This window comes from Sinohyriopsis cumingii, unplaced genomic scaffold (assembly GCF_028554795.1).
Source record: "Sinohyriopsis cumingii isolate HCF-2022 unplaced genomic scaffold, ASM2855479v2 utg001180l, whole genome shotgun sequence".
Lineage (NCBI taxonomy): Eukaryota > Metazoa > Mollusca > Bivalvia > Unionida > Unionidae > Sinohyriopsis > Sinohyriopsis cumingii.
In genome coordinates, this window is record NW_028315969.1 from 557,073 (window position 1) to 701,251 (window position 144,179).

A 144,179-nucleotide genomic window follows, 5' to 3' on the forward strand; every position below is an offset into this window, starting at 1 on the left:
GGTGTCAAGCTTATCTCTAATGGTTTGTACTTTGTCACAGAAGAAATCTGCAAACATGTCCGGAAGGTCGACTGGAGAGAAGGTAGTTGGAAGTGGTGTTGATTTGTTCCTTGACATTAGCTTGTTAGTAATCTTGAAATAGGTTTGGCAAGATATTCAGATGATTATACAAGATCAGCGGGCCCATCAATGATGTTTGCTAAAGATACATCTAATCAACCTGAACACGCAAATGTAAGAATGAATGCAGCTGGGGACGCTGTTGCATCGATAAACAAAAATGTCAACTTAGGCTTTTCTGCACGTCGATCAATATTAAATGATGAAGAAGCTTTTTCATGTGCAATTCAACTATCTCATATCTTTGGATTTTGTAGAAATGTTAGAAAGGTTATTTGTGGAGCTAAACATAGTTGTACTCGTAAGAAAAGCCAATGACAATGATGCAATCTAGCATGGTGCTGCTGCTCACAACTGTATGATAAGATTAAAATAACTTTCATATGGACGCCAGTAATGACCCCATCAATTGCTGAAGAACAAAAATTACTTTCTTTTATGGTTAGGCATTCATTTATAGCCCGAGGGACAGCAAGACTGAGGAGACAGATAACTGAATCAGGAATGATAATGCAAGGTGAGCGTATTTAGAGTTAGGCATCAGGGAAGAAATAATAACATACACCATGACTGTTGCTGCAGGCCACTTTTAGTGACTTCAGTATAGATTATATATACATAAAAGTCAAGTAAAATGATGTACAAATGCATATCAAAGTTACTGCTATAATAGCATAGCTTCTCTATGCACACTTCATACATTCTTTAGCCTTACTTTATATGCATATTGAAGCTCAAGTGCTTGAAAGCTTGGACTCCGACTGCCACAATATAAATATCCCCATGAAATATTAATAATGAAATACACAAAGAGGAAGAACGATTGACTATTAAGCCAGGAGATTACATTAATCAACAGTAACAAAATTCATTATTTTTCATGAAACTTGATGCATACAATATCACCGTCTCTCTCTCTCTCTCTCTCTCTCTCTCTATATATATATCATAAAAACTGAATGCACTACAATCCAATATATATATATATATATATATATATATATATATATATATATATATATATATATATATATATATATATATGGGTGTGTGTGTGTGTGTGTGTGTAGTATTAATATCAATATGCACACAAACATAGAAATACATATAATTATCTTTTTTATATGAAAAAAACAGAAGAAAAAAATAGGAAGGCTGTGTAGGGGCGGAGACTTCAAAATCCCTACAAAATATGTTACTGAAACCGGGATCGAGTCTCTGCTCCTCTGCAGCTCAGTTGAAAGCGACGCTAATTACAATTCAAGTAACTGAGCGCAGTTGCAAGCCCTGCCAAATGATTGGCCAATGAAACCCACGTGGCCACTATGAGGTAATTCAATTGCCCTTCGGGCTTTGCTCACTGTCATTACAGAGTAAGGTTAAAAGGAGACCCAACCTCATCACAACACCCATAAATGTACTTACGCAGGCGTAATAGTTTTATGGATTCAGGTGGTAAATAATTGTTATCATGGTTGACAATGACAACAGATAGCATTCAAAGTAATATTGCTGGGTTATTTACATGGCAAATAGCATCAAAACAAGGAGTTTCTGCGCCGAGGCATATATTTATCGTGTTACAATATATTAATCGACTAGATTCACAAGAACATAGTCACATGATATTTGACATACTTGCGGTTAGTGAAGTTTCTTTACAAATAAATGAACATCAAGAACCATCTAAAGATATATTGTTACATTTTGACCAAAATCATATAGCACGTGCATATTATCGTTTGATGACATTTATGGTACGTGATCAAAATATAGAGACCGGTTTACAATATCGCAGTTAGATTTTAGAAATCTGTATCCGATATATTACTTGTCATTGGAGCATCTTGATTTATCTAGATAATCTGTTGTTGATATTCACTTTCGAGATCTTGTAAACCCCCTTGGTGGTGCTAATTGCAGAGCAATTGGAGTTATTCTTTCAGATAAAGCAATGTTACTTGAAGGTGCTGGTGGAAGAATGCGAGTTATTAACACTCCTATAGAAAACATGAAATTAAATCGCTCATTATATTATAAAATGTCATAGAGTCAAGTTAGAGTTAGTCTGACTTCCATTCAGGTGAAAAAATTACAATTAAAACTCGCGAGTAAATGCGGAACAAAAATATCACTACAAAAGATCAAATTTCTAATGGTGGACCAAACAAAATAATCGTTACCCAAGACTCAATTTAAACATTTTAATAAGGCTTTAGAATCAACTTCATCTTTCTCCGAGCACTATTAAAGACATGATTAAAGTAGGTGGTATATTTCCACTTCTTGCAGCTATACCAGGAATAATAGCCGCTGCAGCTCCAGTCATTGCAAAAACAGCTGCTCTTGGTGTTTTAAGTGGTACTGCCGGAAAGGTTGGTAGTATGCTTGTTGATAAAATAACAGGAAAGGGATATAAAAAAAAAGGGAAGGGGTCTAAGATTACAGGGAACCCCCTATCGATACGGGAAAGGTCTGAGACTTCTAGGAACACTTCGTTAATCCGTCCAATGTCTAACTTTGATTTACCTGATGCTGCTAAAAATTAAATATACAATTGTTTAGAGTTGTTTTTATGCATGATGAATTACCAAACCAACCAAACAATTCTGAAACAGGAATCATAAATCTTGATGATAATTCAGGGCCTGGTACTCATTGGGGGGCATGCGCAATTGATCCATGTGGAATTGTTTATTTTGATTCATACGGGTTGGCTCCACCAACTGAATTTTTAAAATATATAAACACAATAAAAACTTGTCTGGTTTTCAACATTACCAACACAAACACTGACTGATCCACCGATATGTGGTAGTGAAGTAATTAATGTGCTCAAATGCTATAAGAAAATCAACTTTACCACCTCATAAATTTGTGCATAATTATACAAGTAACCGCGTCGATTTAAATAGATCTTAAAGTATAATGGTTGATATTTACGGAAAATCTTCTACCAAGGACAAGAAGAAGAAAAAAAGATGATGCTGATTTGTCAAATTACGCGACTAAAGATGAACTCGCTGATATTATGAAGCTCTGTGGAGTTGACCGAGATGAAGTTGTTATTTTTCAGGACAAATATGGTGTTTTAATGACGAGCAACGTCAAATGGAATGATATAGTTCGTAGAGTTCTTGGTGCTACCACAGATAACATTCCAGTATTTACTGATGGCGGTAGAATCAGAGACTCGAATATATCATTCGCAACTATTAGAAATTAAATTGCAAGAAGCATTGTTAATCGTTTGCGGAACACAGGTGATACAATGACAGGTGAACTCAGCATGAACGGAAATAAAACAGTTGTTTAAGAGATCCAACATCTCATGAAGATGCTGCAAAAAATATGTAGACACAGTAGATACTAAATTATCCACGCTGCGAGCTGAGCATGATGCTCATGTAAACGCATTTAAAAGACTTCGTAGAAAAACTTTCAAAAACTTAATGAAATCACAGATGATTTCTTTGGCACTCCGTTGACTGCCGATGTAAAACTCGTTGATATTAAAACAGCAATATCAGAAATTGAAATGTTTAGAAAAAAACTAGAAGGTGTCATAAGTGGGATACCTGAGATCGTTAAAATAATTACTCTGATTAAAATCCTCCATGGGCAGATTACCAACATAGTATACACAGTATCATCAGGATTCTCAACATGGTCACAGCAAAATAAAACTCTCAAACATACTGCAGAATTCACTGGTGTGTATAGACTGTGTTCACTGCTTCAAAATTTTAGATATTTACTAAGTATCCCTGGCGGCATAATAATAATAATAATAATAATAATAATGAGAACTTTGTATAGCGCCTAATCTTTAGAAGCTCTAAGCGCTTTACAACATTAAACACCTATATGATAAAAAACATATAATGATATGATACAAAAACAAACACCATGAAATTAGAAAACATTAAAAAACATGCTGAGAATATTTAAGGTAGGAAACATTATTAGGTCTTTAAGTTTGTTCTTGCAGTCGAAATAAGTGAGTTTTGAGAGCCCTCTTGAATGTGATCACTGTGTCTTTGTGTCCAAGTTCAGTGGGCAATTCATTCCACGTTGCTGGGCCCTGGTATGCAAAAGAACGCTGTTCATATGACTTTGTTTTCATAGTGGGAATAATGAGTATACAATTGTCAGAAGAGGAGTGTAAGTATCTTGCTGGTGTGTACACATGGGTGAGGTCGGATAGGTATGTTGAACTAGAGTCCGACAGTGAAACGTAGCACAGAGAACAAATTTTGTGTTTGATTCTGGATCGAATGAATAGCCAGTGTACGGTACAGAGCAGCGGGGAACTGTGCTCTGATTGTGGCACTCTAAGTATGATCCGAGCAGCTGTGTTTTGAACTTTTTGAAGTTTCTGGAGTAGATATTGAGATGAACCAGACAGAATTGAGTTACAATAGTCCTGTCTTGAAAGTACTAATGAACACACAAGTGTTTTAGTGGCATCAACTGAAAGATATTTGCGAACTGACACGAAGAAAGAGAGGTAACCACTAAATTACTCTGTCAAGGAGAGGAGAGTTATCTCTTCATACAGAATTATATCTCTTGTAAGCAGTACGAAGATGGGGTTTTCATACTTTCCATCTACAAACCCTCCACGATGATTTTTTTAGTGTCCCATGAACATAAATCAGTTTAAAATGATAAATTGATAATTTATCATAATTAAACTACTGAACGACAAAAACAGAAAAGAAATTAAATAAATATTTAGTAAATATAATCGAGGTAACTACTTATCTACTTGTTCATCAAATATCCTCCTTGGTGTACAGCTTTAGTGCAATGCTTTCATAACATATCCTCCTTGGTCCATGGCTTTAGTGCAATGCTTTCATCACATACCCTCCTTGGTGTACAGCTTTAGTGCAATGCTTTCATCAAATATCCTCCTTGGTGCACAGCTTAATAGTAATGCTTTTATAACATATCCTCCTTGGTCCATGGCTTTTGCAATGCTTTCATCACATACCATCCTTGGTGTACAGCTTTAGTGCAATTTTTTCATTACATATCCTCCTTGGTGTACAGCTTTAGTGCAATGCTTTCATAACAAATCCTCCTTGGTGTACAGGTTTAGTGCTATGCTTTCATCTAATATCCTCTTTGGTGTACAGGTTTAGTGCAATGCTTTCATAACAAATCCTTCTTGGTCCATGGCTTTAGTGCAATGCTTTCATCACATAACCTCCTTGGTGTACAGCTTTAGTGCAATGCTTTCATCACATACCATCCTTGGTGTACAGCTTTAGTGCAATTCTTTATTACATATCCTCCTTGGTGTACAGCTTTAGTGCAATGCTTTCATAACATATCCTTCTTGGTGTACAGCTTTAGTGCAATGCTTTCAAAACATATCCTCTTTGGTCTCTGGCTTTTGCAATGCTTTCATCATATATCCTCCTTGGCGTACAGCTTTAGTCAAATGCTTTCATTACATATCATCATTGGTGTACAGCTTTAGTGCAATGCTTTAATCACATACCCTCCTTGGTCGGCAGCTTTAATGCAATGCTTCCATCACATATCCTCCTTGGTGTACAGCTTTAGTGCAATGCTTTCATCACATATCCTCCTTGGTCCATGACTTTAGTACAATGCTTTCATCACATATCCTCCTTGGTGTACAACTTTAGTACAATGCTTTCATCACATATCCTCCTAGGTGTACAGCTTTAGTGTAATGCTTCCATCACATATCCTCCTTGGTGTACAGCTTTAGTGCAATGCTTTCATCACATATCATTGGTGTACAGCTTTAGTGCAATGCTTTAATCACATACCCTCCTTGGTACAATGATTCTATCACATATCCTCCTTGGTGTACAACTTTAGTACAATGCTTTCAGCACATATCCTCCTTGATGTACAGCTATAGTGCAAATGCTTTCATCACATATCCTCCTTGGTGTGCAGCTTTAGTGCAATGCTTTCATCACATATCCTCCTTGGTGTACAGCTTTAGTACAATGGTTCCATCACATATCCTCCTTGCTGGACAGCTTTAGTGCCATGCTTTCATTACATATCCTCCTTGGACCACAGCTTTAGTGCAGTGCTTTCATAACATATCCTTCTTGCTCCATGCCTTGAGTACAATGCTTTCATAACATATCCTCCTCAGTGTACAGCTTTACTGCAATGCTTTCATAACATATCCTCCTGGTGTACAGCTTTAGTGCAATGCTTGCATCAAATATCCTCCTTGGTGTACAGCTTAATGGCAATGCTTTCATAACATATCCTCCTTGGTCTATGGCTTTAGTGTAATGCTTTCATAACATATCCTCCTCGGTGTACAGCTTTAGTGCTATGCTTTCATCACATACCATCCTTGGTGTACAGCTTTAGTGCAATTCTTTCATTACATATCCTCCTTGGTGTACAGCTTTAGTGCAATGCTTTCATTACATATCCTCCTTGGTGTACAGCTTTAGTGCAATGCTTTTATCCAATATCCTCCTTGGTGTATAGTTTTAGTGCAATGCTTTCATAACATATCCTCCTTGATCCATGGCTTTAGTGCAATGCTTTCATTACATCCTCTTTGATCCATGGCTTTAGAGCAATGCTTTCAATACATATCCTCCTTGGTCCACAGCTTTAGTGCAGTGCTTTCACCACATATCATTCTTGGTCCATAGCTTGAGTACAATGCTTTCATTACATATCCTCCTTGGTCCACGGCTTTAGTGCTTTCATCACAAATCGTCTGTGGTCCATGGCTTCATTGCAGTGCTTTCATCACATATCCTCCTTGGTCTACAGCTTTAGTGCAGTGGTTTCATCACACATCCTCCCTGGTCCATGGCTTTAGTGCAGGGCTTTCATCACATATCCTCCTTGGTCTACAGCTTCAGTGCAGTGCTTTCATCACATATCCTCCTTGCTCCATGGCTTTAGTGCAGGGCTTTCATCACATATCCTCCTAGGTCCACAGCTTTAGTGCAGTGCTTTCATCAGATAACATCCTTTGTCAATAGCTTTAGTGCAGTGCTTTCATCACATATATAAATTTGATATGCAGCAAAACTCCCACTAATAAAGACCACTCAATGGATTTGACAAATGTGGTTTTAATACTGGGGTAGTCTGAATAATGATGTAGAATGAATAATGAAGGAAAAATCTTATTCTCTGAAGCCTGAATATGATAACTGGTTGGCCCTAAAACAATGTAGTGTTTAATGTTTAGTCAGAGTTTAACTGTTTTAATCAGAAGGTTAGAAAGATAGCTTTGGAAAAATAGGAGTTGACTGGACATCATAGCTTTTGAATTTTAAGGATCTATCATTGTAAATGTCATTTCATAGATTAAACATAATTTTTAAGTAACAATTTCATTAAAATAAAACTGACTGCACCAGAAAGGAGTTCTAAAGCACAAGTACACTGTTCATTATGCAAGATTAGTAGAATGGTGCAGTTTATTACCACTCTGTACACTTTTTTGGGGCATGTTACCATGATTACAAACTTAATTGCTTTAAAATCAAGAGCCAAACAAACAATGTAGACCATGATCTACTGTCACACTATATGAAAGCTGATTTGGGTCAATGTAGGTTAGCTTGCTTTTTATAAAAATTACCCAATATTTAGTATTTTGACTTAACTTATACACAATATTAACATTTTTTTTCTCCATCTGAATGAGTAGATGTTCAGTATGCATCCATTCCTTGACAAGGTTATTTAGAATTAATATGGAGGGCAGTATGTTATCATTGTAACCAAATATTTCACCATACACTGTCTTTGACTGGATACAGAACTTTCTAAACCTTCTAAATAGATCAATGGATGATTGCTTTTCAAGTCTTCAAAAGTAGCAGCATATGTTTTAGGGTTCCTACACAGGTTAAATAAAATATGAGTCCCTCAAAAAGACACACTCAGTTTCCAGTATTCCATTCAGAGACTATTTTTGTCTTTATAACTGCTGAATGTTGAAAGCAGCTCTGATATTCTTCAGCGATAACAAGATTTTCAAGATGGTCACCTTCATTTCCACACTGAATGTAAGATCAATAGCATTTTCATCTAGAACCCAATAGACACCATACAAAGTCTTCTTGTGAAAACCACATGTCAATATAGCTTTCAATTTAAGAGTAGCACTATCATGATTTTCCATATGGTTACCATGGTGGCCATATTGGCAGCCAGATGAGTATCATTTTCATTTAAGACCAATTAGACTTTTGTCGAAAACCCCATTCATCCAGGAAGAGTAGCACTAAAAAGATTTTAAAGCTGTGACTATGTCTTGCATAATGTGTTTTAGATTGGCATCATTTCCATTTAGTACCAGCTCAACCTTGGGATAAATGTGTGTGTAAAGTTTCACAGTAATTTCCAAATTAGTATAAGAGTATTAATAACAAGTGTGCTAACAGCCAGCTAGATGAAAGGAGGACCATAGCAGGACAACAAACAACAGGTCACCTCACAACTCTTCTGGCCTTTGACCCAGAGTGCTTTCTGTCAAATTTGGTCTTCTGTTCTGTGCTTTTGGGAATGCAATAAGATAAACAATCTTGATTATTTTGCACCAAACACCATGTCTTGTGTGAACAGCAGATGCCTTCAAGCAATCGGTTGATATTTCCCCCTCATGTTTGCAATTTTGCTGCATCCAGTTTTCAGTCAGAAAACACATTCAAACCTTTGAGTACAACCAAATATAATTTGTTCCTCTATGTTCATGTCAATGAAAAAAGTGTTGTGTGTTATATGACATCAGCAATACACACTACAGTATGGATGCCTATGCTACATATATGGAGTTCACAGATATATTTTTTCCTTTAATACTTTTAATGAAAAATAAAAAAGGGGAATAAATGATAATATAACAAGGTTAGTTTCTTTATTTTTATTATCGAATAAGTGCTTTTTTTAAATCTAATTTATTGCAATTTGCAGTGGGGGGGGGGCACAAATTCAACACAAATTTATTTCGTTTCTTAAGTCTTGGGACATACTGATCTGGGTGAAAAAAGTTTCCCAATATATACAGTAAATATAACAGAAAATATTGTGGGTTTTTTCTCTTTGTTTTAGTAGTTGAGCTATATATAAAGGTAGATTTTGCATGAATTTTAAATGACTACAAATTAGGATTCTTTAAATAAAATGTCTTATCAAGAAGTCATAAAATGGGTTTTCCATTCTTAGGAACAGTTGGGATATGTCATGGGTATTCAGCATTATCTTTAAAGAACAGAAAGTTCTTTACGCCAGGGTGTCTTCAGTCTGACTTGCTAAAATTCTATTAAATTGTTGTTTTTTTTCCATCAGTTATTGTCAATAGATTTTACTTTTCAGTAATGGTAGCCATATTTGATGCCTGATTGACACAATTTGTATGAATGTGAAAGACCTTCATGCTAATATGCTCTTAGCTGTTTAGTTGAAAATGGTCCACTATATACTAAAATATGTTTGCTCCAAGGGACATTAGCTGTTTGGTTGAAAATGGTCCACTATATACTAAAATATGTTTGGTTACAAATGGTCCACTATATACTACAATATGTTTGCTCCAAGAGACATTAGCTGTTTCGTTGAAAATGGTCCACTATATACTAAAATATGTTTGGTTACAAATTGTCCACTATATACTACAATATGTTTGGTTACAAATGGTCCACTATATACTACAATATGTTTGGTTGAAAATGGTCCACTATATACTAAAATATGTTTGCTCCAAGGGACATTAGCTGTTTGGTTGAAAATGGTCCACTATATACTACAATATGTTTGCTCCAAGAGACATTAGCTGTTTGGTTGAAAATGGTCCACTATATACTAAAATATGTTTGCTCCAAGGTACATTAGCTAATTTGATATCACTGTTCTTTATAATGCATGCAGAGTCATTTCTTATTTTCAATATCTCATAATGAAAGTTGTAAGAAATCGGGGTTTTACTGTTACCCTTCTAGGCAGCAGAGTTCACTTCAGTCTCTCATGGTACACCAGCATCTGCATGAATTTCAGAAATGTTAAGAAAGATGCATGATAATGCTTTCATGCAACAATTCTGCCATAGCAACTGTAATCAACAATACTTTTATTGAAAGTGTGCCAATACCAAATATAAACTGAAAATATCCCAGTCAGTCTATTGGAAACACATTGATTCAGTTTACATGTCTGACATTAGTATTCCAGTTTTTCATGTTGTAAATCCTAAAAGAATAAATTTTTGTTTCAAATGTTTTAAGTCAAATTTCATCTTGAATCCTACTCAGTATTGTCACCATTGTCACCAGTGGATAGTGGCTGGATAGTAGCTGTTTACATGCTGCATGTACTTAAATTGGTCTAGATTTATGAAATTCGTTTCGGACCAAAATCTAGGCCAATTTAAGTACATGTAGCATCTAAACAGCTACTATCCAGGTGACATGTTTGTTGACAATGAGATATTGATCAAATGAGGACTACCATTATATATATATATATATATATATATATATATATATATATATATATATATATATATATATATATATATATTTGTTTTTAATTATGTGTTTTCATTAGGGATATGGCTAATACATCAAAAGAACATGTGACATACACTCAAATTCATGAATTTTTCATACATATGTACAATACTTGCTGTAACACAATATGAATTGCATCACATAAAGGTAACACAAATGATGTAAGCTGACAATATACAAGTGTATTTCAAATTAGTTTTGTCTTCATTGAATCAAAATCTCCATTTTATATTTCCTCTCCATGCAATGATCATACATATAACCTTTTTTATGGTGCTAAATAGCCTAACATTGCTGGTGTGCCGTAAAAATAACAAGCAATCAATCAATCAATCAATCAATCCACTCCGTGCAAATCCTACTCTCTGAGGACAGGTCATCTCTTTCAGAGAAATTTCACTTGTTTTGTTTTCACACATACCAAACACTTATCTCAACATCCACTTATCTCAACAATATTACCTTTGGCTTGAGGATATTGAAATAAATACGTGCTACTAGCTTTTGTGGGTGAATCGTATTCATACTGTTCAGATTAACAGAAAAATGAATGGTACAGAATATATTAAGCCCATGAAAAATAAACTCATCCAATTTTTAGGGCTATTTGAATTAATACAACTTTTGATGCAATGCCAGATAACGCTTGCAATCACATCTGAAACTTAATGAGTTGAAATAAAGTATGGAACAAACAACAAAAAATTCAAAATAAATAGAAAACTCTCTCTCTCTCTCTTACAACAAACTACTGATCTGAAATGGCGAAATGGCTCAAAGGATTGCGTGCCGGTCTTGTGACCAAAAGAGTGTAGGTTTGAATCCTACCATTGGACCAGCCTTGGTCAGCTACCATGTTGTGTCCTTGAGCTATACAATGCACTCCAACTGCCTTGGCATTAAATAATCTACATTTGTTGATGTGCCATAAAGCACCAAACTAAACAAAAACAACCACAATACAATCCAATTACCTGCAATTCAGAACAAAAAGTGTAGAGATATATTTGCACTTATCCCTAGATAAACACTTGTAGAAATGATTCACCGTTCATTCTCAGAAAGAATAACTGAACATTTTTCAGCTAATCCATGCCAAACAAATATAAAACATATTGTGCAAAGATGGATATATGCGAGTTTGAAAATCACTTAACAGTGAATACTATATATACTTGCTTATAAGTTGAGTCCAACTGCAAACTGCATAGACCCATAAATGCTGTTGCATAAAGTGCTGGCAGATCTCGGTCTATGCAGTTTGTTAGGAGTAATCTATAAATCAAACAACACAGACTCTGATCTGCTGGTACATTATACGATGGAAGATCAGGGTCTTTATTGTTTGCAGTTGAAGTTGGCTTATATGCAAATATATATGGTACTTCCCTATCAGCTACCTTTCCTTCTGATAAGGCCATTGTGACATTTATCAAATATCCAGAGAAGTGATATAAATAGTATCACAGTCCCATATGAATACAAGATGATGTATCTACTTGGCAACCACAGCACTGAATACTTCAAATGGCCATCAGCTGCTGCAAAGAATTTAAAAAAAAAACATAATAAATTTAAAATATAAGTAACAGATCATATGAAAACAAATGCAAGAGAAATAGGTCCAAAAATTTCCTAACACATCTGTTCTGTTAAATTAAATCTGATAACAAACTAATTTTGTGCCTTAAAAATTTGATTTGAAAATGTAAGCAAAATGTTTGAAGTTAAAACTGACACTAAATAAAAGCAACGATGCAAAACATATGAATAGTTAGTTTCAATATCGTGTTACATGAATAGATTAATAAATTTTCAAACTACTTTATGGATTATGTCATGGGTGCAAGATCCAAATATATTACATAATCCAGAATCAACTAAACAGGCTGCACTGCAAAAGTTTTGTGTCTATTATAAAAGTTTAAATACAAGTGCATAAAGTAAGGACACACAAAATATGTTACCAGACCATATGTTGTGCAATGCTGGATTAAGTTATAAGTTGTTGGTTTCTCCATGGTTCTCTTGGTTCCTCCACATTAAAGACCAGATTAAACTGATATATGCTAGTCTCTTTCTGACTCTGTGCAATTGCCTTGAATCTCAAATGAAGACTTGGGGGCAATTGTTGTAATATTTCCCGAATTGGGAAGATCTGGTGAATGTATATCCAGTTTGATACACCAAAAATAGATATTCATAATGAATGATAGTTTTTGAGTTCATGTTTTGACCATTAATGCACTTTCAATTTTGAATGTTATTACTGCAACTTTTTGAATGAAAAATTCATTTTTAGGAATCATTCGGTTTTATCAGCTCCACCTACTGTCTATGCTGTTTTGAGTAATGTCATATCAATTTCTTGTGACATCAATCATTATGATGATGTAATAACAGTTGCAGGTATAAAGGCAGTCCAAAATGGACACTATTTCCTGTTTTGGAAACTATTAATAATCTTTAAATTTGAATAAAAAATCATTGAATTTTAAAAAAGTTGTTTTGATCCTTGAAATGTCCTATAATTTGTTGAAAAACTGCTTTAAAAGTTTCCACAAATTCCTTGAATTTTTCTGAGAGAGTGCACAACTAGTAAATAAATAAATGGGATAAAATTGGGAAGATAAAATGAATTGCAAGTAGCATCCCTTTGCTGATGGGTGTACTTCTTAATTTTGTGCTTCTTCAACTTTTGTACATTTTTATGCAGTATACTATGATAAACAAAGTATCATGAGAAATTTAATTTCCATGTAACAAATGAAAATACTCCATGAAAACTTTAAAATCAAATCCCTAGGGCTGTATAAACCATGCATTTGCATCCAAGGTGTTTTTCAAGCATGCAGTGGAAAAGGTCAGGGATGTTCCAATGAGACTACCTCATTAACATCTGAGCAATCAAGAGGGTTATTTTTACACTGCACCAGGATTGACATACATGCTTTTGTTTTTCAGTTGTACTGAAAGAAAAATTACACTTGCTACTGGATTGCAGGCTGTATTGTTTTGAAAAATCTTCATTTTTCTGTCATTAGTAATTGATTATGTAATTAGAACAATCATAAAAGATTTACCATGTGCAAGGATTTGTAAAATATTATGGTTACATTATGCAACAGTAAAGAGGTCATGGACACCATTATGGAAAAAGATGCTACTGGTGACGATCAGTGCACAGTATAAGTAAACCTTGCAACCTCATTAATCAAGTCAATTCAACTGAATGGATAACTGCAGCTCACGCGACGAGTGAAAGATCTGACCTAATTATCAGTGGTTTTGAGAAAGCTGGACATGTTTAATTCAGCAATTTGGGGATTATTTATCTGAGAAGAATGTGTGAGTACCATAAGACTTGATTGACATGATGTTGATACAGTGGCTTTGTCCAAAAATAGGTGAAGTGTGAGCTTTAATACTCTGCTGTAATTGTGTATATACATAGTGTTTCATTAATAATAGTGTTTCAAGAAGTAGTTATAGTATTTTACAGGATTTTTATTCTTTTGGATTAAAAATGCATGGATAAAATGAAATGTGTTTTCAGAAGGATTAAATTTTCAACGACAGTTGTACTCTAATGAAGAATTGATTTGAATAAGTATTAAATTTAATTTTCATATACTGTTATTTTGTATTATTTTTTCTTTCATTTTCAGTATTACTATTGTTTGAATGCTTATGCTTTTTCTCTATTCTCTCTCTATCCTTACTTATCTCACAAATCAATTTAAGGCAGTGAATGTAAAATTACAGCTATCAGATACTTTATTGAACGTGTGCATTGAAACAATATAAAATGATTTATAATTCTTGTTTCAAAAGGTTAAAATAAAAAAAATAAAATAAACACATGTAAAAGCTAATATTTAATTACCAGATTACAGTACTGACCTTGATTTATCAAATACTAGTAGTGTGTTACTCTCTAGGAATGAAACACTGTAAGAAAATGGGGAGGGGGGTATCATTCTATGTGGCTCATTTTTCGTTGGGGATTTAAATTTGTGGTTCAGAGCAACAACGAAAACCACCAAAATTTGGTCCCACATGAAAATTGATGATTATATATATATATATATATATATATATATATATATATATATATATATATATATATATATACATACATACACACACACACACAGATACTCACTTATAATAAGTCCAACTACAAACAACATAGCTTCTGATTTGCCATGCAGATCAGGGTCTTTGCTCTAATGATTACTCCTTACAAACAGCGCAGATCCAGATCTGCTGATGCATTATTCACTGGCATATCTAGGTCTATGCAGTTTGCAGTTGGGCAAGTATAAATGGTATATTCGAGTCAAAATTACATGTCACTTACTAACAATGGCAATGCCATAACCCATGTCTGGAACACCCATTCTATAGCTACATGTAGGCACCAAAATTTCTGTCAGGTTATATTTTCCAAGTAAATCAATATCTTCAAACCCAGTAACATGTGCAAGACCATGACGTGCAATATTCCAGCTGTAGAAATCATCTTTCATGCAGTCATCACACAATATTACACCAGGCTGAAGGAGATATAAGCCAAATGTGAGACTTATTCACATAATATTAATGCTTAACTAAAGGAAACATAAATCTAACATGAGACTTAATAGTATATTAATATTGCTGAACTTAAGGAAACAGAAATTTAATGAGACATAATGGTACAGTACATTAACATTGCTAATCTAAAGGAAACAAAGTTAACATGAGACTTAATGGTATACTGACATTGCTAAACTAAAGGAAACAGAAATGTAATGAGAAATACATTGCTACACTTAAGGAAACAGAAGCTTAATGTGAGATTTAATTATATATATATATATATATATATATATATATATATATATATATATATATATATATATATATATATATATATATATATATATATATATATATATATATATTTATATCTAATGAGAAGAAACTCTCACCAATTATGTTCTCTTACCACCAGTAGATGGCTATCCATACAAAATTTGTGTTGTCAATACCAGTGTCAAAATGGACTGGTACAATTCAAGCTGATTTCTGACAGATAATGAGAGGCTGTCAAGTGAAATTGATTATACATAATGAGAGGCTATGTCAAGTGAAATTGATTATACTATATAGAAAGTTTAAACTAGTAAAACATCAAGTATTCAGGCATTTACCTTGTGGATGTAAGAGGAGGTAATTGACAAGTTTCTTCACTTTGTTCATATTGTACATAGATAAGATGGACAGTTTGATCTTTCTAGGAACTTTAAGACTGGATTTGAGAGCTAGCAAAGTTTATTTTTCTAACATTAATCTGACGGGAAATTTTTATTCAAGAGAGAGAAAGGAATTCTGATTAATTTAATAACCACACTGCATTGCTGAAGCAATAGTAATTTAGTGCACAACATTATGGAATATAATATCTTAACCGTTTACCTCATAGAGCATAGTGCCAAAGTGCAGCACGCTATAAAAAGAACACCTGTTACCTAGTCGACTCCATACACATACGGTTGCCTGTGAACTGTTAAGCAATGTAGTGTATGTTACGTTTAACAGCAATTTGAACCATTTTACATTTTTGGTACACATCTATTATATATGGAAAAATTTTGGAGTAAAGTCTGATTGTTATAGCTGTGTAATTATTTTTCACAGAAGAGTTCTTTATGTGCTTTAAAATCTTGAGAGAACTTGTTCACCATCATGTCAGTGAGGCTGCATGACCAACCATAGCTGCCATTTCCCATACTCGAAATTTACAAGTCATCTGAATTTGATAATTTATAAAAACTAATTGCTGCCTATATCAATATCAGAGCCTTTACCTAAGTTACTGAATCTTTCATGGTTGTGATTCTAATCGTGAAAACTTCGTATGTACTGAATGAAATCCGTGACAGCCGTTTTGGAGAGTGGAGATTACGACCCAGTTACTTTAAATAGCAGATATTGACCAGTGCATAAACAGCAACCACGTGATCTGACGTAATTGTCATTCGCAGAAATGAATGTAGTATCTAATAGGGGGGTTTTCCCCAAAGGTGGCGCTACGAAAACCAGCTCAAAATGGCTGATGTTTACAGCAGGCAAAAGGTGCTTATATGCGAATGGAGTAGAGGTGTCCAAAAACGCTTGCATGAGGTAAAGGGTTAAGAATGAAATCTCATTAAACTGAAATCCCCTTTACACAGTATTCTGGTCTCTAGGTCTCCCTCCTTTAAATAAATGAACTTAGTAAACCAAAATCTCATCAAAACCAAAGTTTTCAATGGGTGCAAAAGGCTTTCCATTTTGTGAGGATTCACTGTCTTAGGACTGCTAGAGAGAAAAGATACAGGAACTAAATCAATAACTCAATCAATCAATTCTACACTGAACTACATGGTGACATACCAGACTGAAGGAAACAGGAATAAATACAATGTACAATTACATACTCATTTGCTATGAATTTAAGATAAGACTTAATCATGCTCTGATACTGCTTACCAAAGCAAGCTGGAATTGCATGCAAGATTTTTAATGATAAACTAATAGAAACAGAAAAGGTGAAGCAAGACTTGATCAAATCTTTGTATACTTGACTGAAATAAACAGGAAGTTTATTCATGATAATCAAGCAAGACAGATTCATCTTTTTATGGCCATGCAAAATTACATAAAATGAGATCAATATTATTTTTGTTTATAATTTTAAGATGAAAGTGATTTCAAAAATCTCTTTCCTTAAAACCATTTCAAACAATTAAGAAAGGAAGTGGGAGTCTTTTGGGAATGTCTTATTGCATTAATAGGAAAATGGGAAGAAAATTATAAGGTACCGGTAGTGAGCAAAATGATAAAAAAGATTATCACTGAGAGAAAATTCCAGTCCACTGTATCACTGATATATATTTCCCACATTCAAAACCTACCATATGCCAGTGTCCAGATATTATAAACTTTGGGTGTATTAACTTCAGAACCTGAAAAAATATGAAAAACAGAGTAGTCAAATAATTTTCCAATAAACAATTTGGTCTGTTTCATTTGAATCTAAATGGGAAAAGGAAGGAATGCAATATTTTTAAGGGAAGGTTCTGAGCTATTTTTCTGTTAATTTTTTAAAAAAATGTACAAAACAGAACTGGAGTTCCTCAAAGGGGCAGGTGCTCCAGTGGCCAAAACGAATGCAAGAATGCAAGATAACATCAATTCTTCTTTCAAATTGATGAATGTTGATATTCTTCATCTATAACAAGATTTTTAAATTAGCTGCTGTGGTAGTGACTATACTGGATGTCAAAAATAGGCACCATTATCCTGTCAAACTAACTGGTCTATTCTTAATATCATGTGAGTACTGGATCTCATATGTCCCAGATATGCAAGTTGCAAGATTTGGGTAGTTATGTGACTAACAATGCAAATAGCAGGTCAGATTTCATCAATGCTGCCAGCAGCTAACCTTTGCCAACATCACAGGATGTTGGCGAATCCCAACTTTTCGATAAGCATATAACTCTGACCCTACATCCCAATAAAAATGTCCAAAATATCAAAAATGGTGTGGGATGGGTCAGAGGAAACTTAGATTAAGATGAAATACTATCAAATAGCAAAGAACATCCGAAATTTGAGATGACAGTAGAGTTTATATTAAGTGAACACACCAGCATACAAAATGGACTGGGCTTATGACAGGACAAATGTTCTGACAACTTTAGTTGAATTCTATGCTAAATATGCATGTATGATGCTTATCTAGTGTACCTGATATCATGTACGTAAAGCTTGACAAATCTTTTCTCAAAATTTTTAATTTTGACTTCATTCTGAATGTATCCCTAACAGGGATCAAAGCTTCATAAAACCATGAAGATTCAGAAGGACTGGCATCTCTGGTACTATATTTTTGCAAAGTTGATGAAAAAAGGTGTGTGTGCTAATTAAGCAAGGGTAGATGCTATGTCAAAAACAAATTATAACATCCTTCTTCAGTAAGGTATGTACTATATACTAGGCTGACCCTGACAATTTTGACCATAGTTTCAAGGAATATAAATGTGAATAAAAAGGAAATTATCTACTAAAAGACAAGACTTACTGGCCACGAAAAGTGTTTCTGTGATGACATCACAGTTTCATGATTGATTAGAATTTGGATCTTAGAGGTCAGTCTTCTGCTCAGGAAGCGAGCAGTTTCAACTTTTTCTGCTGGTAGACCATGAGATTTCAAATCCATCTTGAAATCAGAAAACAAATCTATAAATGAGGGAAGATAAGAGATGAAAAGTTATTAACAAATGAGTAGAAACAATAACGTTTTTGATTTTTTTTCAAACAGTGCACATCAATTTTAATAAATATTATTCACTGACACCTGTCTGGTCTCCACCATTATAGATCCTACAACACTGTATTAATCCTGGAGTTACAAGCATTGAATGCTATTAATTCATGCTTGTGTGGTTGCCACTAATTTATATTTAGTTGAATTAAACTTAGCAACACTACACTCAAGAGTGTTATAATGTGACAGAGAGAAGACATCTTGATATCCTTGTTATAAGTCTTCACAGATTATATCAAACACAATTGACAATCCACAAAATGGTAACCACAGACTCTGCCTGTTGATATTAAATGTAAGTGTGCCCAGTGACCATCCTAGTGTCTCTTAATAAGTCACTTTTTCTCCTGACTGAACTAGAAGTAAGCAACCTTTAGTTGACACAATTAATCAATGACTTATGAAAACTAATTTTACTAATAATAATACTGTGTATTGTTCTGTGGTTTGCGCTACTTATTCTGTTTCTACTTGCTGGACATTTTGTTTTAGATTATGATTTTTTTTCAGAATAATTGTTTTTCCTCACCAGGGTAAGATAACAAACAGGCCAATTAACCAGTATATATGTCAGCATTCAGGGGTCATGCTACCAGGCAAGTAATTCGCCTAAAAAATGTAAAATTCACTTTCTTCTGTTAGGAAAGCAAAAATGACTGCGTCCTGTGATTTTATTTCAGAGGTAAATTGACTGACCATACATTTTGAGATGCCCCCTTGCCTTGGCCAATTTGGTTCTAGTGTTGTATTGTAGCAAAATGTATTCATCAAAACATAAAGTAGTTAGTTTTGATATCAATTATGCTGACAAACTCTTGCAAATTCACAGAGGTGTTTTGGTAGCTGATTGACGATTAACCCTTTCCCGAGTAAGTTACCAACCATCATTGCCCAATTTCCGCATGTTATCCCATGATAATAAATATATATAAACTTGTGTTTTGAAATTTGAACAATAGTATGTAAAAGCAATTTGTGCTTTAAGAACAAAAACAGTGATCTGAATATTTTAACTGCCTCTTGTATACTATTTCGTCATAAAGTTTGAAACTTTATGTGAACCAATAATGGGGAAAGCCCTAATGGCGGACATCACTGTCTGGGAAGTAACAGTTAATTAGATTGTCTGTTTTTGTAAATCACTGGGCAAATATATTCAGTAAAATATTCAATTCATTGAAAGCAAAGCCTATGTATTGTGTTATTTAAGATTTAAATTTAAAATGCAATTATGAAGGTCAGAAATGTATGGGACAATGCTATGTTGTGGAATTCGCAAGATGCGCTGCAAGGTGAAAGTTGTTTTCAGACTTGACTCGTATTTATGAAAATACGGAAAAAAGCTGTTAAGCAGATACTGTTTAATCAATGCCCCAAATTACAACAAGTAAGTAGACAAATAAACCATAAACTTGCAATCCTATCAATGAACTGCTGTAATGAAGTGAGTGAGTGATTGCATCATAAAAAACCCTCCTTCGAAAGAAAGATGCCCTCACATGTCTGTGTTGATTCAGTTGGAAAGAAGGGTTTAGTTCATATATTGGCTACAAAGGAGCCAGGTATGTGATTTTATGCATTTTAGTGTGTTAATTACGAATAGTTACGGTAATGTTTTATCTTCAACAAAGAAATTGGGATGAACAGTATGATCTGAAGATGTGTGTGCATTTTTCCTTGTGTACATGGTATAGGGGTTGTTTAAAATGTGTTTATAAATCTTTCAAAGTGCCATTATTGTGAACTTTTAGAAAGTATATTAAAAAAAAATAAAAAAAATAAACAAATTGATTAAGGGTAGCTGATTAAGCATTTTTGCTAACTTGCAATTAAAATAATGTAATCTGGTTACTAAGTTTAAAAAATTCTACTTGAAAATAAAGTATTGCTTAAATCCAATGTTAAATGCAAATATGAATACTTGGAAATATAGGACATAATTCAAATATGAGAAATCACACACACACACACTCTTGTATTTGGTGGATAATGATGACTTGCATATGGAACCGCATACTGAGGACAATTGTTCTGGCGATGTTAGAGCGAAAAGAAATACAGTTTGAGGCAGTAAATTAATAGTAAATGGTGATGTATCAAAGAGGGAACTGTATTATCAATTCCAAGGAATATGAAATTTAGCAATGCAAGCGAGGACACACATGTTTACACAAATAGTCTGTATAATCCATGCAAACTAAGGACACACACTATTTGACAAAATCACGGAAACCGTGGATATTGGTACATTATGACCAACAAGGACATGTTTGCATATCTAGTCCAGTCTTAACAATCAATACGACTGCTCAGGAGGCCTAGTGGTTAGAGTGTCTGCCTTGGATGCAGGAGGTTCAAACAAAGGCTGACATGAAAATGGTACTAACAGCTGCCTTGCTAGGCGCTCAGCATTATGAGGACAGTGTTAGGACTAGTCGGCCTGATGTCAGAATAATGTGACTGAATGGGACATCATGCTACATGTCTGTGGCATAATGCCCCAATCCTCGACATCGCTATAAACTGCCACACTGCAGACATCATAGCGATATGACTGAAAGATTGTTAAAGCTACATTAAAATCAAATCCAAATCACATACTAGTATTAAGTAACTGTAACCTCCATAAGGGTTTCGTCTACAACTGTCCCTTAGGGTAATTACATTATTATTTGAATATATATCTTGTTGTTATTGACTGACTGATGAATTTATGGATTGACTGATTGTCCTTCAATTAGACTTTAGTACAACATAACATGCTTCGGACTAATCCACCACTCTCGAGATCATATTGTAATAAATTTGGAGTATGCACATTTGGATATAGCACCCCGTTTTAAGGAATTCTTAGATTTGTGTGATTACTTGTTTGATTATTGGAACTCAGTGCAATGAAAATATTCCTTAGCCCGAAATAATTAGCCAATTGGTAGGAGCAAATGTCATGGAGTGAAGTGTTAGTGAGTTTCCATGATGCCATGGTTGGCTTTTAGTGAATTCAGGTCAAAACTGCATGAGTGTCACTGGAACAATATAGTCCCTATTAAAACCTAATGGCGTACATTGGTGGTGTGACTGCAGTGGCAGTATTTATGTTAGGAGACCGGTAAATTACACAAAGGAATAAACTAGAAGGAACTCAGCAGATACCGTTTATGTCATCATGGTGGCAAATGTGACGCAGATGTACTGGTGAAATGAGCCTTGAAACCATGAATTGACTGGCCTAAGGTGGTGCAGTATAGTTCCCTGTGTTAGGGGATAGTTGTATAGTTTCTACGACGTGAACTGCTGACGGTACAGAAAGTTGATGAAGAGAAACCATGCAGATGTGCGATTAATAAATATTTGGCAAGTTTTGAGATCTGTGGGTTTGCATTGATTAGCGAAAACTTTATGTACAGTATGGACACTTCGGGCTTTCTAATTTACAACTGAAGTTGTACAGAAGTCTTTGGAAATTTGGGGTATGCTTATGACTTCTAGCATAACTGCGCCAGGGTTTGACACCGATCAGTCAAGCAAATACCCCTGACTTGTAATAATACTAGTTGGCTGGATTTGAGCATTTATGGTAGGAAACTCGCCTTATCAGCAATGACTATTCGCTTTTTGACAAAATAGAGTAATATCTTCAGTGCATAGTACGCGTATGAATCTTCTCTCTCTCTCTCTCTCTGGCATGTGCAGATGTTGAAAATAAGAACAAATGTTTGTGTTACCCACAATGTGTATTTCACGGAGACTTCATATTTTTCAAGTCACTTTGGCTGAATAAATTGATCATGCATACAACATTATTTCAGTTGTGATATGTGTAGTGTTTTATCTCAACCTCAACACACAGAATAATGATAGACTAAAACATCAATAAGAAGAACAACAACTTATCTATGTTAACTGAATTGAAACCTCCTAAAGAGCACATGTATGTACAGAGTTAGTGGATGGGGATAATTTTCTAATACCTTTATACAAACAGTTTTTCCTGTTCTATTGTTTTGGAGCCATGAATGAACAAGAATATACTTTAATGGTACAACACTATCATGGTTCACTTTCCAAATCACTTAGTTTATACATTTGCTAATTCAAGGTACCATGTAAAGGTGTTTTGTATCGCTGATTGGAAGTTTGAAACAGTCTTTTTTCCACGTCACCTTCTGTATAAAACATACTGAAAAAAGACTAAATGAGTAAGAATATTAGTATAATGCAGCTCAAAATAAATGTTTTTTAAAATTATAAATAGAAGTTGGTCCAGTAGAACATCCTGAGCATTTTGGGTATTGTTAAAAACCTCTTTAAATTTGGGAAAACAATATAGATTGATGCCTTATTTTTACATGTTGTTTGTTGTTTTAATAAGACTTCGTTTACAACAGAACTATCGATACAAACATAATTCATGATATGTTAAGCAAAGTCATCAAATCACCAAATGATACATTTAAAAGAACACTGAATGCATTCAACAGTTTATGATTGCTTGCATGTTTAGTTGCCGGTCTTAAGAGCATGATAATGAAAAACATATTGCTGTAATTAAATGTTTCATTTTGGGACTGATCATACTGATGATTAAATGTTTGACCTCTGTATTATATATTTATCTTTCTCTATATTTACTGAAGTTCTGTGCATGTAACTTCCAAATTTGGTTAGCGATAATTTGATCTCACCATAATGGGATTTTTCAATTGATTCACATCTGTTCTCTCCTGTTTGAATAATAAGCAGGCAAATGATGAAATAGGGGTGGATGTAGCTCATTTAATAATCGTACAATAAATTTTGCACATCAAGGATGTCTTTTCAATATCTTTAAATGTGTAAAATCTCACCGCAAACAGGACGTTTTAACTTTACAGATGGGTCAGATAATTAGTAATTTCGGTACAACTCTACAATAACAATAACATTTTGATGGACCTCTTTAGTACATGTCATAGATTTATTTGCCTGTATTGTACGTGTATGGTATGAATGTATCATTAGTTTCCCCAATACTACTGCCTCACTTGCGTGAAATATTAATAAAAAATACCAAGGACTGTTATCTGCACCAGCTTATATTCTTATAGTTTAGCTAAGTAGTTGGTATCTGATCCTTGGATCTAAAGGGAGATAATAAGGTTTTGCAATGTGTACTTTGATAGCGGAGATCTATCTACAAGTTTTCCACCGGCAATCAAGGACATGGTTTCGGGCATGTGTATCACCAGCTTTGGAAGAAAGATACACTCCAAAATCACGAACAAGTACCAAGCGTGTAAATGGGGACCTTCCTACAAATCATGATTGTATGTTATTCAAGGCTAAAATAGTTGGGAGAAGCAAGATTTTACAATTTATCCAACTGAGGACATCCTCAGTTGGAGGTGTGTCATCGGTACTTTGGTGTGTAATCTCATGAATGTCCTTGGTTTACACCAAATACAAATGTGCATGCACACACACATATATATAAATAATGCTATCACACAAGTTTGAGAATAATTAATTTGTATATTAATATATATAAAGAATACAAATCATATGGCGAATAACAGTCCTTTCAAGTGCACTGGATCCAGCAAGGGGTCATGTGTGTCAGGGATTGATTAAGATAAATGGAATAAACTGAAAACAAACAGTGTGCTTTTGTTGTCAGTTTATTGCATATATATATATATATATATATATATATATATATATATATATATATATATATATATATATATATATATATATATAGTGCTTTGCATCCACTTCTTCCTGTTGAGCTCTCACTTCTCCCTGTTCTGTCCAAAAGAAGTCACTTCTTCCTAACATTCAAAACTAGCTTGCCCCCTGAGCATTGATATGACAAATTCAATATAACAAAGTAGTAAATTAAAAAAAAAATTATTTTCTTCAAGAATACTTACCTGATCATATCAATATTAGGAAGATGCTCTTCTACCTCACAAAACCAATGATCATGTAAAGAAGAAAAAAATTATCCTTCCCATTTATATTTCATAGAGAAGAAAAGAAACTCTTTCAAATTTTTCCACTTACCTCCCCTTATCACACTGATGATATTTTTGAATTCTGTAAGAGCCCTTTCAGAAAACACTAAAGCCTGCACTATAAAAATTCCTTTCTGTATTTTTAAAAGAGGTAAAGTTTGTAAGATTTGTGCTATTTCAAGTTTATTTTTGTAAGCTGTCTGCTTCAGGAAGAAAATGGCTTTTTTAACAGCAATGTAAAAAAAACTGTCAACCCAAGTTGGTGAAAAACATACAGATGTATGTTAACTTTTGTTATGTTGTAAAAGCTAAAAAGCAAACAAATGCGCCTCAAGCCTTTCATTATAGCCCCAATATCCTGGAGTGGAAAATTAATTATCAATGGTCAGTTGTAATAAGTAAAATTTCACAGGGTATCTGGTCAATAAAATCATGTCTAACCGCAGATAAATCATTCTGGTCTTTTGAAATCGGTGGATACTGAGCAATTCTTAAAATTATTAATATTCACAGGATTTGATACATATTTGGTCAAAATGAAAATCACTTCTCTGATAATTTGGAGTGAAATCTGGCAACCTAATGAGCCTTTTCCCCCTAACCACCCCTTAGGCAATCCCAGTAAGCCATAAGTTCCCACCTTGAACAATAATGCAGTGCTGCACCAGCAAAGTAACTTACGTTGTGAACAAATGGCCTCAGAATGAGTGTGTGTCATGACTGATACACTCTGTTTGTAAAGTAAATGTGAGTATTCTATCAAGCACTCTGACGGACATCAATTTTAAGCCCCAGATACATCAATGAAATTAAACTTGAACATTATCTGCAATGTTAAATTACCATGTCTGTTATACTGTGTTTCAAACTCAAGCCTGTAAAAGAAAAGCCTTTACAAGACCCTAATTTAACATTTATTGGAGACTCATCTGAACCATAGAATGAATTAGATGACAATCCCCTTTCGGTTTTTCAATTTATTTCAAGAGATATATACAAAGCCTACAATTCCTTACCCTTAACAATCCTGTCCTCTTTTGTTTGTTAATGCAGCAATGTTCATCTTCACATTAGGGAGTCAGAGTCAGAAATACATCTCATATTTTTGACATGAATTCAAGCTTTTAAGCAGAGAGAGGCACAAATTATTTCAAAATTACTATAGTATGATCAATTTTCATGGAGGACCAGTTTTCGTGGGGTTTTTTTGTTGCCTCGAACCATGAATTTAAATACCCAACGAAAAATGAGCCACATAGAATGATGACACCCCCCCCATTTTCTTAGTGTTTCATTCCTAGAGAGTAACACAGTATTTGATAAATCAAGGTCAATACTGTAATCTGGTAATTAAATATTCGCTTTAACATTTGTTTATTTTTTATTTTAACCTTTTGAAACAATAATTATAAATTATTTTATTTTGTTTCAATGCACACATTCGATAAGGGTATCCAATAGCTGTAATTTTACACTCACTGCCTTAACTCGATATGTGAGGTAAGTAAGGCTAGAGAGAAAACAGAAAAAGCATAAAGTATTCAAACAAAAGTAATACTGAAAATGAAAGTAAAAATAATACAAAATAAAAGTATATGAAAATTAAATTTAATACTTAAACATTAAAGTGACCGCCATTTGCATCGGCATAGTTTTATTCTTTTGTATTCTTTATTTTGGGTATTTGTAGACGTTAAACCATGAAATTAAATACCTACTAATATTCAAACTCTGACAGGCAAAACCACGAATTTAAGTACCCAAGAAAATGCCCTTTTTTAAAACAAAACAAAGAAAACAGAGCCCAACAAAAATAAATGATACTACAGTACTTGATAATCTGCAACTGATAAGATATTGCTTAAAGACTGGACAGTTTTAGATTTAGCTACTTATTCAACTGAACTTGAACAAAGTATTCAATTGGTAAATATCCCTCTTTCCTAAAAGAGAATGCTGCTGTGGTTTAAAAACTTCATGACAGCTAATGATAATAACTTTAAATTTGTAAAATTATCAAATATTTAGGAATTTTCCATTTGAGGTCAGGAATAAATAATTAAAACCAGGCCTGGAGTTCAGAAAACTCTCAGTTTGAATTTGGCTTTGAGTAAGCACTCAGCAAAACAAGGCAACTTTTCAAAAGAAAAGTCCTTGGTGAATCACTGACACAAAATTTAAGCCTAATGTTCATGATCAACGGTTTTATGACATCCAGTCCAGAAAACACAGTTTCATTGCTCTTAATCATTAAAGGGGCCAACATGCAAAACTGAAATTCACGCAAATTTCATATATAATTTGCTATATGTATAAGGTTCATTTTCTGAAAATTTTTACCATTTATTCTTACTCGTTACGAAGAAATTTATGAAAAACCGATCATCTCTCCCAATCCATCTTGAATATAACGCGCTTCCCTCCCCGTGTAAAAATAGCGGGAGTGACATCATTTGAGACACTGTGTACACACTGGCATTGTTGATCATGAATTATGGAGAATTCACCCTGGTTGTTAAGGCTTTATTTATTGTTGTTTTTCTTCAACTAAATAACTTATTAAATCTATAAAATTTGCAACTTTTCAACTTTCCCATTTGATCAACTTTGCGTTTGTACTTAACGAAAAAGAAGTGGCATCTATCCCTTTTGCTCTGCTCTTCAAATCATTAAATGTATTTTAATTGGAAAAATAGAGCGGGTGTAAGCATGATGTGACATCTGCAGTTTTATACATGAAAGGGCTCCAACCTAATAACTAAAGTCATCCTGAGATGACTTTACGGCATGGACCTCTATAACCCGAAATCGACTGAATTCTTGCCATCAATAACCCAAAGGGTTATAGTATCATCTCTCTAACTGAACAATTTAATCTGATTTTTCATTGAGATTTGCTAACCACTGACGAATGATACTTGAACTCGATAAAAACCATCATTGACACCTACTCAGGAAATCTGGTCGCTATTGAGTTCAACATCATGGCTAATGCACAGAATTCGGACGGTTTCTGAAAGCTATCATGTACTACTCTCATCATTTAGTTTATTTCTTCTTTTTTGTCAGTGTTCGTAATTTTATTATTTCTCAATAAAACAAACTATTTAAAGTTGAACAAGAAGTTTAAAAAATATTTCACTACTAAACTGCCAATGCACAATAAACATGATTACATTATTTTATTATATATAATAATACCATGATCATGCGTACTAACGGGATTTTGTTACTTTAAATGCCTATCTGAACGCTCAACATACATGGGACATAATGAGAAGATTATCTTTAAAAACAAATTTAAATGTCACATTTAAATCCTGGACTACACTGAATAATATTTCACATGGTCCGAATCAGCTTGGAAGTTTGGAGAATCAGCCAGACATTAGGGCTGAATCAGTCAGCAATTTGTACCGAATCAGCCTGGTCCGAGTTTGAGAGTAATTACCATATTAATGAATAGTGTTACTATAATAGATTTATCAATAAAGAAACTTAACAGTAACATTTGTTTAAAAAATTGTATCATGGTATTCCGGTGTGTGCAGTTATAAGAAATCTAACAAGTTTATATGAACACACAGACTTTCAATTATAAGTGATTTATTTTTCTATTATCAACACTACACAAAAAAGATGAATGCAGAATGGGAAGGAGGGGTTTATTATATAACGAGTGGAAAACAGTCTTGAACATAAGTGTGGAAGAAAAAATGCATATTCTTCTGATGCAGTTACATACAAAATCAAATGTGCATAATAAATTGATGTTGGAAACATTGAATGAAAAAGTGTAAACATTTCTTTAATGTTATTTCATTTGGTAGATAATTTCTTACTTTTCAAAGATGGAAAAAAAAAAAGAGTAAAATAATTAAAGATTGTTCCAGAACTGTTATTATTCACACAATTTAGAGCTGCGCATTGAACCATCTTGTTTCTACTTGACACTTTGCTGCACAAACTGAATACAACTCTTATACGTTAATCGTCTCAAATGACGTCAAATCCTGCTTGTATGGAAGGGAGCTAACAAATTCGGGACAGGTTCTTTCCGTTTGATCTCGGAATACAGGACAATATTTTGTATGAAATGTTTGTGCAAATATAATAGATGCAAAGAAAAAAATAGTCAGGATAGATTATTTACACAAACTACTATATATCCTTCTATTTACAATAAAATTGTGCAAGTCTGGGTTTTCATCCCCTTTAAATACAATATTTACCTTTATATGATCTATAAAGCCAAACAGTTCACATTTCACTGCCCTTAATCATCAAATACAAACTTTACCTGTACATGATCTATAAAGCCAAACAGTTCACATTTCACTGCCCTTAATCATCAAATACAATTTTTTCCTGTACAGATCTATAAAGCCAAACAGTTCACATTTCACTGCCCTTAATCATCAAATACAATCTTTACCTTTACATGATCTATAAAGCCAAACAGTTCACATTTCACTGCCCTTAATCATCAAATATAATCTTTACCTGTACATGATCTATAAAGCCAAACAGTTCACATTTCACTGCCCTTAATCATCAAATACAATCTTTACCTGTACAGATCTATAAAGCCAAACAGTTCACATTTCACTGCCCTTAATCATCAAATACAATCTTTACCTTTACATGATCTATAAAGCCAAACAGTTCATATTTCACTGCCACTGATCATGAAATACAATCTTTACCTGTACACGATCTATAAAGCCAAACAGTTTACATTTCACTGCCCTTAATCATCAAATACAATCTTTACCTTTACATGATCTATAAAGCCAAACAGTTCACAATTCACTGCCCTTAATCATCAAATACAATCTTTACCTTTACATGATCTATAAAGCCAAACAGTTCACAATTCACTGCCCTTAATCATCAAATACAATCTTTACCTTTACATGATCTATAAAGCCAAACAGTTCACATTTCACTGCCCTTAATCATCAAATACAATCTTTACATGATTATAAAGCCAAATAGTTCACATTTCACTGCCTTTATTCATCAAATACAATCTTTACCTGTACATGATCTATAAAGCCAAACAGTTCACATTTCACTGCCCTTAATCATCAAATACAATCTTTACCTGTACATGATCTATAAAGCCAAACAGTTCACATTTCACTGCCCTTAATCATGAAATACAATCTTTACCTGTACACGATCTATAAAGCCAAACAGTTCACATTTCACTGCCCTTAATCATCAAATACAATCTTTACCTTTACATGATCTATAAAGCCAAACAGTTCATATTTCACTGCCACTGATCATGAAATACAATCTTTACCTGTACACGATCTATAAAGCCAAACAGTTTACATTTCACTGCCCTTAATCATCAAATACAATCTTTACCTTTACATGATCTATAAAGCCAAACAGTTCACAATTCACTGCCCTTAATCATCAAATACAATCTTTACATGATTATAAAGCCAAATAGTTCACATTTCACTGCCTTTATTCATCAAATACAATCTTTACCTGTACATGATCTATAAAGCCAAACAGTTCACATTTCACTGCCCTTAATCATCAAATACAATCTTTACCTGTACACGATCTATAAAGCCAAACAGTTCACATTTCACTGCCCTTAATCATCAAATACAATCTTTACCTGTACATGATCTATAAAGCCAAACAGTTCACATTTCACTGCCCTTAATCATCAAATACAATCTTTACCTGTACACGATCTATAAAGCCAAACAGTTCACATTTCACTGCCCTTAATCATCAAATACAATCTTTACCTTTACATGATCTATAAAGCCAAACAGTTCACATTTCACTGCCCTTAATCATCAAATACAATCTTTACGTTTACATGACCTATAAAGCCAAACAGTCCACATTTCACTCCCCTTAATCATCAAATACAATCTTTACCTGTACACGATCTATAAAGCCAAACAGTTCACATTTCACTGCCCTTAATCATCAAATACAATCTTTACCTTTACATGATCTATAAAGCCAAACAGTTCACATTTCACTGCCTTTAATCATCAAATACAATCTTTACCTGTACATGATCTATAAAGCCAAACAGTTCACATTTCACTGCCCTTAATCATCAAATACAATCTTTACATTTACATGATCTATAAAGCCAAACAGTTCATATTTCACTGCCCTTAATCATCAAATACAATCTTTACCTGTACATGATCTATAAAGCCAAACAGTTCACATTTCACTGCCCTTAATCATCAAATACAATCTTTACGTTTACATGACCTATAAAGCCAAACAGTCCAAATTTCACTTCCCTTAATCATCAAATACAATCTTTACCTGTACACGATCTATAAAGCCAAACAGTTCACATTTCACTGCCCTTAATCATCAAATACAATCTTTACCTTTACATGATCTATAAAGCCAAACAGTTCACATTTCACTGCCTTTAATCATCAAATACAATCTTTACCTGTACATGATCTATAAAGCCAAACAGTTCACATTTCACTGCCCTTAATCATCAAATACAATCTTTAGATTTACATGATCTATAAAGCCAAACAGTTCATATTTCACTGCCCTTAATCATCAAATACAATCTTTACCTGTACATGATCTATAAAGCCAAACAGTTCACATTTCACTGCCCTTAATCATCAAATACAATCTTTACCTGTACATGATCTATAAAGCCAAACAGTTCACATTTCACTGCCCTTAATCATCAAATACAATCTTTACCTTTACATGATCTATAAAGCCAAACAGTTCACATTTCACTGCCCTTAATCATCAAATACAATCTTTACCTTTACATGATCTATAAAGCCAAACAGTTCACATTTCACTGCCCTTAATCATCAAATACAATCTTTACCTGTACATGATCTATAAAGCCAAACAGTTCACATTTCACTGCCCTTAATCATCAAATACAATCTTTACCTTTATATAGTCTATAAAGCCAAATTTGGTAACTCCTTCCAGTTCCTCAAAATGATTCACAAATCTTTTTATCTTCATCACTGTGCGGACATCTCTGCCTTCACCTCCAATATCATTGTCTCCCGGAAGGTAAAGTTTCTGCAATGTGTGATTAACGTGGGTCTGAGATATCGTTATTGTGCCTTACTGGTTTAAAAGACAAAATACAATTTTAACACAAAAAAAACACATTTGATGCATATGGGTCAAACAGTTATAATTCAAAAAAATTTGATTAAGAGGCTCATTCCTCCAAACCCTTCTTTGAAGCACGAGTTAACAGAAACTCAAATGTAAAATACCCTCTAAAGTTTCTAAATTTTTAAGGACTGGCAAACTGGGAATAAGCAAACCACAAACTAGCCTTGACAGGTGACATGCACTGACTGTTTCAAAATAAAAGTGTCTAATTGTACTCATTCAACTTAAATTGTGCTGATTAAAATATCAGAAAACCAAATTGATTTTAATTTACACCCAAAATAACTGGATTATACTGAATGCTATTTGTGACTGGATTGGTCCTGTACACAGATATACATGGGAGTCAGATATGCTGTTTGCGTTTAGGTGGTCACTGTACACAGGTAAGCACAGATGTTTGTGTTTAGGTGGTCATTGTACACATATAAGTACAGTATGATGTGTAAATGGGAAAGTCAGAAGACACACTTATTTTATGTGTGTGAAAATATTATCAAAATTAAGATATTCAGTGAAACATAAAGGAATGGATCAATTCTGTTTCCTTAGCTGACTAAGTTATCACCATGAACCTAACAAGAATATCAGCTATGTACCCCAGGAGATCCATGTTACTATGTACATTCTAGCAAGCAGTACTGCTATGGACCATACATAATAAATAAACTATAGCACTTGAACTGACATGCACACATGCACGTACACACGCACACACACACATGTATATAGCATATATATAGCTGAATTATTAAATCAAATTTTTGTTTATTTAGAACAAAACTTAAAGAAACTGATGAAATTATTGTAAAATTTCAAGAGCCATGCCACAATCATGGTATATTCTAATTCACAGAGGATCTCTTCCTCCAAATGATAATGAACTTTTTATACATTAATTTTTATACTTTAAAGAAATAAATAAAACTTGTTCTTGTATGAAAATAATATATGAAATTTCGGGAGCCATGCCATGATCATCTTATATCTGAATTTGAGCTATAACAAAGTGTGCTATAGTGTGGTTTCAAGATACCATGTTTTAACAATGTAATGCTGTAATGTGAGTTAATTTCTGCAAAGAATTTTGATATTCCAAAAAACTGTCTTCACAATAAATGTCATTTCTGTCAGATGCACATGTATTTAAATATGTAACATTTTGCAAAACCACTAAAAATTATGTACACAAAGAAAAAAGAATCTCAAAGTAAAATAATTCACATATTTTCAGGATTAAGCTTTGATTCTGTTGACTATACTGAGAAATTGAAACTATAATGTCAAATTCATAGGGTAGCATTTCAAAAACTATAATATCAAATTCATAGGGTAACATTTCAAAAACTATAATGGCAAATTCATAGGGTAGCATTTCAAAAACTATAATATCAAATTCATAGGGTAACATTTCAAAAACTATAATGGTAAATCCACAATGTAACATTTCAAAAACTATGATATCAAATTCATAGGGTAACATTTCAAAAACTATAATGGAAAATCCAGTGTAACAGTTTTCAATAACTATAATGGCAAATCCGCAAAGTAACATTACAAAAAATATAATGAAAGATCCATAATAACATTTTTAAAAAAAATATAATGGCATATTCACAGTGTAACATTTTAAAAACTGTAATGGTAAATTGACAACATAACGTTTCAAAAAGTATAATGTCAGATCCATAGTAACATTTCAAAAACTATAAAGGCAAATCCACAATGTAACATTTAAAAAACTATAACGGCAAATCCACAGAAACATTTAAAAAACTATATAAGTTACATGTGATTATAAGTCTGTTTGAAACTGAATATAGAAAATAATTTTCCTTGCAGGTTACAAATGGAATGATAATTCCTTGGAACATACTAGTTTGTTAGTGTTAGTGAAACCATACCCAGATGATTATGTGGCAAATGCTAAAGATAAGATATCATATGCTAAGGAAAGATTTTAATAGTCACACTACCTTGACATTTTTTGCAGCTGCAAATATTGCATGGAATCTCTTGAATGTAGATTCATATTCTTCAATCTGAGCTTTACTCCCTTCATCAAACAAGTCTCCCAAAAAAATCACAATGTCTGGTTGGACATAATTATAGGCATAAGAAAACGTCTTACTAAGATACCTGAAATGAGAAAACAACGTCAGAAAAATACATTTAATAATAAAACTAATGCCATGCTGGGGCAAACAGTGCATAGTCAGCAACAAGCAAAAATTTGGTTGGGCAAGTAAGTTTTGTCACATGACCAGAAACATTGAAAGGCTGGTGGTGGGTGGGGTAAAGTTGGGATTCTTTGCCTAATTTCATGAGAATCATTTTTCTGGGCAAGTTGATTATCTCTGCTATCATGCTATGATGCTTTATGTTACATTCTAAATATGTGAAGACACTAATATGTGACCTTTACAAAATTTGCAAATGTACATCAAGATCTAATTTACACTGATCTATTTGGCGGATCATATAAGTAAGAAATCATTTGATATGAATGTGTATTTATTTCACAGAAAACAAACAATCACACCAGATACTATTTGCAAAATTTCGCACACTAATTAGCATCAAATTTAACAGGTAATATGAAATAGCACATTTACTTTTAATCTATGTATGCAATAAAACTTAAAATATCTGAAAAAATAAATAAACAATTTCTATCAAGTAGAGTTCTGGCAAATTAGGCATTACAACTAAATTTGCCCAAAATTATAGTCAATTTAATATCAACATATGTATTTAAATGTTGCCTACAAGAAAAATGTGAAAATTTCTGTTACAAATAGGTACAATCAAACTGTCAGTGTCCATATGTACATTATCAGTGTCCAAATGCAATCTGTTAGTGTCCATATGCACATTATCAGTGTCCATATGCACATTATCAGTGTCCACATGCACATTATCAGTGTCCATATGCAAGTTGTCAGTGTCCATATGCACACTATCATTGTCCATATGCACATCAGTGTCCAAATGCAATCTGAGTGTCAATATGCACATTATCAGTGCCCATATGCAATCTGTTAGTGTCCATATGCACATTATCAGTGTACATATGCAATCTGTTAGTGTCCATATGCTCATTATCAGTGTCCAAATGCAAGTTGTCCGTGTCCATATGCACATATCAATGACCATATGCAAGTTGTCAGTGTCCATATGCACATTATCAGTGCCCATATGCAATTTGTCAGTGTCCATATGCAAATTATCAGTATCTATATGTACAGATTTTTCTGCATTAAACCTATTTTTTATAATACCTATGCATTTCCAAAGTATGGATTTTGTATGATCAAACTTTCCATTGCTAAACTATTTTTTTAAATACCTTTTTTATTGTCATTTTAAAAAAGTTTTGTTTATTGAAAATATTGCAATCTGAAGATATGAATTATCACAAAATATCATGAACATGATGTATGCAGTAACTCTAATTTTTGTTCTACTTCTACCAACTTTCTTTGTAGTTTCCATTAACAGATTTCTTAGGCATGGTGCTTAAGAGTGCTGGTCATGAGTATCTGGGTGCTAGTCAAAACAGGCATAGTGCAACATATAAGATTCCAACTCCAGATTAAATGTCTGTTGCATGCAACACAGGGTAATTTTATGAAGAAAAAAAAAAGAAAGTTCTAATTAATTAAGAAAAAAATTTATATTGCTAAGTTTTGAAAGAAAGGGTAAATGTATCAAATTAAAATAACTAAAATTAATATGAAATAAAACACAATGAAGCATACAGCACAATGAATATTATGTGATGTTTTCTTCTTCTGAAGCAACCACACACACACACACTTTCTGGACATTCAAAACATAGCTATTTCCTCATGCCATTTCAAATTCTGAAGAAGATACATTACAATCTAGGCAAAGACAATACAAAAAAAATAATTATGAAGTGAGACTGGACAAGAAAAGAAAAGTGTTTTGTTTTTCTCAATGGTACTGAACGTTTCTGAAGCAAAAGTAAGAAAGTAAGAAAAGTAAGAAAACGTTTCACTCCTATTAAATCACTCTTTACACTATGCTTTATTCAGGGACAAAGATCTTCTCTAAAAGGATGGCAATTTTAAAATGCACAGTCTGTCATTACTTCTCTTTCCAAATGACTGATATTGCTTTCCAGAAGTATGAATTTCAATGAATTGCAGAAGTATTCCCCCAGTCAATCAATCTACTTTAATTTCCCATTCTGGATGAAAAAACATAGACTGATCCCAAACAAAAAACCATGAATGTCATCAGCTTACCAACCTTTCACGATCTCTGCTCAGTCACACATCTCCTGCCATTCAATGGCTATGTTTTAGAACGGCAACACATAATGGTGATCATTAAACAAATAAAAGCAGTAAGCATTGTAAGCAATCTTGGTCACAACAATAAAGTGCAGTACCATGTATTATTTGGTCAAGCTGTTAATATACTGAATCCTAGATACTTATTTAAAGACAAGAGTCCCTTTAAGAGACTAGTGCTCTACTGTCTGAAATAATTGGAAGGAACTGAAGATAACAAATATTCATTTTTCTTAAATGCTAAGTGTTAAAACAATCTCTGATATTCTTCAGTGACAAGATTTACAAATACAGCACTGTATTAGAGATAATGAATGTATCAGCCCCATTTTCAGGACAATGAGATAAGATTTTCTTGATGTCCATTGTGACAGCCATATTTGAGGTCAAAATGGTACTATTTTCATTCAGGATCAATTAGATATCATAATTAGTCTTCTGCTCAAAATCCCATGTCAAAATGATTTAAGTTCCATTTCAGAGTATCAGAGCAACAAGATTTTCAAAATAACTGCCATGGTGGCCAGACTGGGATGTCAGATTGGCACCATTTGCATTTAGTATAAACAGAGACATCACAGGAAGTTTTGTAGTAAAAAAATAATGTTGATATGACTTTCCATTATGGAAGAGTAGTTATATGATTTTCAGGATGGCCTTGTGTTGGCCATATTGGATATACAGTAAAACCTGTTATGAGAGGCCGCCTCTTCTGCCAACCAAAAGCGTTCTCTCAAGACAGCTGGTCTCTCATAAGAGGTGTGTGAAAATGGACCGGTTTCCTGGATCAATAGCATTGTTGAAGAAGGAAAAATACTCATACTCACTGTACATGTATCATATCCTTCATTCATAAATCTTGTTAAATATTACATGGATTCCTCTCAAAATAACTTTATATAATAAAGATATACATTTTCAAACAATGTGAATCAAATTTATATTTGAACAAAACATGAATATATTCTTTCTTCCAGTGTTAGAATTTTTCTTTTTTCATCGGAAGTTCTGCCATTGTTATTAGTGTTGACATAATAATGACTAGATGTATTTCAGTTTTGATCAGGTTTTTGGGAAATGTGGAATAAATATATATTATGTATCAATGAATGAAACCAAACGACATAATTAAGTCATCAAGAAACAATACATTTATTTTGAGTCAAAGTTTAAATCTCGATAAAAATATAGCTCGACAAAAAAAGGATGCGACCATCTGCACCCGGGTAAACAGATGGTGGCTTGGTGAAACACTGTAACAAAAGAAAAAGAGAATCTGGAAAGATTCTCACTTACTAGTATTAAAGACAAAGAGCTCATTCACCCCACCATCAGGCATTATGGATTAACTGGAAAGACAAACGATGTGCTCAACCCTAAACCTATCAAAATATTTCTCACTGGGACATTAGTACTACTGGCATTGTGTAAGTTTTCACAAAGATAAAGAAAAAATACAAACCTCTAAACTGACTGCGTATGTCCATCATTATTCCCTTTGATGAAAAAATGGTTAATCTTACTGGCTATTCACAAGACTTTTGGCACTACAATTGCAGTTAGTGACATGTACTTTAGTATGGTTTACTGCAGTTTACAAATGACATCATACGCTGGACTTGTAAATTTCACAAAACTGGTAGCTAGCCAATTTTTTTAAAAAATACCGTATTAGAACAATCTTTACTATTTATGTGGTCATTGTCGCAAAGGATTAAATGATGGTTAGTGGTGCTTATCTCACTATATGGTTGTTCAACTGTAATGTTATTTAATGTGCACTTTGTTTGCATATTACATGTATCCTGAGCTTTCATGTTTACAAAGGATTAAGTTAAGGTCAGTGGTGTCGATCTGTTTTTTTTGTGATGAAGTTGTTCATAGCAGTGTCAAAATGCATATTTTGATAAGACATCGCAGTCGCTGGTCATGTTCAGCAGGTGGTCACTCAAAACTGAGTGCTTCTATAATAAAATCAATCTGTCCATTACAATTGTGGTCAGAAATGGCAGGTGGTTACTCATACTGTATACTGGATCTGCACAATATTTATCTGACACCAACTACATATCATAATAAGTAAACAATAAAGGCAAAAGGCTGTGGATCAAAAGGGACAGGGTGTGTTGCTCCATCATTCTACTTTAGGAAAACACTAATAAAATAGGGAAAACTCTGTACCTTTAAGGGCAAACAAAAATAGTATAAAGTATAGCATTAACCACTGGAAACCACCAAAGCATTACATTTTCATTCTTTTTTTTCTTTATCCCATGAACAGTCAATTCAGCTTTGATTTATTTCAACGGAGTAGAAATTCTGATCCACAACATAAAATGGTATATGGAAGACCAGTGCCATACTATTTGTAGAAAATCTAGCCATGACATCACAAAATTCTCTCTTTTATTTTCCACTTTCAATTTTTCCTTGATGTATCTGACAACAAAATGACTTGGTACCAAGGATAGAATTTACCTACAGATGACTCTAAATGCACCAACACAGAACAACCTTGTCACCCAAAACCTCCATTGGGTTGGGTGAACATGTTCTCAATCTCGGTGGTTTGAATCATAGTAAAACATAGTCCTAATTCTTCTGGGTCCTAACTCTAGTTTCACTGCTCTCCATCAGCTGTCCACCAGATCAAAAGATCTCAGTAATGTTATGGCAGTACATGATTAAGCAAGAGCACCATGGGAACAACTGTGTAGCGAGTCTACAACAAAAACATGTGTCATCATAATGAATCTAAAATGCTGTCCGATCATAATATTCAGTGATTTCTCTAGGACATATCATCAATATTTTACACAACAATACAAATGGTATTACCATTTTTGAGTAATTAGTCTCAAGGACAGGTTTGTCATCAATAGTCAAAATTTGGGGTAATATCTCTGTTGCCTCTATTTTATACAAACATTTCTTTATCTTCCGTTAAATCAAGTCATATTTGGTATCATTTAAAAGCAAAATAAATTTTCTGCTGATTGCACAAGTTTAAATTAATTTTAATTTAAAGGCCATATCCAGAGATTAAACTCAAGCATACAATTCTGTCTTTGAAATAACTTCATTGCAACTGTCTGATACAGATTAATGGCTCCACTTTACAGATTTCTTTACGTTTTCACAAATCAAGCCATATTTGTTGGCATTTACAAGCTAAATAATTCTTCAAACTTGCAGCACAATTTTTCAAAAAGGTCATTTCAAAGGTAGGGAAGTATTTTGGGTCAAAACACAATAACTCCAACCTACTTTCCGACTCTTGAATATGAATCAATTCCTAAATTGTATGCACTTCTTAATCGTACAATTAAGTACCATCTGTTTCTTTTAATGATAGAACTTTTCAAAAGCTAATTCAAATTTACTGGAAACACTCAAATCAAACATAACAATATAGACTTTGTTTGAGTTTTATTGCCACCCCAATTGCCTCAAATATTTGAATTGTTCTGTATCATGCATATCTTTATCATTCATTCATCACATCTGATTTGGTTTTATTTAAGAGAATGAAACATTTTCTGCAAAATGTTCAATCTTCAAATTTGATTATTTATTTTGAGACATTTTTGAATGGCAAGAAAACATCATTTTCAGTCTGATGATAATGAAATATTTGATGCAGATATGTGGAACAGTGCTACAATGCATCCTCCAAAGCATTCTCAATTGGCTTTATATTATTTTCAAAAATGTTGCTGTTAAAACAACCATTTAAAGCATCATCACTTGTTTACTACCATGCAAACCATTACTGCAGGTTTACATCCCTAACTCGTTAGCTTAAGCAAAAACTAGCACTTATCTGGCCACTCACCTTGTTGGCAACCTCATTCACATACAAAAAGGCTGCCACTTGATAGTACATGTACAAAGACAGTAGGAGTGTTGCAAATCTGTTATACATGTCTCTGTCTCAGGTATCTGAGTCAGCCATATCTTTTACTGCATGATGAGAAACTTACAAAATAATGAAGTTGGGAGTGGATAAAAAGTCAACAATATCATGTAGATACAAAGCTTTAACTTTTCACATCATTTTGTTTTTGACATTCTTCTGCAACTTGCCATCATTTTTCATGAAACCAGAATTTGGTTGGACATGACAGAGGTATGTGTATTGTGTACAAAATGAAGACCATATGAAAGATTGATTTGTACTTACCTATCTGAATCCCACCTTGTTAAACTGCCGACAGGAAAAAGTGGCTCATCCTCATAGCCCTGTATCTGTGGATCTGATACCAGTAGCAGAACCTGTTCTTTTTCTGGGGCATTTCTGAAAATATATAATAATAATAATAATAATGAGGACTTTGTATAGCGCCTAATTGTTAGAAGCTCTAAGCGCTTTATAACATAGTTCAACACCTATAAGAAATTAGAAAAACATTAAAAAATAAAAAACATGCTGAGAATATTTCAGGTAGGAAACATTATTAAATTATTAGGTTTTTAAGTTTGTTCATGTAGTCGAAATAAGTGAGTTTGAGAGCCCTCTTGAATGTGATCACTGTGTCTTTGTGTCTAAGTTTGCTAGATTTGTATATTTGGGTGTCATCAGCGTACAATTGGTGAGACACTGGATGATGATCTATGACACTTGAGAGCAACTGAGTGTATAGAATAAAGAGAACAGGTCCAAGAACAGACCCCTGTGGAACACCACAACATAGATCAACTGGGCTGGAGTGTATTCCACTTGCAGATACAATTCGTGTCCTGTTGAACAAGTAGGACTTGAACCACAGTAAGGCTGTATCATGAATGCCAAATACATGCTGGAGACAGTGAAGTAATATATCATGGTCTATTGTGTCAAATGCTGCAGACAAATCAAGAAGGGTAAGGACTGTAAACTTTCCGCTATCCAACGCATTGAGAATGTCATTAACTACTTTTAGAAGAGTAGTTTCAGTACTGTGGCAAGGGCGATATACAGATTGTAAATTGCTAAAAGGACTGTTTGAATTTAGATGAGATACAAGCTGGGATAGAACAACCTTTTCTAAGATTTTTTATATGAATGGGAGATTATCAAAGGCAAACCAACTTATAACATAGATTATGTGCAAATCTTAACTTTTATTATAAAAGATATACTCATCAAAGCAGGCCCATGCTCTGAATGTCAATAAAATTGTGATCAAAATTAGTAAATACATCCTCTATATATCATTCATTTTAATGTAAAAAAGAGCAGTTAGTGCCCATACATTTTATTTAGAATCATGAAGTATATATCTTGTTACAATTAAAAAAAAGAAAAATAATTCTAAGTTTACATTGTAATAAAACAAAATAGAGCAAAGTATAGAGCAATTAAAATGTCAGCCATACATACTGATAGCATTACTTTAAGCAATAAATATGAATTAAATAAGTCTTGTCAAGTAGAATTTGTGTTTCACTTTTATCTTAATTTGGTTCAGTGAAATCATCATAAATGTAATTATATGAATAAGACCTTAGTATTCAAATGTAAAAAGTGTCAATTGTTCATCACAGAAATACCTTTAGTAAATTTGAATTGTCAACTGACCATGGCAATGATGCCCGTCAGCTTTTCCATACAAATCTAATTAAGTGTATGTGTGTGATTTGGTTTTTTAATGTAGCTTTAACAATGTTAGTCATATTGCTATGATGTCTGCAGTGTGACAGGTATAGTGATTTCTAGCACTGGAACATCATGATGCAGATATGTAGCATGATGTCCCATCCAGTCACATTATCCTGACACCAGGCTGACCAGTCCTAACATTAACCTTTTAATGCTGAGTTCCAAGCAAGGCAGCTGTCGGTACCATTTTTATAAGTCTTTGGTATGACTCAGACAGGGATTGAACCCACGACCTTCCACATGAATCTAAGTGCTGGCTGCAATGTTACAATCAATCAAAAATGAACCTACACTGTATTCATACCTTAATTAGTCATTTGTATCAAATATTGGGGAAGAATTAAAAAAAGTTAAAAGGCATGCAAATCCTACCTGCATAAGAACCATCAGTCATGGTCATGCATTAAGTCAACTCATTTCATCTGACTAATCAAACACTGAGAATACTAAATATGGGCCCCTGGGTAGCCAAGGTGCTTGCCTTTATTGATCTTTACCATCTCTCTGCTGTCCATGTGGCTTCGACTCTCTGTCTTTGAAAATGTGGACAAATGAGAAAGTTACCAGTTGCTTCCCATGGGTCAGTAGTTCTTACCGATGTTTTCCTGGGTTCTTCCTCCACCTGTAATACTGGCTGCCATGTATAGTCAATCTTGTGCTGAGAAATGGTGCTAAATTCCACCACAACAACAACAGCAGAACACTAAATACATCTAACATAATTAAAGTATCTAACAATTATCAAGGTCATTTATCATACTCATCTGCAAATGTGATCAATGATGGCAAAGGATACAAGTGAAAGGTAAACTAGGTGTATTAAAGCTTTGTTTCACAGGGTTAATTATCTATAAGCGTGCTTCAAAGTTTATTGTGAACTTAAAATTCCTGAATTGGCACTGACAGAGGTTTGCTCAAGGATGAGCAGAAAGTTTGCTATTAACTTGCACTGAAATCACAGCATCAGTATCTTAGTAACTGAACAACATTTGTAAAAATTTAATTTTGAAAATGTCTCTCTGAAATGTCCCTCATTTAAAATATATATAAAAATCTTTGATTCTAAATCCTCAGTAACACTAAAATGTATCCCCATTCACGTGCAACAAGCAGTGATGTCATACACAATGTTTTCACTGGTACACATATGATGTGTATTGAAACCATTTGGAGTAATGTTTTAATGATCTTTCAGAGATTGAGATATATTGAAAATAAAGACAATTTAAACTGGAATGAACTTCATTAGAAAAAAGCTATTTATTGGCAATTATTTCAAAGATTTTTTAAATAAGCATTCAACCACTTAGCTTACCCTTCTCCATGGTGTTATCCATCCCTTTATTTTTCAGAGTTCCCTCTGTAACTCATGTCCTATTTTTGGGACACTGCTATGTGCAAGTTATTGTGGAAGAGGTGGAGATAGTTTTTGCCTTTTTAAATTTAATGTTGTTACATATTCAACTACAACACAAGTAAGAGTTAATTACTTGGACTCTGATACTTAAAATACATCAGTTATGCAAGAACCCCTCCTGGCTCAGTCCTTGAATCAAAAGTATTACTTTCCACAAACATAAAATACTGATGCAACTTTTTACATGAAAAAATAATCATTCTTTTCAGAGTATGAATAATTAAGTGCAAAAAATAACATTATTGGAGTAAAAAGAAAATAAATGGATAAGACAAGATATATGTGACCAATGATACTTGCCAACTTAATCATAATAATGTAAAATAGAAACCCATGAAATTGTACCATGCTGGTCATATATGGTGCAATTCATTTCAATAACACATTTTTCACAATAAATAATAAAATCAGGAATGATCAATAATTGATAAGAAACCTGTACAAATTACAGATACTTCCTCTTTTATGACCAGTTTAACAATATGTGATTAGGATGGCTTAAGTTGTATGCAACTTGTATATTATGTCTATTTAATTTGCATTGTTTGTTTGTTTGTTTTGTATTTATTTTGTTCACTTCATTATATGCTATGGTAAAGTAACACTGAATGTTAATGTTGGACATAACCTTGTCTAAAATCAAGTTTATTTTCTATTTGACCTGAATTATTTAATTTTTATTTATCTTTTTAACTTCCTGTAAAAAGCTAATACATGGCTAAAATATTCTCTATGTATGGGCTTAATATCAGGATCAATATTAATAGAAGTAAACATGTTTATTTGGGCCTGGGAATAGATTATTGGAATTCCCATACAATTTACCTTGCATACCTGACATCGTCCAGGTTATATATTATAATTTTAGTAACAGACTTTGTAACTAACATTTTATTTTGTAAACATTAAGAAGTTTCTAGAAGGTTATTTTCCACTGGGTAATACTTTTTCATTTTAGGAAATCCTAATTGTGACTTGAGGTCAAGTAGATCACTATATAATCTTGTCAATGGAAAAATTATTTATTCATGCTTTTATATCCAAACATAATTAAGTTATTGTTGTGTACAGTAGTTAATCTGGAATTATTCAAAAATTTTCTTCTCTGGAATACAACAGTGCTCTGATAACACTCTTGGAAATAAAAACTTGAATTTATACTGAAATTTCAGATAAGGATTTCTTCTTGGATTGTATTTTGTGGTCCAACAAAAGACTGTTGGCATATCAACACTTTACAAGCCATCACAGGCCTGTCAACACTTTCAGTTTGAACTTTATTTGGATTTCCACTAAAGTTTATTTAGAACTTTAATTATTAGGACTTGTGTGTGTAATTCTAGGATCATTTGGGATTTAATTCACTATACCCTAAGTTCTTTTTTATTACATTTTCAGTGTATTCCGGAAAAATCAATTATTTGTTGAATTTGTTGCTTTTCAATTTTTTCTGATACTTATATTATGAGCATTGCCTCTTAACAATAGCTGATAAGCAAACATCAAATGGCTTCAAAATTCTTGTTTTAAAACAAGCATCTATGATTACTAATCCTTTAAAGACACAATGTTTAATTAACACAAGGTTTTTGATCATCAATAGTGTTTATTTACCTTATAAATCTATTTTTTTCATCATTTTTTGTGTGTTATGGTTTGATGTGTGTGCATGTGATTTAGATTTTTAATGTAGCTTTAACAGTTTTTCAGTCATATAACTATGATGTCCGCAGTGTTGCAGTTTATAGTGATGTCTAGCAATTGGGGCATCATACCACAGACGTGTAGCATCATGTCCCCCACAGTCGCATTATCCTGACATCAGGCTGACCAGTTATAACACTAGCCTCTTATTGCTGAGCGCCAAGCAAGGTTGCTGCTGGTATCATTTTTATAAGTCTTTGGTATGACTTGGCCTGAGTTCAAACCTGCTACCTTCTGCATCTGAAGCGGATGCTCTAACCACTTAGGCCATCTGAACCCTGTCATGGTTTGGAACAATCTGCACTCTAGTCTGAAGATTTGATTCAGCAATTGCAGTTCTGAAGGATAAAATAAAGCTCTGTAGTGATTATGTGTGTGTGTGTGATTAGGATTTTTAATGTAGTTTTAACAATTTTTCAGTCATATCGCTACAATGTCTGCAGTGTGGCAGTTTATAGTGATGTCTAGCACTGAGGTATTATGCCACATTATCCTGACACCTAGCTGACCAGTCCTAACACTAACCTCTTAATGCTGAGCGCCTAGCGAGGCAGCTGTTAGTACCATTTTTGTAAGTCTTTGGTATGACTTGGCTGGGGTTCGAGTCCACGAGCTCTCGCTTCCGAGGTGGATGCTCTAATCAATAGGCCACCGGAGCAGTCTGTGTAGTGCTTATACTTAGTTTTACAATATGATCATTCACAAGAGTATTGAAACACATATTTAACAACAAAATCATGGTTGCTAGTCACATTTAGCAAGTATTTGCTCATGACAGTTCATTTATACTGTATAGCAAAGGTTACCCAAATCAGGCTTTACAGTACTTAACAACTAATACATTAATCATTCGAGCTATCTAAATAATGCATAAGTATCTTTTTAAGCAGTTCTGAAACATCTCTTCTTGACTCAAGTATAAAACATCAAATGCAAGCTTTAGAAATAATACAAAGATAAAAAAATGACTAAACAATGCCTTAATTGCACAAGATTTTAATTTTTCTGTTTTGCAAAACATCTGGCAATATATTTTTATACATATTTTGCACATATAAATCTTCTAGTATTAACTTTTTTGTATGAAAATTGAAATGACTCCATTAAAAATATGAAGTTCTATGTTAACAAATATTATACATATAATTAATTATGATTTTTATGGATAGATGGTGTAATAAAAAATGAGGTACACAAATATACATAAATTACATATTAACATAGAATATCATTAAATCATTATACCCAAAACTAAATTATTTCAATATTTCAGTTTCTAACTGAGTACTTTCCAGTTTATAAACCTGGTTCTAAACTTTCTATATGCTGGATTTGGTACGATTTTAATTTAAAATTTCATGTATTCTATGCTATATTTTTGCTTCTGAATGAAATCCAGTGGCATTGTTAAAATTATTATACAATCTTTCATTTCTGCACACTTTAATTAATTAATGTATCAGTGGCAGAATATGAATATACAGTAGGTAAAAAAAAAATCTTATTTTTTATGAGTCTTGTGTTTCATAAATCATTATAATATTCATTCTCATACAACACAAATGAAATGTAAAAAATTATTACTTTTACAGAATAATGGTGAATGAAAAATCGAAGGATATAAAAATTTGAAACATGGTTGGCACAGAACATGATTGTTAATTTTCAAGGATTTTTGAGGGAATTTTCAAAGACTGTTTAAAGCTTTAGAGGAATTTTTTTCTGATGGAAATTGAACTTTTAACATATACTACCTTTTGATTCACTGCAAAAACAAATACAAAACTGAACAAGAACATCATCGATGATACACTCACTCCTTTGTTTAAATCAATAGACTTCTTTCTCACCTCCAGTGCAAACCATCTACAAAGTTTGGTACCAATATGTAATGTAGAACTAATGTTCTTGTAGAGAAACCATCTTTCTTCAGTCACGACTTCTAACTTCAGACAGAAAAATCAACTAGCTTTTTTCATACCCAAAGTGCAAGCCATATATTGTACAACATTTGGTCCAGATATGTGATGTAGAACTAATATTATTGTGCAGAAATATTTTTCTTCTTTAACAGTGACCTGGAATTTTCACCTTATGGCCCTAAAACCAACAGTCTTCACCCTCTGTCTAAGTGCAAACCATCCACAAAATTGTTTTCAGGAATGTGACAAAGAACTATTGTTATTGCGTTGAAACAATATTTTTCTCTTCTGTCACAGTGACTTTGACCTCTGATCTCTTGAGTAAAAAATTGATATGGTTCTTTTCTTACTCACACAGGTTAGAAGCTGCAGATGGCAGAGAACTAAGGTTATTCTGCAGAAACAAAGTTGGTAACAGACTGATGGATGGATATCATAATATGACATTCTCCACCTTATGGTGAATGTATAAAACACATAAAAGTGATATTACAGCAATTTGGCTGCTGCTCCATCTTGTAACTACCATTGACATGTCTTTTGATCCACTGAATTCTATCCGATTTCAATTACTTATTTATTAGTTCTGACAAATATGGAAATGCCAAAAATTAGAAATTAAAAAAGTTAAAAAGTGACATGCTTTATTCAGTTTCAATATTCTGTCTTTCTCAAGAACAATTCATAATTTAAAGGCTTTTTAAAGAATAAAATAGGTTTTAAGAAAAATATGGACAGTTCAAAGCAATTTCTCAAATTTGAGGGTTTTAGGTGGTCTGACCATGTCACAATACTAAATGGAGATTTCACAAACTGTTTTGCATGATACAGTCAAACCTGTCCTAACTGTCACCGGATTTCAGCAGTCACCTGCTCACCAGGCATTCTAATTTTCCCCCAGCTAATTACCTCTATAAATGTCATGTAATCAGCAGTAACCTGTCTTCTGTGTTCAGTGGCCAGAGATTTCTTAACCAAGCAGTGGTTTCACCCTGCCTTCCATGGCCACTGGAGCATATTCGCAGTAACCACTCCAAGTAAGAAAATTAAACTTCTTTGTTTGATGAGCAAGGCATGGTATATATAATGGTATATTACCTGAATCAGTGTTTAAATGTTTCATATATGAACTGTAATTCATAATTCAGTGAAACTCAGTAGTTCAACATGATGACTTTGAAAGCAAGGCAGTTTTCAACATTGCAGGAGGTATCCTGAACTGGTCATATCCACTACAGTTTAGTAATATGAGTCTCCTCTTACCCTTCCCACCTGATTGTGGTATTTGGACATTTATGTTGGGGTATAGGGTCACAGTCAAATGCCTATCAAAAATTGGAATTTGTCACCACTGTGCACTGGCAACATAGGGTAGCTGCTTACCAGTGGGCCTAGCAATCTTAAAAGATGATACATCTGTCACGGAAATGTGTATATTTGTTGTTTATGAATAGTTTGAATAGAATGTACTCAGGTTTCATGTCTGTATACACCATTACCTGGAGGTGGTTTATCTATATCAAACATTATTTTGATGTGAATTCAGTTCATTCCATGCTGCACAAGCAAAGTGCTTACACTGGGAAAACCAATTTTACCTTGAGAAAACAGGTTTTACATTGCAACATAGCCAGTGTACATACAGGCTCATGGTACATTCAAACTTAAGTGGTCCACTTTATGGTGCAAAATCTCCAGCTGTAGAGGTATGTGAACTGTATTTTCCTATCTGTATTATAGGATATAATTGTTTTTTTAATTTATTCTGATATTTATTGTGCATTTTTTATAGTTCCAAACTGTGTAATGCAATTTTCGATTTTATTATAGTCTGTTTTCTAGTTCACCAGTATATTGCTTAACAGAAGGATTGTATTCACATTAACGTTGCATGAATTACGGGATGATAGAACATTACATCAAGTTCTTAAAGATTCTCATCAGATCAAGGTTCATGTAAGAACCTGATTATTATGATAACCTTATACAGCAGTCCAGATGAAATGATCTTTATAAATTGATCATCTTTACTTACATGCATGCACCACATATGCCAGTGCATGTTATACATGACCATGCAACTGATATGACAAGGATTTAGATATAATAGTTTCAGCTGAAAGGGGTGATGGGCTAAGAGCAGCGAAGGGCTGAAGGAGTAACAGAGTGATAGAGCAATAGTTACATAGTTATGCTGTATCTTTGTGTCTGCACCATACTGAAGGACTGGTGTTGTTTTAGCCATGGTGCTAATTTGGGCTGGTATATACCCAGTGTGCTGCTGTTGATGTTGATGTTGGCCCTGAGGAAGATAGTGGTTATCTTAGGGTGAGGGACCATAGCTTTAGAACCAACGGGTTTGCAGGAAACAATAAGGGTCCATTCATGGTGGTTCCTTGACCATAGCAGAGAGGTGGGGCTGAAATTACCTTGTAGTTATGAATCAGACGCTGCAAGATATATGTTCCAATTTATATTAAATCAGTTATCAATATTTAAGCGAAAAATTGTCTTTTTTTAAAAATAAAACCAGTTATCACTATCTGAGTGAAACACTGTCACTGTTTTGAAATTCACATATCATTGGGTGAGTGATTATTTTTTTTTCTCCTTCCAGCTAGGAACCTCAACTACATGTCATTGTGTTAAAAATCCAGTCTTGGAGCTTATCCACATACATTTGGGGTAAGATTCTTTTCTAACTTTAATCATCCATAAATAAACATATTTTCATTTGTCATTCTTAGTGTCTTCATGTGACCCCAACCCAGTTCATCTTGTTGTAACATGAAATCAATATAAATATTATTTCTGAGAAATTGCAAGTATTATAAACATTATGTCTTTAATCAGCTTACAGATGAGATGAAACTTCAGCCTTGATGAAATTTGACCTGGTACTCACCAGTTACATTGCCAGTCACATGACTAAACAAATCTCACAATCTCTATGTCGATGTAGTCATACAATAACAACAATAAAACCTTGTCCAATGTTGTTACACCAAAATTTGAAAATATTAAACAAAAGTCAAATATTGCTTGAAAAAGAACAAAAGGACACATAATTCTCAACATATTTATTCTGAGAACAACGACAAGAAACCCTTCGTTGTCACAGCAACTTGGAGGAAGTCAAATTCATCAATAATGGAGCATGTGTCAATGATGGTTTTGCTTTATCACATGCCTCCTGCATTGACATTTGTTCTCTGCCTGGTGAATCTGGCTTTTTGGCAGCAAATTCCAGCTATCTGACATGCAACTGATTCTGACCCAACACATAAATGTCCCAAAGGGTCAGAGGAAACCCAGATTAACATTTCAGATGTTACTAACAATAGCCTCAAGAAGCTTCTTTTCATTCACTAATCATCAAAGGCATACATGTCAACCCCTAGCGAGGAAAAAGTGTAATGCCTGTGGATGAAAAGATTAATCCGAGCAGAAAAAGAGTAATCCATATATAAAATGTTAAAACTTCAGTGAACTTATATATATAAAATGATTTATTTACCCCTCTGGTCTTTTAACGTCATTTATCACTTCAAGTTTTCATACGTAGCACTTTAACTTTAGAAAGCAACAGACTGTCATGTTGCAGTTCAAAACACTTTGTATCAGCTTAGACCCTGAACCAGAAGAGCGTTAAGCACTGGTTACTGAGCCTGGATCTGAATTCAGTTTTATTTTTGTTAACAATACTGAACAATCAGCATTAGAATGGTAAAGAAACCGCCAATATTCCTTTCATAACCTGACAATGAAGAGGAAATTTATATCTTCCAGTAACTGGGTCTTTTAGCTGGGAAATAAGGTGCCACTGCACATCATCTCTGTCTGCATGAAGAACATTGTCAAACAGAATGCTAACTTCAGGAATTCTCCTTCCAAATGAGCCAAGGTAGACAAGAGTGGCAATAGAAAGGGATATCTCTTGATAAAGAATCTTACACTTTTAAAGCTTTTTGTTTGCCTCTCATTTACATCAGCAACTGAAGCATTTAAAAGCACTTCATCTCCTCATGGTAATTTCCAGAGCCTATAATCACAGGCTGTAGTATAATGATCTCTTACATGGTGCATCAAATGACAGGAACAACCTGTTATGTACAAAATAAAGGATGCAACGCCCTTATGAATTCCAGTCATCAGCTGAAAACCCCATACAGCTCTACCAACTTATGTCATGTTTCTTCAAAGCATTATCAAGCAAATTAAAAATCTTTTACTGTCAATTCTGGTAATGAAAGAAGAACACCCATGAATTTGCCCTTTTCACTGTCAAAATACCATAAACATACTGAGTAAAACTTATTGTCATCACACTAAACAGTCCCATTTTCATGGCTTCTGCTATTTTAAATGAAGTATCTTCTGCTAAACACTGAATAATATTAGATAATTTTATTCTTACACATGTATATTTTTCTGCACTTTTATAACCTGAGGGGACCCCAAGTGGCTGAGTGGTCTAACACTCACCATTATGGATAACTGTCATCTCACCTCTGCATGGGTTTGAGTCTCAGGCTCGGCTAATGTGGGTATGTGAGAAAACCTGCTGGTTGCTTCTCGTGGGTTGGTGGTTCTTCATGGGGGTTTCCCAGGGGTCTTCCTCCACCAGTTATACTGGCCACCATGTATATAGCCTATCTTGTGCTGAAAAATCTTGTTAAACCCTACAACAACAACAGCATAATCAGGAAACATGTATTTGAACAAAGGACCAACGTGGTCTGCTACTGCTAATGTTAATTCATGTTCTATTAAGAACTTCATAAATAACACCTCTACATTTATAACATTTGTGCCCACACTTGAGTTCTGCTGTAAAAAATAAGTTGCCTTAGTTAGTAAGACAAGCTAATTTGATGTGTGTCTTTGTTTTCAAGTGTTTTTCCACATCATCTTTACCATCATGACCAATATTAAGATACTTTCTACACAGTCTCCAATGGGAATAATGCTATTCTAGAATGGAATGCTGTTTAATGTCATTCATGTCTTCATCTTTGACTCTTTGGAGGATTTGGGGGTGTGTGTATCTTTTTCTGATTCATCTTTGAAATTGTTTGAAAAACATTTTTGCTCCAACACACATACTGACTAGAATCCAACTGACAACCTTTAGCACCAAATATTAAAATCCTTTCCACACAGCCAGCAATGGGCATGATGCTGCCCTAGAATGGAACACTATTATGTCATTCATTCATTTACATGTATTCATCTTTGGAGGATTCTGTTTTTTGTCTTTATTTGATAAATTGTTTACTCTAACACACACACTGACTAGAATAAATCTGACTATGAATTAGAACAAAGAATCTGACAGCAAAGACTCAAAATTAGAAAACCAGTCATAAAGCTGCTAAAAATAGAATATAATGATAGTGCAATGAAAATACATGCAGGATTATTGTACCCTTGTATAAAATCCATCAAAAATGACCTATAGTATAGCACATTACAGATTGGTTCTCTAACAAACAGGAATCATAACAATGAATCCTAGGTCTAAGGCTTGAAAGTAGAAACCAGCATGTTTCTTGGAAATAGGACAGCTGCCATAAACAGAATATATTAATATTTTTAGGGAAGTGCATTCAAGTCTAAGGACAAGTGTACTCTTATGCCATAGTAAAGTAGAAGCCATATTTTTTAGAATATGATCTGTGGGACCAATGTGGTGTTAATAAAAATGAGAAAAGAACTTACTGATTTTTTAAGGGTGGGGGATATACTGAAAAAGCATAATCCATATACCGTCAAGCATAAGGCATAATTTAGTGAAAAACAATGTAATGATTACGCCAATAGCATAATGACTTGCATGTATTCAAAGGTCACAAACAAAGACCAACTGTCTTTTGATCTCATTGAGTTTGAACAACAGCTTAATCTACCGACTGTTACAAGTGTGACACAAAATGCCAGTAATGTTTAACAATTATAGGTAAACTGTCAATTTTAAATTTAGTAGCCATTTTTATTGATAATGAGATAAAAGTGTTTGCACGCATGTGTGTGTGTGTGAGCATGTACTCCGTTGTAGAGTAAGAGATTTAGAGAGAAAGAGATAAATGAGTACATGTACGAGACAAAGATAAATGAGTACATTTACAAACAGACAGAGATAAATGAGTACATGTACAGAGACAGAAAGAGATAAATGAGTACATGTACATAGAGACAGAAAGAGATAAATGAGTACATGTACAGAGAGACAGAAAGAGATAAATGAGTGCATGTACACAGTGGTAGTTTCTTGATTGCTGCTAAATAGCTAAACTAAAAATACATGTACTTTGGTAGCATACTGCTACTGCTAAAAATAATGTGCAAAATAATAATAATGATACTACTACAATAATAATGCTAATACTAGTTGGTTCACAGGACATAAATTTGTCTTCAACCAAGTCTGTGAGTTGTATCTGCCTTCAGAGGTCAACTGTTCACAATGATCACTTTTGCCTTTTCCCATTGGTGCCTGATGTAGACTGTATATGTAAATGGCATGTGAAACTATCACATAATCATATATAAATTTCTGTATCCTCAAATTTGAAGAAAAAAAACCAACATGAAGTTTTCATTTATAGTTTGATTTTTGTACCCTTAAATTTGATGGAAATAAACACGAACTTTTCATTTATGTTTGTAACATATAAGAACAGGCTTTAATCTGCTTTGAAAGTAACTTTAGCAAATAAATACATTTCAAGTTTTCTTCATATTTTCATAAGTTACCTGTTCAATAATGGCAGTTGTGGCCATCTTTGACTTTGCAAGAAATAGATGAGGAATTCATTTATGAAGATAGCCACCAATACAATTATGAAGCATACAGCCTTCACATTCAGACCAAAACTGAATAGAAATAATGCTGGTCTACTCATAGTCACCCAACATCACTGAAACAAAAAGAAAATATGTGATTGTATAGAACATGGATGCAAAGTAGTCTGCATGCAATATAAGTTCACTTATAAGTCAGCTCCAACTGCATGTTGCGCAGACCAATATCTGCCATTTCATAAATGTGCCAGCAAATATGGGTCTCTGCAGTCTTTTAGGAGCTATCACAAAAACATACAACACAGACCCTGATCTGCCATCACATTATACAAAGACAGATTAGGGTTTAAACTGCTAATAGTTGGACTTTGACTTATAAGCAAATATTTAGGCATAAAAATGAACCAAAGTAAGCTCTCTCACGAATATTCCTTATTCATATCAACAAATAAAATAGGCTCCCAATACTCCAGACAAAATTTTTTCAATTATAGAAATCACCAGTGCAAGCTTAACGGACAAATATGGGGAAAATCAGCAGTAAATAAATCTGCCATGCTTTTTGTGGAAAAATAAGTGTACAATAAAAATCTACCTCTCTAGTAGACCATTAACTCCCATCAAATTCCCAAAATCTACCACCAAATTCAATGAAGGGTCATACTATCATAACGAAATGCATTACCTCCCTGGATTTACCCAGTAGGTTCCATTTGCTGAGTGATATCCTTTAATGAGATAACCATCCATTACTTTAGAACTGTACTGAATGAACAGTAATTTCAAATAAAAAGACAATTTTTTTGCAGAATACAGTCATAACTTGTAAAGAAAAATAAAAAGCCAATTGTTTTGTTTTGTTTGTAATTTCTAAATGATGGACAGTGAGAAAATACAAATTTACCAATTATAATGTATTCAGCTGAGAAGTATCATAATGAGCAAGTTTATGTTATTTTTTTATGCATATAACAACCTATACAGTTATCATAAATCCTTCTAAACTGAAGGCAAACACTGTGTGCAAAATGAAACATAAGAATATTGATAATCACTCATATCTTCAATTTAAGTTTATTTAACTGATTCAAGAAGAAGAACTAAGAACTGCAAGCTAAACATGATGAAAGGTTACATTAGAAGACAAGTAGTGAAGATTAAAGAGGAGAGGGAACATCTACAATTTCAAAGATCTGCATTTTCTTTTAAAGAGTTACTGTCCATAATTTAAACAAAACATCTGATATATGTTTTTTCTCTATGCATCTTATATAACTAACATTTACAGATTAAATTTCTCGAAAAATAATGTAGAGTTCTTTCTAATATACTGAACTGCACAGAATTCTTGAAATTCTTCCCAACAACTGTCGACGTTAGCATTTTCTTTATCTATATTGATTACCAAATAGATCGTAGATACAATGGTCCCCTCTGACCACTTACTCTATTTGGCCAGAATCCTTTCACACCACTGAGTTTGTGTTCAAATACAGCCCTCTAAGATAGTCAAATGCAATCTAGCAGCCAGCATACTACTGCAAATGTCAAACTCAAGAGCAGCTACTTAATGGGTTTTTCTGTCAGAAATCTTATCGATATTTGGCAATAAAGTATACAACTTTAACTGATTCAAATATAAAAGTAATCTGATTATCCAAAATGCTAAGTGTTCCATGGTTTCATCACTTTGGTAATTACTGGCAATTATTATTATTGAATATTTCCTTTATATCAAGGTAACAAAAGCTATTAACTCAAGCATGGTATTATTCAGCTAAAGGCAAAGTGACATGAAGTAAAAATGGTATGACTTCTCTCTCATATACATTAAAATATGTATCTGAACAGGTTCCAGACCAAAAATCAGTCAATCATGTGACAAGCTCACTTCCTTTGCAAACACTGAAATTTTTGTGAAATAACTACAGATTGTCAACGAAGAAATAAGCTGCTGAAAAACTGCTGTGAAATTTGGTGTTGGAAAGATTCAAATAAACATCAGAGTTATACAATCTACAGCAGGGAAGAAATGGATTTGACAGACAATGATAGTTACAGCCAGTTGTTGTACCCTGACTTTTTTTGATAAGGTGGTTTTGCCAAGTGATGGTTATTCACAACTATTTTAATTAGGAACACTATAAGTTGTATCAGTTTGATTCCATAATGTGCCTATGATTTTATAAATTAATAAATATTGAAAAATCAGTTATGCCTATCATATGACTGGGTGATTCCCTCTCTAGAAAGGTCATACCTCTTATAAGGCCATTTTCCTATTATAACATCCTTTCCTATTACAGAAAGAGTGGCTTTATAAGACAGGGACCATTGCAAAGAATTGGTTATTTTAATTTCTTAAATGTCCACATCACTCAGATGATTTCATATTCTATTATAATGTTTCTTTAATATCTATGTTGGTGAGAAGTTTTTTTTCTTTTCATAATGAAATATCACCTCCACATGCAAATCAGCACCAGGTAATATCTGCACCAACTTTTGAGAAGGTCACATTTTTAAATGCAATAATTCATCATTTATGCTACAGGATTTTAGAACAGCAAAAATGTGATTTTCAGGTATGTAAGATTTAAAAATAAGTATAGATTTAAATTGATATCTCCATCTTTGACCTTAATGTGATTATAAAAATATAAAACAACCCTTAAAAGCTGAGTACTTACCTAAATTCTTTTTAATATGATGAAATGAGCTCTAAACACTCCTAACTGGTAATTTCCTGAATTGGTATTCCCACACACACATAGCCACAATTCATGAATTTCAAACAGTGTATGAACAAAACACTATGATCTTCTAAACCAAACTGAATCTGAAAACCTGTAATAATTCCATCAACCCATAAACTAAATTGTGTTTGAAAACATGTAATAATTTCCATCAGGCCCATGCACCATATTTATCATATATCTTCAGACAAAATAAAATGATTTTTCTTCCTGTCCCATAACTTAAAGTGAAACTTTTTCATCTTAGTCATATGTCCCAAGACTTAAGAAACAAAATAAGCATGTTACAATAAAATAAATAAACAAAATGATTTTTTGATAATAAAATGAAAGATAACCTGCTATAAATCTAAATTATAAAAACATCTGAAGAATATATCACATACATAGGAATTATTTTCAGTAAATAATGTTTTAAAATAACAACTTAATATTTCTGCTGATATTCAAAGGTGGTACAGGATGGACAATTTTGCTTCACATGTTGTGTTTTTCAATATACTTTTATTTCCTTTAAAACTGTAAAAAAAAAACTGGATAAGACTAGGCAAGTAATATTGGTTTCATTCATGAATGATTACTTTGTGACTTAATGCATAGACTAATATATTAGGTATTGGCATTGATTTTTTCATTTGTTTTTGGAGACTATATGAAATATTTCTATATTGTTTTGGACACAAAAAATATAGTACATTTGCCATCCAAACACATGCAGAAAATATTAAAGATAAAGATGGGTAGCAACACTTTTTACTTCTGGTATTAAGAGGTAATCTCTCATTCAGCTGCAATGAAAACTCAATTTTGTTTGCACCTTTTAAGAAATTGTTGAGTTTAGCAGCATACTTTTAAGTACAACCAAATTATGCTCTAAATGTGTTTATATCACTGAAGGATTTATTTAAGTATGGTGATTGGAATTTTATTCTGAGTTTGTGGTGCGCCTACAGCAAAGTCCATGCAATTTATCACACTGAATGAGGTGGTCCTTAAAAGGGAGACAACGGTGGTGGAATAGCCATGAAAACTCATTTATTACATGCCACTATAACTCTTACATTATTAAAACTTATATTATTTATAAATCTATATACTCATCATTTTGAAAGTTCAAACTCATGCACACAGCTGGCATATTACTGAGATAGGTCACTGAATTGTTCAGAAAAAGTTTAACAGATATTGTAAAAGAATTTTTCAACTGACTTCCTATATGAACAATTGTTTTGCCTCCAAAAGCAAATTCAATATTATGATTAAATATTGCCCTGATGCTTCCTGGCTTCAATGATTTTAATATGGACAATTACTTTTCTTATTAAGGGTGATTATTTAGACCAACAAATAAATCTTCACTTTTTTTCCTGAAATTATTGGTAGCAGAGACCAACCAGGTGAGGCAGTATTTCATAATGGATCTTTATGCAAAAATACTTTTGGACTATCAGCTCTAGTAATTAACAGATTTCATTTGACTGACCTTTGTGTGCAGACGGTAAGTGAAATCCCTCTTCTTTTGACCCATATCATTAAATCCTTATGAATGCTCACCTTTTGTAGTTGTAATCTATGTCAGAACAGAATACCAGTTTATCTGCTGACCTTTTTCTTTCAATTACAGACAAATGCATACATGGCCGCAGCATCCCAAGGTAAGAGTAATATCTGGAGTTGCTAGTGATATATTCCTCGCCAGATGGTCCCCATACGTTACTCTTGTCTTGGGGTCATGTAGTCCTACACCATAAGTCACATCACCTGATATTTTTATTCTGGAGGGTGATTGGTCTTACTGCCTAAATAACAGCGCTGTGTAGTGTGTTTTGATGTTGACTAACAGTATTATAAAGTCAAATTTTCAGAAATATCACATATAACTGGCAACCAATAACGATGCTTTCCTACAAAGTAAAGTTATAATGTTTTTGTAAGACTTTGCTTACCCTGATGTCTTTTCTCTAATAAATTCATATTGTCAAAAAAGAAATGGACCCATTTTCAAGTTTCGTTGGCCTACATTTCAGTTGGCTGGAAAGCAATGAAAGCTGGGAATGCTGAAATTGGGTTAAGTTAAAATATTATTCTTTAACAAAATGAAAAACAATATACTATGCCTATTGGAACTGAAAAGCAACATTTTGTTTCACTCAAGAAACATATCCGCCACATGAACCTACTTAAACCTACTTCGGCATACCTCGACTACCGTCACATTGCAACAAATTCAAATGTATGTCAACGGAACATGAAAATTTGTCCATTTGCTAGTGTCATATTTTCATTCCGCCAGGATAAAGACAGCACACTAAGTATATTAATTAAACATAAATTAGTGGAAAAATGTCGATATATGCTGCCAGATGTGCGAGTTATTCCTGAAACTTTGACTACTCGTTCCGTTATTTAGATAGTAAGACACAGCACTTAAACAAAAACATGTGCAATGTCTTACATTGTAGGACTAGGGGTCATGTTGCACATTCTACACAGTCAGGTCAGTGGAAAGAAATTTATTAACTACCAGCGAGCGGCCGATAGTCAGAATGTATTTTTGCGGAAAGATCCATTATTAAATACTGCCTTACCCAGTTGGTCTCCGCTACCAATAAATTCAGAAGAAAAAACCAAACAGAAGCTGAAATCTACTTGTTAGTCTAGTCCCAAAATGTAAGACACCTTCCTTGATATTTGTTTTTAGGACTATCCCAAAAGCTCAAATATCATAGTTCGCGTCTTTCCTTGCGTGACTACGTATTGGTCTGGGTGATCATTATTATCACAGTAAAACACACACACACTCACACCTCGAAAATATATCACTTTCGTTGTTTTTCGCACTCGATCGGAGAAAAATTAAGACGTATTACGGCCATACATAAACAGTGTGTTAGTGCTCAAATAAACTTTTTTTCATATCAGGCAAACGAGCACTGTCCTAGGCTTGTGCTCTACCGTAATTTAAAAAATATGAAACTTTTGCCTTCTTTTGTAAGGCTACGGTGCTCTCCCTTGTTTAATGCGAAACAGCGGCTGGCTATAGTCTCTATCTTCAAGAAGGAGAAATGGTGTACTTTTAATTCATTAAGCATATCAAAATAATATTTTCACCATTTAAAAAATATTATATCCATAGTGCATTCGTGACCATATATTTTACTTATGTACGTATCTAATTTTATATTGCTAACTCTACTGAGAGAGTAAGGGACTCAGTCTGGGAGAATCCCAATCATACAAATATGTTGTCAGAAAATAGTTCGCTAATCTTGCGATGTTTTTCGGTTACTCTAAAGCGTAACATTCACATAAGCTTCAACTTACATAAGAAATCGCCAGAAAATTTAAAAGGAAAGAATCTGAGTTCACAGTTATGGTTGCGAAGACAGCTGAATGATCCCTACGTGCAGAAAGCACGGGTTGAAAACTGGAGATGTCGAAGCGCATTTAAATTGTTAGAGATAGACGATAAACGTGGTATTCTTAAACCTGGGAACATTGTCATTGATTGTGGGGCAGCACCTGGATCATGGTCACAAGTTTCTGTTAAACGTGTCAACTCCTCTAGTGAAAGTAATCTCTCTCTCTCTCTCTCTCTCTCACACACACACACACACACAATTCCTCTAATATGATATATTCGTTTCACTCATTATGTAACAACATTAAGTCATTCGAAAATGCCGGCTAATTCGTCCCAAATGTAGGGATAACCTCAGGGGCTCGTATCGTTCCTTACCCGTCATACATGTACTATAAAATAACTTAATGTGCAAGAACAACGCGCTGAATGAAATACTACATTCTCATTGGCCAACTGAAAATAAGTTATAAATAAATACAAGACGTTTTTACACAATGAGTGGACAGCATTCCATTCAACGGGATCTCTCTCGCATATTAAGAAGACGCATTCACGGCCATGTCAATAGAGGCATTTGATTCTGGGGTAAACTAATGTACACGTACACTCACCATGTAACACCATATGTTATATGGTGAGTGTACACATTAGTTTACACCAGAATCAAGTGCCTGTGCATGTCGAACAGTAGCGTGGGAAAATGATTTGGCATTCCTTATAGGTATGATATTAAGTCAAAACTTTTGAAGGGATACACAGTCGAATGCCAGAGCTAAATATCGGTACCAAATTTATTAGTATTGAAATATCAGCGTTTATTAAATAGGTCATGCGAGCAAGGAAAGAAGTGTCCTCCCTTGTAGTTATTATATAGTACATGTATGACGGTTACAGGCAACGATACGAGCCCCTGTGGGGTAACAGGCCAAATTTAAAATTCATCTCATGATAATAAATATGGTATTTTTGAGAAGGTCAGAGCCTCAGAAAAAACTAAAAAAATTGCAAATAAAATATACTCCTTTTCATGGTTTTTACTTTTAGCAAGTGCAAACAACTTATTTTATTGCCTGCGAAAAACCCAACAAATTCTCCCAAAAGTGATTATTTTAAGTACAGTTTATAAATTGAACACAAATCCAGTAATGGAATGTTTTTTGGGGTTAATTAATGAAACGCTTACTAGATAATATAACCAGTCTATTTCTGAGATATAATTTACAGATGTACTTGGGGTATAAGAGACAATTTGGGGAAATGTGCCCCGGCCAATCCAGAACTTGCAGCTTTAATTACTCAGAATTTACAATTATGAGTGTATATCCAATCCAAAAGCCAAATTATGTGTAAAGCATGTCTTTATTCATGTTTTATTAATGTGAGGATGGAAAAGTAAAGGGATTGGTAATATCTGCCTCCTTACTTTAAAAAAAAAATCTATAAGGCAATGTAACAATTCCTTTTAAATGCCTACATGTATGAGAATATTTTTAGACTAATTCATCCCAAAAGAAATATTGTTTTTATGACTTAAGTTTTTATAAAATATTTATTTTTCTCTAATATTTTCTATTGAAAATTATATAGTACTGTATATACTTTTTTTTAAATGTATTTATTTATTTATTTTGCAGTTGCTTTATTCTTATTGCCAAGTTTTATATGCTGGCATTTATTTTTGTCATAACAATATTAACTTATTTTTAAACAGTGTAAAATAATGATAAAACCCCAGACAAATGAAGATGTTTTATGCAGGGGGTATGGATGCTACAAGAGCCTTATCTGTGAGCAGCCATACAAACTTTAAAAGTTTGTTAAAAAATTATTATGGGTGGGGGTGTTATTCAAACTGAAGATACAAGTATAAATTTTTTTTAATTTTTGTGTACTACTACAGTACATTAATTTCACATCCAAAGGTATCAAGGTTTGATACTATTTTGTAGGAGTAATAATACAAATAAACTGCGGGTTACTTGTAATGGTAGCAACGATATTTATATTCATTGAATATATAGTTACTACCTAAGAAGTCTGACATTTTTAAGTAAAGTATCTTACAATAAATCACCTTATATGTACTATAAATATATGTATATTTGTTGTACAGATAAGGTGATTTCGTTTTACTTTATTGATAAAATGTCAGATTCTGAGTTGCTACCTCTACCCACTGCTCATGGGAGAGAACTGACATGCATTTCTGGTTAAAGATGATATGGAGGTTATGGTATAACAGTACCAATTGTACAACAAAAGGTGGATGCAGCTTAAGGTGTAGGGGACATTGTATTGAAAAATAAATAACACTACTATGTCTAGCTGTGATTGGTGCAGTATGTAAGAGTTGTACTTTCTGTTAAGCTTTAAAAAAATTGAGCCTCATGGCAACATGTGAGATTATTCATATCTAGATCATATTTTGTATTTTTTATGATTGTTTTTAAAAAATGTGGTACACATGACTGAAAATATTTATGTTGTGACTAGATAACTCCTACCCCTATCTAGTTCTAGCAGAGTTATCTCTCTTAAATGCAGTGGATTACCTGGTTTTATCCTGTCAAATTGACAATCGAACATTGTTCTCTATGACAGTGTGTGACATGCATGCTGAGATGGGATAGAAAGTATATTTATTTCACAAAACATTAGCATTGAGGTCTACGGAAAAACAATTGTTACCATGATACCTATTGGGAAGAACAGCCTCACATTGTAGCCATAGAAACGCATACATGTAGGCAGCATTTATGAACTGTATACTAGATTGATGTTGGAAAAAAATGGATGCTGAACATTTTTGGTCAAATATTGACAGTCTTTTAAGAACAAAATGTATGGAATCTTCAGAAAATAGCACAAGTTGGCTTTGCATGGGGCTTTTGTAACTATATCTATGACAGACATAGACTGATGGTTTTATATCTCTGTAGTCAACTTCAAGATTGGCATACATGCAATAAAATAAGTTATGTAAAAATAATATAGTTGATTTTGGCCAAATATTGACTATTTTACTTGCAAAAGATGAAAAATTATGTATAAAAAAAAGCAATTACAAAATGTATCTTGTTCTTGTAAGGCCTGTCATAAACTAGGATAGAGAACACTCTAGTTTCACTTGTAGATATATCACTTGTAATACGTATTATGGTATGAGTGATTTTAGGTAATTTATTAAATATATGGTATTCCTTCCCACTTTGATTTTAATTGTCTTGCTCTAATTGTCCATTTTTGTACACTTTCTTGCCTTTAAATTGTTCATGCAGTTTATTTAGTTAAGTTCTCTTGCATTCCCTTTTGTTGAAGTAGCAGGGAATACAAACAGACAAGAGCAGTTTCTTTAAGTAAGCATTTCCCATTGACACTTTTATAAGCCCAATTATAATCTACTATTGACTTTCAATTAATTCTATTTATTTCTGTCCAGCTGTTCTTGTGGAATTTCCATATTAGGTCCAACATTACTGAGTGATAACCATTTTAGTCACATATTGTGTATTCCTTCCATTCAAGTCCACACTGTTCTTCAAACTTTGCATCCCATTGCAAGAATCCAGATTGGCATGGGGTCATATCTCCATGGTTATGGAAGGCTGCACTCCACATGCTGGCATTACAGAAAACCTGAACTATGTGATATCAAACAGCCACACCTCATCTCAGAAAAAGAAAATTTCATCACGCTTGAGGTCTCCTCTACAGCTGTACATATAGAAGTCTGAATGTTAGGTTCTCACTTTATCAGTAATATATTTTTGGAAAATTTAATTGCATTGAAGCTAATACATGTCATTCATGAACTGATCTATATTACATGGATACTATATTGGAGGAAATAAAAATACCACACCTTATGTATATCATTCAGTTATCTCCCTTACACCAGACATAACATTTCAGGAAATTAAAACTCGCATTTTCAGTGATTGGTTATGAAAATAAAGAGATTTTTGAAGTATTATATTAGCCCTCAGTCTTGATGCAAATGTAAGTAGAGGCAATTTAATAATTTCTCACAGTAAAGTTTACAAGTTTAAAAAGTGATAAAGTATGTTTTGTTTGGTTTAGATATTATTCTGCTAAACTTAAGCCCATTATTGTTAATTTCTTATGTAGAAGAAATATACATTATATTGTCTATATTGTCTAAATTACTCACTCTTTTATATTACATGGGAATAAACACCACTTCACCTGAAATTTGGGTGCCTGTAAGGAATGTTATAGCACAGTTGCTTTCGCACTGTCCTTGGACCTATGGGGCCCTGTCCCCATATATTTGTCCAAGGTAAGGTCATCAAACTTTCACTTCTCATTTTTCTCATTGCTGCTTTTGTCCCGTTTAATTCCTTTATCATAGGCTACATTCCCTTTTAGATACACACTTTCCTTCTGTTTTTAACTCCATTTGACTCACTATACTTATTGTTTAAATTTTGCATTTTTCTGTATTTTATTCCCCAAATTTCACCCCCAATCCAACATAACCACTTAGAAGCTGTGATCTACTATATTTGGTGACTGACTGGCTTACTTCATCAATTTTATTCACAACCCAAAGGAGGGAGGCTTTCCATTTGTGTTACAAAGAGGATGGGTAGGTAGAACCTTGTGTGAGGACTCAGGACTCAGGGTTAGTAACCTCATGTATTGGCAGACAGTGTAAAGTGTTCAAAGCTTATACTTTATTGAGTTATGTCCACCTGTCTCTGATGTTCAGTTCTGACCAAACAAATATTAAATCCTTTATTTTAGGTGAATTTTACTTTTTGAAGTCGGAGAGGCACACACTGTTTGGTACATTGACCTTTGATCTAGTTATTACATAATATGATATAATGTGATTTATCCAATATCACCTATGTGAAGTTCAGTAAGTGCTGATATGAAAAAAACACAACTCATAGTTAAAACAATTCATTTTACTCCCAAAATGTAGCTTGGTAGTAAAGCACAAATATGAAAACAGCAGCTGAAATAGTTCAAAGACCATTAATATAAGACACAGCTTGGTACCTCATAAAATTGTTTTTGACAAGCTAGACTAACTACACTTGTTACTTGTACAGTCCCGAGCTATATAGATTATTGAAAAAATTAAGGTTCGCTATAACCTAGAGTAGGTATTATGGTACCAATTGTACAACCAAAGGAGGGCAGAGCTTAAGGTGTAGAGAACATTGTATTCAGAAATAAACAACACTAGCTGTGATTGGTGCATTATGTAAGAGTTGTACTTTCTGTTAGGCAACATGTGAGATTATGTTAATTCATGTCTAGATCATATTTTGTATTTTTTATGCGTTTTTTTTTAAAATGTGGAGTACACATGGCTGAAAATATGTATGTTGTGACTATATAACTCTTACCCCTATCTAGTTCCAGCAGAGTTATCTCTCTTAAATGCAGTGGAGTTACTGGTTTTGTCCTTGTCAAATTGACAATCTAACAATGTTCTCTGTGACTGTGTGTCCTGCATGCTGAGGTAGGATAGAAAGTATATTTATTTCACAAAACATTAGCATTGAGGTCTGTGGAAAAATAATTGGTACCTTGATACCTATGTTATAATACAGTACTATTCACTCGAAACGAAAATAAGTACAGATATATTTTTGGCACATTCCATATTTAGATTCATAAATAAAACCTCTCCCACGTGAAACCCTCCATCATCCACACATTTTCTGGATTTTTCATGAACAACATCACTTGCATCAACAGAGTTTAAATGATTGGCTGAAATTTGGAGCTGTAAGAACTAGCGTGCTTTTAAGTATGGCTTTTAACTTATCAAAGGCCTTCTGACATTTTTCAGATCAAAGAGACTTGTTTTTCTTGCTAATTAAATTTGTTAGGGGCTCAGCAATTCACTTTCGACTTGAATTGCTGGATGCCAAATTCAAGCATAATCAGCTGGAAAGTTCCAGACCTAAAATTTGACCCTTGACCTGATTGGACAGATTTGGGAAGGTCAGATTGAGTATTAAAGAAAACTTTATTAAAGCTTTTACTTTTGTTTTAGATTTAATATTCCCCAAAGGAATTGCCTCTGGAAAGCTTGTTGACGCACACATTATGGTCAACAGGTATTGGTTACCTGACTTGGGACCAACACACTCTACCATAATTCTGCTAATGGTTCGTCAAATGCAGGAATAGGTTGCAGATGACCCTTAGGTATCTTCTGATTGGGTTTTCCTACCATTTGACAAGTTCTGCATTATTTACAAACATCATTTTAAATTTTTGGCCAATATAAGTGAGTCAAGATCTTGTGGTAAGTCTTATTAATCTCTAAATGACCAGCCAAAGGAGTTTCATGGGCCAGACTAAGTATTTCCTGTCTGTACGATTTTGGAACAACGACTCGATAGTTCACTGAACACTCGTCACGAGCAGGTACATGCGGAGGTCTCCATTTACTCATAAGAATGCCATTTTTAAAGAAATAATAGACAGGTTCTTAAGTAGCTTCACTTTCACTAATGGTCTTTTGAAACAAACAGGAGATCTCAGGATCTTTTTCCTGTTCGACGACAAGTGATTGTCGTTTATCACCCTGATTAGAATAAAGAGAATGAGTCGTTACTGTGATCAGTACCTTCTGATTGATCCAAACGATGAGTAAAAGTGACCTTATCAAAAGCCAGACCAATACATATGTTAGCAAAAGGAATAAATTCCTTATCAACATCATTCTCAAGAACGTTCTTTGCCATAGCTCTAGTAACTGCACAAGCTCGGTATAAATCAGGGAATTCTTTTTCAATAGGATCGACTTTCTGATCCAAACAAGGCTTGTCAGTGAATCAATTCAGCTTTTTTCAAAAAGGTCTAAATTGTTCCTGGGTAGGATTTGAAAGAAAGATTTCCACTTTTGATGACATTGTAAAAAAGCCTGTTGATTTCACTAAAGGTTTCAAAAATGTAAAATAATGCTTGGGATTTTAAAAAAATTCAAAAACATGGGTAATTGAAATTTTAAAAAAACCCAAAGTTTTCTGAAATGTTTTAGGCAAATTCATATATCCCAAGGACGAACGCCCATTTTTCTTTTGTTTCGTTTTGGCTCTTACAAAACGCAACAAGAAGAGAGTGACGATAACAAACTTTGTAAAATTTAACAAATACTATATTTCCCTTGAAAAACAAGGTAAAAATGAAAAAAAGAACTTACGGTTTTACGAATCAAATCCAAACATAATCAAAGAATTAAAAATTAGAAGTCCTAGTGATAAAAAGTCGAATAACGATGAAATCCAAAATGGAAGGCGGTGACGTATGCTGAGGTCAGCGTCATCCTGATGTGTCAGCAGGTCTTTGTTGAATCTCAGAAAATAATTTCGATAACTGTCCTTGTCCAAGAATCAATTTAGAGCACAAGTATTTCCAGGGAAAAATAATCTCTTGGAATACAAAGAATTGGAAGAAGAAAAAAAACCATAAATATTAAATCTGGGTACTGCGGAAAACAGATGCCTGAATGTGAGTCAATCTTCCGAAAAAACCTAATTGATACATGATATTTGTCACATATTCCATATATGGCCTCGATTTCACTTACTGAATTTTACTCTGAAAAAATAAAAAAGTTGTGTACTTCAACCAACTCTGATTTCTGAATCAAGGTCACAGAAACTAGGTCAGCTATAGATCGAAAGTTTCTATTATTAGTGTTTACGAAAAACAACTGAATTTCTGGAAATTGTCAAATCCAGTAAATACAATTACATTACAATAGCATATAATGGAATATAACAAAATTTAAAACTGACAAACAAACAATTAAATTAAATATAAATTAAATCAAATGTACATAGTAGTATATTGGCTTTAGACAGAGATCTGTGAAATATATTTCATCTTTCAACAGAGACAGATAACACCACCATAATTGTTATGTTATCATATTCTTCAGTTTAATTTGTACGTGGTCCACGTGATTAGCATAATAAAGATGTATACTGCTGATGGATGATAGTGTATGGAATCAAATCATATATTTGACTGGACCCCAGTTAAAGTTATTTAGCACCAATAGCACAATGTACGTTAGAGATACATTCTAAATAAATCTAACAGACGCATAACCACACTCAGACGAATACATATGTAAACGACGAAGAAAATATTGATCCATGAGTCCTGTTTTAACGATATATTTCAGTGATTGTAATTTTTATTATTTTATAATTAAAATTTTTTTAAAATCGCTGATGCAAGATAAACATACTTACATTATTTCATTTAATTATGCATAACAGCGCGATATTCTCACATAAAATCAGGGTTTCGTTTCATTACATTCAAATTTGATCTGATCATGGGAAATAATGAGAAGTATCATTTTAAACAAATGTAAATGTTACATTTAAATTGTAACATTTACATTTGTTTAAAATGATACTTCTCATTATTTCCCATGAGCAATTCAAATTTAAATGCGAAAAATCAAGGTGTGTAGCTTTTCAAGTATGAGAAGTGTATTTTCCCCCAAAATGTTCGTATAAAACGAGGTTGGTAGAACTAATCTTATATTATAATGGCAAGACACACATACACACACACGCACACATGATAATGAGTTAAATCCTTTCATTATTGCATTTTCCTCATTAGAAGCTTTAATTTTTATCAAAAGTTGAAAATCTTGACACTATTTTACAGTTTCACATCATAAAAATAAAAAGAGAATTGTTGAGAATTTTTTATATAAAAAAATTGAGATGATAATACACATTGATTTTGGGATTGTAGGATTTGAAGAAAAAAAATGTTAGCAATTTACATGTAATGAGGTAGCTACCATACAAAAACAAAATGAAATAGCTACTATATTCGTCTCAGAGAAGGAAAAGAAGTTCATCGGAAAACAGGTGCAGCTAATTTGATTTTGCATTCTTGGGATTTGTATGGACTATGGTATTACACTCGCCCCAGAACTTGACGTAGCTAAGAGGCGGTTTGTCCAACCATTCAAATCAGAAATGAGAATCCGTTAGGTTGCTATAGTCCTTGCCATGTACAGCTACAGTTGCAAAGAAAGCACATGATCTGGCCCAGAGCTAAAATCCTCCTCACCGTTGCATAGTAGCTTGCAGTTTGTATTTAATTGATGCAAGGCATGGTTAAACACAACGCTCTGGTTCCAAACTGACAGTGATAAGATATTGCTCTAGCAGTCAGACAATATGTAGCTATACTGTATTAAAAATAACGTCAGTAGTTGGTATTCAGAGCCCCGTTTCATGAGGCTAGTTTTGGTCTCATGGGACCTCTTTAAAATCTCACTCTCAGTATGGATAGGTTCACCCCTTATATATGTTGTTTTTACTTGTATCCATTACATTGTTCGCACATTATAGCTGCCGGTTCTCCTTGGTCACTGTGCCTCCAGTCTTCAATGAATATTTGATTTTTCTGCTAACAGTCTCTCTCTCTCTCTCTCTCTCTCTCTCTCTCTCGCTCGCTCGCTCGCTCCGGTGGCCTAGTGGTCAGAGCGTCTGCATCGGATGCGGGAGGTCGTGGTTTTTATCCACGGCCGAGTCATACCAGAGACTTACAAATATGGTACTAACAGCTGCCTCGCTTGGCGTTCAGCATTAAGAGGTTAGTGTTAGGACTGGTCAGCCTGGTGTCAGGATAATGTGACTGGGTGGGACATCATGCTACATGTCTTCGGCATGATGCCCCAGTGCTAGACATCACTATAAACTGCTACATTGCAGACATCGTAGCGATATGACTGAAAAATTGTTAAAGCTAAGTTAAAAATCAAAATCACATCACATCTCTCTCTCTCTCTCTCTCTCTCTCTCTCTCTCTCTCCCCACACACACACTGTTTCTACGGTATGGTTGGAAATTTTACTACGAACTAGATTCCTATCAGATTACTAACCGCTCCGGTGGCCTAGGGGTTAGAGCGTCCGCCTCGGTAGCAAGGGTTCGTGAGTTCGAACACCGGCTGAGTCATACCGAAGACTTACAAACATGGTACTAACAACTGCCTCGCTTGGCGCTCAGCATTAATAGGTTAGTGTTAGGACCGGTCGGCCTGGTATCAGGATAATGTGACTGGGCGGGACATCATGATACGTGTCTGCGTCATGATGTCCCAGTGCTAGACATCACTATAAACTACCACACTGCAGACATCGTAGCGATATGACTGAAAAACTGTTAAAGCTACGTTAAAAATCCTCATCACTAACTCACCACATCATTTTACTCGTTTAAATAAGTAACAGGACTTTATAAATCACATGACTTGGTACATAGGTCTGTGTCTGTGTGCTGTTCCTTGACCACAACGTTGAAGCATGTGAAAAGTACAGGACAGCTCTGACAATTTTAAGCTTACTGCTGGAGTCAACGGTAACAATTTCAGCAACCAAAAATAGTTCAGGAAAATTATGCATGTGTTGGTTCAAAAATAACTTGAACATTTAAGACTATAATTATTTGGACATTCTAATAGCGTAGACATTTAAATCTTGTGACCTTCAAGGGTCAACAAACGGACTATATACCCGTTCTTAAATTATAAAAGTTTTTAATTTTAAATTTACATTGAAGTATAAACCTCTTCCCCCCCCCCCCCCCCATTATCGTGATCATCGTAGTCGTCCTTCTCCATCATTTTCCCACATCGGTACCAGCACCGGCACTGTCAGTCATGTAGTGTGCTGTCAGACCTGTTCATATATACTGCCTATATTTTGGTCGTTCGACGCTCTCTAATTTTATTTAGGACCACATTATTTTAGCCACCATACCGATTATGTATAAGGGGCATCTGACCAACTCGGACTTTAGTAATTGTTGTTTTCAAAACTTTAGTAAATTTGTACTCATATTGATTAGTATAACTTCTTCATAATAGGTCACATTCATCTTCCCATCCAACTTTATATTTCTACTTTTTAAATGGTCTGTCCCAATATTTATCTAAACTTGGCGGTGTGATACAGAATTTAAGATATTATAACAGCATGAGAGAAGGCTTGTCAATCTTTTTGTCTCTCAGCTAGGTCCACATTTGTTGTTTATTGTATTTCTTCGTTTACTCGATATATCAAAACTTGATACCTGCTGGTATTATTTATTACATATGTACACTAGCTCGATATATCAATGATTGATACCTGTTGGTATTATACATTAAAGCTTTACATTTACTCAGTATGTCAAAACTTTATAGTCGCTGGCATGGTTTATTACAGTTATACATTTATCCTGCACTTACTCAATATATAAAAACTTGATGCACGTTGGTTTTTTAATTTATATTTCTGCACTTACACGATATGTCAGAACTTGACAACCGTTTGTATTATTATACTTCTACACTTGCTAGATATATCAAAACTCAATATTTTATGTTATCATATTTTTTTTATTGATTATGTAAAAGTTTGGTTTCGTTTATTTTATTTCTACACGTGCTGTATATATCAAAGCTTGATATATGTTGTTTTATTTATTTATATTTATATTTTTACATATATTCAATATATAAACCTTGATACCTATTGGCATTGTTCGACCGCTCCGGTGGCCTAGTGGTTAGAGCGTCCATCTCGGAAGCGGGAGGTCGTGGATTCGAACCGGCCTTGTCATACCAAAGATTTACAAAAATGGTACTAACAGCTGCCTCGCTTGGCGCTCAGCATTAAGAGGTTAGTGTTAGGAACGGTCGGCATGGTGTCAGGATAATGTGACTGGGTGGGACATCATGCTACGTGTCTGCGGCATGATGTCCCAGTGCTAGACATCACTATAAACTGCCACACTGCAGAGATCGTAGCGATATGACTGAAAAATTGTTGTTGTTGTTGTAGGGTTTAACGCATTTTTCAGCACACGATAGGCTATACATGGCGGCTAGTATTAATGGTGGAGGAAGAACCCGGGAAATCCCCGGAAAGAATCACCGACCCACGAGAAGCTACTGGCAAGCTTTCTCACATGCCCACATTGGCTGAATCCGCGACTCGAACCCACGCATACAGAGGTGAGATGGCAGTGATCCGTAACGGAGAGCGCTTTAGACCACTCGGCCACTCGGGGCCCCTGAAAAATTGTTAAAGCTACGTTAAAAATCACACACACATTGGCATCGTTTATTATCTTTCTAAACTTATTCGATATATCAAAGCTTGAGATGTTTAGGTATTTTTTAATATATTTCTGCACTTACTCGAAGTATCAAATTTTGATATTATTGGGACGTTGAATATTTGTTGGCATTGTCTGCTGATGAGAACGCTACTTATGTTTCGTTTTACTTACAAGAATTAAATTTAAATTTCTCGATTGATATAGGGAAAACATTAAGGATTTGTGAAAAAATATTAGAAAATTAACAGAGTTTAAAGTCGGATCTCACAGAATCCTGGATCTAAATTTCAGGGCATTAAACCATCTCACACCTGTTACGTGTTTTGGCTCAAAAAAAAAAAAAAAAAAAAACAGTAACAAAAGAAAGAGTGAAAACAACAAGCTTTTACAAATAATTTGATTCCCAGGAAAAATACTGTAAAAATGAAAAAGAAAAAAAAAACTATACGACCTTACGGTTTTAAGAATCAAATCCAAAAATAATCCAATAATAATCCACGAATTAAATTTTAGAAGTCATAGTAATGAAATGTTCTAATGAATTCAAGTTTGAGTCCCGACGAAAAAATCCAAAATGGAAGGCGATGACGTATACTGTAGTCAGTATGTTGATGTAGTGTCTACAGGTCTTTGTTATTCCACAGAAAATGATATTACGATGGTTGAATTTCCGAACGAAATCTAAATAAATGTCTTTGTCCAAGAACTCTGTATGAGCACTCAAATATTTCCAGGAAAAAGAATTAATCTTTTAGAAATCCAGATAATTCGAATAAAAATTAAAATATTACTCCAAATTGGTCACAACAAAATGAAAACCTTACGCTAGTAGTGAATGGGGATACCGTAGCGACAATGGGACTTACCATTAAAAACACCCCTGGGACAATATAGCGACTATGTAAATTTAACATGGACGAAAACCCTGGGAACATATAACATGGGAATAAATCGTGGGTCTGTTGAGCGACAAGGGAAATTGAACATGGGAATATGGGACTGTTGAGCGTCAAGGGGAAATGGAACAGGGTCGGGACCCTATTTTAATAGGGTCCCGACCTGATGGGTCTCTATTTTTTTTTTTTTTTTTAAAAAAATAAAAAAAATGGGGTAGGCAATTGAAAGTCTATCTCTTTTCAAGAGATTGGAGTGGCCCTGAAAAGGGCCTTTGGGTTTCATCTTCTTCTTCTTCTAACTCCTCCACTTCTTCCACCAAGTCCTCACTTTTTTCATTATTCCTTTCTTCTTCTTCTTCTTCTCCTCCTCCTCTGGCATCCAGTCAGGATGACCCAAGGCTCTGAACTTTTCCTGGACTTTGATCCAATTCTGATTGAGTCTCTCAAACTCTGCCTGTTTCTTTTTGTTTTCCTGATCTTTTCTTTCTTTATTCCATCTCTTTAATCTTCTTTACCTCTACCTCCATCACTTTTCTCATTAACTCCTCTCCTTTCTTCAGTCTGTCCAGACCTCTCTCCACAAAAGAGCAATCCATCCCATGCAACATATTTTCAAGAAAGCACCTGACTTTGCTTGCATTGTCAAGTGCTTCCTTTAGGCTTCCCACTCTGACATAGGCAGGATTCATCATACCTCTCAATCTCTTTTCCTCCTCTTCTATCATTCCTGCTACCACTTCTTTTGCTACGTTTAGGCATTTAGCGTAGTCCAGGTACTCTGCTATCTTCCATTCTTTTTCTAGTCTCTCCACTACATATACACCATCCATTATCCAATAGTATATATGTACCAAGTTGTTGAACAGGTCAGATACAGCTACCATTTTCTTTCCGTTATTCCGTAGAATGGTGCGAACGACGAACACTGTGGGTTCTTATAGTTAAAGTGCGAACGTGAAGGAAAACATCCCCTTAAACAAAAGTTATATTACCTAGATCATCACTTAAAACGCGCGTACGTGAAGGAAAACATCCCCTACTTTTCTCATTTCATATTATCTACTATCCACATACGTGAACCAGCAATAAACAAGCCCCAAATCTACTATTCACACACGCAAAGCATTAAAATGAAACCCAGATCTACTATCCACACAAACCAGCTTAAGCTCTTACAAAACCCAGTAATCTACTATCCACACAAACTTACTTTAGCGCTTACTCACACACACACACACACACACACAAAGAGTCAGTGTTTATATTCACACTACTCTACACACATTGGCAAATGGATTACTATTTCTTTTCTAAAGGTTTGGGTAGCCCTGAAAAGGGCTGTTTGTTTTTGAAAACCAGTGACACTTGGTTAATGATGGCACCTTCCAGGTCTGGCACCACACACACATCTTCTTCCCCAGTCTCCTTTTACTTTTCTTCTTGAGAGCGCAGAGGGAGGATGATTGGCTTCTGCACCCCAATCCTCTGTCTCTGGTATCTTGTAAGCCATCCTCTCTCCTATTTTCTTTTACTCCTCGTTACTCTGTCTTCTTTCCTCCTCTTCTTTCTTTATCCTTGCCTCTTCTACTATGGCCTCTGCAGCCAGCTCATTCACTATACGCCTGGCATATTCCAGGTGCATCTGGAGTTCTAGAAGCTTTACAATTCTGGTATTCATTGTCTTGTTAACGAATGAACAGGGTAGCTAGACTGCCAAGCGATTTTCAATTTATACTAAAAGCGCGGACGTGAAGGAAAACATCCCCTAAGACAAAAGTGATATTACCTAGATCATGACCAAACAACGCGCGAACCTAAAAGAAACACTCACTCACTTTTTCACTACCCATTACTATTTTAAAAATTTTCATTAAAAGTAATATACTATTCACATACGCGGAGCAGCAGTAAACAAACCCCAAATCTACTACACCTCAAACATCAAAAAAACATTATCATTATCTACTATCCACACAAACGTACGTGAGTGCTTACAAACACAAACACATACAATCACACTAGAAAAGAGTCCGTGTTTATATTCACACTACTCTACATACACACATTGGCAAATCGATTGTTATTTCTTTTCTAGAGATTGGGGTAGCCCTGAAAAGGGCTGTTTTTTGTTTTTTAGTTTCTAAGAATGCGACGTCCTCTGACGATAGACTTTCTGACGATAGGTCTGCTTCTTCGGAAAGAGAAGAAGAACTCTTTGGTGTCGATACGACAATCAACAAAGCCTCTGTCAGGTTCAGGTTCCTGCTGCTGCTGCTGTTGTTGCTGTTGCTGCTCTCTCTCCTGTTTCTGAAGTCTGTACTTCTCTGTCCATTCTTCTTTCTCCCTGTTCACTTCTTCTCTAAAGAGCTCTTCTATCAGGTCTTCAGTGACTTTTAACATTCTCACATTCTCTATCTCTTCTCGCTTCCGTATCAGACTGTGTCTGACCCTATGCAAATTCACGTAGGCTTCGTTTAGCTGGTTTGGAGCACATCTTCATAGGAGGATGAGTCGACAATGGATGGTTAGACTGGAGGCTACCCCAACTTTAAAGTCAGAGCGCGGACGTGAAGGAAAACATCCCTCCACGGTTTTCGAGCCGGAACGTTCAATGAGTGTCATGAGAGGGATAGTAAGAAGTCAAAGAGCATGAATCAAGATTCTTATAGCCAAACAAACCACAAAGGCATTTTTTTCAAAACACAACATTTTTTAAAATTCAGAATCACTTAACACTAACAAACAACTCTAACATTTTTAACAATAATCCAACAATATAACATCAAACATTTTTTTCAAATCACAAACATTTTTTTCAGCTAACACATTATTTTGGACAGGGTTGACAACGTTGTGAATGAAATTGTGATTTCCACTGTTGGAAGTTATTAGGCCATTGATGGACACTACGTTTCCTAGCTTGAGACAAAAGATAAGCATAATGGTCACAAAACCATTGATTTACTTTCACATGGTTTCTAGAAGAAGAACGAGGATCAAAATGAGTCACTAAATGTTCTAAGGAATAGCCCAGGCTGCGATGATGCAGAAAATACACACAATATTGTCCACACACCAAGGAATCTGTGCCTTGTAATTTCACATTATTGAATCGGTGGTCTGAGCATTTCTTCTCATAAAGTCGATGATATCGTCTTCCAAAGGAGGCAATCCATACGAATCGAAATATTCCACACATTCTTCTTGAGGAAAGTAGACGGCTACCCAGTAGGTTCCTGGGAGATGACTGTCGTCCGTGTTGATCACATAAGCTAGATGGTCTTGAGGTTTGCGATGAGGGAATTCATCTTTAGCACAGACGACAGGATTCCAAGAAGCAGTATACGAACTGTGGTTCAAAAGGTAATAAAGTTCCCAGGTATCCATTGATTTGTGTGGTTTTTTTCTTCTTCTTTACAGGTAATGATAAGTGATCAATTCGATCCTGACTTTTTGCTTGAAAATGTCTGACAAGTAAAAGGCGTTTAGATCCGACTTCTTACTCTGGTTCAAGAGAGATTCGATGCGACGGCACTCCAGAGACGTTAATCGAGGAGAAGAATGTTTATCCAGGCCTTTATACCACTCGTTCAACACGAATTCTATCTCGATGTGATCCCAAGCTTTGTCCAGATATTCGTCCAATTTTTCTTCTTGACTCAACATCAGACATTTGTCGTGTTGAATTTGACTGGGATGATCGTTGTGACATCCATAGCACTCTTCCTTGATCAATTCTTTCATTATATCTGCCAGGACTGTAGCAAAACAGGAAACTAAATGGGCTTCTTGTTCTGGCCATCTTGACTTCATCATGATAACTTCTTCGTCTTTGTCTTGGGATTCTTCTTCTTCCACAGTCTCCTCACATTCCATGTCCAAAGTTTCTCCACTAGGTAAAGAGGGATAACAGTCTTCCATAGCTTCTAATAATCTAGAATGACTTCTCTTAAACTGTTGATTTCTATCGTATTATCAAATTCTGCATACAGGAGGACGTTCACTGTGTCAGTAGAGGATTAGTAAACTGAAGTTCCACACGAATCTGGCCGGATTTTATAGGGTGGAAATGTCCCTCGTCACTGCCTTGGTCTGGAGTGAAATCAAAAGCCCACAAAGCGTAGCCTCCTACATAATCCTCGTACGTAATACCGTGATTGGTGTTGGTACCTAACTGTCCGGTAGCTTCGTAGAGGGACAAGTACGATCTCAAATAATTCTTCGCGGCACCAAAGTTAGGCTCAAAAGGATTTTCATGGTAGGCTCCGTTGAAGGCTGAATTCTTGACGATACCAAGGATTAAACGTTTGGGTAACTGTCCTTGGAACAGATGATCTTCGATCATGGATCGCTGTCCAGCAGGAATGGTGAACGTTTTCACTTCCACTCTTCGTATCGGATACTTGGCAGTCGTTCTGCTCAACGTCTGACTGACGTCGTTTCCCACTTTAGGTAACACTTCCACACGACGCACGTAGAGTCTGGCTTCTTCGATTTTGGTTTTGTAAGTGGAACCATCAGCAGCCATCAGATGGAAAGCGGCACTGCTGAGATTCAGTCTCAAGCGGATATCCACCCCGTTCAGCAAATACTTTTCTTGTAACCACATGTCTAGATGCAAGCGATCCATCAGTTCTAAACTACGACTTAGATGAATTTTCGTTCGTCGTTCTACAAATCCCGTTGTATTTTGAGCATCCCCAGCAACTCTAATGTTGTTGAACTTATCCTCTTTGTCAGGTTTCCATACCACGCAAGCATCCAGATGAGTGTTCTTGGCTTCTTTTCCGTACGTCAAGAGATTTTCCAGGTACGCTCGGTAAGGGTAAGTATCCATGCTGCTGCTGACCAGTTTGTTATTCAAGTACAAGTCCACTTCGCTAAACAAGGAATGCATGAAATTGTTGACGGGAGCTACTACATCATCATTGTCTATGTTAGCGTTGGGTGGTTCGATCACTTTCACTTTCAAATACAGGTAACTGTTATTCAGATCGATGTAATCTTCGGGTTGTCCTCTGATTTCAAACTCGATGGGAGCGGAATCCATCAAAGAGGAGACGGGATGAAATTCCACCCACTGGGATTCTTGCATGGTTATCATCGTGGGGGGGCATGGCAAACAGATCCAGTTCCGTCTTGGAACAGGCGCAAGACTCTCGGTTTATCATTTTGTTCTGTGTCTCAATACTTTAATAATCGAAAACGTCTAAGTCTCGAACGGTTCTTCTTTTCTTTGTCTTTCTAGCTTTAGAAGTGTGGAGTCTGGTGAAAGGGTGTTTTCTTCGTCGTCTCTTTCTGCCTTGTCCTTGCTGAATGCCTGACTCGGTAGCGTGCAGGGCATTTATAGGTGTTTCTCGTCGGCCCGAAATGTCTTTGCCCGTTTGCAGCAAGACATTTTTGCCTGCCCTCATGAAGGCTTCTTTAGGGTTTTATTTGTCGATGATGACATTTTGGAGAAATTCTTTGCCTTGCGTCAGTGCGGCATCTTTCAAGGCATGCAATCCGCGTGTCACCATCGGTTTCAAGACTGGGGCCACCGAACGAAAGGCTGATTTTAACATATCTCCTAAACCGTGTCCTCGCTGTCGAGCAACCCCTCGGTACACTGGATACATGACTTACGAGTCGTGAGAGAACCGTTTTCGAAAATGGAGTTTCACCGTGACTTTTCCTTTGGTGAATGGAATATTTTGTCCCAGATCTCCTTTTATAGCAATGTTGACCGTGTCCAAATAAGACTTGCTGACCGGCAGATAGTGAGGATGTACAAATTCGCGGTGAACGTGGTGTTTCCACCTTCCTCGTCAGCGGCCGTGGCAGAATCCACTTTGAAAGGAATGACACGCAGTAATAGCACGGAGGTGTGTCCCACCACGTTGTACTCCACCACATCGGAGTACACCAAGATCAAATTCAGTCCTTGGTTCACTTCTACTGGGGAACGAAATAACTTGCTAAAAGAGTCGGAAATGACTGGAAATTCGTTTTTCTTGAGCATGGCCATCCTCATGTCCATGTCTCCGCCCAACATGTCAAACAATTCAGAACAAAATAAAATGGACATGATTTTACCCCCATCAGGAAGTTTCATCAAGAAGCGACGAGCTACTTTGTGGTATTCCAGGGTGACACTTTTTTTGACACTCTCCAAAGCTTTCATAAACACGACATTAAACCTGGAGGCTATGGTGCTCACCAAATGTTGACCACTAAAATAATAGCCTGCGGGAATGGACAAGTGGTAGGTGGTGTACTTTTGATTTTTTGTGCCAGGGGTTTTTATGTTATATTTGCCATAGGTATCCAAGTACTGTTGCAATGGTTCGTCATGAACGTCCACATCAAAAAAAATTTGATTGGGAAGGACATTGAGGACTTGGGTTGGGTGGCTTCGTGATCTAATTGGATGGCCTGAGGTAATTTGGCCGTGTAACAGCACAACGTGTTCTTGGAAAACACCTCCATAGAACTGTCACTTGGTAAGGTTAAGTAAAATTGGTTGTTATTGTTCATAATTCCAGAGTTCTGTGGCTGTCCGAGGGGTTACTGGACGTCAGAGGCGTGTCTCCGTCCAAAATGGGGTTGTTGTTGTTGGAGTGGTGACTGACGCTGGCACTGGACACAAGGTTCCCGTTGTTCCCGTTCGAGGAGAATTTCAGGGAGGGATTGGGAAGCAGGTAACCGATGCAACTGCTCAATAAAATGGTCCACAATTGTTTGTCTCCTTGTTGCAAACTCAAATTGGCAATGGCTGCCCCGATGACACAATACACCACATAGATTTGGCAGAAAAAGACGATTTGCGTTTTAGGCACACGTTCTCCACACCACACCCACAATGGTTGTTTTTGCAAATCTTGCAGAGAAGAACTGGGTGAAGGAGTGGTAGCAGAAGTAGCCGCGTCTGTGTGAAAGGGCATGATGGTCACTTCTTTTTATAGTCGATGACTTGCGAAGCGTCGATCCAAGAATCAAAACTGGGTGGATATCCTTTCCAACGTACTTTGACTTCTTTGACACGTCGTTTGCCCACTTTACGGGTTCTGCGTTCGAGAATGCTTTCGATGTCGTTCACGTCGTCTTCTTTTTTGGTGACACGTTGTAACTCGGGCAAATAAAACGTTCCTTTGAGCACTTCTCCGTTCATGTCTTCCAATTTATAGACGGCAGGATGACGGCCATGCACTCGTCCAGTGACACGAAACAATTCGGTAGTCCAGTTAGGTAAGTAACCTTTGTCGAAAGTGCGTTTGGTTTTGCCAATGCGCACCCAATCTCCTACGGCCAACACTCCACTTTTCTTGGGGGCAGCCCTCGACGGGGACATACCAAACAGGCGCTCAAACACCAACACTTCGTTCTCTGGAGTCACCTCTTGCGGGGCACGTCCAATGCTTCGATGGTAAGATTGGTTGTACGCTTGCACCAGGTGCGGTAAGATGTCGATGTACTTCAGAGTGTGGTGATGCGTAAAATATTTCCACATGCGTTCTTTCAAAGTGCGTTGAAAACGCTCCACGTTGCTGGCTTTGGTTTCGGGATTCTCGGTGGTAAAAAAATGAATGTCACGTTTCTTTAATTCTTTTTGGAATGCTTGGTTCAGAAATTCGGTGCCTTTGTCCGTTTGCCATCGAACAGGGTGACGACCGCTTTGTTTCAACACTCGTTGCAGGCTAGCACGAACTCACTGCTCGATTTGGAAGTCAAGGGCACGACCCAGGCAAATTTGGAAAAGACGTCAATGACACAAAACAAATATTTATAGCCACGATTGTAGCTGGCCAAATGAGAGACATCGGCTAAATCGGCTTGCCATTGATGATCGATGCCTTCCACTCGGGTGCGACTTCTGGAAAACTTTGTCGAATGGGTTTGTGTAAAGTGTAGGTAGCTTGTTCTTGTAACCATCGTTGCACTTGAGGTAAACGGAGACTTTTCAGTCGCGTTTTGGCAGCACGATACAATTTTTGAACTCCTGCGTAACCTGCAGGATGGGAGGGATCGTAGTAAATGCTGGCTAACACTTTTTCCATTTTTTATTTGTTTGTTAATAAGACACCCACTCTTGGAGGATGCTACTCTTTTTCTCTTGGGGTATTTTCTTGGATTGCAATGCTTTGCGTGTGCGACCGGCAATAGGTGTCGAGGAGGAGGATGTCTGAACAGGGGATATCGGTTCTTGTTTCACTTCTGTCTTCACCTTCTTTTTCTCTTCTGATGAAGAAGGAGTGGTCATCATCTTTTTAATCCATCCAATTCTGGAGGTAGGTGGTGTTGTTAACTTGCATACTTTTTCTGGAGGAGTTTGAAACCCTTCTTCTTCTTCTCCTTTTTCTGTCTTGGTCACTGGTGGTGGTTGTAGAGGTGATGGTGCTGGACTTTTCATCAAGGTCTTAAAATCTTTCAGAGTGGAAGAGTTGTTTCGTCTAAAGCTTTCTGGTGAAAGAGTTGCTGTCGTTGCAAGACTTGACCGTACTTTTGCGATTTTTCTGTTTCGGACAAATCTTGGCGATCCATCAAGGACTGCAGTTCGTGTTGTAACTGGGACATCTCGCTCAAATTGGGATTGGGAGGTAAATGCGGGGTGCGTTGTTCTTGCCAACGATGGTATTCCATCCATCGTTTGTAAGGCACTAAAGCTAGTTTTCGTCCTTCCATGGGATGTCAGGGGTCGATTCGGAGATCTTGGGACTTCAGAGGGCCTTTTTATCTTGCTCCCACCAGTCCTTCCAACATGGTTCCCAAGACTCCTTTCAGCAATGGGCCTAACAAGAGGGGTAAAATGCCTCCACGTTGGACCAACATCTTCTTTTGACGAAGGGGAATGTTCTTTTGAACCATTTGGCGAAGAACGTGACGATGTTTGCCTAAGCATTGTGTCTGGTGTTTGGACAAAGGGATCGTGCCTTTCAAGACGTTCAAACAACATTCGCATACGGTATCAATGACCTCTTTGGAACCTGATTGAATGAGTTTTTTTCGTAGGGGTGGAGAAGCTTTGGACAGGACAGATAACATGTCCCCATGTTTGACTAAACGTGGTGGCAGTCCTTTCCTTTTCTTTCCTTGGGTTTTAGAAGAGGGATGTTTTCTGGAGGGTGACATCTCTGAGTCTTCAGGAGCACCAAAAACACTGATACCCCGACTTGGTCACACACACCTTTTTATACTGGAACGCGTCGCCACTGATTGTCTTTACGTCGTATTAACTTCAGGACAGGCATGACACGTCTTGCAGGGGTACGTAACGGACTAAATCGAGCCAGTTCTTGCTTGGACAAATCCAGTAAACTTTGTAACATACCCGATCTTTCTTGGACTTTGATTTTGGGAGAAGGTACTTTGTGAGCAGCAGCCACTGCCACTAAATTGGAGGGTCCTGCCACTGGAGAAGTTCTTGGGATTATCAACGGAGAAGTTCTTGGTGTGATCAACGTCTCCAAGTACTCTTCAGTTCTTGGTGACATCAACGGAGAAGTGAATGAACCTGAGGCTACCGGAGACGCGGTTACCACCGTTGCTGGACGTGGTTTGCGAGTGTAAGGTTGCGTCCTGGCCGAAGTGCCTCTCTTACGACTAGTTTTCTTCTGTGGACTTTTCTTTTTCTGGGGACTTTTTCTCTGTTTCTTTTTCTGGGGGCTTCTTTTCTTTTTCCGGGGTGGTGACTGGTAAGAGGAGGGTCCCGCCACTGGAGAAGTTCTTGGAGACACGGGTCTCCTTGGGGACCTGGTCTTTTTCTTCTTCTTGGAGCTTCGTTTGACTTTTTTCTTGGGGAGAACTTTGGGGGCATTAGGATCCCATCTTAAGAGAGAGCGAATGATGACCCCTTCTAGAGTACCGCTCCCTCCAGTTTTCAAAATGATTTGTTGTTTGGTTTGAGTGTCGATGCGAGGATCGGCCAGTTGGGTCAAAGCGACTTTGTTTCGATGAAAAAAGCGTTTAGTTTGATGAGGAATCTGAATGAACCTTTGTAGTAATAGACGTGCTGTCACCGTGAACCATCGTAAGACTTCTTTGAGACTAGCTTCTAAGACACGAGCCCGTATTTGTGGATTTTTTTCTCGACTGATGCCATACAAGGCACGAATCAATTTGACGGGAAGATGCGACTGAAGGGACGTCATATTCAAACTGTGTGAGACAGACGAAAAGTGTCTGAGGTTTTTATAGATTTTTTTTGTTGAGTGAAGTTAAGTCGAGGACGGAGACGTGTACAGGACAGGCCCTCCGTCTTGGCACCAGTGGTGAAACAAGTGGGTACGAAATCGCAAATCATCGGAGGTCGTAGGTTTCAAATCGACGAGTAAATAGGCGTGTGGAGTTTGAGTGGCATCGTCGTACGCCTGAGTCAGCCAAGGCGTTCCTAACTGTTTGGCTAAGACTTGCACTTGCGATTTATCTCGAGGGCTTTTAAACAAGACCACGTAATGCGCATTGAGACTGATGGTGCGATGGGCTTTACTTTGTTGAAACAAATTTTGAGCGATGTAAACGACACTGGCATTACGGTGATGCCCTTTGCGCGTGAACCACAGTTTAATTTCTTCTTCGTCTTCTCCTAACATGTCGTCGAAAATGACCAAATGCCTTCCACAAACACGATGGAATCGCCTTGACTTTCTCGCAAGAGGCTGTACGCCGATTGCCACTCTTTGTAATACCACACGATGCGCTGAGGTGGTCGATCGATTAAATGATGTTTATGTTCGATCAAACGTTTGACGAATTCGGTTTTGCCTGAACCGTTAGGTCCAGCAATGAGCATGTTAACGGGATGGCGAAGATACAAAGCCTCCTAACTAGCACGATCTAAGTGTTCGTCGATGACTTTGACAGCGGAGGAAGAGGGAGCAGAGACAGCAGAGGTAGCCATAGTGTCAGGAATGTCACTTGTGACACGAAAACAAACAAGACAAGAGTTTATATACTTTTTTCAGAACACGTTTATTGAATGTTTTAAACATGAACACGAAAGACAAAAATACATAAAAGTCAAAGGCTTAAGTACAACGATAAAAGGCACATGAAAACCATCAACGTCGAATAAACACAAGTGTCTGTACAACATGTTTTGGGTAATGTTCTGACCAGTTCTATATTGGTTAAGGTCACACAAGTGTCCTCCCGAAAGGGTCTTTCAGGCATGTCCACGACAGTCCTGTCCTGGGTGACGGGTTCTTCTTCTTCTTCTGGCACTGTCACTAACACTGGTTGAAAAGTGACTGTTTTCCTTGAACAACTCTCGTGCATACTGGGCCACTTCTTGGGTCCAAGCCTCAAAACCCCCTTTTTTCCATGCACGGACATCTGTCCAGTGAGGGTGTAAGTCACAAGCTACACACACATCGTCATACACGTCTTCGGTAGCTAAAAGTTCACGAATCTTTTTTTCCCGTAGAGGTCGAGAAGTATCTAGATGAAAACGCAAGGCTTTGAGCAAAAGGAGTCTTTCGTGACCATTTAAGGGCATTGGGGTGGTAAGTACTGATCATAAAGAGCCCACAAAGAATCGGCTGATAAACGAAATCCCAGAAACAAGTCACTAAGACACACACCACTTGTCGACCCAAATTGAATGGATACAGTTCTTGTAATAATTGATAGTAATGATCCACGGTTTGAATATGGTCATTGAGTTCCTTCCACGGAATCTGTTCAATAACTTGTGACATAAGCCGTGGCATGGATTCCTGATGTTAAAGTCTCTTTATTTCGGAAGCAATAAAGGTACTTTCTAACTAGACATCTTCGTTCTCCAGTAGGGAATCTAAATCTTGCATACTGTAACCTACAGTTCAGAGTTTGTTTAGATGTTTCGTCTTCCGCTAAGCAGATTCCACGTAAAATATGTTGGTAATCCTTTAACTCGTCTTCCTCAATACGTTGCTCTAGGTGAATATCGAAGTAACCAAAATTACGAACATTTAGTTCATTCACTAACTGAAAGTGTTGAACAAGGTCTGACCACTGAAACAATTTCTGACGAATCAGTCCTCTTATACCATTCAGGTACCAGTGGTTAAAGATCTGGTGACGTAACGGATGCAATTGTTCTTTACGTTTGACTTGTATTTTGACCAGTTCTCGGTAAATGCGTTCTCTCAACTCCTCAGGCAAAGCACGAATGTTCTCTTGTAAAGTATCTATGAATAGGTCATTCCGTACAATTCACAATCTTCTCCTAGAGTAAAAGTAATCCACATAGTGTGTCATTTCTGACCACTGCCATTCAGGGTAACGTCCAAGAATCTCATTGAACTCTTTTGATGTAAACGGTCTAGAGTGATATAATAGGACGAATGCACCCTTGACCCAGAGAAATCTAACACACTGGTTGACTTTTTTCACTTTCCTCTTGCGAATTTCTCGGCACAAAAGTTCTACAGTTACCCATTGAGATTTTACTCTGGCAAGTCCCTGCCAAACTTCCTTGTAAATCTTCTCTTGCAGTTCTTTAGGTAATGATTCAATATCGTTTTTGAAATGAAGTTTAAATACTGGTCTCGGTGATGTCCAACATTTGATTCCTAACCAATCTGGTTTCTTCTTCAACGACATGGTAAGTTACTTCAATGTCTCGGTCCCACTAAGGGTAAGTAATAACAATTCGGTGACCATCGAGCATGTTCTACGTAGGCCGAATCTTGCGGTTCCCAGTGGTGAAGTGACACACCGCAACTGAAGCACTTGACTTTATCCCCTTCGCCCAAGTAGAAAAATCCGGCTCTGGCTAATTCTTCGGGGGTCGGTCCTCCCAGATACTTAGGCCATTTTCCTTTGAACGATTGAAGACGATTTTCAAAGTCGCAGTATTCTGACAAAGTACAGGAAACGAATATTCGTCTTTCACAGGTTCGTTTCGATGAGGGTTGGGTGATATGGACAGGAGTTTGCTCAGGGCTGGATGACATCCGTAGGGGGGTAGACGTGAAGGTGAACATTCACCTTTAAAACTTAACCCAGTAAAGTGTCCAAGAGGACGAGCGGCATCGCTTTCGCATCCCTCAGGTTTGACACGCACAGCATCACTTTCCATGATAGGGGTAGTGAGAAAAAAGTTCCCATGATCCTTTACGGAATCGCTAAGGTCACAACGTACAGCATCGTTCCCATCGCAAGGCTCACAATCGCATTCCACTTCAGAAGCCCCAAACTTGAATTGTGCCTGTCTGAACTTGTTTTGTGTTTCTCTGAAAGTATTCATCTTGTTCGCTTGCTCCTGGTAGTCACAATGAACTGTTGATCTTTCCATAGCCCCTTTTTATACTAGTCGCAATGCAGTCTCAAGCTTGTACATCGTTCCTTTTTTATGTCTAGTTTTGGAAGGTACCGTCTCTAAGGTACCGTCATAATTGTACCGTAGTGTAATGGGTGGAAAGGCCATAGAAAGGTAAGGGCAGTGCGGAGACCATCCAGTATGTTCCAGAATAGCTGAATCTTTATAGATACATAGATCCATTCGTAACTTCAGTCCGCAAGCGAAACACTGTACTTCGTATCCCAATCCAGTCTCAGGTCCCAAGTAGACAAATCCTTTTCTAGCTAAAACATGCGAAGAAGGTAATCCTTCCCTATCCGTAGGCCATGCTTGAAACGTTTCCAATCGACGGGCACAATCACAATAGTCAGGTAAGAAGACCGGAAAATGGTAGGGTTTGAACTTGGAGTTCTCACTGGATTTCTCACTCGATTCTTGCTGTGGCGAAGTCATACTTCTAGTGGGTGGCTATCCTCTTGCAGCCAATGTTTTATACCGACATGTCCATACGGCAAAGTAAAGTGATTGGGAAGCCGCACTCGCTTCTGGTACACGATTTGATAGACTTTTTCCAAGGGTCGACTGACGATGTGGTGAGTGGGTAAACGTACAATCTTGTTGGGCTGATAGGTGGTCACTTTGAAGTGTTCATCCTCTCTAGACTGCAAGGCTTCTTTCAATACCCCAAAGTTGACCACTCGACTGGTACGATAATTCAGAGTCAGTCCTTTCACTTTACACTTCGTGTGCACTTCTCCTTGTTTGTCCCGGTATTCGTAGCCGTAATTTTTAGGACCACCACTGACGAAACTTAAAATCTTGTCGTCGGGGTGCTCGTCTGTCCAGGCTCCTAAACGGTCTCCTTCGATGTCAGGGTGATGTTGACTCGGGTGATGGATGTAAATGCAACTGTCCGTGTCAAAGTACAGGACACGTTCCCCTAACAGTTCTAAAGCTTCGTACAATTTTAAGCGAGCATGAGCTGTCACGTAAGCCGCAATGATGACATTTCCAAAGGGGTCGTCTTGTACAAAGTCCAGATCTTCTTCGTAATTGACCAAGATCAAGTTCTCGCGAACGACGTCCACGTGTTTCATGAATTTGGTTCTGTCGTGAATCATCTGGAAATAGCGGGAAGTTTCGGTCAAATACTCCGTCTTGGGTGAACACGGTCGTTGTGCCATTTTTCCCCACAAGCAATTTAACATCACTTTGGCAAACGATCGCCTGCCTTCGTTTTTCTCGATGTGGTCTAAAGAGATGCCTTCTTGTGCCCAGTATTTCTCTTTGAATGTCTTTTGGTCTTCGGGAGTGTGACACCAGGAAGGATAGCCGCTGGCTTCTTGCTTCAGTTTCAAAAAGGCATCCACGTAGTCTGCGAAAATGCCTTTCTGCGTGGGGTCACCCTTGTGGTATTGTTGTGTCTTGCGAAAGTGGCAAATTTCGTACACTTCTAACAGTTGGTATCCCATGTCCAGAGCTTTGAACAATTCTACGCTGACCCAGGTTCCCGTCAAGGCCCGTTCTTCCTGGGTGTGCTGACAAGGTTGATCTTGGTTGCACGTTTCGGCACAAGTACGGCACAAAGGAAACATCAGTTTGCCTTGGCAATGGTGAGGTAAGACGGGATGGTACAAGTCCTTGCGAGGCAAAACTTTGCACTTGATTAAGCCTTCGTATTGTCGAATGTGTTTCAGGTCGATGTGTTCGGTGAACATTTGTGGGTGCCCTGCAGGAAAGTGACAATATTTGCACACGTAAGGATACAGCGAACACACGTCCAAATATTTGATTTCTTCTCCTTTCTCTTCGTCAGCTTGGTACAGCGAACAGGTGGCATTGGTCCTTCCTCCGTACAAACTATCCCTCGGGTTCAGGGTGTCCATGAACTGGTAACTTTCCACGAGGCGTTTAAACTCGGGATCGGTTTTCAAACGGTGATCGTACTCGTGTTCCCACATTTCCACCACTTGATATCCTTCCTGTTCTAACTTTAGGCGTCGCTGACAAGTGTCCTGGTACAAGTCTTCCATGGTTCGTTGTAAAAACTGATTTTTAGTGCCGCGGTCAGGGTAACAGACGGGACATCCGTGAAATAAGCAACCGTTAAACTCGTACACGATCTTGGGGTTTTCTAAGTCCCAGCCATCGACCGAATGCGTTCCGATGGTCTTTTCGCCTCCTCCATTGCGGGCATACTGAATCCACTTGTCTTCCTTGTCGCACAAGTAAAGTAACCAGCGTAGGGCTTTGACCGAGTATTGAAGTTTGACATAGTTGGTCGTTTGAGGACTGATGACAGCCACGGTGTTTTCAGGCATGAATCGTTGGCGGTACACTAAGGAACACGCTTTGGCAATGGTGCAAGCTTCTTTCAAAGGATCGACCCCTCCGTGTTCCATGAACAGTTCTCGAAATTTTCCACAGCAACGTCGTAAAATGTCCACGTCGAAACGAAAATACTTTAACATTTCTTCCTGAAAGTCGAAGGGGTCGGAGTCATGAGCCTGGTACCAAGCGTAGAAATCTTCTCGTTGTTCGGTACGCATGTTGTCGGGGTCGTAATAGTGAGCCTCTTGCAAATGGGGTAGAACGGCATGTTGATTGGCTTCCGTATTGAAAAAGTGAGGAAAATACCCTTTAGCCAATTCTGTCATTCCAAACGTTTTAGGCATTCGGCTCAAAGGCATGGCCAAATAGCTCATCGAATCTTTAAACTGTACTTGTCCCACTTGCATGAAAATGATTTTGGCTCCGTTCAAAGTGACTTTAGGACGTTCGGTACCATGTTCTGTATAGTACCTCAAAAGAAACTGTCCATCGTATCCGGAGAAATTGTGATCCATCACCGTGGCATGACGATGACAATCTCCGTAACGTTCGATGTCCTCTTGGCTCCACGTCTTGTCGATTGGGTCTAAGGCCCATCGGGCGAAATCGGCTAGCGTGTTCGGTCCCCGAAAGATTTTTTCACGCCCTCCCGGAATCTTGCTGCAGTGAGGGCAATGACCGAAGATAGGTTCTTGAATGCACCTTTCGCACGCTCGATGAGCCACGCAGAAATTAGGAATGTGAATGCCAGTTTCTTGCATGCATTCGAAATCGAAAAAGATGAAATTGCATTTCTTCTCGTGACCATCTTCTTTCTCTTGTTGGGGTTGGTATTTTTGCACGTAGCATTGGTGTTCCAAGTCCACGATGTGGTGACAAATGTGACATTTTTTCTTTCCTGAACATACGTGTGCCTTGGAACTGTTGGTACGTATGCCTTGTCCACACGTAGGGCACAATCTCAGCAGTTGACAAGCGCATTTCTTCTGTGCACCTTGTGTTTTCAAATGTTGTTGGTAACAGGTAGGGCAGACAAACGTGCGCAGACAAGCAGTACAATGCACTGGTTCTTGCCCGTCGACAAGACAGGGTGCAGAGGCCAAACATCCTGAGCATTTTGATTCACAGTGCTTGTGTTGCTCTCGATTGTTATAGCCATAGTCACTTTTCTCACAGGAATAACCGTATCCCAGGAATGCAGTGATACTAGTATTGGTATCAAAATGGTCATCGTGATGATAGACGTGAATGTATTTTCCGTCCTTAAAGTCTTTCCCCCGAAACAACAGAGGCCCACGCATTTCTTGAGGGTGCACTTTCAAGGTGTAGCGTGGAGCTAGGGCATCTTGCAATTTTTGCATTTCAGGAATGCCACAGGGTGTGTCTTTGGACAGTCCGACTTGTTGTAACAGGAGTTCTGCTTCGTTTCGTTGTTTGGCTCGGTCGGATCGTTGAATAGTTTTCCAGGTTCTTTTCCATTCTACCGTATCGTTCTTGTCGGCATAGGTTCGTCCCACCACGATAGCCCTGGCTAAACACATCTGGTCTTGAGAATTGTGAATTTGGACGAGGCTACGCTTAATGCTGCGAAGCTCGTTCACCAATAACATCTTTTTGCGTCCAGTCCCTTGAGGAGGAGAGACGTGGGTCATGTCCAGTGTGGCTTTTCCATCGGTGATGTCAAACTGGTCATTGGATTGTTGTACGTGTTGAATCTTGTCCATGACTTTGGAAGCAGTCAATTCTGCAGGGCTGCTAAACTCGATCCAAACAGGGGATTTCAAACCATCGTGTTGTATGGAAAGTCTCAAGCGATCGTCTTCTTTGGGTTGACATTGTCGCTTGAGTGTGGTGAGCAAAGAATCCCACATCTCGGTGATGAACCCTTCTGCTTTCTCTAACGGTACTTCGGACTTGAAATCTTTAAACTTCACCGTGTATTTTTAAGCCGTAGTTCTAAATTTTCTAGAGGAACGCTTTTCCGTCTCTCGAATGTCATAGTACTTTTCAGGGTTGACTAAGGGTGATGAACTTTGTTTAGAGGGTTCGGATTCTGGTTCACTCATGTCCTCTTCAAAATCACTGGCATGAATTTGTGCCAAGACTTAAGCCCTGGTACGAGGCGATAGATCACGTTTCTGCCTCTTACTTTCTTCGTCTTTCTTCTCAAATGAATTGGATCGTTTCATCTTGAGTGACAAACGTCAAATGACTAGAGTTTAAACACCATGGACTAATTTATAGTCCTAGCAGACCAGCGTATATAAAGGGTGTGTGTCTTGTCCTTCCACTATTCATTTCACTCTCAAACCGAGCACAACGATGGAAGAGACTAGCCAGATCGAACATTTCATCAGAGCTTTGCGAGGGGTCATTAGAAAATTTTCTTCAGACCAACCGACGGACTACTCTCCTTCCTTGCGAGATAAAAGTCAAGATACTTGCTATATCTGTCAGAAGAAAGGGCATTGGTCTTCAGAGTGTCCAGACCGTCAAAAAAGAACAAAAGGGGCTAGAAAAGACAAAAGTGAAGATACCTGTTATTATTGTCAAGAAAAGGACATTGGTCTCCAGATTGCCCAAAAAAGAAACAAGAGGAGTCAGAAGAAGAGAGGGATTCTTCAGAGAAAGAAGAAGAGGAAGAAAGCAGACAGGTGAAGAAAAAGAAGGAGGAGAAGAAAAGAAGAAGGGAAGAAAGTGAGGAGGAAGAGGAGGAAAAGACTGTGACGGTGAAGAAATTTAAAATACAGAGAGAGTGAATAATGAGACAGAAGAAGTGTATGAACTTTTTAAAGTGTTCTGTTGAGAATTGTGAATTGTGAATTGGATTGTAAATATTTATAAAAGAATACATTAATTATATAAGGGAAGTGTCTTTGAGTTTTGATTTTTAAAAAAAGAACGTAAACTCACTCATACACACGTGCTATAGGGGTAAAATGTTTTTTTTTTTAGTTATTGGCAATTGAAAGTCTATCTCTTTTCGAGAGACGTGGGTGGCCCTGAAAAGGGCCTTTTTGGTGTAGGGGTGAGTTTAAGCAATCAACTTTAACTGTCTTAAGCCTTTGCCACATGCCGAGGCCTACTTCTGGACTGCGTACTGTTGATGATGATGATTTGGTTGAAATCACTAAGGGTGGTACGGTAGGCTTAGTCACAGGGTTGGAGTGTTTAGCTCGGGAAGGTCGTATTCTCTTCGGTCGTGATAAAGAAGTCTGATACATTTGTTTCAGACTTCTTAACTCCGCTAAAATGTCTAACAGTACCGTGACCGTTTGATTTTCACACCCTTGTTTCTTTACTGCTGCTGCTTCTTCTTCTTCTTGCTTTTTTCTTACCTCTTCTTCTTGGTGTTGTTGCTGTAGGAGAAACGCTTGTTCCGCTTCATTTTGCTGTTGTATAAATTTCTCCAATTCTTCTTTCTGTCTCTGTCTAAAATTCTCCACGTGCGGTAATGAAGAAGGTGACGAAGGTTCCGGAACAAATTCTTGCGAAGTAAGAAAATCCACAAAATCCCAATTCACCTCTTCTGAAAGTAAGTCCGGGTTCCCTTGGGTAGTCTCCACCGTCGGTGCACCCCAGTTGATCGTTTTCTGAGTTTCCGTCATGTTGAAATAACTGTCGCATAAATTGACAGCGCACAGGCGATAGCGAATCTATATAGACCACGTGACGTCACAGACTGTTCTCTTCGGATTGGATGCGGGCTGCCTGAGTTTTGTAACGCGTGTTTGGATTGGTCAATGAACTCAATCCGTTTCAATCCTTCCTCTACCTATAAATAAGCGCAGTTCACTGTATTGATTCACCTGTTCTCGGCGCCTCAAGATATGGACCACAGTCGAATCATCAACCCTTGTTTCTTCGATGATGTTCAGGACGGACATACTAATGTATGTCCGATCCAAGTGGACAGTTGTCCACAGGTCAGACACCAGTCTGTGGATACGAAGAGTGTATGTGGAGAGACAAGGATGCCTCAAGAGGACTCTGATTTATAGCCCTGCAGTAAGACGTAGCTTGATGACAAGAAGATGCCGCAGATGCCCTTTATGTTAAGGGCATATTAACATAAATCCAAGGGCTCTTTTCAGGGCCAACCACATTTCTCGAAAAGAGATAGACTTTCAATTGCCTACCCCATTTTTTATATTATTTGTGTGTGTGTGTGTGTGTGTGTGTGTGTGTGTGTGTTTTATCCCTGTTCCCTTTTCATAGACCCATCAGATCAGGTCGGGACCGTATTAAAATAGGGTCCCGACCCTGTTCCATTTCCCCTTGACGCTCAACAGTCCCATATTCCCATGTTCAATTTCCCTTGTCGCTCAACAGACCCACGATGTATTCCCATGTTAATTTCCCTTGTCGCTGTATGTTCCCAGGGTTTTCGTCCATGTTAAATTTACATAGTCGCTATATTGTCCCAGGAGTGTTTTTAATGGTAAGTCCCATTGTCGCTACGGTATCCCCATTCACTACTTACGCTCCAGTGTTTAGAAGCCCGACTGAGATTATTTCTCTATAGACAAAGGTTATACAGACAAATAATGCACAAAATAGATACCCGTATTAGGTTCACGTGATCACATTCCAGAGTGGTTTTGAAGGTATTCACATGTCTAAGATAACCTATTCCAGTACAGCCTCGATTTCACTAGTATCATTCACACATTAAAAATGAATTTAAAAAGAAGTTGTTTACTTGATTCTCAATCAAGACCAGGAACTAGGTCAGCAAAAGATACATATACATGTATATATTATAATATAATTATTTTGTTATGACTGTTTCATCCTCAGCATTATTTTAAAGAATTTCTTTTGCGAGAAAATGTCTTAGTCCGAAATGTGAGAGTTCATTTTGTCCTCAGTTTTTATGATTAAACAGTCATGTCAAACTAATTTCTGGAAAATAACAAATTCCTAGTAAACAAAATTATATTAATTTGGCATGTATGGAAATTAAAAATGAAAAGATTTTAAAAACTTACAAATAATTAAATTAAATCAAATATACATAACACACCACAAAAGCTAAAGATTATGTTTTCTGCGCTAAATGAGGTGGAGATTAACTGTCTCGCTTCTGACTATATACCAGATTAACTCGATAAGGCTCTCCCATCATATACCCAATGAAGAAAGCAAATAATTTTCTGGATTTTAAATAAAGTGAAGAAATTCGAGTCATAACATTTTTCCCGAACTTAAGCCAAGAAACTCGTTAACAAACCCAACCAATAAACAAACAAACTTGACTTTGTAAATCCCAGTATAAAATTACCTGTTTTAACTTTTTTACACATTTGTAGAAAGTGCCAGATTCAAGCCAATTGAAATATGATACATACTGTTAATGTGCATTAATGTCATGCTTAAAGACGACGAGTTCAGTATGCTTTCTTACTTTTAACTTGAGTCTTAGTGCTAGCGAATGTTTCTGCTAGGTTTATCATAGGTAAAACAGAATTATTGTTCTAGACATGTTGACATATTGCTCCTTTACTTTAGATCCTGATCACCCTACTGGAATTGTGATAGGGATCGACATTCAGCTTATGTTTCCTGTGCCTGGAGCAACAATTCTTGATCATCACGACTTCACAAAAAAAGAGACACAGGTCAAACTTAAAGAACTTCTTTCCGGGAAACAAGCAGATGTCATTCTTAGTGACATGGCGCCAAATGCTTCTGGCTCAAGGGAGCTTGACCATGATCAGATAGTTCAATTGTGCATGTCTGTTCTAGAATTTTCCCCGCGAGTGCTCCGGCCAGGAGGCACCGTCCTATGCAAACTGTGGATGGGTAGGGACACACATACATTACATTCTATAATGAACAGGATGTTCGATCGTGTCAAGGTGGTCAAACCTGACGCTAGTCGATCTGACTCAGCGGAAATATTTTTGCTTGGAACTGATTTTGTTGGAATAAAGAAGACTTAAATATAGAAAATTGTTTGACGTTTTATTCCTTGGAATTTATATTTACCAGATTAATTTAAATCGAGATTATCTCCCCATAAAATGTCATTATATCCAATCATATCTCGGTGACTTGTGATATCGGGTGGGGTTTATATGCAGAGCTGATCGATACTTTGTAAAAAGCACATCAAGACATGTGCAATTTTCATTGTTAAAAAGCAGCCAAAACAATCCAGATATTATATCTGAAACAAGTCTAACAGATATCTGAACTTGTCAGCATGTGAATACACGGTCTAAATACTAATCGTACAATTTGCTCCCCCCCCCTTGTTTTGCATTAGACATTATGAAACACGGTAGGTAGCATTCGATCGAGTCAATACCGACCATTAGATCTCATGCCTTATAGATACAACCATCTGTTCAGTACCCAAAAAATAGATGGCATTCTGTGCATTTATTAGGATTCAGCAACGAGAAATGGGAACCATATTGTCTGCGTGTACGTCATTTCACTCTTCTTTCAAACACCTTAGATATGGAACAGTTCTATGCCATTTGATACATGAATTGTCTATTACATGTACATGTAGATATGCTTTTTAGATGTTTTGTCATTTCAAGTATGGATCCGCTCACAAATATTACCAGCAGATCTAATAAGAAATCGGAGACTTAAGCCTTGTCTCGTAGTATTAAGAACTTCGCCATCAGAAAGCCCCCATATTGAATAGCATCGGGGGGACACCAAAAACTTTCAGACCAAAATAAGTCTTCTTACGGAGGGTAAAAAAAAAACAACCCAAAAAACAAGCGTCAATAACTCTATAAAGTGGGAGGGTAAATAGACCAAAATTTCAGACCGAAATAAATCTTACTACGACTGGTGAAAAAATCAAAGCATAACCAAGGACTCTAATCTGGTTATTATTTTGTGCGTCAGATATATTTACCTGGTGAGTCCTCCATGTGTGTGGTAAAAAAAATTGTAACGGTTAAGTGGTGTAATTAAATCATTATTATATCAATAATAACGCTAACCTTGGAACCTCGTACAACTAAACTAGCTCGACGGCGACTAGATGCAGTTAAGAAATATCCGTGTTTCTGTCAAGCAGCAACTGCAAGCACGTCAGAAGTCTCGGGTAGAATTTGCAGAAGGTGCAGAACAGTTACTTAAACCGTTTACAAAGACTACCGAAGGAGTTACGAAGGCTACCTTGGGTCTTCTTCCCACGTTGGAACAAACCGCTAAAGCAACTGGAAAAAAAAGCAGAAAGAACTTAACGAACAAACAATTTCTAAGAGATCTTCCAGGTGAAATAACTGCGGCTCAACCACAAACACAAGCACAAGAAATACTTGAGCAGCTACGTTCTGAAGTAGCCGATATAAAGGATCTTATAAGGCCTACCAGAACCAGAACAAGCAAGATCAGAACTGAAGTGAATCATAACTTTACCGAAAAGGGTATTGCTAAAATAAAACAACTTTACAGCGTGGACGAATTATCTGCATTTGCCGTGCATAGTTTTAATCAAAGAAAAAATGTTTTGAAACCCGATTACGTTAATGATGTTGTAGATCGTTGAAAATGATACAAATGGATATTTCACATACAGTAGGCTACGGAGTTGATCAGGACTGAAACGATGATACAAGATATACTGCATTTAGTAATGGTATAGATAAATATTTTGCACAGTTACAACAACAGCAATTTTGAAAACGAAAACAACAACCAGTAAAAATAACAAGTGAAGAAGAAGAAGAATGGCAAAACGCAAGTTATACCCCGTTGCCACTGGAAGTGGTATTGCCACTATTGGTACAGGTACCAGGGGAATTGGTCTTATTACATCATGTCCCAATAACGTCATTGCCAACGTGGACAGACTATAAATTCTAATTGGCGGAAGAAGAGCCAGTAATAATTCCCCAGAAATCATTAATCATTTGTCAAATCATAATTTGTCAGATTATTCACAGGCGGTATCATGAACATTAATGTTTATCGTTCTCTTATCGATGATTATCGCCGTGATTGATGCAGTTACATCAGTGACAAGAAAATGAGATGGTTATACATAATGCTCAACGTGGACCGATCATGGTCAGGGTGATAAATTCGCGATTACCAACATACAAACCGATCTACGGAAATGGATTCAGTGATCTTGTTCAGGGTTTATTTAGGATAGCCAGAAAAGCAGTACCGATTGCAAAGCAATTGGGAATGAAAGCTGTTGACGTTGTTCATGATATAGGTATTGTTGCTGTTGCTAGCAAAGCATTCGTAGCAATCAAGGATAGACTAGCATGATTAATACGACGAAAATCTCAGCGAGTAAAATTACTAGCACTGAAGTAATGCCAGCAAATGTTAGTAAAGTAATAAATCATGCTGCAAGTCAAAAACTAGCAGAGTTGGCTGGTGTAGCCATGTCAGAAAAAGATATAAAAAATTGTAACTACTAGTCTATTAGCAGGAAGTGGTCTTCGTGTTAGATGATAATAAATATAAATACTGTTCAAACGTGTATCTGATCCGGCATTTGACATGGATGCACCAGTTCTCAATGATGAATATGTGCGCAATTATCAATATTATTCGTATGACGCACGTGTACCACTCCGGTGGCCTAGTGGTTAGAGCGTCCGCCTTGGAAGCGGGAGGTCGTTGCTTCAAACCCCGGCTGAGTCGTACCAAAGACTTACAATAATGGTACTAACAGCTGCCTTGCTTGGCGCTCATCATTAAGAGGTTAGTGTTAGGACTGATCGGCCTGGTGTCAGGATAGTGTGACTGGGTGGGACAGCATGCTACATGTCTGCGGCATGATGCCCCAGTGCTAGACATCACTATAAATTGCCACACTGCAGACATCGTAGCGATGTGACTGAAAAATTGTTAAAGCTACGGTAAAAATCCCAATCACACACACGACGCACGTGGAAGAATCGGATTGCAAGTTCATGATACAAGTAGATATATCTCGCCTGCTTTGGCATTTACTGAGATCGAAGGTAGACTTTTGAAAGCAGATAATACAGCATACGGAATTGGTGATCGAGTTGGGTTTGTTAATAATGGCGTCATGGCATTATTTAACAGTGCCAAGTACAGCATCGACGGACAGAATAGTGAATCATGCCTGACAAACGTCGATGTTGCCACGACGATACTTGGTCCTGCAAGATACAGCGATGATTACTCAAGATCATCTGGTCCATCAATGATCTTTGCAAAGGATACAACTGATCATCCAGAAAGCAGAAACGTAACATTGAATGCAGCTGGAACTGAAGTTGCAGCAGTGAATGAAAACTTCAACTTGGGATTCGCATCACGTCGATCAATGTTGAATGAGATGAAGAATTTTTCATGTGTGATTCCACTATCACATATATTTGTATTCTGTAGAAATGGTACTTGTCAGAAAAGTCGCCGATAATGATGCAATATGGCATGCTGCTGCCATTGATGCAGGTAAAGTAATAGTAACAAAACTTTCGTTCTGAATGCTGGTTTTAACTCCATCACTGGATACGCTCGCTTATAATATGGTTTGTCAATACCATCCATAGTCGGTGACATACCAGTATGGTATTCAACATTACCAACACAGACAATAACTGATTCGCCATTATGTGGCCGTGAAGTACTCGCAGTGCTTGATGCTGTGTCAAGGTCTCTGACACCACCGCTTAGTCGTATACGAATATACAAGTGATCGTTTTAAACAGGTCTTAGTGAAATCACAGGTGCTCGACGCGAGCTTCATGTTGAAAAAAAATAATCTGAAGGAATAAATCATACAGAGTGACAAAAATACCTTAGATTACTCCCACGACCCGTTCTGGCATAGGATCCTCTCTATCATACTATATAAGAGAGAAGGCATGTAACTAACAAATACTCGGTTTCTCCTATGACCATCGGTTTCCTTCTGCTATTTCCGTCCTTAAAGGCACGCGACCATACTCTATGGCTTGTTTTACTCCTGAGTTATTTTGCTATTCATCAAGCCGTCATTGACTTTTCTGTGTTGTACCAAACTGAAGTTACAGGTCCAAAACGTGCGATTTTCACGAATTTCGCCTGCCCGGAATCGCCACGCTCATTTGACAACCGGTCAAAAGAGCTACATATATTATGTTTGCGACTCTACTATACATCCCTTCTTTAATTACAGAACAATGGTGCGTGCAAAAGTAGTTTTTGCTTACCAGTAACTCGATTCAACTTCTCCATGTTTCACCAGGTGTTGTCAATATCACATCAACGATCACAATTAGTATTGTTTGTGATGCAATCGATGACATCTATCAAGGAGATCTTGAAAAATCCAGTCAGGCCCAGCAGGGATATGTTTTATATACATTCACACCTCAAGCGCCACCAGGATATTTAATTGTGTTAGAATCCATAAATCCGGTTTATCTGTGATGTCATAATCCGCTACTGTCACGGATCGATTTTAAACTTACTGACCAACGTGGATACTTCCTTGATTTGCGAGGGGGAATTTGTAAATATAATTTGTATGTACGCTCGTGAGTTCGTAGATATTCACACTTAAGATAGAGTCAAGGAAAGTAAAAACAAAATCTTTTTTGTTGGTGGTTATGTCAAACAATTATTTATATCGCATTATATAATGTACCAACACAAGAGTTTTAGCGTACAAAAAAGAGGTACTCGAAAGTGCCATCAGAACAATCTTGACGCTTCCCTCATACAGAAAAATTTAGTGTTAATATTCTTATTGATGAATACGGCGATGACAATGTTTTGTTAACGCAGGAATAGTTGAATGAAATGCAACGAGAACATATTATTACGGCTGTATGTGATGGATAAAACATCCGGAATTTTGCACATTCTTCCCTTAAATTTGCTAAGCTCGAGAAAATATTCTGATGCACAACAACAAAAAATAGTCTGATTCAGAACAAAAAAATATTCTGATTCAGACCCCCCCCCCAAAATACTTTTTTAATACTTATTGTCAGAAATGAATTATTTCCCTGTTTTCGCACTTTCACTATAACTGTTACCAGTGACTTTGTCACCGCTTTCACTTTGTTTAGCTGCTACAATCACTTTCATTTTCACACTGACTATTGTCATTGACTAAGTCGAGAGGTTTACAATCCAAAATAATCTTTTTCAAATGTCTTACACGCAGTTCACAATTTTTTTTGTTTCGTATTATTGAGACAGCTCTGATATAAATTTTCTTGATCGCGTGTGCGAGTGAAACGAATTGTTCAAATTGCGTATCATACACGATCGCCAACGATTGTATCATTCACTGCTGGAGCAATTTTACAAACCTGTACTCGGCTGGTAATGTATATCTACCCTGGTATCTTTGTTCCTGCAGTTGATCAGAGTTTTGGATACCATCATCATTTAATTTTTAAATTGCAGAAATAATCGCATTAATATTTTCGTAATTCATTATATAATAAATATATGTTCAAAAATTTTAAAAATATTTGTATTCCTCAACCAGGAATGTCTTTAGGACGGCACATCATAAAATCTTAAGTAACTTAATTTACATGTAATTCTGGCACACCTAATTGCGGAAATGCATACACCTCCACTGTGACTCACTTACAGTACTAAAGTTCTCATTGGCCAGTCTTTGTCAGAACAATGACGCTGCTTTATGATTTCATCGTCAGAGATTTTTACTTACAGTGGTGATGTTATCTAGTAAGACCTAATGTTTCCTACCTGAAATATTCTCAGCATGTTTTTTATTTTTTGATGTTTTTCTAATTTCGTGGTGTTTGTTTTTTGTAATAATATTATTATATGTTTTTTTTTTATTTTATCTTATATGTGTTGTCTAATGTTGTAAAGAGCTTAGAGCTTCTAAAGATTAGACGCTATACAAAGTCCTCATTATTATTATTATCTCTGTATTTAGTTGTAAACATCTATTTACATGTTTATTTACATATATACATCTATTTACACGTTTATTTACATCTATTTACATATTTATTTAGATGAATTCACATATTTATATATATACATCTATTGACATGTTTATTTGCATCTATTTGCATGTTTATTTACATGTATTTTCATGAATTAAGTTAGTTAAGATTATATGTTGTGCCGTTCTAAAGTTACTGAAGATTATATGTTGTGCCGTTCTAAAGTTAGTGAAGATTATATGTTGTGCCGTTCTAAAGTTAGTGAAGATTATATGTTGTGCAGTCCTAAACACATTCCTGGTTGAGGAATACATTACATGCACACCCTCCCACGATCAACCCCGGGGTGTGAAAAGAGCACCCACCACGTGGTGACATGGTGGGAAGGTGTATATTATCTGTTGAATATAGAGCGTTGGGTGGACCCCCGATAGTAATACAGGTCAGAATGTATATAAGGTGTACGAAACTCATAAATCCATGAATAGATGACACAAAAGGCGTGGCTTATTCGCGGTTTCTCTCTTTTTTCTTAATTATTATCCCTGACAAAGTCCGGAGAACGCAAGTGATCTGACAAAGTCAGGCAAACGAGGATAATGTTTTGTTTTTTTAAATTTTTTTTTTTATTTTTTATTTTAACTCTGATCAATTAGACCGCGGGAGTGGTCATAGACAAGTCATGGTGTAATCAATGTACAGTTTAAAAATACAACATATGGACATGTTACAAAATAGACCTCATAGTAAAACATATTGACCTGTCGTAATAAATCACAATTCGTGATATAACCTATCCACAATTAAAATCAATCGCTGCTCATGGTACATCCAATATACATTTTTAACAAAATACAGTTCATTATGTAGCCAGTGTACAATTAAACAAAATCACAGTTCATGATACAGCATATGTATATGTCATAAAGTACAGTTTATGTATAACCAACATACATTTCATATAACACAGTACATGGTGTAATCGAAATAAAGGTAACAGAAAAATGCGCAGTCCATGCTACAAGATAGACATGTCATAAAAATACAGATTTCATGTCTTCTTTTTGTTCACCGTCACACTGCATGTATTTGGCGTAATAAGAAACATTTTGGGTGAAAACATCAAATCCAAGACTTTTCCAGTAAGGCACACACTTACAATCTTAATATGTTGGTGTACCCAATTTGCTATACACACTTTTAGGCAAACGTAAAGAGTAGATAAAGTACGACGAATGTCTACTTCACACGGATTTACACGATTCGAGTTCATCATTACACTGGACAACAAATTTTTACAAAAGTCATGTTACTGAAATAAAATTAGTCAATTCTTATCAATTTTTATGTGCTGAACACGAATATGACAGTCAAATTGCAAAATTGGCTCTAGTTTTTTTGTAATCTGCAAGAAATTAATGTTTACATAACGAAATGCATTCCAATAGTAAAAGGTCAACTGTAATAGCCTACCTATAAAAAATCAAGTCATTGACTACATCTTAGATTTCTTCGCCTGTCTCTTGTACAGCTGTTCGGGAGCATCTCTGAGGAGTGTCCAGCAGTAGTCAGCCAGCATTGTAGTGGACCATTTTCCCTGGTATCTTTGTTCCATTGTTGCGATATCTTGATGAAAACGTTCGCCGTGTTCATCACTAACAATACCACAGTTGCTAGGAAAGAAATCCAAATGGGAATGAAGGAAGTGAATCTTTAGAGACATATTGCAGCCAAGTTTCTTATACTTCATCAACATGTCTTCTACTAGTTCCTTATAGTTTTCTGCCCTAACATTTCCGAGGAAGTTTGTAGAAACTAGGCGAAAAGCATTCCATGCTTGTTTCGCGTCACCTTCCAGCAAGTTGTTGAACCGGTCATCTTTGAAAAGCTCTCGAATCTGAGGACCCACAAAAACTCCCTCTTTAATCTTTGCTTCGCTGAGTCGAGGGAATTTTTCATGCAGGTATCGGAATGCTGGCAAAGTCCGGTCAATGGCTTTCACGAAGTTCTTCATCAAACCTAGTTTGATGTGAAGGGGTGGTAGCAAGATTTTCTGAGCCTCAACCAGAGCTGGGTGTTGGATATTCTTCTCTCCAATGGCTACATTCTGCCTGTGAGTCCATTCCTTCCTCATGTAGTGCATTTCCCTTGCTCGGCTATCCCACTCGCATAAGAAACACATGTATTTTGTATATCCTTGCTGCAGTCCCATTAAAAGGGCAACTACCTTCAAATCACCACATAGGTGCCAGCTGTACTTGTTATACTCAATGGAATTCAGTAGCTGCCTTAAGTTATCGTATGTCTCTTTCATGTGGACAGCATACGCTACTGGAATAGATGGAAGAATGTTTCCATTGTGCAAAAGCACAGCCTTGAGACTCAGTTTCGAAGAGTCCACAAATAGTCTCCATTCTTGTGGGTCATGAGTGATTTTTAAAGCATTCATGAGGCCCTCAATATCGGAACAGAATATCAGATTACTTTCCTTTCTGAAGAAAGGCTCCAATTGCTGGTGGCACTTTCGATATGCAGTAATTGTGACATCTTCTTCTAGAAGATTCCATTGTTGGAGTCTTGATCCTAGCAATTCTGCCTTGTTCTTTGATAAGTCCAAATCACGAATCAGGTCATTTAGTTCTTCCTGTGTTATTCTGTGTGGGGTTGATGATGCACCACAGTGAAAATCTGGATCACTGCATGCTGATGGACCAGGAGAAGAACAGGTCGACTCACCTTTGTCTTCGTCAGATGAATCAAGAGAATATTCTGCTGGAGGTTCTGGAATAGGAAGTCCCTCACCATGTGGAACTGGTCTCAATGCAGACGGAATGTTTGGGTAGACTATTCTCGACTTCTTTCGCTTCGTTATTCCGCCGGAAAGAGGAGGAACCAAGCAGAAGTAACAGTCATTTAGGTGGTTGCTTGGCTCTCTCCACACCATTGGGACTGCAAACGGCATTGATGACCTTTTGCAATTCAACCACTGTGAAAGCTGTGTTGTACATGTAGCACAGCATATATGCGGAGCCCAAGGCTTGTCTTGGTCACCAACCTTGCATCCGAAGTAAAGATGATATGCCTTCTTCACTTGAGAATTGATACTTTTCTTCTGGTTGGCAAATGTCACTTCCCCACAAATATAGCAAAAATTGTCCGCGGTATTAACACACTTTCGAGGCATTACTGTTCTTTATTGTACGTAAATGGATAAAATAATAAGTTTTATGTAACAGTAGCTTGAACTGTCTCGCACAACGTCTAAAATATTTTAAATGCTGAACCTATCTGATTGGGCTTTATATAGTACACTGCTTACGTCAGCTTCAGCAGCCGCCTGGCATTAGTATAATAGGCCTACACATGTATAGTACACTGCTGACGTCAACTTACTTCAGCAGCCGCATGGCATTAGTATTGCATTGCATCAGAAAATGATGCAATCAACTGTGGATGATGTGAGCATGATGGTATTATGCAATGTTACATCATTATTCCGGATGTTGCTGCAGTCCTACTGGAGAAATTTACACAGTGAAACATAGAAAATGAGGTATATGAATATCTTCAAAACGAGAGCCAATACAAATTTTTCACGGTTATATTCGTGTTCGGCACACCAAAATACTACAGATTAGGGCCTTTTCAAGTCAGTAATGATTTCACTGTTGACCAGTGTTATCTGTAGCATTTTTAACATCGTGCGTTTTTTATGGTTAGATGTTTGTTTATAGCCCGAGGGTCTGCAAGACTCAGGAGACAGATAATTGAATAAAGAATGACACTGCAAGGTGAGCGTGCTTAGAATTAGGCGTCAGGGAAGAAATAATAACATACACTATGATTGTTGCTGCAGGCCACTTTTAGTGACTTCAGTATAGATTATATATACATAAAAGTCAAGTAAAATGATGTACAAATGCATATCAAAGTTACTGCTATAATAGCATAGCTTCTCTATGCACACTTCATACATTCTTTAGCCTTACTTTATATGCATATTGAAGCTCAAGTGCTTTAAATTTTGGGATCATGAAACTTGATGCATACAAGATCACCGTATCTCTCTCTCTCTCTCTCTCTCTTTATATATATATATATATATATATATATATATATATATATATATATATATATATATATATATATATATATATATATATATATATATATAAATATATATATATAAGCCAATAAATACAGTCACGAACACTCAAACGACACATATTGCAGAATTCGAAGGAATCGTGTCGTCCTTTTGCGGATTCAGTTTTTTTAACAATAGTTGATAATCAACCAAGTTTTGAATAGTCGTTCATTTCTTTCCGCGGAATTTGCTTCAACAGGGATGACAAAATCGAAGCAAGGTTAGCCTCATATCCATTAGAGTTTTGTGTTTGTCTTTTTATATCTTGAGAATATCTATAGTTTAACAATCGAGAAATGATGTTTAGTTTGCGTTTCATTTGAATCTTGACAAACTCTCTGTACATGCGTTCCAGTGTTCTCTTCTAAACTAGTCATTCACAAGAATGTCTTTGTTTTTGATGTAGTAGTCAAGCGTTTGCCGAACGGAATCTGATGGTATAGGATATCGAAGAAATTCAGCGATTGGCTCATCACACATCACACGTCGTGAAGGTGAAGACGTGTCGTCTTTAGGCTAAGTTTCTTTTAAAAGTTTTGTATTCCTCTAAGTTTCTAACCTTTTCCTGGACTTATTTCCATAGAATTCAGGGTATCACTGCAACATTATAGAAGTCGTGACATCCAGACTCTTACAGACGTCAGGTAGTCGTTTGTAGTCAGACCATTTGAACACTTTCAAAGTAATCAGTTTTGCATAGCGTTCAAATACCGTTGGTTAAAACGTTTATATTACAGGGGATGTAATTATTCTTTACGCTTCACATGAATCTATACAAAGTCTGTAAAAATGCGTTCTAGCAACTCTGAAGTTAAACTTCGAATTCTCTCCTATTCTAAAGGATCCCTGTGGACAATAATCAAGTCACACCAACAGAAGACACTGAAAGTACAGAGATCGTCTGGAATATTGAAGGTAAACTATATCTTAATTCTCGTATTCGTCAAGTGCCACATTACAGATGAAACAATGTACTCGATCTCCTTCTCTCAAGTAGACTAAGCCTGCGCAGGCTGGGTCCTTCCATATTTTTAGACCATTTCCCTTTGAAAGTCTGGAAACGACTTTCAAAATGCCAAAAATCTGGCAAAGTCACAGGAAAAGTGTAGTCTTCTTTGACTTTAATTTTCTATGAATGGGTGGTATCCATAGTGGTTTTTAACTTTGTGATTGAGATCCATACAGTGGCACACGAACAGTGTCGATTTCGATGGTCGAGCGGCAAAGTCATGCAGCATCACTGATGTCAAAAAGTAAAACATCACTCTGGTCACAGGTATTCGACTTTGTTTAACTTCTGGTAGGATCCATCATAGTTTTCCTGTGTGGAATTCAGCTTTATCAGTCAGCATCTATACTCTCAGAGTTCGTGGCTTGGAACTCAATTTATATTGAAGATTGGTGTGTCCGTAAGGTAACATGTAGTCATTGGAAGTTGCACTCGTTTTTCGTGGACAATCTTGTTCACCATTTCTGAAGGTCGACTAACGATTTGGTGATTGGACAAACATTCTATGGATTCATCGTTTTCACACCCAAGTCGTTTTGTTGACTGGACTTTAAGCGCTTCCTTTAAAACGTGAAAGGCCATCAATTGGCTGGAACGACAATTGTGAGTCAGTCAATTTATTTTACATTTCGTATTATGTTCTGCTCGTTTGTTTTTGTACTGGTGACCATAATGCTGAGGTCCCTCACTGTCAAAACTCATAATTTAATATCTTCTGGATATTCGTCGGTCCATGGTCCTAAACGGTCTCATTCGATGCGTAGTTGATAACCTCCAGGATGATTTATGTACATGCAACTATTGGTGTCATAAAGAACTCGATCTTCCAAGACACAATACAATTTTAAAAGGACATTAACTTATTGGATGGTGCCAACTTAGGAACTTATTCGAAGCTCGTCAAAATCAAAGTTTCAAGTATGATTTCCATTTTTGTTGAGTTTTCCCTTATCGTGGTTGAGTTGACAGTATAAAATTGGATCTAGCAAGTATTCTTTCTTCTAAAATATTGGACACTGAGCTAGTTTTTGCCCACAAACAATTCAGAATCACGTCTTTTGCGAACTAATGTTTTCCTTCTTTCTTTTCCACGGGTTCCAAAGTTTTGACTTCTAAGGAGAAGTATTGTTCTTTGAATTTGTCATTGTCTTTTCGAATCAGATACCCAGATGGATACTAACTTTTTGTTTCAATTTAGTATTTTTGCTTACGTAGCCGGAACAAAGCACTTTACTGGAACAAAGTTGCTGTTTTTGCTCTGTCGTAAAAAATGCAAAATCACGCACACTTGTAACAATTGGCTTCTACGATCGAGAGCACGAAACAATTAAGAACTCTCACACGTTCAAGTCAAAGCGCGGTTGTGATCTTGGCAACATCGCTGGTATCGATTTCTCGTTTTGGTACAACATAACGGAAACATCAATATACTGTGGCAATGGAGTGGTAAATCATGATGGTACAAGTAGCAACACTTGACATTTGATTAACTCTTCGTACTGAAAACTGCGTCGTTCCTCGATGTGTTCTGGCAACATTTCAACGTTACCGGTAGTGAATCGAGCATATTTACACACCGCGAATATGGATACAAGGAACACTCAGTGATGAATTAAATGATTGTTCTTCTTGACATTCTTCTACGTGTCGAATTGGTCAGTCCTCAAAAGAAATCGTCTCAAGAGCTTCACATGCTTGATATCCGCCACTTCGTACTTTTCGACGATGCGTCGATATTCTTGATCATTTGTGAAAAGTTGATCATTGCCGACTGGGTGCTTCACTGGTTTGTGTAAGTATGATGGCTAGTGAGTTCTCGGGCATAAGTGTCTTTTGGCACACTAGTTTACATACTTGGCAATGGTAGAAACTTCCTTCAAGGAAACAATATCTCCGTGATCGAGAAATAATTGTCAAAATGTTTCACAACACCGTCGTTAACTATCTACATCATACCTGCATTACTTCAACATTTCTTCTTGAAAAAGTCAACATTCTGAAGTTTCTAGCCATGAGCACTCCGTTTTTGACACTTTGTCTACAATATTCTATGTATTTACTATCCGACTTGATAGACATGAGGTTACACACACACACACACACACACACACACTCATATACATACATACATACATACATACATACATACATACATACATACATTATTACGACTCCGTCGTTTTAAAAATGTAATAGAAAAGTGTGAAAAGCAAATTTTATTTCCCTTGATTACAAGAGGAAAATAAAGAGAAAGCACTTATAGCATTGCGAATTAAATTTCAAAATAATCATGGAGTTGCAGACAAAAGTTCCAATGATACAAGTTCTGAACAAACTTTAGTGGAAATCCAAATCAAATCCAGCGCTGAAAGCGTTGATGTGCCTGTGATGGCTCGTAAAGTGTTGTTTTGTCAACAGTCTTTTGTTGGATCACAATAATACAATCCGAGATTATATCCTTTTTTGTTTTTCACTATAAATCAAAGTCTCTATTTCCAAGAATGTTATCAGAGCACTTTTGTATTTCCAGAGAAGAAATAATTGGAATAATTAAAATTCCAGCCCATATGAACTACTGGTCACAACAATAATACGGACTAATTCTACTAAGATTTGAAAGCACAAATAAATTATTTTTCCAGTGACAATATTATATAGTCCGCTACTTGACCTCCGGTCACAATTAGCATTTTGTCATATAAAAAAAAAACATTACAGAAGGCTCCTAATGTTTACAAAATAAAATCATAGTTGTAATTATTTATAACTACATGTATAACTATTTCTAAAATTATAATACAAAATGTAGTAAACGACAGGTAGACCTGGCAATTTATGGGGAATTTCAAATAACCTAGACCCAGACCCAAATAAACATGTTTACTTTTATTGATAGTGATTTTAATATCAACTCCATACACAGAGAATATTTTAGTCTTGTATTAGTTGTTCACAGTCTTTACAAAAATCAGTAATTAATGTCGAGTAGAAAATGAACTTGATTTTTGACAGGGTTAAGTCCAACATACACTATTACATTACAATATCATAAAATGAAATACAAAATTTAAAACAAAAGTAACAAGCAAACAATGCAAATTTAAACATACATACATTAATACACACACATACATACAAGAGATTCCTCATTGTGACAACCAATTCATTGATATTACAGAACAGAAAACGAGTCATACAAGCAGCTTTGTACGCAAGTACTGTTTATGGCGTTCCATAACTATTACCAATTTTGTTCTTAATTCAGACGTGAGTACAAACCTTGATGATGCCATATCTATCTTGAGGAGGGTCGCAGACCAGATTTCGTCCACTTCATCATCAGTTACATCCTCTGCATCTGGTTCATCTGCGAGTCACACATCATCTGCGTCGGTATCGGAGGAACACATGCGCTTGTTTAGAAGAACAATGGTATGTAATTTCAACAAACCTCTTCTTTTTACACTGTTTAATTCCATGAGCTACATCATTGTCATCACGGTGTTTCATCTTTCTGTCTGTCATCCTGAGTTGTTGATGCCATGACGATTTTAAAATTGAATTTTAACTTAATTTTATGCAACTGTTCCATTTAATCAATTTAATTAAGTTTAGCAGATTCAGCAGCCAATAAACTGAATTAAATGCTATGAGAAAAACAATGAAACTATTAACACTGACTAATTTAAATTTTTCTCTATCCGTAACTTGCTAATGTCCTATTGCTAATGTTTAAAAACATAATATCCGCTAAACTTTAATTAAACGTTATGATTCATAGAATGTGCTTCCATACACATAAGCCCTGTAATATTGACAGAAGCCTAGTGTATCAAATAGGTCTTCTTTCAATAGGAGAGTACACGATATATCACCATGAAATGTTATTGAATTTCCCCAAAATATAATGACCCAGGCATCATCTTTTGTTATCTGACAAAAACCCACTTCATCTTTTTCTGTACATTTAGACTTGTCATATGTTCTTTTTGTTTTGCAGAGATTAAATCCATATAGGTCGAAAACTAGTAGGACTGATAACAATTTGGTCAGGATTGATGGAAGAAGAAAAGGTACCCTTCATTATCACCATATATCACTATTTTATATTGTTGCTTTATTTCTGTTTTTATTTTGCTTTTGCCATATTCAGCACCCAAGACAACATTTATGAATGGAAAAATACATTTCATACAATGCATCTAATAGAATATGTACACACAGACACACAAATATATTATCCCATACATATAGTCAATAAATAGCCTTTATTGTATTGATGTGACACCAGCACCACAGCACAACATTCAAGTTAACCACTAGAACAAGGCACAATGTTTGTGTGTTTTTAAATATTCTGTCCTAGTATTATTTTGAATATAAAATAAGTACCCTAACTATTGTATTGACTGTCTGCGTGATGTGTGTCTGTCTTACGGTCCACAAATGTAACTATGTGTTTGTTTCTCCCCTCTTGTGTTGTTGTTGTTCTGCTATGTCTTTTCGTTAATGCATTTGACGTTTCACAAATTTACTTTGTTAAATTTTTATGAAATGCCTACATTTAAAATGTACACAATGCAATTTATCACATTTTTCACACACAATTGCAACAGAGAATATGTAACCTAAGTATGATTTATAAATGCATGCACATTTACTTCTTCCTTGAGACCGCTCCGGTGGCCTAGTGGTTAGAACGTCCGCCTCAGATGCGGCAGGTCGTGGGTTCGATCCCTGGCCGAGTCATACCAGAGACTTCCAAAAATGGTACTAACAGCTGCCTTGCTTGGCGTTCAGCATTAAGAGGTTAGTGTTAGGTCTGGTCGGCCTGGTGTCAGGATAATTTGACTGGGTGGGACATCATGCTACATGTCTGCGGCATGATGCCCCAGTGCTAGACATCACTATAAACTGCCACATTGCAGGCATCATATCGATATGACTAAAAAATTGTTAAAGCTACGTTAAAAATCAAAATCACATCTAATCACTTCTTCCTTGAATTTTTGTGCAAAAAGAACGTGTGGGCATCCATGTCTCACAAACACATACCTAGCTGCTTCACTCATGCAACAGAAATTTATATAAAGTTTCAGGAAATTTATTGCTCATTTTTATGTTCTGATTCTAGTCACCAAAACAAGTAAACTGTGGTGATACATATTTCTATTTTAGGTCGCACTATGACTCGATCTTTTGTTTGAGTTCCAACACTTCTAACTACTATTCCATCTCCAGAAGAAAGGAGAATCCTGCGTAAAAATGGCCTTGGGGAAAAGAGAGTTATTTTTCATGCTGATGCTTTGCATGACCAAGTGAGACAGGCCATACTAAGGTAAATATGTTTTCAAAAACATAAGGAAATTTGATCGGCAAATCTTTGAAATAAAAGAAACGATTGAAGTGCATGGGAATATATGCTTGTATGTCACGTTCTAAATCTGAGGAGAATGAACTGTATAAACAAAAAGCTCCAGCAGGTAGGTACTCTAACTAGATGAACAGCCAAGAGTCGGACACCGAGTTGCAGTTGAAGTCATAATAGAAAAGATACACCATCGCTTGTTGATGTGAGTTATGTCTACTGTTTTTCTTGATGCAAATATCTCTTTCAAATTTTATCTCTGTGTGCACTTCTATTTCACAATATACCGATTTGTTAAGTCATAGAAATTAACTTCCTCTCAACATTGCGATAATATACAAGATCCCATCTTCAAGTTGTTCCAAGCCTCAACATGAAAAGAATACTCCAGCTGGAAATGTTTTTCTTTGATGTTTACTTAGAATATTGTTTCTTGGCAAATCAAACAATTAAGTACTTATTGCTAAACCATCAAACTTATGTGTAAGTGGGAGTGATGGAAGCTTTTATTTGTTGGACCATAAATTATGCGTTAAGCTCCTATTGCATTTTTAAATAAAATATTCCACAAAATAAATGTTCAGAAACACTATGTAGAATTTGAAATGTACAGATTCAGTAGATATGGTCTATTTTATATATAGACCTAAATGTATCCTTTTTGCGGTTGCTCTTAATACCCTAAACCAAATTTTAGATAAGTTAACAAAACAGTATTATCTGAGTAAAAAGAGTTGAATGATATTCAAGAAGAAGTCACTTAAATATAAGACTCGATGGCGATTATTCTCAGTAGTCAACATCATGCATTCAATATTTCTAGCTTGAATCAACCTTCTAAATAAATGTAACCACATCTCTATTCCTGAAATCCTAACGCCAAACAAACACAGTACATAATTGTTTTAAAATAAATTGAGTTTAAGAGTGAATGTTGATATAAAACTGTTATCCGTACTCGAAGTTAAAAAATGTAATATTCATTATCTGTTTTCAAGGTCGTATATACATCAGGCCGATTCAGAAGAGTATCGCTATAATTGACATAGAAGACTCCTTTGAAGATCAATACAAGTGTTTGTCTTGTTCAAGCATGGTACATATAAAGGATCTGAGAGAACACGTGCAAACTTGTCAGGTAAGGTAGTCTGATTATTAATTAATTGTATCAGGTATTTTGCTCATGTTAAAGCTTTAACATTAATCCAACAGTATGTTACCTCCGTTTATATACAATTCATGTATATTAGACAAAGTTGTCCTTTCTAAGGGCTGTCATTTTTGCATGGCAAGGTTCCTATGTGATAACCTTATCTACGCCTCGGCGTATCGGGCAGATATTTATGTGTTTCATATCTGTGAATTTCACTGGATGCAACAGCAAGCCACTGCATCCAATCAAAATTAAGTTGTTCAAATCTGAACACTGTTCCTACATGATCGGGACAAGGGGAGCACACAGCTAGAATGGACTGATAAGTAAGCAATTTTCTAGTCCCAGTCCGTGTTTGCACAATTTCCTTTCTCTCAAATACACATGTAATGGCTTCCTCTGGTACATAGTCATACTTTCGAGGTTAAACATCCAAAGCATTATTTTAGGTCAATTGCCATCACCATTTTCAGCCAATGTAGAATGTACTACGCTATTGCTTACTTGGCATTACGTACGATGGGAGGTAGTTCAGGAAATCCAAAATATGTCGCTAGGACAAAGCACCAGTATATGTGTTCGATCCTCCAAGGTGTAAATAGGATTATCATATCGGAACACTGGCTAGCGAAGATGAAGTGCTGTGTAAATAAAGTTTTGCTTTGCTTTTCTGTTGAGAGTATTTTTCATAAACTTTACTGATACCTAGGCAGAATCAAAACGTTTCGTTTGGTTAGAAAGTGCCTGTTGTTTATTTAGATCGCTAAATTTATACGATGTTATCATGTGTGCAGAGTATATGCGTAATGTTGGGGATTGAGAGTGTTATTGCTAAAAACGTACCCACATATTTTTTATGATTTTCAGAAATCAGGAGAAGATACAGATTTAATTGAAATTTTCAAGTAAGTCGTATGTCTTTGAACCTAGGTTTTAGATCTACTTAACTCAGGACCAGATAAGTTGTGTGACGGTCTTCTGTCCATCCTTCAGTACTTGATCATTTGCCTTGAATGATTCATATTTGTGCAGAGTGTGTAACTAACTCCCTGTACATTTGATAAATGATTAATATTTGTGTAGAGTATAGTTGCATGTACAACTGATATATGATTTACATTCGTACAGTTCTGCAAGCTTGATATATAATTTACTGGAAGTAGACTGCATATATATGTTTAGAATCCACTAAACATCTCAATAGATCACCACTTTAGTGAAAAAGAAAGTGAGGCTCCAATGCAGATTGATCATGCATTATATGTTGTCCCCTTTACTCAGTCTGATGGTCACTGCCCATGTAAACTAATTAAATGTCCTGTTGGGGGATTTTTTTACGCGATGTTTTGCTTCATTGTCAATCCTCTTGCATCTTACAGAGTCTGATAATGGAATTTAATCATCCCTGATTAATAAATATGCCACTTGATAGCCATTCTAGTTGTGTCCTACATAGCATAACTTTCAACTATTACAGTACATTTCTTATCTAAAATGTATGTCTTGTAGAATGCATGTGTTTTTTATGAAACTTAAAGGAGGACATAAAATATGAATCGATCTATAATCATCTGATTATCAAATGTTGTAAATATATTTCTGTGTTTTCAGCGATGATCCAGCTAACGTTAGTAAGCAGGCTATTGTTGTAACAACACACACCAACACCAATACGGTAGCCCCATTTCTCAACACTGGTGAAATGTACAGTAATGTACCCACAGTTCCAACTATCAGACAACATGATACTGTCGTGACCATGTTTCCCAACTCTGGGACTAGCGAGCATGCTGGCATAGTAACAGCAGTACACCGTACCAGTGAGGAGCATTGTGCTGGATCAAGAAACACTGAACATCATAATGATGTAACCAGACATCCCAACATTGGTGATCTGCATCATACTGTAATGACAAATTACAGGTCTTCTTGTTTAGTTGACAACATGGCTGTGATTTTTGAAGGAGTGTAAGATGTTTAAAAACTATTCTTTGGAAAGATCCAATTATGAGATGCCATGTTGTATGGTTGCTGTATATAGTCATGCTTAGAAAAAAATCGATCAATAGTCTTTGATCAAAGTATATGAAAAACAAAATTTCCTTCTTGAGGCCGATCTGTGCCTTTTCAGCAATGCACTACTTAATATGAGATAGTGGAAATTCCTTTGTCTAGATGCGTCATAATAACGCATAATAAGATGCAGGTAACTCTAATTAGTTCATTGTACATGCTAGACTACGTATTTTTGTGCCAAGTGACCTGTTTATGTTTCCATCTGCAAAAAGGTAACTGTTTTCTTAATATTAAAGACTTGTTTCACACACACACGCACACCAATAAGCACCGATTGATACTGTGTCTATCAACTAGTTAATTGTGTTGGATATCTTCTGCTTTGCTATCCAAGTAAAATATATTAATTCATGTATATAGCTTGACTTCAATTACATGTTTTCATTGGATATCGTTATTTCTCACTGCCAGATGCATAATAATGAGCGTTTGACCTTTGAATTAGGAAAGTTAGATACAATTGACAAATATTAAGATTCTTAGACTCCCTTGCTTTTCTTTTCTCTTGTTTCAGTATATGTTGATGCCGTCTTAGTTTATAAAAGTCCACCTGAATTTTGTAATTTAAGTACCTTGACTTGCTCTTTTTTGTTGCCACAGCAAGGATATTAATGACCCAGTAGCTGTCTTGCGTTATTTTCAAAAATATGTAATGATTGGAAGACAATTATACCAAACATCATTTACAGAACCTCTGAAGGGTGAAACCCAACCCATCTATGTGTCGCGGATGAATATGTTTGTAACAGGAATGGAGGAGATCTTGGGAGCGCCAAACCCTCTGGTACCCCTTGAGGTGACATTTTATGGAGAAGAGGCTTCCGACCTAGGCGGAACAAGGAAGGAGTTTCTCACTCGTATGTTGCAAGAGCTAATAAAAGAAGAATGGAGACTTTTTGAAATAACTGAGGAGGGTACATACACACTGAAAGATGACTCCGGTGGACTTGAAAGGAAATACTGTTTTGGTGCAGGACTAGTTTGTTATAAGTGTTATATTTTCGTTATTTCTGTAGATTTAATTTTTACTATGCTGGTCATAAATCTGATGTGCTATCAATGGACAACATATCTGCGATGTGAATAGCAGGCAAAGCACAATATGCTTTCATGTTAATTTTTGTGGTAAATAGCTTTGGTCTGCAATTTGGTACGCAATCGATAAAGCAAATCGTTTGTCGTGTAAAGGAATGGTATAGTCCTTCATTCTCTTATTGAACGAAAGTGTACTCTCTCTCTCTCTCTCTCTGGAGCTTGACATAAAGCGATCCTAACTGTTTTAGCAATTATGTGAATATCAGCTAATCTTTATCAAGCTTTATAACATTAGTACCCCTCATATTTTCCAGTTCTTAGGAGTAATACTGAAGATGCACATAACTGGATAAGAATCAGACTGATAATAAAGTCTTATGTGCAAATAGAACTTATGGTACAAAGTCCCTTTTGTTATTTCAACCTTGCCAATGAAACAGTTTGGGTCAATTACAACTTTTTATGTATTGAAACGTTACTCTTCAGTTAATGTATCGAAAGCCGTGTATTAAATATCTCTTCAGGCCTTCTGTAAGGTCAGCTCTGACACAGAGAAAATTGATCCATATCCTAAAACCGGTATTCTCAGATATCGGATCTAACAGAAGATTAAAGGAGGATGGTACTTATAAAAAATTCATAGCATACCTCATAGAAGTTTCAGGTAAATATATAACATCTGTAAAGATAACAAGAAAGACGTAGTTCTGATTTTATATATATATATATATATATATATATATATATATATATATATATATATATATATATACCATTATCAAAATGAAGTATATAGTAAATGTTTTTTGTTTGCGCCATGGTCATAATGGAACTAGTTTCTTAAAGATTATTATTAAATAAATATAATGATATTACATGTTTACTCCTGAATTAATCCATACTATCTAAATTGTATCTGTGTTCAGTCCGTTGTACCTATGTTGTGTTAGATTAGCATGATTACTAGGACTCCAATATATACACATTTTGAGAGACGTTGGATGCAAAATGTTTATATAGCCTCTAAAGAGAGGTGGACATTTTCTTCTTTTACATTCACATTTCAGTAGAGAGGTGGACATTTTCTTCTTTTACATTCACATTTCAGTCCTTGTTTGTGGCAGCATGGGCAATTGACACATACAGTTATTATACCAAAGAAGATCATGAAATATAAGGTTTGTATAAACAATACAAACATATATCCTTTCCTATGTTAATATGTTAATACCAGTTATATCTCATTGTGTAGTATAAAAAACGTGACATTTCATTTCAGCGAGCGTTGAAGTCACAGGTTCAAATATAAAATATATTGCTTTTTGTTTCATAAGAAATATGTTCGGTTTTAACACATGAAAAGAAACTTATAATTTTATTAATAACAAACTTGCTATTATTCTTGTTGTATAAAACCTACTCCCGAATCGAATGTTAGAAGAATCACTCTTCAGCACACAACCACCATCCCCTATTTTTGTATTCACTGCACTGTGAACAGCATTCAATATCGGCGAGCGACTATTGGTACATTAACACATTCCGCTCAGATTAGTCTATATCGTTGGCCCTGTGATAAAACTTTTTATGACTATTTGGTATCCATTTCAATATACTGCAAAAGTTTTCTTTTTTAAATTTTCATTTCGTTTTCTTGAGAAATAAATTAGTTGTTGAATTTAACAAAACTTGCTGGTTTTCGCATGGTCATGCCACTTGGTTTAAGACCACACACACACACACACACACACACACACACACACACACATATATATATATATATATATATATATATATATATATATATATATATATATATATATATATATATATATATATATTCCTTTTTATAGGGGATAGAAGAGGCATGTAGAAAGCAAAAGTTACATTGGAGAAAATATTAAAATTTGTGACTGCATCAGCTGAGATACCAGTTTTCGGATACCACATGCCACCCAAGACTGAATTTTTGTATGATGGAAGTATGCTTTCTACAAGTTCTACTTGCATAAATGTCCTTTATTTACCTTTGGGATATTTACCAGATGATGCCGCTTATTTTCTTTTTTTGACTATGCATTTCTGAACGAATACTTCGGAAAAATGTAATCTGACATTTTTCACTTCAGTCAAAATCTGCTTGGAGATAAGGAATGAGAAAAAGTAATAAAAGTAATTTATTTGTCTGATATTACTAGCATTGAATATTTGGCCATGTTGTTTTATCATTAACTTCACATGAATATCTGGCCATTCTGCTTTATCATTAACTTCACAGAGATAATGACTAAACTTGATTGATATATATTTCATAATTATGTCTGATATTCACTGTTAAGTAAACTATGGTGTGTATATATATATATATATATATATATATATATATATATATATATATATATATAATATATATATATATATCAATATATATATATATATATATATATATATATATATATATATATATATGTGTGTGTGTAAGTGTGTGTGCATTTTTGTATATTATTTGCATATTATCAATGTCATCTATATAAAGCGATACTGATTTTAATTCATTACGATAGCACAAACTTCATAAAATAAGACTTTCACAATGCATCACAATTTCATGCGTACCTAGAAATATGATTTTCTTATCAATATTATTTGGCAAATGAATAATATTGTTACATTATCATCAGTGGCATGACTATCTCACCACGGGTCCCACAGAAAACGTTTGCACTGCCACCCCCCTTGCTGTCACTTTAATTTTTTATTCCTTGTTGGGCCGTGCCCAAAACACTTCCGGCCCCCCACAGCAAGGCTGTACCTGCTACCAAGGTAGTTACTGATTATAATGGTACAATCCAATACAGCGGCAGAGGAGGCGAACAAACCTTTTGCTAAAACGTAACTTTGAAAACTAAAAGCCTCATACGAAAAAAATATTAAAAAAATAAGGTGACGCTAAACCGAAGCCTCTAACTTACCGAGAATTTCTCTAATTGGGTTACTTTGGTTTTGTCAAAATTTGTATTTTTTTTATATATTTTTTTTTGTTTACCCGCCTAACGTCTCATTGAGGTCGCGCCTCCTCTGCTGCTATAATTATCAACCAAATATGTTATCAAGACCTACACGATATCTTGTTCTGGGATCGTGTAAATTTATTGTTATAAATCCGTGTGGGGTAGTTCGTGCTTTTGAAAAGAAATTTTTACATCTAATTATGTCCACATCTCCACTGCACCAAGTTTGATGAATATTTCTTAAGGTATGTGTATCAACTCCGTTAAATATAACTAAACTATTGCAGTTATCTCTGATCACTTTTGGTATTTGTGTATATCGTTGAGTGACATAAATTATATCTGTATTTTTATGTCTGCCTGTGGAAAATATTCTAGCTGGATTTGATTGCTTGTCCAGCATTATGTCGTCGTATACAACTAAATTATTAATAAATCCATCTAATTCATCAACACTCGGCGCTTCATCAATATCAGTTATAAAATTAATAATGTCGTCGCCATCTTCATTTAACAATTTTGCATTTTCATTAAAGTTTTTACGTACATCATAACATCTCTGATCATCAACTGATGGTGCAACTAAATACAACTTGTCCCACTTTAACCATCTCATTATCAAATTAAGCAGTAATTGCGTTTTACCAGACCCAGATGGACCTATTATAATCATTCTGATGGAATTCTGTAATGCTGAAATATGTTTTACTGGCTCTTGATTTCGTGTCGCTGAGAAATCAATTACATCCATATTATAAATATACATGAATCTATATTGTTTACGTTGTAGAGTTAAAACTCCAACCACTGATTTAGTCACTGTTACAACAAAAAAAATAGAAAAATAGCATATGGTGGAAGATGTGCAATATGTAACAGAAAACAAATTCCGTTTTTACATAAAATTCAACGTAAAGATGGTGGTGATACTGCTACATTAATGTCAAAATTTCCCGACTTGATATCCGACTTGATAACCATGATCAACCAAAACCTGGTGAATATCCAATAAATAAAATTGGTAAAGCGTGCTATATTCATGATGTTATGTATAAATGTAATGATTTACAAAAGAGACATATTGCAGATGTGGAATTAATTCATGCATTCAGTTCCATAAAATATTTATCTTTTAAAGAGAACTTAGATAGATTGATAATAAAATCTGCAATGAAAGGTAAACTAGTATTCTGAGCCGGTAATTAATCGACCAATTATTGAAATAATGGAATCAATTTAGTATAGCCCAAGGGGATATCGGAGAGGTAAAGTAGTAATTAGCAAGTTCGCTGATGCAGCAGGTGTCGAACGTTCTGCCGCCACATATTGGTTAGCACGACAGGCAATATGGCAAATGTATCTACCACACCTTAACGAATTCATTATGCACGTTTTGATGTCAGCACTCATAACGAAGATCATCAAGCAGATATTTTGTTTTTTCCACATGATACTATCAAAATTGATAGACGTCAAATAACATACAAATACGCGTTGATGTTGCAAGTAGGTATGAAGAAGCAGAGCCATTATCAGCTAAAACAGCTGCTGAAGTTTTATCTGCTTTTGAGCTAATTTATCAGTGAGGACCCTTACGATGGCCACAACTATTACAGGTTGATCCTGGCAAGGAATTTCTTGGTGCAGTATCATCTCTGATTAAAAAACATAATGTCGAAATCAGACGAGGACATACCGCAATTCATCGTGATCAGACAATTGTTGAACGATTTAATCGAACACTTGCTGAGCAGTTATTTGGATATCAGTATGCGAATGAAATAATTATAGATACGAGATCTCACGAATGAGTTTCAAGATTACCAAATGTGATAGCTGCTTTAAATAATGAAATTACTCGTACATCTTCTATGAAACCTATTAAGGCAATTAAAATATATATATACCAATAAAACGACACGATTTTTCAGAACAACCTGTATTAGGTAATGTTACTGTCAGGTATTTATATGAACCCGATGAACTTGAAGGCGGTAAAAAAAAAAAGAGCGACTGATCCTATTTGAAGTGTAACAACACATAAAATATCTAGCGTGGTAAGATCTACTGGTAGACCCGCAATCTACAGTCTAGCTTCAATTGCTCTTCAACGTGGATTCGTACTCGAGCAATTGCAAGTAATTCCTGAAGACACACAATTACCACCTCATTCACTTAACTACCACCTCGACATCGGTTACATTCAAGATAGGTCAGCACACATTTTCGCGTGTATGACCAAACTCACTATTAATTCTGTCTACGGTAAATTGTCTTGGATCATTACTCTAGTATCGCCACAACATTACTGTATTACAGCTCGCACAATGATTATTTTGCTGTTGTTTCAGCATCATTATAAATTCAGTATCAAGGTCAAAGTCGAGCTTTTTTTTTTTTTTTGTCACACTGTTTATAGTTAACTAGATTTTTCTTATTGTATCATTGTCAATAACATCGCCAGTGGTTTCTATAACGTTTATAATATCCCTCCGCAAATGAGATATTTTTCTAACTCTACGTGATAAACTAAATTTGACCATTCGATACGATCATCGAGGATCCAAACTCGCGTATCAGAAGTAGTTAACCCCTGAGATGAATGAATCGTCATTTCGTACCCTAGCCTCCACGGAGATTTGTCAGTTGATAACGCGCTCTCGACAACACTGACATCAACTAAATTAATATCATTTAGTACAAGATTTTGTTTTTCTGACAATCCTGGTATATCAACGTCGATATTTTGCCGTCGCGTATCAACTGGTCGATAACATAATGGTACGGGCACATTTGAAAAAATTTCTTTATGTAACTTAAATAATTGTTGTTGAAGTGTATCACGAACTATCTCCCTACTTGCAACTATTCAATCATTTGGTCTCCATAAATGCCAAAATTTGCTCATTGGAGTTTCTGAAATTATATCACGCATTATTTCACACTGAATTTTATTTGGTTGTAATCTGATTAATTTTTTAAACTCTCTTAATTCTGGATGAAGTGCATGATCATCAGCTATTTCTTCATAATAATCAACAAAATTCCTCAGCTGGTGGTAGACCGTGATCGCTACACATTATTATAGCAGTATTTTTTGTTAATAACCAATCAAGGAATTTTTTAATATCTCTTTAGATACTGTACATATTTCATCCCAATCGATAATCTTTGGAATGTACTTTTCGTCCGTTCGATCAGGAGTCCATTTATCTCCATTTCAAAGAAGGAATTTGTGATAAGTACATGATCTAATATTTCTTTCTCTCATTTCTCTTGCGAGTCTGTGTGTATGGGTTAAAACGATCATATGAAAATTCCGAAATAGTTCAATCACTCGAGTTATTTTACCATAACTTCAGGTCCATTGAGATAAAATGGTTTATGTCTAGCTACGTGATCATACACTGACGGTGCAGATGATAACTCTGATTTCAACATCGGCGAATTCAGAATAATTGAGTATATTTTCTTGTTTTAATCTCCATTCGCCCCATGATGCATAATTACCGATATTTAATTTTTCCAGTAATCCCGAATATTTTTTGTTGATATAAAACGAACCTGTAGCGACTAGGATAGCAAACATAGAAACTATATTTATCATCGATAGTAGATTTATCGAAACGTATGCGAGCACTGAAGATCTTAAATGAGTATTCGAAACAACTCGATATTATATCATTAATAAAATCAAACCTAGTTGGTTTCCACTAATTCTTCTCTCTAGCAAAATGAGCAGAACCAACGGAACAGTAATTACAGAGCAATTTTTTAGTATCATCGGTATATTTTAATACAAGATTTTTCATTTTTGTATGAAGAGAATCTGTTCGATAAATCTCACCATTAGGTCATACAAATTGATCATAATTTCCATCTTCAGAATTTTACTTTCTTTCCTAGCTCAGCGACGTCTTTGATAGACGCTCCGGTGTCTTTAACTATTTCTCCCCACTCGTTTTATTATTTTTACGTCTTTTATCTGTTAGACTGTTTCCACGAGTCGAAACGGTAAAATGTTCTGTTACTCGTTCGGGTACACAATTCAGTCTTGAAAATTTAATCGGTTTTAGATTATCAACGCTGGGCTTTTCATTTATCGGATAAATTCATAAATAACTGATTTTACAGGATAGGCTCTTTCATAATAAGGTTTGTCAATACTAGTCAACATTCCTGCTTTTGTAATTTTTACTCAGTATGGCAATTTTTTCATTATGAAGGATAGGGTCATATTTGTCACGGATAATCCAATTGTCTGTTTCTGCTAATACAACAAATTTTACTTTAAAAAGATATTTTCGATAGTCGAGATAATTAATGATAGTTGCCGCTCGTTTGTCGTTCATCGTAGCATCGACACCATCTCTGATTTTGAACGTTGACCATACATGAGATGCGCCATCTTTGCGAAATTCCTTCTTGGCGTCGTGAATTTTATTAATCAAACTTTTATTCTTCGGATCAGCTAGAGCTTTTATCGGTAAGTCAGGGGATATTCTGTCAATATTAAATTTATCTTTAGAAGGCTTAGTCGTTGATAATCTCTCAAATTCGTTCATATTATAATTAGGACAAATATTTAAATTGAAACATTATATACATATTATGATTCAAACAAAGGACAAATGCAAGTGGTTAATGATAGCTTCTACGACTCCTTGTAGCAAAGCTTGCGTAAACGAATTCTGCGGAGATCATTTGCATAGCGTTCATAAAGAAAGCCTAGGACAAATACCGTGTTTGAAATGCGGTGTTGGAATTAGAGGAAAAACGCGGTTGTGTATGGAATGTGGTGTAAATAATACAGAGAACTGAAATGATACTAATATTAAAAAAATAATGAGAGTGACAAGGTTATAAAAAGCGTAGATTATCTAATAAGATTTGCAAAGTAATGATTTAGACAAATTCCGTACAACATGTTGCAGATAAAATATACAAATCGGCGTTTTCAAACAAATATACACAAAAAATCATTTTCCATTATTGTTGAGAGAGATAACTGTCAAGCTAAGCTATCTTCGGTAGAGTTAATTAGTTACCTCGATTATACTTACTAACTATTTAATTTCTTTCTTTATGATGTCATTGTTCAGTAATTAATTAATTATGATGCAATTATCAATTTATCATTTTAAACTGATTTATATCGATGGGACACTAAAAAATCGTGGAGGGTTTGTGGATTGAAAGTATCAAAAACCCCGTTTTCTTACTACTTACAAGAGAGATAATTCTGTACGAAAAGAGATAACTCTCCTCTTCTTGAAAGAGTAATTTAGCGGTTACCTCCCTTTCTTCATGTCAATGACCTGAAGTTTCTTGACAGAGTAATTTAACGGTTGCTTCCCTTTCTTATGGTCAATGATCTGAAGGGAAGAGAGATAATTTTGTAGTACATGTTTGTCCGCAGATCGGAATTAATCTTGCCATGGTGATTATAACCATCTATGTCATACTTGATATCAGTGAAGTAACATGATTATATAATAGTTCAAATTAGTAGAAGGATAATTTATGGTTCTAACTTGCAAGCGAAATCAAGATAGAAGAACACGCATACATTTAGTTATTTTTCGATTTGTAAACATGCATTAAAACTATCTGAGTAATAATTAACACACGTGGTTTAAGAAAGTATTTCACTTACCTCCTGTCCACTTCAAACTGCGAATTTCCAGACTGACAGAGAGAGCGATTCACTGTCTTTTATAGATAAACATTTTGGGAAAACCCGTAACGTCTGGAACGTTCTAAATGGCTCGATCACATGATTCTCTGGAGGCTTTGGGTTGATGATAGGTTTTTCCAGAACGACTTGATCACATGATTCTCTGAAATGTTCTCCAAACTTTTGGGTTTTCCCAAAATACCTGACAATAAAAGCAACCAGAATCACCCTATTCACCCAGTCGGACTGGAGCTGAATTCGAGAGAGAGAGAGCAGAGGTGAGTAAATCAGTTATTCAGTAGTCTAGATGTTGTGTTTGCGCTGTATTACATATGTACTATATCGTTTGGTTGAGGAATATAATTTAAATATATATTTTATATATACATAATAAAATGAATTTTCAAAATATTAATGATATTATTTTGAAATAAAAAAAATTAAAAAATGGACGGCATAAAGTTTCATCTTGATCCTGAAAATATCATTTCTGATTTTGAATCATTACAAACTCATAAATTTCTGGTTGGATATACACTATCATCTGAACATCGATTGATGAAAAATATTCATGAAATTATGTTACAGTCTTTATCAACAGTGAATGATATAGAACCAGAAAAATTTGTATCACTTTCTGTCGCGATTGATAATATTAGATCAAAATTATCTGACGAATACGAGACAAAAAAGATTATAAAAACACGAGCGAGACAACTGAAAAAAAATTATTATTATATTAGATATTGAATGCGAAAACTCTCTCGCTTATGAAATGAGAGTAGTGATGAGAATCAGTAAAAAAAAATATTCTGTTATATATATTTTATTTTGTTTTCTTTTTTAAAATACCGATTTAGAATTAGAAGATATTTTTTTTAAGTTGAGTTTAATGCAGGAATGTGCAAATTCAGAATCTAATCTCTATCACACGTGATCAGAGATATGTTTTCGCTGAAGCAGATTTAATTATTCTGTGTCAATAAAAAGTCTTCGTTACCGTATTTATCAATATCTATGTCAACACTAAATTGTTCTGTGATTACTGGATAATTTGTTATTATTGTTTTGATGGCATTTTCAAGTACCTCCCCCTTGTCGAGTATGAAATCACTCACATGTTGGTACATTATATAATATACTTCTTGATTAATTGTAAAAATTGTTAAGATTTGACATAAATATTTAAATTCAGATTTTTCATTTCTTAAGTCAATCAAGTGTCCGGATTGGTCAGTAAGTTTATAATTTATTCTTGATAATAACGGATTATGACATCGTATGTAAACAGGATTGATTGGTTCTTGTATAATCTAATATCCAGGAGCTAATTGCGCAGTAAATGTATAAAGAATATATCCTTGTTGAGCTTGATTTGATTTGTTTAGATCTATTTGATAGCTGCCATCAATTAGGTCACAAACAAGATTGACTGCAATCGTGGAAGTTATATTAACGATTCCTGGTGAAATATGACGACCTTCACCGTACAGATTATTATTGTGTCTTAGAATATCTGGAGCAGGAGGAGTTTTTTTCCATGACTCGAGTATTTTAGGAAAATTTTCTTTGATTAGATCGTTGAGTGATTTTTTTAGTGCGTCGGTTTTAAATTCCGGTATTACATATGCTGGCAATTTCACTTCAGTTATTTTATAATGATCGAGAAATATTTGTTTAGTCTGCATTCAGTTAGTACTTTTCCGGATTTGTATGATGATACTATTTAGTGTGCTAATACTTTCTCAATTATTGCCCAGTTTGCAAGCTCATGATCGGATATAACCGGATTTAAATGTTGTATTATTTCAATAATCTGTTCTTTTATATCGTTATTATAATGTTGTAAGATACTGGACAATACATTTTGTAGATTACCATGTGCGCGTACGTATTCAGGCTTGATGTCGTTAGGAATTGCCTTAATAACTTGTTCTTTGATATATGGAATATAAGTTCTATAATTTAATCCAGATATTGATATTAACAATTCAACAGGTTTTGTACCATCGAATGTGATATAATATTTTATTTCTTTACCAATAACTGAACGATAAATAATTCCAGGTTCACGAAAATGATGGGGATGGGATGATCTGCTACTGGTTTTCCTTTATCATGCCATGGATTTCTTTTTCGATATTCTAAAAGTTTTATATTAAAAAAAATCTCATCTGTGATAAAATCATCTCGTTTTGTTCTGGTGTTTCTTGATAAACACGTGCTATTTGAAGCCATCCTAAAACAGATCTGATTGACGATTGATAAATACCTACAACGTAATCTGGAGAATTTATTTATATTGTAGCCGATAATGTTGGTTCATGAACTGAAATAGCTATTTTCTATTCTCTTCCCGTTACTGATTTTATTCTCCGTAGAAAGTCATCATTGATTTGTTCGATCTGATAACTCCCTGTAGGAACAGAAACAACATTTCAATCTGGGGTTCCATTATCTTTATTTTTATTTGCAAATACAAGCGATTTTTTTGCTGGCAATCCACAAAATGATTTTGATCTGATATTTGGCCAACTGTAATATACTCGTAATTGCGCTAGTGCGATTTCTTTCACTGAAATTGCAGTTGGAAAGTTGACACTAACTTTTGGATTAATTGAATTTACTGATATCATTGTTGTTTTTGTTGGAATCGTATTCGTTACGATTTATTTTAGTAGCTCGCTTGGCGATATCATTGTATATTTAAATCCTAATTTTCTAAATCAATCACTGTCATTGCTTCTTTGTAGATTTTGATCATCTCCGTGAACTCAAAATCTGATATTTTCGATAACTAAGGCTCGTTGATAATAACGAGGATAATTTGGAGTATGCTAACGTCGCTGTGTGTAATTTTATTATATAATTATGCAATTTTGCATTTGTGCACGGTGATATATTTTTTTTGCGATGATATTGAGAATACTGGCAATCGTTGTTGTAGCTGAAACACAAATTGTTACAACTACTTGTGCTATCATTGTTATTGTTGACAATAACACGCCGGTTCCAGCAGTAACAGCGGACGCTGAATAAACAATTATATCAACAATAACAATACGTCTGTGATATTTCTTTATTTTAACTACATTTAATAAATATTTTCTCGTTTTCTTGATTTAATATGATAGACACACCTCCAGAAAACTTATCGGTTGATATGTAGTATATATCTCAAATTTTGCAGCACTGAACACAGACAGTCTATACACACCAGTGACTTCTGCAGTATGTTTAAGAGTTTTATTTTGGTGTGACCATGTTGAGAATCCTGTTGATACTGTGTATACTATGTTGGTAATCTGCCCGTGGGGGATTTTAGTCCGATTATTTTTTTTTAACGGTCTCAGGAATCCCACTTATGACATCTAGTTTTTTTCTAATCGTTTCAATTTCTGATATAGCTGTTTTAATATCAACGAGTTTTACGTTGACAGTCAACGGAGTACTAAAAAAATCATCTGCGATTTCATTAAGTTTTTGAAAGTTTCTACGAAGTCATGTAAATGCGCTTACATGAGCATCATACTCACCTCGCAGCATGGATAATTTAGTATCTACTGTGGCTACATATATATTTTTGTTGCAGCATCTTCAGCAGATATTGAATCTCTTAAACAACTATCTTATTTCCGTTCATGCTGTGTTCGCCTGTCATTGTATCATCTGTGTTCCGCAAATGATTAGCAACGCTCGCTTATTGCAATTTCATTTCTAATAGTTGCGAATGATATATTCGAATCTCTGATTCTACCGCCATCAGTAAACACTGGAATGTTATCTGTAGTAGCTCCAAGAACTCTACGAACTTTATCATTCCATTTGATGTTGCTTGTCTTTAAATCACCGTATTTATCCTGAAAAATATCAACTTTATCTCGGTCAACTCCAGAGAGGTTCATAATATCAGCGAGTTCATCTTTAATCGCGTAATTTGACAAATCTCTATCATGTTTTTCTTTTCTTCTTGTCCTTGATAGAAGATCTTCCGTAAATATCAACCATTATACTTGAAGGTATGTTTAAAACGATGCGGTTACTTGTATAATTATGCACGACTTTATGAGGTGGTACTGTTGATTTTGATATAGCATTGAGCACATTAATTACTTCACGACCACATATTGGTGGATCAGTCAGTGTTTGTGTTGGTAATATTGAAAACCAGACTGGAGTTTTTATTGTGTTTATATATTTTAAAAATTCAATTGTTGGAGCCAACCCATACGAATCAAAATAAACGATTCCATGTGGATCAATTGCGCATGACACCCAATGAGTTCCCGGCCCTGTATTATCATCAGGATTTATGATTCCTGTTTCAAAATTGTTTGGTTGGTTTGGTAATTGGTCACGCATAAAAACAACTCTAAAAATTTGATATTTCATTTTTTAGCAGCATCAAGTAAATCAAAGTTAGACATTGGACGGATTAACGAAGTGTTCCTGGAAGTCTCAGACCTTTACCGTATCGACAGAGTGTTCCCGGTAATATTAGACCCCTTCCCTTTTTATATCCCTTTCCTGTTATTTTATCAACAAGCATACTACCAACCTTTCCGGCAGTACGACTTAAAACGCCAAGAGCAGCTGTTTTTGCGATGACTGGAGCTGCAGTGGCTATTAATCTTGGTATAGCTGCAAGAAGTGGAAACATACCACCTACTTTAATTAGGTCCTTAATAGCGCTCGGAGAAAGATGAAGTTGATTCTAAAGCCTTATTAAAATGTTTAAGTTAAGTCTTGGTTAACGATTATTTTGTTTGGTCCGCCATTAGAAATTTGATCTTTTTTTTAGTGATATGTTCCGCATTTACGAGTTTTAATTGTATTTTTTTTACCTGACCTGAAGTCAGAGTGACTCTAACGTGACTATTCAACATTTTGATAATATAATGAGCGATTTAGTTACATATTTTCTACTGGAGCGTCAATAACTCGCATTCTTCCACCAGCACCTTCAAGTAACATTACTTTATCTGAAAGAATAACTCCAATTGCTCTGCAATTAGCACCACCAAGGGGGTTTACAAGATCTCGAAAGTGAATATCAACAACAGATTATCTAGATAAATCAAGATGCTCCAATGACAAATAATATATCGGATACAGATTTCTAAAATCTAACTGCGATATTGTAAACCGGTCTCTATATTTTGATCACGTACCATAAATGTCATCAAACGATGATATGCGCGTAATATATGATTTTGGTCAAAACCTAACACTATATCTTCAGATGGTTCTTGATGACCATTTATTCATAAAGAAACTTCACTAAACTAACCGCGAGTGTGTCCAATATCATGTGACAATGTTCTTGTGAATCTTCTCCATTAATATATTGTAAAGCGATAAATATATACCTCGGCGCAGAAACTCCTTGTTGTGATGCTATTTGCCATGTAAATAACCCAACAATATTACTTTGAACGCTATCTGTTGTCATTGTCAACCATGATAACAATGATTTTACCACCTCAATCCATAAAAGAAAGTAATGTTTGTTCTTCAGCAATTGATGGATTCATTACTGGCATCCATAATGAAAGTTTTGTTAATCTTACCATACAATTGTGCACAGCAGCACTTAGCCAAATTGCATCATTGTCATTGGCTTTTCTTACAAGTACAACTGTATGTTTAGCTCCAAAAATAACCTTTCTAACATTTCTACAAAATCCAAAGATATGAGATAGTTGAAGTGCACATGAAAAAGCTTCTTCTTCTTTTAACATTGATGGACGTGCAACGATTCAACTGCGTCCCCAGCTGCATTCATTTTTACGTTTGCATGTTCAGGTTGATTAGATGTATCTTTAGCAAATATCGGTGATGGGCCGGCTGATTTTGTATATCTTGCTAAACGTATTATCTTTGTAGCAGTATTTCTTCCATCAATCATATATGTGGCGCTGTTAAACAACTCCATAATACCATTGTTAACAAAACCAGGAAAATCACCGAATACAACTGCTGTACCATCATCTTGCAAAATTCTGCCTTCTACCCTGTTCATTACAGGTCTACGTTGTGTATTGTGTATAATCATTTTTTTTAATTAAATACTGATTAATTAATTGTTTAGTTGCTGTGATAATCATCAGCAATTTCATCGATGACAGAACGATAAACATTGATATCCATAATATCGCCAGTAAATAATCTTCGACAAATATCAGATATTTCATTAATAATTTCCGACAAATTATTTCCAGCACGTTTAGTCCAATTAAAATTTCTAATCTATCCATGTCAGAAAGAACACTGTCAAGACAAGCAGTAAGACCACTTCCTTGAGTAGAAAAACCACTTCCATTAGCACCGGGAGGATCTTCTGGATCATACAATTCTTCATCTTCTTTTTTATTTTCTACACTCTGTTTAAATTTAACATATTCTGTTAATTTTAATTGAATATCTGAATCCTTAGCAGCAAAATATACTACAGGAATCCAATATTCAGGTGATACTTTTGCAATATATTCAGATTTTAAATATTTTATTCTATGATCATATTCATTTGCAGCAATGTCAATTAATTTATCCTGATTTTCAGCAAAGTTCTCAAGAGCTTTATCAGTAAAAATGTCATTAGGTTTTTGTTTAAGAGCTTGTAGTTTTGATTGTGACCGAGAAATAATTCGTGATCCGGTAGATTGTGGTTGTTTTATTTGTTGCTGCGGTGGAGAAAGCTGATAGGAATGTTCTTGTTTAGAAGGTTGTAGTTTAGTAGGTGATTCAGAAAGTGGAACCGTCAATGGATCAATTTCCTTATTTTGTTCTGCTCTTAATTGATCTAATTTTGCAGAGAACTTATCAAAATCTGAGTCACCCGTACTAATATCATCCGTATTATGACGAATTATAAAGATCGTCTTGCAATATTCATCCTCATAAATTCCATGATATTATGGTAACATATCAGACAAATAATTAGAATCGTCGGCAGTATATTCAGCTAATTAATCATCATTCATATTTTTAATTTTTTCATTGGTTCCAGGTTTAAATTTATCAATTAATTTTTGAACAGACGGAAGAATTTCTATCTCTTGTTCTTTCTTTCGTCGTTTTTGTTCTCTCATTTCTTTTTTGATATTCAACATACACATCGTCTACCGCCTTGATGTAGTCTATATACGATACACTTTCTGTGTCGATTCGACCTTCTCCAGTTTTAATTTTATTAAACATATCAGCCCAGTATTGTATATTGAAAATATATTTCCCATATGTTGGTCTCAACATTTGCTTTCTCTTTTCATAGTATGTAACAACAAGAGCTGGAAAATCATTTGGATCGGTTCTATCGATTAATTTTAAAGCATCTTCAGTAAATTTATTCGCAATTCTTCGACTATTTCTTAATCAGTTTTTTTTTCCTCTTTAGTAATGGGTTTTGCTGGTTGAGGCATTCGACCAGGAAGTTCTTGTAAAAATCTTGATGTTTCTTCGGTTTTTTTCAGCTATTTTTTCAAGTTGAGGAAGAAGGGGTTTACTTTTTTCAGCAACATGTTTGAATAATTGCTGAGAATTTTCTGCAAAATCCACCTGAGATTCCTAACGTTCTTGACGTTTTTGTCTAAGAGAATCACTAATAGGCAAACACTTATTGATTGCCTCCAATCTTTCTCTAGGTAATCTAGCTGTATAAGATTCAGCACCAGGTTCCATTATTAATGTATAAATAATGATCTAATTATAGCAGCAGAGGAGCCGCGACCTCAGCGAGACTCAGGCGGGTAAACGACAACATGTACACTTTTTCAAAAAAACAAACGACAAAAATAAAGTAACAAAAGAAACTAACTCCCAAGAGAGACTCTGGGAGAGAGACTCTTGGAGAGAAACTCTCGGAAGTTAGAGGCTTATGTTTAGGGTCAGTGACCTTATTTTTTAATATTTTTTTTCGGATGAGGTTTTTAGTTTTCAAAGTTACGTTTCAGCAAAAGGTATGTTCTCCTCCTCTGCTGCTAAAACAGTGTATTGCCTACTTATATGAAATCCGGGCAAATGAAAATATGAAAATCTAAAATTTGGCTTACTGAGAAATAACAACATCCTGTCAAATCAAATTTATTAATGTTATTAAAGAAATATTACATATATTTTTACTTACATATATTTATCGATAATATTTCTTAGAATTTGATTTTGACCAAGGTTTATACAATTATATTCTATGGAGACAACCAAGGTTCTCTGATCCTGGTGCTTAGAAAGGTAACCACCTCGCGCTCAGTAACAAAGAATGCTGGGAACAATTCAGTTATTACACAGCAATACACGAAAATACATAGTGAACAAAGTACCATAAATATCGTTTGTCTGTAAGAAATCACTGCATAACAGTTAATCATAATACAGTCGATAATGGAGAGTTAAATATCCAGCACAACTTATGTATTGATTGCCGATCAGTCTCGTTCAAAGTAGGCATATGGTTTCGATGAGGTACCGTCTCAAGAAAGTGTAAGCAACGGAAATGAGGTACTTGTAAGACTATTGTAAAATTTCAAAATAAAACATTGTTACGATTCTATGGTCTGAAAGTAATGAGCCGAATGTAGCAAAACCGTCAAGTTTTGTACAATTTACAAATAATTTAGTTCTATAAGTTATAAAATGAACGTTTAAGAGAAATTTATAGTATTATGAATTAAATCTAAAATAATACTGTGAAGTGTCGAATGTGATGTGAACTTTAAAGTTGAGTGCATTGGGCATTACAATTTTATCGCGTTTAAGCCTGAAAAGTCTTTGTGAAGGATCACTTCGACCTTTCTTCGTTCATCTCCCCTCATGTCAGTGTAAACTTCAAAGGGGCAGAATTCCAACTCAGTGAAATTGACCGGAGTATCTTAACACGGTCCTTGGAAAGTAAACATTTCATATACCAACCCTAAAAGCTTGGTAGGAACCTATGTCCACTTATCATTTTTTTTCAAAGGGAAAGTTTTACGCACCGTCGTTCGCAGATCCCGAGCTGTCTAAAGCTGATGAAAGGAATTATTTCTTTGGGACAAATGAGGGACCGCTGCCTACGATTGGGCATAATAACATTAAGGCGTTCACTTTAGAATTAATCAGAATTTATAGTGACGACCTTGGTCGAAATTCGTTAGCCTGAAATTTCCTGAAAGAGGAAAGGAGTCTTGACTCTGGGAAGGCCTAAAGAGAATTGTGCTTTCCTCGTTAAACAAGAAAGGGACCAGTAGGCCGTCTTGTAAAAAGGAAGACAGGTTTTAGTGCTAGGACGCACAAGCTCTGAAAGAGAACAGCAATAAGGTACGCAATTTTAGTTTCACGTACTATTCTATTATTTGATTGTTTGTTGTATGCAAATGTGTTTTTTAATAATAGGTTTCCATATATGTATCGTTTCTTCAGTTTTGTAGAAATCTGTTGATGCCAGAGTTGTTGTGCAATTTATTTTATTCAATTTCATGGAATGTGTTGATGCTAGAATTTTTATGCAATTTACCTTTTAATTTTACAGTTATTAGTTCATTGGTAGAATTGGTTGCATGCGATCCAAAATGTTTATATGTGTAGGATTTCATAGGGTTATATGAAATAACTTTCTTTGTTTATTAGGATGTGACAGATTATCGTGAGTTAACGTTACTTACTTAATTATATATAATTTTCTAATGTTTTAATAATCTTGTAGGTTAAGGATTACTGCTAGTTAAAATTTGTTAATTTCATGCAATAGTAATCGAACATGTGGTAGTATATGCAAAAGAATACGGCAATATAAGATGATGCTCACATGGTAATTTAAGACCTGTCGCTGGAAGCAAGGTCAATGTCCTGTATAAATAATGTGGATAGCCAACATGCTCTGAGAAACGTGAGGGAATTTTATGTACGTCTAGAGAGTGGGGTATACAGAAATTTTATTGTAATTTTGTCCTTTAAGGAACAACTATCTGGGAGAGAGACGGGACAGTCTGAAGACAGAAGTCCGAAGAAAAGAAGGACGAGGTCAGAATAAAATGACCAGGAAGTCCATGAAGGTGCAAACAATAGAGCTTAGTAAGAATGAACTAGGAGACGAGGATATATGGTCAAGAGAGGAAGGTGATGCAAATCAATCGTGGACATTGCGCTCTTTCAATCTCTCGTTATGATGATGAAATAAATCCAAATTGCACACACCTGTTAAATTCCACTGATATGATCAAACTTAAATTGGCATTGCCGTTATTAATTTATTCTAATTAAATTTGTTATTTTCTTGTCAAAGGAGGCTCGTATTGCTTTATTTCTTCCCAGTAGTATTCTCGCTCAGTTCTCTGTTGAAATTCTATTCTTCTTTCACACCCGCCGGGCAATAATATCGAGGGAGGTCATCCTCTACATAACGCCAGCCAAATCCAATTAACGGGTGGTTAATTCAGGAGGGAAAGAGGGAAACGTTACAAATACTAAACGTTGTACTCCAAGTCCAAAAGAATAGGGTGTTCCAAATGAATTCCAGATCCTGAATGTGCTGATGTACCAACATTATTAATGTACAACAATGACATTGTCCAGAGCTCTTCTGAGTGAATTCACAATAATCACAGAATAATATTTTAGTGCAAAGTCAATGAGCTCTTTGTGATTTCGATGAGTAATCAAACTCTTAAATTATATATAAACACAACATTAAATACATCTGAAGAAAAACATTTAATAAGAACACAGAATAATCGGAATGAATTAATTGTTCAACTCTTATACCTTGTATACACGTTACGGCTCTACGTCGCAACAATTTCCTACTCGATATAGACTATCTAGCAACACCTCACATTTCACGTTTCACAATACCTCTCATTGCGACAGAACTCATCTGACTTAATCATCAAATGGGAAATTACCCCAAACTTGTAAACAGGTACATTATTAAGATTGATTTTAAAACGAGTCAACACATATTTATGTAGCTTCGTTGCATTCTTATGTCATGCACCAAAAAGTAAAAACACAGTATATATACTTAACAATATAGGTGTAATTTAATGTGAGACAGGCATAGCAATATCTATAAATAAATGCTATCACTTCGCGCTCAGCAACATTGAATTCGGGAACAATGGCGCCATTAGAAACCTAGCGGAGCACGTTTTGGGAGGCAATATTTGACTAAAATACACCGTAAACAAATAAGGCAACATAAAATATCGCCATTTAGTAATAAATAATTATCTAACAGTTGCTCGAAACATAGTGGCGAATTGAAATAATAGCACAATAGATGAACTGAGTGTCGGTCGATTTAATTCAAAGTGGACTTGTGCTTTCGACGAGAAACCGTCTTTTGGCAACGTAGTCAGTGGAAACAAGGTACATGTACGCACAATTTTAAATAATTGTACTAAACATATAGATAAGATAAAATTATGAGACTGACATAGCAATAAGTATGATTTAATTGTGTGTGTGTGTGTGTGTGTGTGAGCAGCAGAGAGGGTGAACAGACTCTAATTGACTAATTTGTCAAATCGTAAAATAAGCCTTCCTCTGAAAATCGCAACAAAAAAATATCGCGGCGGTGACTGGTGTGCCGAGACAGCACCCTCGTTGCTGCTACTATCCAAAAATTGCATCAAGACCGACTCGGTATCTCGACCGCGGATCATGTAAGTTTATTGTTATAAATCCATGCGGGGATAACTGAGCCTGACTAAATAAATTTCTAAACTTAATTATGTCCATATCTGCGCTGCGCCAAGTCTGATGAATATTTCGCAGAGTATGTGTATCAACTCCGTTAAATACTGCTAAAATATTGCAGTCATCTCTGATCACGTCTGGTATTTGTACATATCGCTGGGTTACATAAATTACATCTTATCCAGCATTACATCGTCGTATGCAACTAAATTATTAATAAATCCATCATTAACATCTACAGATGGCGCTTCATTAATATCAGTAATAAATTCAATAACATCATCACCGTTTTCATCCAACAACTTTGCGCTTTCATTAAAGTCTTTAAGTACATTGAAGCATCGCTGATCATCTACAGACAGAGCTGCTAAATACAACTTGTCCCATTTGAGCCATCTCATTATCAAATTAAGCAGCAGTTGCGTTTTATCAGACCCAGATGGACCCATTATGATCATTCGGACATAATTTGGTAGTGCAGCATGATGCTTGACAGGCTCTTGCTTTCGTGTCGCCGAAAAATCAATTACATCCATGATGTATAAATATAATAAATAATATGGATTTATATTGTGTAAAATGCAGGACGCGTACTCCCAAAAGTGGGCTAACAACTATTAAAACAAAAAATAACAGATCAGCAGTTACAGATAAGTGTGAACGATGTGGTACCCAAAAAAAATTAAGTTTATTTCAACAGGCCGAGTTTTTTTTTTAAAAAAGGAGGTGATATTGCTGCCCAGTTAACAAAGTTACTAGGAACAACATGGGCGAAATATCCAGGAGAAAAATATCTTCCAGGATATAAGTACTGTGGTCCTGGTACTCGACTTGATATCAGGCTTGATAACCAAGATCAGCCAAAATTAGGTGAATATCCAGTAAATGCTATTGATAAAGCGTGTCACGCTCATGATGTAGCTTATAAAAGTAAAAACCTACAACATAGACATATTGCAGATGTAAAATTAATTCATGCGTTAAATTCCATAACAAATAAATCTTTCAAAGAATCATTAGCTAATTGGTTGGTGAGATCTGCGATGAAAGGTAAACTAGCATTAGGAAATTGAAAATTTCCCGAGCTGGTAAATTAATCAACCGATTATTATTATAATGGAGTCGATTTATTATACTCCAAGGGGATATTGGAAGGGTAGAGCAGCGATTAGAAAACTCGCCGAAGCAGCAGGTGTCGAACGTTTTACTGCTGAAAAATGGTTAGCACGACAGGCAATATGTTAAATTAGCTACCACCGCCTAAAACAATTAAGTACACACATTTTGATGTTAGCGTTCCTAATGAAGTTCATCAGGCTGATATTTATTTTCACCACACGATATTATCAAAATTGGAAAACGTCGTATAACATACAAATACGCGTTAACTGTCGTTGACGTTGCAAGTAGATATAAAGAAGAAGAGCCGTTATCAGAAAAGACAGCAACTGAAATAGCTTCTGCATTTTAACGAATTTATCGACGTGGTGGTCTACGATGGCCACAGTTACTGCATGTTGATCCTGGCAAAGAATTTCAAGGCGCAGTATCATCGCTGATGAAGCAACATAACGTCAAAATACAAAGAAGACATACTGCAATTCATCGTGATCAGGCAATTGTTGAACGATGTAATCGAACGCTTGCTAAGCGGTTATTTGGATATCAGTAAGCGAAGGAAATAATTCAGGACAAAAGATCTCGTGAATGGGTAGCAAGATTATCAAGTGTGATAGCTGCACTAAATAATGAAATTACTCGTGCAACTTCTATGAAACCTATTAGCGCAATTACAAAAGACGTATACCCATACAACGACGTGATTTTTCAAAACAACCAGTATTAGGTAATGTGACTGTAAGATATTTATATGAACCCGGTGAATTTGAAGGTGGTAAAAAAAAGAGCGACTCATCCTATCTGGAGTATTACGACATATAAAATTTCCAGCGTGGTAAGATCCGCGGTTAGACCTGAAATCTACAGACTGAATTCAACTGTTCCTCAACGTGGATTTACTTGTCACTATTAAATCATTTGGTCTCCACACTTGCAGAAAATCGTTCATAGAAGTTTCTGAAATCATTTTACGCATTATTTCACACTGAATTTTATTCGGTTGTAGTCTGATTAATTTCTTAAACTCCCTTAATTATACATCAAGAGATCAATGATCATCAGTTATTTCTTCATAATAATAAACAAAAGTCTTTAGCCACCCGTGCGGTGATAACCAACAAACGGTGGTGGTTGACCATGATCGCCGCACATCATCACAGCTGTATTTTTCAGTAACAGCCAATCAATCGAGAAACATTTTTAATGCATCTAGCGACACTGTACATATCTCATCCCAAATAATAATGTTTGGAATATATTTCTCTTCCATTCGATCAGGAGTCCATGCGTCTCCCTTCCATCGAAAAAAGCTATGATAAGTACATGATTGTACTCCTCGTTCTCTCACTTTTTAGCGAGTCTGCGTGTAGGTGTGAAAACAACCATATCATCTGAATTCTGTCGAAATAATTCGATCACTCGAGATGTTTTACCAGAATCACCCGGTCCATTTAGATAAAGAGTCTTGTGTCGCGATACTGGATCATACACGGACGGTGCAGATGATAATTCTGATATCTGATTATTTTTGTAATAAATATATTTGATTTCCACATCTGCGGATTCAGCGTAATTATATAACATTTCCTGTTTTATTCTCCATTTACCCCAAGATGTATCATGAGCAGTAAATTGAGTCAGTAATTCTGTATATTTGGTTTCGATATAAAATGAATCCGTTGCAACTCTGACTGCAGTGGTTGGAAATCTATTTATTATCGATAATAAATTTAAAGAAACATGCGAGCGTCGAGGATCTTAAATGAGTACACTGAGGTGACTCATCAACAATATAACCAACAATTGTACCTAATCGTGTTCCGTTTAAGCGTTTTCTCGACTTACAAATATATCTCTCTTTGTTGCATCGCGATTATAAAATCATATTCAGCATCATCTAAAATTAATCGTGCATAATGTCGTTTATGAGCATATGCCCCGCCTTTGGGTAATTTTACCGATTATTTTTCTACCGAGATCTTTTGCGGTTTTATCATCAGAACTTTTCGGTGGTCGCAAACAAACTTCTTCCTAAGGACGGTATGATATAGATGCTTCACCTACAATCAACGATATCAACATCGCTTCATCGAGCATATATCGTAATAAAACTATTGGTACCCAGCGTTTCTCTGAAAAGTGCCTACCAAACCAAACATTTTTTCGTTTCTGTTCTTTTTCTTGTTCTTTTTGTTCTTTTAGTGTTTTATTATAACTTTTTACTCATTGTGAATAAATTTTATAATCAGTATTTTCTTTGTCTATATAATCAACATTTTTATTTATTTTAAACACCCAATCGTTCCATGTGTCACTATCTACCTTTTTAGCGTATTTGGGTTTTAAAAACTTATCTCTTGAATGATAATTTTCAGCAGCAAACTCAACAAACTTGGCTTTTTCCTGTCTATTTTTCAATTTATGTTTTTGTATTTCTTCTATACCCTCTTTAGTAATTTTTTCCCTAAATTCAACTCCTCTTTTTCCCTTTTTTGGTTTTTCACCAACGGCACCTTCAGGTGTTTCTTCACCTTCATCTTCAAGTTGAGGAAATGGCTGAGGTTGAGTTGCAGCTATCTTTGCAATTTGTTCAGCGGTTCGTTTGACTGATGGAAGAAGACCCTCTCTAATGACTGTTGTAACTCTCTCGGTAGCGTTTGTAACAGGTCTAAATAATTGTTCTGTGCCTTCTGCATATTCAACTTGAGATTCTTGTCTTGCCTGTAGTTTTTCCTTAACATCATCTCTCAGTGGTAGATATTTATTAATTGCTTCTAGTCGCTCTCGAGCTAGACGTGTTGTATAAGCTTCTCCTATTGTCATTATTTGATATAACTTTTTTTAATTGATAGCAGCAATGAAGACGCTGTCTCGCCCCCCCCCCCCCCCCCCCGTCACAGCCGCTATTTTCTGTGATTTTCAGGAAGACTTATTTTTGCGATTCGAGAGTGAGTCAATTAGAGTTTTTGCGATTTTCAAGGAAGGCTTATTTTGCGATTTGACAGATAAGTCAATTAGAGTCTGTTCACCCTCTGTGCTGCTGCTGCTGCTGCTGTGTGTGTGTGTGATTTGGATTTTTAACATAACTTTAAAAAAGTTTCAGTCATATTGCTATGAAGTCTGCAGTGTGACAGTTTATATTGATGTCTAGCGCTGGGGCATCATGCCGCAGACATGTAGCATGATGTCCCACCCAGTCACATTATCCTGACACCAGGATTTAATTGTGACATGGTCTTATATATATATATATATATATATATATATATATATATATATATATATATATATATATATACATACATACACTCCACATGCATAAAGATATCACGGTTTTTAAAGTGTTGGTATAAAGCAATTTGATATACCAATACTACTAGTATATCAAATAGTGATTCGCCCACGGCGCAATAATACGCATATATACCCATTCTCGCGACCGTGTACAGTTGATTCTAGATTAATGATCAATTTCCACACATTAATCATTAGTGACGTATGAAAAAATAACGATAAAGAGTATTAGTAATCCCCGTTTTCTAAATGAATTTAATAGGGTTCATATTTTCATCGCAATCCTTTCTGCTTTCTGTTCCCCCTCCTCTCTCATGCATAACAGACAAACTGCGCAGAAATGTGGAACGAGAGAGAAAAGGAATTTGGGCTCGATTAAAACCTTGAAATAGAAATTACACCAGGTAACCTACAAGATTATGGTTCTACGTAGCGATATGTGTGCACTTTCCTTGTGATTTATCTACAGTGTTTATCAATGATACAAAGTTACAAACCATGTCGACATTATATTGTAAATTTCTCGGTTACGTGAAATACTCTGATGTATTTAATGTTTTGTTGTTGATGTTGTTTCTTGAACAAAGTATAATGTTGTAAAACTCGATTATGACTAATTAAATATGAAAACGTCCAAAGGCCGATCTCTCTCTCTCTCTCTCTCTCTGCACCACCTTACTGCGTATAGGATTTTCGTTTGTGGCTTCCCATGATGTCTCTGTTCTAATGAATGATGGTAAAAGTTAAGTCAAACCGACCAAAGGATGAGAGAGTGGTGCTGTTACTAAAGCAGAATGACTTAGATCAGAAGTAAAAATATAAAATTATTTTAATTACCTCTTGTTGATTTGTCATTTCGCTTAGTTTCTATTCCACATTAATTTCCATGAGCCGGAACATGAATGGCTAAGTGTTCATGTGAATGGCATAGCTAACCAAGTGTTTGTAGTGCTCTGCTTTCATCATTAAAACCATCTTTCAGGTTTAAATCATAAGTGTAGTACTCATCCAAGTACACCACAGTCATTCAGGATCCCGAAGACAGAAATTGGGGTACATATAATCAATCACGGAGAATTACAAATATACACCAAACAGAACGGAAAGTGCTATCCCTGAATTCCACAGAAGAATGCTTGATAATACTGAACAACAAATACCCCCTGCTGCAATGTTTACTGATTATGCCCTTAAACGATTTTCCAGAAACAATCCAAGAGAAATAACTGGCATTGCTTCGTATGGCCATATCGATAGAAAAACATTTTTAAAATCCGAATTTGACAAACCAAATATGAAGCCAAAAGATTGGATTTCTTTAGTGTTTTCTGCTGCTAAAAAATACCAAAAGTTGATACAAATCATCCAGATTTTGCCGCGTTTTTACAAGATGTAAAAAAAATATCGACAAGAGATGAAAGAAATGCAACGACAAAAACAACAACGCTCTCAACAACGGCACGCTTCGTCACAACCACAATTACAACTTCCTTCACCGCTGCAACAGATAGAACAGCAACAACAACAACAACAAATGGAAGATGAAGATTTTCTTACTGAACTATTAGGAGGATCTTGTCCTAACAATATCCTCCATGACGTGCAATGACTAGAAGTTCTCATAGGAGGAAAACGAGCCGGTAATAATTCTCGGGAAATAATTAATGAAGCAGCTGATATTTGTCAACGATTATTTCAAGGTGGTATCATGGATATTAGCGTTTACCGGGAACTTATGATGAACTCGTTGACGACCTTGACTAAGTGACTAATTATTACAATGATCAGATAAATGGAAAGTAAAATAAGATGATCGTACATAATAGTCAGCGTGGACCTGTAATGGTCAGAGTAATAAACTCACGATTACCAACCTACAGAGCGATTTACGGAGATGGACTTGGTGATGTTGTTCAGGGATTATTCAGAAGGTCCTGGCGCAATCGTCAACGTTGCTGGTAGGACATTCTCGGCAATCAAAGAAAGACTAGCACGATTAACACGCAGATCACAGGCAGTCCGACCACAACCACCAGTAAAATTACCAAGCACTAAGTCATGCCTGTAAATGTCAGTAAAATAATAAATCAAGCAGCAAATAAAAAACTAGCGACATTGACGGATCAACAGGACAGTGAAGCAGAGAAGAATATTGTTTCAAGTTTGATATCAGGAAGCGGAGTTTCCCGAAGGCGGTAATCCTCGTGTTAGACGAAAATAATTATAATAAAAATGTTTAAACGTATATCCGACACAGCATTTAATATGGAAGCACCAGTCATTAAAGATGAGTTTGTACGTGATTATCAATTTTATTTTTATGACGCACGACTAACAAATCAGCGTGGAAGAATTGAATTACAAGTCCATATTACAAGTAGATACTTTCTACACGCTGAGGCTTTTATCGAGGTAGAAGGTGAACTTATAAAAAACGATGATACTGAATATGCAGATGAAGTACGAGCTGGCTTTGTCAACAACGGCATCATGGCATTGTTTGATAGCACCACTTATATGATCGATGGAAAAAAACATCGAGAAAATTCAGAAAGACGTTGACGTTGCTACAACAATAATAGGATTGGCAAGATACTCTGATGATTATACAAAATCAGCAGGCCCTACAATGATGTTTATGAAAGACAAGTCTGATACCCCCGACGACAATCAGTATAATATAAGACGGCCCAGAAAGTTTGCCAATAACGCCGACGCAGATACGTGACCGGTGGTTCATGGTTCCAATCCAGAATTTAAATTAGGATTTGCAATACGCCGAGCAATGTTGGGGGGAGGTCGTATAAATTTTTCATGCGCAATTCCACTGTCATATATCTTTGGATTTTTCAGAAATTTTAGAAAAGTTATCTTTGGAGCTAAACACAGTTGCTCTTGTGATAAAGACTACCGACGACGATGCTATCTGGAGAACTCTTAGTGATCCTGGTAAGGTAATACTGACAAAACTTTCGTTGTGGATGCCGGTAATGACTCCAACGATCGCAGAAGAACAGCGACTATTATCTTTTATGGACACAAGTGGTAAATCACTACTCTCATGGTTGAAAACAACCATGGATAGTATACAAACTGATATTAATGGACAGTTTACATGGCACATAGCATCACAGCAAAGTGTTTTTGCACCACGACATATAGTTGTTGCTTTTCAGGAGACTGCGCGATTAAACTCACAAATTGGTACCCATCTGATATTTGACAGGATTGGTGTTACCGAGGTTTCATTACGTATAAACGGACAACAAGAACCGACAGAAAGTATATTACTGAATCATGAACAAATTCGTATAGCACGTGTATACCATCGGTTAATGACGTTTATGGGACGCGATCAAAACGTAGATACCAGTTTACAAATCTCACAGTTTGATTTGAAAAATCGATATCCGATCTATTACTTTTCAATGGATCATCTTCCCTTATCGAGACAATCTGTCGTTGATATACACTTCAGAGCCAGCGTGAATACAGGTGCTGGTGGTGTTAATTACAGAGCAATCACAGTTATACTCAGCGACAAGGCAATGTTACTTGAAGGTGCTGGTGGAAAAATGCGAATCGTTGATGCACCAGTAGAAAATATGTAACTAGCAGTTACTTTAAAGTACGAGTATAATCATAAAATGTCATCATATCAGCATGTTAGTGTCGTCTGGCTCCTGGTCAGATTACGAAACTTCAAACTGCATCAGTTTAAACAAACAGGAACTACAGTAACGCTAAAAAACAGTCAGATTACAGGCGGTCAAAATAAACTATCGTTGACAGGCCGCCAACTTAAACATCTTAATAAAGCCAAACTATCCCGAATTGGAATATGACTTGAACTTTCCGCCGGAGCCATCAGCGACGCAGTTAAGACAGGTGGTATATTTTCACTTCTCGCGGCAATACCAGCATTGATAGCCGCTGAAGCTCCATTCGTTGCAAAGGCGGCCGCGTTAGGTGA

The 144,179-nt window shown here is 35.7% G+C and overlaps 3 protein-coding genes across 13 annotated transcripts; 2 read left to right on the forward strand and 1 right to left on the reverse strand.

Moving 5' to 3' along the window:
- Positions 1 to 691: 691 nt before the first annotated feature.
- LOC149772740 (metallophosphoesterase 1-like) lies at positions 692 to 59,791 on the reverse strand. Of its 9 annotated transcripts, XM_089947390.1 has the most exons (11): positions 59,646 to 59,783; positions 56,702 to 56,858; positions 53,964 to 54,127; positions 49,393 to 49,509; positions 40,707 to 40,820; positions 34,178 to 34,340; positions 31,962 to 32,099; positions 18,784 to 18,921; positions 17,612 to 17,662; positions 15,031 to 15,226; positions 692 to 12,208 (listed from the first exon to the last, which is right to left on the reverse strand). In XM_089947390.1, the coding sequence occupies exons 3-11, from the start codon at positions 54,110 to 54,112 to the stop codon at positions 12,060 to 12,062; spliced, it is 1,215 nt and encodes a 404-aa protein (XP_089803516.1). In that variant the 5' UTR covers positions 54,113 to 54,127; positions 56,702 to 56,858; positions 59,646 to 59,783; the 3' UTR covers positions 692 to 12,059. The 9 variants fall into 9 exon arrangements, with proteins under 9 accessions (XP_089803516.1, XP_089803520.1, XP_089803519.1 ...); XM_089947394.1 differs by lacking the exon at positions 56,702 to 56,858 and having other exon boundaries at positions 59,751 to 59,791; XM_089947393.1 differs by lacking the exon at positions 56,702 to 56,858 and having other exon boundaries at positions 59,723 to 59,786.
- A 174-nt stretch (positions 59,792 to 59,965) lies between these two features.
- Positions 59,966 to 111,134, forward strand: LOC149772741 (rRNA methyltransferase 2, mitochondrial-like). 3 transcript variants are annotated; one of them, XM_089947399.1, is made up of 4 exons: positions 59,966 to 60,340; positions 109,066 to 109,232; positions 109,801 to 109,873; positions 110,979 to 111,134. In XM_089947399.1, the coding sequence occupies exons 1-4, from the start codon at positions 60,010 to 60,012 to the stop codon at positions 111,005 to 111,007; spliced, it is 600 nt and encodes a 199-aa protein (XP_089803525.1). In that variant the 5' UTR covers positions 59,966 to 60,009; the 3' UTR covers positions 111,008 to 111,134. The 3 variants fall into 3 exon arrangements, 2 of the variants coding, with proteins under 2 accessions (XP_089803525.1, XP_089803524.1); XM_089947398.1 differs by lacking the exons at positions 109,066 to 109,232; positions 109,801 to 109,873; positions 110,979 to 111,134 and adding an exon at positions 94,268 to 94,711; XR_016417604.1 differs by lacking the exons at positions 59,966 to 60,340; positions 109,066 to 109,232; positions 109,801 to 109,873; positions 110,979 to 111,134 and adding exons at positions 60,544 to 60,852; positions 94,268 to 94,320.
- On the forward strand, positions 111,002 to 117,732 carry LOC149772742 (uncharacterized). Its single transcript, XM_089947400.1, has 6 exons — positions 111,002 to 111,138; positions 112,167 to 112,306; positions 113,189 to 113,226; positions 113,933 to 116,096; positions 116,541 to 116,610; positions 117,286 to 117,732. Exons 2-4 carry the CDS (start codon positions 112,262 to 112,264, stop codon positions 114,291 to 114,293), a joined length of 444 nt encoding a protein of 147 aa, XP_089803526.1. The 5' UTR covers positions 111,002 to 111,138; positions 112,167 to 112,261; the 3' UTR covers positions 114,294 to 116,096; positions 116,541 to 116,610; positions 117,286 to 117,732.
- The last annotated feature ends 26,447 nt before the right edge of the window (positions 117,733 to 144,179 follow it).

Excerpts from the sequence above, each read along its gene's own strand:
- LOC149772741 (XM_089947398.1), top strand. The coding sequence starts at position 60,010 with ATGTTGTCAGAAAATAGTTCGCTAATCTTGCGATGTTTTTCGGTTACT. Across the intron at positions 60,341-94,267 it reads TGTCAACTCCTCTAGTGAAA|ATCCTGATCACCCTACTGGA; the intron begins GTAATCTCTCTC and ends CCTTTACTTTAG.
- LOC149772742 (XM_089947400.1), top strand. The coding sequence starts at position 112,262 with ATGGTACATATAAAGGATCTGAGAGAACACGTGCAAACTTGTCAG. Across the intron at positions 112,307-113,188 it reads AACACGTGCAAACTTGTCAG|AAATCAGGAGAAGATACAGA; the intron begins GTAAGGTAGTCT and ends TATGATTTTCAG. Across the intron at positions 113,227-113,932 it reads GATTTAATTGAAATTTTCAA|CGATGATCCAGCTAACGTTA; the intron begins GTAAGTCGTATG and ends CTGTGTTTTCAG.
- LOC149772740 (XM_089947394.1), bottom strand. The coding sequence starts at position 54,112 with ATGAGTAGACCAGCATTATTTCTATTCAGTTTTGGTCTGAATGTGAAG. Across the intron at positions 17,663-18,783 it reads AGAAACACTTTTCGTGGCCA|GTTCTGAAGTTAATACACCC; the intron begins GTAAGTCTTGTC and ends ATATTTTTTCAG. Across the intron at positions 15,227-17,611 it reads TATCTGGACACTGGCATATG|CCTGGTGTAATATTGTGTGA; the intron begins GTAGGTTTTGAA and ends TATCTCCTTCAG.